Below are 143,611 nucleotides of genomic sequence, written 5' to 3'. Positions count from 1 at the left end.
GTTTGGTATCACTGTTGTTTTGTCAGCCTAATGGACCCCCATGTCTTGCCCTCTGCCTCACTGGGTGACTCTCAGCACCATAGCACCCTAGTATAGCACCTTCCTTTCCTATAGCTCACATTTGTTTCTGACTGTGCTGGAAGTGTAGTCACTTACATAGTCACTGCTTACACAAATGTAAGTACTACTTACAGATCCTTTGGTTATGTTTTTTTACTTTATTTTTGTTGTCGCAAAATATACAAAACATTTGCAGCATCACAATCCTGCATCCATAGAACTTTTTCATCATCCAACAGAAACTCCATACCCATTAATCAGTAACTCCTACCATCCATTGACATCCACCATTCTATTTTCTGTATCTATGAATTTGACTGAGTGTCTCATGTAGGTAGAATCAGACAGTAGTTCTCCTTTGATGTTTGGCTTACTTAGCATAATATGTTAAAGGTTTATCTGTGTTGTAGCATGTGTCAGAATTTCCTTCCTTTTTATGACTAAATAATATTGTATGTACAGATTTTGTTTACTCAGTATTCCATCTGTGGACAGTTGGGTGCTTCTGCCTTTTGTTTCTTGTGAATCATGGTGTTATGACATGAGTGTGCAGATTTCTTTTACTGTCCTTGCTTCAACTCTTTTAGGTATATACCCACAACCAGTATTTCTGTATCTGTGATAGGTTTTTTTTTTAATTTTTTGAAAAATCACCATAGTGTTTTCCATAGCAGCTGCACAAAGGTACCAATTTCTCCTCTTCTTGCATATACTTCTTTTCTGTTTTTTTGAGTAATAACCATTATAATTAGTGTGAAGTGGTATCTCATTGTGTTTTGATTTGCATTTCTCTAACGACTAATGATGTTGAGCATCTTTTCATGTGCTTATTGTCTATTTATCTTCTTTGGAGAAATGTCTCTTCAGAAAATCTTTTGAGAATTTTTGAATCAAGTTGATTGATTTTTGTTGTTGAGTTTTAGGAATTCTCTCTATATTTTGAGTGTTAACCCTTCATTGGATATGTGATTTTCAAATATTTTCTCCCATTCTGTCATTTGTCTCGTTCTTATGTTCATGGCATCCTTTGATGTACCAAAATTTTTCATTTTGATGAAGTCCAGTTTGTTTTTCTTTTGTTGCTGTGCCTTTGATGTCATATCCAAGAAATCATTGCCAAATGCAGTTGTCTTGAAACTTTTCCATTATGTTTTAAGAGTTTTGTGGTTGTCGCTGTTAAGTTTAGATCTTTGATCCATTTTGAGTTAATTTATGTACCAGACAACTTCATTCTTATGCATGTGGATATTCAGTTTTCCTGGCATCATGTGTTGAAAAGTCTGTTTTTCCTTTTTGAATGGTATTGGCCTTCTTTTTGGAAACTGTTTGAACTTACATGAGCAAGCTTATTTTTGACCTCTTTATTCTTTCATTGATTTATATGTCTGCCTGGATTCCCGTATCATGCTGTTTTGATTACTGTAGCTTTACAGTGGTATTTGATATTTAGACATGTGACTCCTTCAACTCTGTTCTTTTTCAAGTTTGTTTTGGCTATTTCGTGTCTCTTGAGATTCCATATGAATTTTAGGATGAATTTTTCTATTACCACAGAAATTCTCACTGGATTTTTTAGAGGATTGCATTGAACATGTAGATGTTGTGGTTAGTTTGGTTTTTGGGGGGTTTTTTTGGATAGTTTTGACATCTTCAATATTACGTGTTCCAATCCATGAGCATAGAAGTTTTTCCATTTACTGTCTGTAATTCTTTTAGCTATGTTTTGTAATTTTTAATGAACAAATCTTACTTCCTTGGTTAAATTTGGTAATTTGTTCTTTTGACAAATACTTTTATCTGTGGAATTGTTTTCTTAGTTTCCTGTTGATTGTTAGTGTATAGAAATATAACTGGGTTTTTTTTCCATTTTATATTCTCTTTCTTTGATAACTTGATTTATTCTAACAGTTTTGTGGTGGAATTTTTAAGATTTCGTGAGATGTGGTGATTTCTTACTTCCTTCTTTTCTCTTTTGGATGACTTTTGTCTTTCTTGTCTAATTGGTCTGTCTAGAATTTCTAATAGTATGTTGAATAGTAGTGTTGGAAGCTGGCATTCTTTTCTTATTTGTGATCTTGGAAAAATAGTTTTCAGTCTTTTACTATTGAGTTTAATGTTTGCTGTGGGTTTTTAATTTTTTGCTTCCATTATGTTAAGCTAGTTTCCTTCTAGTCATAGTTTCATAGTTGAGTATTTTCATCATAAAATGGTGTTGAATTTTGTCAGGTGTGTTTTGTACATTGACTAAGGTGATAACATTTTTTTCCTTTCTGTTAAAGTGATATATTACATTGATCAAACTTTGTATGTTGAATCATCCTGGCATTCTAGATATAAATCCCAGTTGTTTGTGGCAAACATCTTTTTATTATGCTGCTGAATACAGTTTGCTAGTATTTTATTGATTAATTTTGCACTGATAATCATCAAATATATTCCCCTGTAGGTTTCTTTTAGTCTTTGTGTGTCTTTTTTTTAAATATCAGAGTAATAGTAAGAGCTCCAAATGACATAAATTAAAGCAATTTTGCATTACAAAGTGGTTACATCAGACTGATTCTACCACTGTAGTTGTTGTCCAGGTGGGAAAACACCTCGTTTTACTACTCTGCCATCTTCCTGCTTACTTACTCCTGCATCTTACTACTCTGCCATCTTTACTACTCTGACACTCTTTTGTTGTGTCCATAGGTACTATTTGTAATATTTGAAATATGTTTGCTGTGATCTGTTGTGTCCTGAGTTTTCTGGGCTAGTATTGGCTACTGACTTGTCCTGTCCTTTCCTTTGGAGTTGTATCATCCAGCTCTCATGCAGTAGCTCAACTGGGGCTAGAGAAAGAGTCTTTTTTTTTTTTTTCCATTTATTTTTATTAGTTGGAGGCTAATTACTTTACATCATTGCAGTGGTTTTTGTCATACATTGAAATGAATTAGCCATGGATTTACATGTATTCCCCATCCCTGTCCCCCCTCCCACCTCTCTCTCCGCCCTATCCCTCTGGGTCTTCCCAGTGCACCAAGTCTGAGCACTTGTCTCATGAATCCAACCTGGGCTGGTGATCTGTTTCATGAGAAAGAGTCTTTTGTGCTTCCCTGAAGGCATATGACTCCACTCTCCACAAGATGGGCCCAGAGGGGACCTGACACAAAGGAATAGCAGATGGGAGAGGACATGACTTCAGGGCTTGGTTGAAGTCATATCAAGAATCTCTCTTGTTTTACTTCTGTTTTGGTGCCATTGCCAGTGGCCAAGCTCATCTCCATCTTTCCTTCTCCATTCTTGACAATTTACTGACTTGTCATTTCTGTTAGTTGTTTTTATTCTGACTCCAGCTGAGAGCTACTGTTCACCTCTCTGGACTGCTTACCTTACTCATTCCTCACACTCTTCCCTCCTCAGCGCTTTCCCCCTTTGTAGTGTTCCTACAAAGGTATGCACCTATCTAATAATCCTTAAACACCTGTTAACCTCTGTTCCAGTCAGATTTTTCTGGACCTGAAATAGAGTTCTGCACAGCATCACATGTCATCAGCAGATATAATCCTACTAAAAGCTATTGACATGCCCTCCCTGGTGGTCCGGTGGTTAAGACTCTGTGCTTCCTCTGCAGGGGGCACTGATTCAATCCCTGCATCCCACATGCCAAGTGTCATGGCCAAAAAAACTAAGGCCATTGACAGAGAATGATCTGTAGCACGTGCCTTTCCCCCTGGGCCTTTCTTTGTGTCCTGTGCCTATTGAGGCCTACACTGTTCTTTGACCTCAGGGACTGAGTGGTGCACAGAAGTTGCTTTCTTAAGGTGACCCCAACTTCCTTTTCCTGAAAACAGTTTCATGGACTGATTCTTTGATGTATCAAGTTACATTTGTGATGCCTTCTCAGAAAGGTTAACGTGTACTTCACCATCACTTCTTTAATTTCAGGCTGTTGGCATGGAGTAGAAGAAAAGGGAGCACCTTCTGAAAAAAGCATTTCTGTAGAAGGAGTGTCACAGATCAAGACTCTCAAGGCAGATTCATCTCCCCAGAAGGACCAGCCCTTTGAGAAGTCTGGCCCGGTCTTGAGAGATAATTTTCACTTGCCTGAGCATCAGGAAGCACATCTTGGGCAGAAACCATACATGTGTGGGAATCGATTCTATATCTCTGCCAACCTTCAGCAATACCAGGGACAACACATTAGAGAGATACCCATCAGAACTTCTGTGGACACAGCCTTGATTATAAAGAGCTGTGAAACCCATGTGTCAGGGGAATCCTTTTTGTCTGAGGGAATAAGGAAAGACGACTTAGACAGCATGGGATTTTTCCATCAACTGGTCACTCACACTAATGAGAACCCAAACAACAATAATGAGTGTGAGGCTGTCTTTCATGGTAGGGAAAGGCATCGGAACTGGGGAGAAGGCAAAAAAATCCTCAACTGCACAGATACACTTGTTGAGGACCAACGAGTCCTCACTAGAGAAGGGCTTTATGAGTGCAGCAAATGTGGAAAAACCTCTACCCGAAGGTGGAATCTGATTCAGCATCAGAAAGTCCACACTGGAGAAAGGCCTTATGAATGCCATGAATGTGGAAAATCCTTTACCCGAAGCAACAGCCTGAAGACCCACAGGAAAATTCACACTGGAGAAAAACCTTATGTGTACAAAGAATGTGGAAAATCTTTTAGTCAAAGATCCAACTTTGTTCAACATCAGAAAGGTCTCTGTAGAGAGCGGCTTCATCAGTGTGGTGAATGCGGAAAATCCTTTAGCCGAAGCTCCACCCTCATTCATCACAGGAGACTTCATACTGGAGAAAGACCTTATGAGTGCAGTAAATGTGGGAAATCCTTTAAACAAAGCTCTAGCCTCAGTTCACATCAGAAAATCCACACAGGAGAAAGGCCTTATGAGTGTAGGGAATGTGGAAAATCCTTTAGCTGCAAATCTAACCTCATTATCCACCTGAGAGTTCACACTGGAGAGAGGCCTTATAAGTGTCAGGAATGTGCAAAATCCTTTAGCTGCAAATCTAACCTCATTAACCACCTGAGAGTTCACTCTGGAGAAAGGCCTTATGATTGTGCAGAATGTGGACAATCTTTTACTCAAAGATCCATCCTCATTCAACATCAGAGAATACATACTGGAGAGAGGCCTTATGAATGTCATGAATGTGGGAAATCTTTTAGCCGAAAATTTAGCCTCATTTACCACCGGAAAGGTCACACTGGAGAACGGCCTCATCAGAGAAAAGAAAGTGGGAAATCTTTAATTGCAAATCTAACCTCAATGAACACCTGAATATTCACACTGGAGAAAGATTTCATGAGTCTGGGGACAGTGGGAAATCCTTTAGCCGAAGTTCCAGCCTCATTCAGCATTAGAGAGTTCACAGTGAAAAATATCTTAAGAGTGCAGTGAATGTGGGCAATCTGTTAGCTGCTAATACGGCCTCATTCAATACTGGAGACTTCACACTGGTGAAAGGCCTTAGATGTGCCAGCAGATGCAGTTTAGTATAATTACACTGGAGGAAATAAGTTGTGAGGGAGCCATCTGCCTGAATTAAAACTCATATATCAGAAAATCTTGAGTAGGGGCATTCCCCTCAAGTTCCAGGTATGTGAGAATCTCTTAGGAGTTGTGTTACAGTTTCTTGCCTCCCAGGACCCTCACCAGCTTTATGTCACTGCCAGTTCTATGGCAGAATCCATTTCATCTCTATCACCTGGCAGGTCCACAGTGTGCAAAAATTTCCTCCTGACATGCTTAGGTAAGCTGACCTCTGTCCCATCCCCTTTGTGGATGGAAGTAATGAGTAGTCTTAGCTCTTATGGCATCCTCTTTCCCTTCTCATTTCCACAGTAGGGCATGAACCTCATTCAGGTTGGGCCCAGTAGACCCAATCTGAATTCTGTTGGTGACTTGACAGAAAGGCCTGCATTTTCAGGGACATGTTAGTTTCTAGTGATACTTCTCTTGGATTTTCTCAGCCTCTAAATCTGGAGGAACTGGAGGAACCAAGCTGGGAACTGCATGCCTCCTATTACTTTGCACTTTGCAATAATAAAGGCATTAATATTAAGCCCCCTTTGGTCTGGAGATTCTATTCACTGTGTGAGGTCATCTGAAGACAGCTAGGCTATACCAGCATTGAGGGTGGCACAGATTTCATGGGGGTCAGGTACATTGTTTGCCTCACATGTCAGTATGAATGAAGCATATAGCTGTCTTTCTGGTTTTGGCACATTGTTCTCCAAAGTCTCCTAGGAAAGACTGCAGAGCTTTGGGGTCCTGATTTGTGGACTGTGTATCAGGACTTTTTGTGGGCTCAGAAAACACCCTGGGAAGCCAGGAAGTTGTGACAACTTCTAGTACTTCTGGGAACATGAATTGTTATTCAGAGTGACTATCACATAATGCTTAGCAGTTAACCTATGAAAGAACCACATCCCTGATCCCCAGAGTTCACTGGATAGTGCCACTGTAAGACTACAGGGCTGGGGGGAGCCTTCTTGGTAAAGTACCTGGAGCAGAGGAGACTGCAGTGAAGTAGGTGGTGTGTGCCCCTTCTCCAGTTGTGTCAACAGATGCTCCAGTGACTGTGCAGTATCAGTGTGCACAGATGCCCAGAAATTCCCAACCTCCAGTCGTGTGTCTTTTGTGACTGAGGTCATTGTCAAAGAAAATAAGCTATTGGTTTTCTGGACTCCTATATCCTCTCTGGGGTGTTCAGCCAAAGCCCCTTGCCACAAAGGCAGAGAAACAGAGAGAGAAAGGAGAACACTTAGTCCACAGTGTGGCTCTGTGAGCAGCCAGCATTCCTGTTAACTCAGGTGGGAAGGGATCTATTACTCATCAGTATTTGCTACCACTAAGGCAAGGCTGCTCCTCCAAGGTCATCAGGAAAGAGAGGCAATATAGGATTGCCAAGCCTGATTTTCTGAAAAGAGTGGGATATATATGTTTTGCTTTTGAACCATTTTATAAATTTTTATTCTAGTCATCATGCAGTATTTTGTGTCTATTTGAAGTATGCAATTTAAAATTTACATGTAAACCAAGAAAACCTCATCATAATCACAATAATGTAAGTTTCAGCCATCATTGATTTACCTTCCAATAGATTATTTTGTGTGTTCTAGATTTATATCTGATTTTATTCTTAAAATGTTTAATTTTTTAAATTTTATTCATGGTTCATAATTATTTTGAGATTCTTCAATTATTTATATAAAAATAGTTAATTCTTTTTATTGCTGAACTAGGTATCTTTTCTATACTTATTCCATTTATTTATTCATTCATCTGGTTAAGAGAATTTGGGTTACTTCCAGTTTTGGCTATTCTAAGTAAAGTTGATAGAACAGTTTTATGTACTTTTGTATATATGTATTTTCACTTGTCTTGTGTTAATAACTCAAAGTATAATATCTGAGTCAGAATAGGTGAATGTTTAACTTACAAAATGGCTAAATGGTGACCTTAAATCATTGTTTGCTTTTATATACCCACCAGGTTTATGTAAAATGCCTTCACATTTTTGCTGGTACTTGATATGGTCAGTCTTTTGAATTTACCCTTTCAGTAAGGAAACACTAATTTTAGTTACATCTTAAGGATTCATTGTGTTGAACATTTTTTTTTAATGTGTTTATTTGCCATCTGTATATCTTCTTGGTGAAATATCTGTATATATCTATACTTGTTTTATTTTTTTTTCTCATTTTACTTTTAATATTGTGATTATTTACCTTTTTATTAACAAGTAATCAGCTCATTTTTGTTCCTTAATTTTTATGTATTCTGTACAATGTAATTACCACATTCACCATATACTTATATAAGTTTAATCTGCATTGTTTATATATTCTTAAGCCTAAGATTTCAAAAACATATTAAGTCTTGGTTTGTAGTGTTTTCCAATTTCCCGTGTGTAAATACTCTCACTTTGGCCAATTTCAAACTGCCAACATGGTTTCACCGAACATGGAGTTGGGAAGAGTTGCTAGAAATCCATCATGCTAACTCCAGGAACTACAGTAATCTGTAGGACTCAGATTAAAACAGTAAAATTATTAGGAGGTGACAAGTTTTGAATAGTTGTTTTCATGAAAGTATAATTGACTGAACATTACATACTGCATGTGTTTCAGATGTACATTTTGATGTTTTGATACACACTTAAAACACCCCTGAAACCAAAATATTCATTGGAAACAAAAGACCATCTACTGATATATTAATGACACTTATTCAGTTAATATTAGTGACACTCAGTTAAATTATTCAGTTTACTATCTCAGTTATTCAAGAAGAAAAAAGCAGAGCATGCAGGATATTTCAAGTACAGGCAATTGTTGAGGGAAAAAAAACAAAAAACAAAACTTTGAAATTGTAAAGTAATTAGCCTCCAACTAATAAAGATAAATGGGAAAAAAAAAGACATTTACAAAATAAAAAAAAAACTTTGAAATTGTTTTTCACACAAGGGATCAGAAAGAATGCTTATTAGGAATTCCCTGGCAGTCTAGTGGTTAGAGCTCCACACCTCCATTGCAGGGGACACAGGTTCCATCTTTGGTTGGGGAATTAAGATCCTGAATGCTGTGCAGTGCAGGCAAAAAAGGAAAATGCATATTAAAAGTTGAGATGCAAAACAAAAAAGAAGTTGAGATGCAATTTTCTAGCATTTTATTTTGGAGTCAAAACCATACTGTTAAAAAATAAAAAAATTAAAAAAACACCCATACTGTTTCCAGTATGAATCCTTTGATAATTTGTGTCTGTGTTCTTGTGAGGGAAAAGCCCTGAGTAATCCACCATAATTCAGAATAAAATTGGGGTTCTATAAAGTGATTGGGGAATTTCAGTACATTTAGAAGCAATCAGAGGGAGCATGAAAGTGAAAGTGAAGCCGCTCAGTCGTGTCCGACTCTTTGTGACCCCACGGACTGTAGCCTACCAGGCTCCTCTGTCCATAGGATTTTCCAGGCAAGAATACTGGAGTGGGTTGCCATTTCCTTCTCCAGGGGATCTTCCGAACCCAGGGATTGAACCCGGGTCTCCTGCATTATAGGCAAATGGTTTTACCGTCTGAGCCACCAAGAGGGAGCGTAGTTATAATTTAAAGTGTTTTTTAGCTCTAGACATTCTCAATACTATCACCCATACTTAACAGAGGAGCAAATTTTAGGCCTTAATTTCTGAAGTTATCCAGTGCATATAGACTAGGATTTATTGAAGACTGTATCTCTCTCTTTCTCACATATCAATTGTCTATATTTGGTAAATACTGTAATCACAAATATAATTAGTGCTAATGTTTTGGGAAAAAAATAGTTGCCTATTTCAGGGCTGGGTCTTGAAGGGCATGTCTCACAAGCTACAACCATGCAGCTGTATGCAGGCATCTGTGTGTGCTAAGTCACTTCAGTTGTGTCCCATTCTTTGTGACCCTGTGGGCTGTAGCTCACCAGGTTCCTATGTCCATGGAATTCTCCATGCAAGTGGGCAGCTGCCGTGCTTTTCTCCATGGGGTCTTCCCAATCTGGATTGAGCCTGCGACTCTTCTGTCTCCTGCATTGGCAGGCAAGTTCTTTACCACCTTCTGGCAGGGGCTAAAATAGCATGATGGAAATAAATCCGACAGCCAGGAGGTCAGATCCAGAGAGGGAAAACAGATGCCACTGTAAGTGAATCCAAATGTCACTGAAAGGATTCACAACAATAATTGATTCATTTCATACTTATACAGATGGGAAGGAAAATATTTGTGTTAGATTTATCCTCATCTGTGTTTATATGATCTTTTCCAAATAATTTTAAGCACAAAATAGCAAAAGGAATTAGTAGACAAAAGTAACACAATTTGGTCAATTACATGAGAAAAGACCAGAAATCATCTGGAAGACATAACAAAAAATTATCTTTTATATAAAAATGAGGTTCATTAGCATAAAGTGAGAAGTAACCAATTTTGTTTACATCTGAGACACCACCATAGATGTTAAATATCCTGGGAGGGTTGGCATCTTATGGTGGATTACAATACATTGATCCCGTCCATTGAGGCCCCTATACCTCATGTAACTCAAATGAACATGCCATTCAGTCTTTATAGGTCAATACTTTACTGTTATATGTATTGTTTAGTCACTCAGTCATGTCCAACTCTTTGGCAACCCCGTAAATGTAGCCTGCCAGGCTCCTCTGTCCATGGGATTTCCCAGGCAAAAATACTGGAGTGGGTTGCCATTTCCTTTTCCAGAGGATCTTCCCAACCCAGGGATCAAATCTCTGTCTCCTGCTTTGCAGGTGGGTTCTATATGAATTGTAAATAATCACATGAAAATAGCGCCATTATTGTTTAAGGAAATATGAGTGAAAACCACAGTGAGGCCCCTCTGCACACTCATTTTCATGGGTAGCATTCAAAGACTGACAATATCCTGGTGTTGAAGATATGATACGAAGAAAAGCAGAACTCTCATACATTGCTGGTAGGAATGCATAGTAAAAAACTTGGAAACACTAGCGGTTGATAAAGTTAATCCTTATTCCTCACTGTATTTATTCCTCACTATATTTATTCCTCACTATATTCCTCACTATATACTTATTCCTCACTATAATTGAAATGGAAACCCTGTGTCCACAGAAATACTTGTATATATTCGTGCATTTGGGCTTCCCTGGTGGCTCAGTGATAAAGAATCCATCTGCCTGGAGAATCCCAGGGACAGAGGAGCCTGGCAGGCTACAGTCCATGGGGTCGCAAAAGAGGCAGATGTAAGTTAGTGACTAAATAGCAATTCTTATATTTCCAGGAACTTTATTCTTCAAAGCCTACAACTCTAGGTAGCAAAAACAAACATCCATCTACAGATGGATGGTTAAGAAAGTGTTATATTTATCAGTGGAGACTCCCCATCAATATGAAGAAATGAACTACTGACACAAGGGGGAAAAAAACATCAGTTTCAAAGTGTTATAGTAAGTATGGATGTGTGCGTCATGTGTATCCACAACTGCCATAGACTAAAAGCCTACTGAGATTGGATGTTCACATCTAACAGGAAAATGAAGGCCTGGGATCTGGCCCTCAGCTGCCCAGTTCTGAGGGGCCACCCCAGGTGACATAATTGAAGATTTGCTCCTCACCTGGAGACAGGCTGGGATGTAGGACCTGAAACCATTTGCTGCAGTGCTTGCACGTGGACAAACATCTCCTTGAATGGCAGATACAAAGAAGCTTTAAGGGACCAAAAATAACTCCATGCATGGGCAGTTGGGGCAAATTATAAACAATAAAATACGAAAAGGCCCAAAGCCAACTGCCACCTTTGAGGTACCTGCGTGCTAGGAGCAAAAGCTAAATTACAAAAAGTACTACACATGATCCCTGCATACAGTACCTCCACAGAGGGGTGGTCAGACCCCCTGATCTGCCCCTGCCCTCGCTGCATTTGAGGGACCTGCTTGCCCCTCCTCCAGAAGCCAGCAAGGGCATCTGCTCCTTGGGCTTGCTCTGTTGTTCTATGGCACAAATTCTGAATTTCTCATCTGGCTTTTTATTGATTTCTATTAGGAAAATCCAACAAGCTGAGTTGGTAACAATCTCTGAGCTAGACTAAATGGCTGCAGACTAAGGGCCACTGGGAGATGGAAGAAGGCTTCGCAGGTGGCTCGATGGTAAAGAACCCGCCTGCCAATGCAGGAGACGCGGCTTCAATCCCTAAGTCAGAAAGATCCCTTGGAGGAGGAAATGGCAACCTGGGAAACCCCAAGGACAGAGGAGCCGGCAGGCTGCAGTCCATGGGGTTGCAAAGAGTCAGACACAACTGAGCATTCACGCATTGGGAGATCTGAGAAACACTGCCGCACCCTCAAGTTCAATGAGCTGTACCATTTGCTGATTAGGAGTCTTTGCCGTTTGTGTGTGTGTGTGTGAGAGAGAGAGAGAGAGATTTTAGTGTGTGTGTGTGTGTGTGTGTGTGTGTGTGTTTGTGAAAGAGAGATTTTAGTTCCCTGACCAGGAATTCAACCCATTCCCTCAGCAGTGAGAGCTCAGAGTCCCAACCACTGGACCTCCAGAGACTTCCCAGGACTCTTGCTCTCTTGCCTTCTGGCCTCTTTCCCATTCCTACCAGCCTTTGTACACATGCCCTCACGTAACAACCTCATGGTACCACTGGCCGGGTCACCTGTGCCTCTATCTTCTTGGCCCCTGACTCTCCCACAGGTATCAGCCTGCCTCATCCCTGAACTTCGGCCACCTCCTCCCATATGCTTGAGAGTCCAGCAACTTCAGGATCATGTCCAACCTGACTTAGACTGCCGAACCCCGCCCTCACCCACACAGTCCCCTGCCTGATCATCATGTATTTTCCACTCTCTTGGGGAGGGATCCAGATCTTGGTGCACTATTTCCATTTTCTTTAAGTATCCCACAACTAGTATTTATTTACATATTTATTTTTGTCTGTGCTGTGTCTTTCTTGCTGTGCACAGCCTTTCTCTGCTTGTGGAGAGCGAGGCATTTCCAGTTGCGGTGCGCGAGCTTATTGCAGTGCTTTCTCTTGTGGAGCACAGGCTCTAGGGTGAGCAGGCTTCAGTAGCTGCAGCACTCTAGAGGGCTCATAGGGCGGGTTCAGTACCACAACTAGTTAATAGTAATAGGTGTTAGCCACTGTTTTGGAGGCATAAAGCAGAGAAAAGCCCTTCCCCCAGGTGGATCACAAGCTTTGTTCTTTTATGCTTTCTATTTCATTCTCCTACCCTTGGCCTTTTAGGTGTCATCTTCAGTCTGATCACAGAACTCACTGATTCATTCTTTAAATACCCCTAAAAATAAATAAATAAATACCCCTGTCCAATGTGGGCTTCCCAGGTGGTGCAGCAGTTAAGAATCCACCAGCCAATGTAGGAGACACAGGAGATGTGGGTTTGATCCCTGGTTTAGGGAAGATCCCCTGGAGGATGAAATGGCAACCCACTCCACTATTCTCGCCTGGGAAATCTCATGGACAAAGGAGCCTGGTGGGCTTCAGTCCATGGGGTTGTACACAACTGAGCGACTGAGGACACACACATGCATCCTCCTCTGTATTCTATCCTGTCCTTTATCAATGCTGTCTATAACCAACATTTTTCTTGCTCCTATGGCTTTTTTGTCCTCACCTCCTGGCTTACTTTTCCCCCTTAATTTCATTTCTTTATACTTTTCTTCCAGTTCTTCATTCCGTATAGCATATGTTACTTACTATGACTTGTGAGGCTGCCATTCTTCTTCCATGTCTAGTTATTTCCCCCTGGATGTATGAGTTGCTCTGTGTGTGTGTGTAGGAAAGACCAAGTTCAGGCCAGAAGCCTTGGAGGACACACATATGTAAAATGACTAGGAAGGGCAGGGCAGGGAGTCCAGCTTTCACCACAATAGGCCAGCAGATTCATCTGTTTTAACCTTAACTTGGCCAGGTAGAGGCACCTTCTGAGCTGTGATCCCCAAAGTCTGTGGGATGAGAGGGCCTGGCCTGACAAACCAGGACTGCTCATCAGCCTGACCTCTCCTCAGTCTATACAGGAAGTCGTTGAATGTCCTAAAGCCAGGTAACTGAAACCGCTTGTGTGTGTGTGTGCGTGTGTGTGTGTGTGTGAATTAGCAAAGGGTTTCAGTGAGGAAGGGCACAACATATGGAATGCTTCCCGAATTTGCATGTCATCCTTGCGCAGGGGCCATGCTAACCTCTGTGTTGTTGCAATTTTATTAAATGTGCTGCTGAAATGAGCACGAAGCCACTTTTCTTTCCTTTTAAATGTTTTTTTATTTATTTGGCTGCCTCGAGTCTCAGTGTGGCACACAGCCTTGAGCTCGCAGGCTTCAGTAGTTGCAGCCCGTGGACTTAGCTGCTCCAGGGCATGTGGGATCTTGCTACCCCAGTCAGGGGCGGAGCCTGTGTCCCTTGCACTGGCATGTGGATTCTTAACCCCTGGGCCAGCAGGAAGTTCCCCAGAAACTGCTCTGTTTAACTCCTCCTCCCCGCAGCTTAGGACTCTGATCAAGACAAGTCTGAGGTGACCTCAGTTCCCAACAGGACTCTGCTAGTTGCTGTCAGCTGTATTTCTCCCTGCAGTTTTGAGATGTGATCAGCAGCCCTCCCAAGAAGACCGTCTCTTCCGCACCCGAAACTATCTTGAGGGTCCCATTCCATAAACCAAGTCCATAAGTCTGATTCTGCCTTTCCTGGAGCAGCCACAGTAGGTCAGGCCACACTCTCTCACACCTGGAATATTCATTTCAAACTGACATATCATTAATGAGACCTCCAAATCCCAAATGCTCTGTAACTCACTGGAGATAACAGCCAAACAAAATAGAAACAAAATTCCTACCAATGGGGACTGCCAGGCAATAAACAAGGCGTGTAGGGAGAATATAGAGTTTGATGGAGATCAGTGCTCTGGAGAAAAAGCTGAGGGGGTAAATAGAGACAGACTGGGGCGGGGGTGGGGAGGTGCTAGAAAATGGGTCCAGGGCAATTCTCACTGAGAAGCAGATGTTTGAAAAAAGACGTGGAGAGAATTCGAGGAGAACTCCAGGGTTCTTTTCCCAGAAACAGAGGGAAAGGGGACAAAAGCCTAAGATGGAGGTGAAGCCTTGGGGTTCTGGGAACAGCAGCGTCAACGAGGGTGGCACGGAGGAACCAAACGGGGCAAGAAGTGGGGCCGAGATGCCCAGGACCCCAGAGCTGGGTCAGCAGCGCCTCCGGCCACCGTCAGCACGCCCATTTCTACACTGGTATCACCACACTCTCCTGCCTGGGGCGAGGCAAGCCCAGAAACAGCGTGTAAATGCTAAGGGTGAGTTGACTGGTATTTTAGGTCCATTGAATCTGATGACATAAACGAGCTTGCATTTTGTATGGCTTTGTTTTCGTGTTAATTTCACATTGCTGATAATTCGTTTTTATGGAATTATATGAAACTGCGAGGCTAAGGGAAGTGGAGAAGTCCTTTACAAGAGGCGGCCTGAGCCACTGGGAGCTTCCACAGACAAGGGGCCTGTCCGGACTTGTTAACAACAACAGATCCGGGCTTAATCCCTGGCAGTCCAGAGGTTAAGACTCTGAGCAGGGGGTCGGGATTGATCCCTGGCTGGGGAACTAAGATCCTGCATGTCACGCGGTGTGGAACAACAAAAGTGTCCCTCTGATGACTGCTTCAGGAATAGAAAGACTCGTGAGGGGAGTCCCTGGAGGTCCAGGGGTTAGGACTCCAGCTTTCCCTGCTATGACCCTGGGTTCAATCCCCGGTTGGGAAACTAACATCCCACAAGCTACATAGCAGCACCCCCCACTCCCTGACAACAAAAAAGACTGATGGGAGGGGTCAGTCAGAAGTGACCTCATTAATCTGAGGGAGGGGCAATGGGGCTGCAGGAGTAACAGATTCTGGATGTAACTTGAAAGCAGACAATATAGGGACTACTCCAAAAGTCCCTTCTCTCAGAAAGCTCTCCGTCTGCTTCCCTAACTCTCCTCTCATCTTCCAGGGGGTCACTCACTCCACTAGTCAGGAAGTGCTGGGTTTTCCTGAAATCCCTTCCTCCAGCCTTCCCCCAGTGAGTACACAACACACCCCCACCAGATTTTCAGACATGGTGCCAGTCACTATTTAAACACCTTCCCCCTCCTCCCTCCCCACAAGTCCATCAAACATCGTGCACTTTCTTTACCTAAAATAAGCACTGCTCTTTCCCTTCCCACTAAATGATCTTGGTTTCCAGCCCTGTGATTCTTTTGTTGGACGAGGAACACTTTCTTTGGGATCCTAGGGGCACCCTCTGACTCAGCAGCACAGGAGGAGAGACTTTTTCTTTGTCCCTGTTTTTGTTTTGGCCCAGCCTCACAGCTTGCTGTATCTTAGTTCTCGTGGCCCTCACCAGTGAAAGTGCCAAGTCCTAACTATTGAACCCCCGGGGAATTCCCAGAAGGAGGGAATATTAGCCTTACTCTCTGCTTCACTTGGAATCTACAAATCTTGGAAAGTTGGAAAGTGTTTTAAGTTTGTATAAGACTCATTTGTGACAAAACTTGGGGACTTCCCAGGTGGCTCAATGGTAAAGAATTTGCCTTCCAATGCATGAGACCAGAGTTTGATTCCTGGGTTGGGAAGATTCCCCTGGAGAAGGAAATGGCAACCCACTCTAGTATTCTTGCCCAAGAAATCCCATAGCAGAAGAGCCTGGTGGGGTACAGTCCATGGGGTCACAAAAGAGTCAGACACGACTTGGAGACTAAACAAAAACGATGACAGAACTTGACCAGAACACACCTGAGATTATACTTTCTATCCCCACTTCAGTGCAAGTGTGGTTACATTTCACTGCAGAAATAGAAGTGTTTGACTGTGGCCTATTGCCCCAGGCCCAGGGCAGGTATGTAATACTACTGGAAAGCCTGAGAGCTGCCGCTAACGAAGCTTCCAGTGGAGATCCCATCAACAGGCACACTTTATCCAATCAGGCCTTTAAATGCTTTACTGTCCTTGATCCTATAAAAGGGAGGAGCCTCGGGCGGACACATCAGATGAACTCAGTTGAGAAGGGGAGTCAAACGGGGAAGAGTCCTCAGCCTTCATCTCAGGGTCACCCAGCGTGGAGTCCAGTCTTCTGGGGGAGGTGAGTTTCCTGAACAAAAGGAAAATTTGCCATTTCGTGTGTGTGTGTGTGTGAGTGTGCACTCCTGTGTTTGTACACATAGCTCTGGGGAGAAAATTCCTAGATACAAAGACATGGATGCCTCACGGGCATGGGGGATGGTCTGTCAGAACCACTGATCAGGCTGTGCAAAATCTGGCCCAACTGAAGCCAGCTTCTCCTAGGAAAGTCTGTGTCTGGCATGGTTTTTAATTTTTTTCAGTCACTAAATCATGTCCAACTCTTTGCGACCCCATGTCTCTAGCCTGCCAGGTTCCTCTGTCCATGGGGTTCTCCAGGCAAGAATACTAGAATGGGTTGCCATTTCCTTCTCCAGGGGATCTTTATGACTCAGATCAAACCCACGTCTCTTGTATTGGCAGGCAAATTCTCTACTGCTGAACCCCCAGGGAAGCCCCCTGGAGGTCCGGATGGAAGTGGAGGTTCATGGCCAATTGAGGTGACGGTGGGGCTGAAAGTGAAAGGGTGTGTATCAGTTACTTAGTGGACTTTTACTCTGTGCTTACCATGTGCCAGTGAATACTCCATGTGCTTCAAATGTAGTAATTATTTTGGTTCTTGTGGCAATTCTGAACTGGGTGTCCTTAGAGATCAGAGCCCCCATGACAAGGATGGAGGCCTGATGGCATCATGTATGGGATCACACAGCTTGGAAATTCCAGGCTCCTGATTAAGAACACTGGCAATATGGGGTGGGGGAAGGGTAGTTGTTTTGTTTTCTCTTGAGATATAATAGCCATATATATTGTATTAGTTTCAGACGTACTACATATGACATGATATTTGCATGCATTGGGAAATAAATCACCACAATAAGTCTAGTTAGCATACATCAGCATACATCATTACATTTCTTTTTCTTGTGATGAAAATACAACAATTTTGTATTCCAAAAGTTGTCTAAATATGACAATTTCGAATTCCAAGTCTTAGCCATAATGCTGCTCCCCAGCCTTGCTTGTGTGAAATTGAGTGCATGGCTGCAAATGTGACCATGTGGTCTGTGTATGCCTGGAGAAGTCCACAAAGAGAACACATCGGACTTCTCTGGCCATCCAGTGGTAAAGACTCAGAGTTTCCAATGCATGGAGTGTGGGTTTGATCCCTGGTTGGGGAACTAAGATCCCACATGCCACATGGCCAAAGAAAAGAGAACTCATATGGAGTCCCAGGGGTATTACACCAGGAAAAAAAAAACACAACAATAGACACCAATGAACATGGATGTAGGTAACTAGCCACCACACCTAAGATGGGGTGGGAGGGGTGAGGACAAGCAGAGGCAAAGCCTGGTGGAATCAGGAAGGACTTGGTGCTTTTCACTGAGAGCAAGAGGGGGCCATAGAGGAAATTTTAAGTGGAGCAGTGGAGTCTGACCTAAGAAGATTAGCATTTTAATGAGGTTGACTGAATAGGTGTGATAAGTGGATCCTTGTTGTTCCTGTTTAGACACACTGAGTCCTGTCCAACTCTTTTGAGACCTGGTGGTCTGTAGCCCGCCACGTTCCTCTGTCCATGGAGTTCTCTGAGCAAGAAGGTTGGAGTGGGTTACCATTTTCTTCTCCAGATCTTCCCGACTCAGGGATCAAACCCAAATCTCTTCTGTCTCTGCACTGGCAATTATCACTGAGCCAGAAGCCCTGATTAGGGGAGGGCAAAGATGTGTTCAGTGTTCTCCTATAGGGTTTTTCCTAGAATCATCTTTGCCTCATTCACTGATGAGATCAGGGCGGCTAATCTGATCAGATCACCAGGTGAGGTTCACACAAAGCATGATATCAGTTAACAGAAATTAATTAGGTATTTGGAAGCCCACATATCAATCCCAACAAACACCCCCACTTTCTAATCTTGTGGCATGAATTTACTTAAAGAAAAAAAAATCCAGAGACTTCCCTGGCAGTCCAGTGGTTAAGATTCTGTGCTTTCACTGCTGAAGGCATAGGTTCAAGTCCAAGACCCATGGCTGAACCAAAAAAGTAAATAATCTTTGAAATGTTAATCATATAGAAAAATAAAAGAAAACACAATTAGAACAATAATATAGTAAGAGGATTAAATCTTTTGTTTGACATTCCAAGGGATGTGCCTATGGTTGTTTAGTCACTCAGTCTTGTCTGACTCTTTGCAACCCCATGGACTATAGCTCACCAGGCTCCTCTCTCCATGAAGTTTCCCAGGCAAGGATATTGGAGTGGGTTGCCATGCCCTTCTCCAGAGGATCTTCTTGACCCTGGGATCAAATTTGAGTCTCCAGCTGGGCAGGCAGTTTCTTTACCTCTGAACCACCAGGGAAGCCTGTGCCTATGGTTGCCCAGATCATATGCTTTACAGTTACAAATCAGTATTGAGCAATGCAAGCTTCACCTCTGAATCCTACACTCCAGTGGAAAAGGACAGGCATTAGAGACAGATCAATATAAAATTATTACTTTGATAATATCAGTGAAGCAAAGACAAATGTTTTTCATAAGGAAGGTAAGTGTTGATAGAAAAAGAGAGAAGAGGTGAAATTAAAGGGAAAATTTTTAAAGGAATGTATCATCAAGCTGACACAGGGTATAGCTGGGCTGGGCCTGCAGACTTGTGTCTGCTGTAGGAGTTTCCAACCCAAGATGATCATGTGTATGGATTCCAGCCTGCCCATTTCATTCACTTTATTGTCCTTTTTTTGTAATAGTTTGTTTTCTTATAATAACTGAAGGGATATCTCTGTATTGATACTAGATCATTGCCTTCATTCAGTTCAGTCAATTCCAATTATGATTTAAGACTCATTTATTATTTTAAAATAATTATTTTGCTTTCTTTATTTGACCACACTGGGTCTGAGTTGTGGCATGCAGGAGGATCTTGTTCCCTGACCAGGGATGGAACCCCGACACCCTGCATTGAGAGTGTTGAGCCTTAGTCACTGGACCACGAAGGAAGTACCCCCATTTCCTGTTTAAATCTTTTTAAAAACTATTTACTTGTTTATTTTTATTTTTTGGTTGCGCTGGGTGGTTGTTGCTCTGCATGGGCTTTCTCTAGTTGTGGTGCACAGGCTTCTCATTGCAGTGGGCTCTTCTGTTGTGGAAGACAGGCTCCAGGCTCACAGGCTTCAGCAGTTGCAGCACGCAGGCTGAGTAGTCATGGTACCCAGGCTTCATTGCTCTGTGGCATGTAGAATATTCCTGGACCATGGATCGAACCTGTGTGCCCTGCATTGACAGGGGGGTTGTTATCCACTGTACCACCAGGGAAGTGTACCACCAGGGAAGTCCACCCCTCCTTATTATTTTAAGTTAAGTTGAATGTTTTCATTGAAATGTAATGCACATACAGAAAAAAGAAAAAGTGAAAGTGTGTATATATATATATATATATATATATATAGCTTGGTGGATTTTGACAGAGAAACATTCCTGTATAACTCCCTCTGAGATCAAGAGGTAGACTGTCGCCCACTAAAACTGGAAGTTCAACATCCCAGGAACTCTCTTATTAGTCCCAGGCAAACTGGGATGGGGTCCTCCATAAGTACCTATTCCAGGATCTACCAGTGTTTCCAAAAATGTAACCAACATCCTAAATAATATTGATAATACTTAAATGCTTTTCAATGAACATGAATGAGAAGAAACAAAATGTATAGTTTAGTGCCTGGATTATTTCATTTAACACTGTGTTTTGTGATTATTCTATGTTGTTGAATAGAGGAGTTCATTTCTTCTCAGTCTATAAAATATACCTTGACATCAATTAATTGTAATCTGTCCCATTTAATGCTGGACACTTAGATTATTTACAGCATGGAAATATTATTAATTATGTTGATATAAACATTCTTGTATATGTCTGTGATGCACATGAATATATTTGTCTGTTGAGTACAGGCAGAGAAGTAAAACTGATGAGTCACAGGGAATGCATAAATACAGATTTATTACATACTAATCAAAGCATTTCCAATGTGAGGTCTCACCAGCAGTGATTGAGAGTTCCAGGTCCTCCAATCCATGCCACAGCTAACTATTTTATTCTAGTGCTTCTGGGAGGTAGTGATTTTGTAGCTTGTTGTTGTAGTTTTATTTTACATTTCTGGGATTACTAATAATGTTGCCATTTTCTCCATTTGTTTATTCACTAAATATCTAGTAGAATTGGTCCATGAACTCAGTTGAACCTGGATTTTTCTTGTTTCTTTTCAACTATGACAGTGTTGTAGTTAACTACATACTTCTTCTGTCTCTAGCTTTGCAGTCCTTAAACATCTACCGGTTGTTGAAAGAGACTGCCAGAGAAACAAGTCAGTGGAGACTGAATCCCTCAAGTTGCAGCTCTCTGAGAATTCTTGTTAAGAATGGCTTCAGACCGCAGAATCTCCTTTGAAGGTGAACCATCCAGGAGGGATCCTGGGTCAGAAAATTCACCCACCCAAGGATCTGCCGTCCAGGAGGAAGAGGGGATCCCTGAGTTCCCCAGCACTCAGCTCAACTTACTTCGAGACAGCAATAACTCAAGTGCAAGACAAGAACTGCAAAGACTCTATCACTTATTTCACTCATGGCTGCAGCCAGAAAAACACAGCAAGGATGAAATAATTTCTCATCTGGTCCTGGAACAGTTTATGATCAATGGGCACTGCAGTGACAGGTCCACTTTACAGGAGAAATGGAATGCAAGTGGCAGAAACCTGGAGAAACTCATGGAGGATCTGACGGACGATGGCATGAAGACACCCGGCTTAGTAAGTAGGGGTTCTGACCCAGAGTGAGGGACGTGGGAGTGTCAGGAGTAAGTAGTCTGTTGGAGTTACCTGGAAGTAGAGAAAGAAGAGTTATTATAGATGGTAACCAGGCTTTGTTCACAGGTCCACGTCCACATGCAGGGACAGGAAGCCCTCTTTTGTGAGAATATGCCCTTAAGACAAGTCATCATTCACTTCACAAAACAGTTGTCGACAGGAACCCCAACAAGAGAGAATGCGGGGACAACCTCCTGGACTCCTCAAGATACGTCCCTAGAAACAGGACAGAGTGAGTGGGCAGAGCCCAGGTCCCAGAGGGGTGGCCCATGTGGGCTCTTTCTTGGGTGTAACTTCACTGAGTCACTTTTTCGCCCCCTACAGGAAATGAAGATAAAGAAAATGATGGCAATATTTCTGTGAAAACTCATCAAGTAAGTGACAGCATTACTGGTCCAAGCAATCAAATACCTTCCCTACTCATTGTCCAAGAAGAGAACCGTCCGAGGCTGGAAGAAGGAGGCGTTTCTCTGGAGAATCCACGAAGCTCCAGAAGAGGAGCAAGCCCAGGCCCCTTCAGGCTCCAGGACAGACTCCGGAAAGGACCCTCTTCTCAAGATGTCCTCATGGAGGTGGAACCAGACCAGGTCACCCCTGAGCCTGTTTCTACACGTGGGGAAGACCAGGAAAGATCCCATAGAGCCCCAGAAGTATACAGATGTGAGAGATGTCCCAAGACCTTCAGGCATTCCTCTCGGCTCAGAGTTCACCAGAAAAGACACAATAATGAGAGGACATATATTTGTGCCGAGTGTGGCAAAGGCTTCTTCCAGGCATCAGACCTCCACGTGCATCAGAGGATTCACACAGGAGAGAAGCCCTTCGCGTGCAGCACCTGTGAAATGGCCTTCACCCACAAGACCAACCTTCGGGCTCATGAGAGAACCCACACGGGAGAGAAGCCCTATGAGTGTTCCCTCTGCCAGAGATGCTTCCGCCAGTCCTCCACCTACCACCGCCATCTTAGGTTTCACCAGAAAACTACCCTCAAAAGTGCTCCACACTAAATTAAGCTTTCTAGGCTACAGCCCCAATGTAATGGATATAAATATGTATGTGAATATGTAGATTTCATAGTATTTCTCTATTTAGAATATACTTTATAAAAATAATTAAAAGAAAAAAGAAAAAAGTGGGGGCTTTCCTGACAGTCCAGTGGTTTGGACTCTGTGCTTCCACTAGAGGACGTGGGTTCCATCCCTGGTCAGGGAACTAAGATCCCAAATGCTGCACCATGCCACCCAAAAAAAGTACAAATTAAAAAATAGGAAAAAAAAAAGGAAAAGAAGAAAATGTTAAATAGAATTTTCTAACTGTATTTTTCATTTATTGTTTCACCCTCCCAAAATGCAAGTTTATGGAGGGCAGGGAATTTCTCAGTTTTGTTAACTTAAGTACCTTGGTTGCTAGACAAGTGTCTGGAACATTTCAAATAAACAATAATGTCTCTCAAATGAATGGATGTGTTATATTGGTGTTTATTCTTTAAACTTTAGACATGTGCCTCATGTGAGAAGACAGTTAGTTCCAAGCCCAGGACTCAAACGCTAGCTCGAAGCGGTCCCTTCAGACCTTCCCTGCCTGCTCCCCTGTCCTCCACTCAGCACCCTTTACCTCTAGTGCGTCCACAGGCACCTAAGAAAGGTGAGCAGAGATGGACACTCAGAAAAGAAGCCTACCTGAAGAAAGGAACACTTTATATTTTAAAAATATATAATCATTTCTTAAATTCAGTGGCTTAAAATTTGATAGGTAAACTGGACGTAAATAAGACTGGTACTGAAAGTTGCAGGATGCAATTTTATTAACAAATGCCAGAAAAGTCCAATGTGTTCCATTAATTTCTTCCAGTAGATGAAGCTTATGGGTGTAGAGGGAGCTTACTCGCAGAATCAGTTTGAAAGTTCACTTTGGAAAAAGTGGATTCTGTGTACAGCCAAGGCAAAGGCATATATGCCAGTTACTTGGAATTCATTTGTGAACTGGTTTCCAGTAGGAAATTAGGGTTCAGTTTCACTGAGAAACTGGAAGGTGCCACATAGAAATGCCTGAATTCTGGAATGGGTAAATCTGACATCTCTCTGATTCCCTTGATACTTCCATAGAAGGGAGAACTACCTGGGTGCGGATAGTGTGGAGATGCTCCAGATAAATGTAGAGAAGCCCTCCTTTAAAAAAAAAAAAAAAAGCATTGCCATCTCTGAAGGAAAGCTTTAGAAGAACGGGTTTTTTTTAGAATAACTATTTTCTTAATTTATTTTTTAGTTGTGCCGGGTTTTCATTTCTGCACATGGGTTTTCTCTAGTTCACTAAGCAGGAACATTTTCCTTGTGGTGCAAAGGCTTCTCATTGTGTTGGCTTCTCTTGTTGTGGAGAACCGGCTCCAGAGCACAGGCTCAGTAGTTGTGGCATACAGGTTTAGTTTTCCCTTGGCATGTGAACTCTTCTTGGACCAGAGATCAAACCCATGTTCCCTGCATTGGCAGGCAGGTTCTTATCCACTGGACCACCAGGGAAGTTCTATCCATCTTCTTGCCTGGGCTGTCTCCAGGTGTTTTGCTACTGTGAATATCCTTGAAAATCTTGGTATTAAAGAAGGCTTTTCTTTGGAAAGACCTCTGGGATGTGGGCTGTGAAACATAGCAAAAATACATGTATTGGAGTCTTCCCAGTTCCCCAGAACAGAGCTCAGAAAACTCTTGTATTTTCCTAAGAGAATAAAAACACAAGGAGCATCTTCTGTTCTACTCTTTGGTTTTGGACTCTGGCTCCTGATACAGAAGCAGTTAATGCTTTGAAATTTCTAGGTTGAAAGGAGTGTCTTTTCATCTCTTAGTGAGGTGATGCTTGGTGGGTTCCTAGATGGCTTCAGGATGGGGGCTCATCACTGGAAAGACCAAACCATGATTAGAAACTTGGAACATTTAGCTCCACCCCGCCATCCTTCTGGAAGTGGAGAGGGACTGGAGATTAAGTTAATCATGGATCATGCTTTTTTAAGTTCAGGACTTGGAGTTCTTCCCAGCTAAAGAACACATCCATGTGCCAGGAGGGTGGCAGGTCCCAACTCTACAGGGATAGAAGCTCCTGTGCTCAAAGACCCTTCCCAATCTTTCTGTACCTCGTCATCTGAAAGTTCATCTGTATCCTTTGGCACTTCCCTTACAATATAGTAAACTGGTTAAGTAAGCATTTCCCTGACTTCTGGGAACTGATCTAGCAAATGATCAAATTCAAGGAGGGTGATCAGAGGAAACTGACTTGCAACCAAATCGGACAGAACTTGTGGGTAATGGGGAACCACTCTTTGCAACTGGCCTCTGAAGTGGGATCCAGTCTTGTGGGACTGAGCTCTTAACCTGAGAGATTTGCACTAGGTGCAGTTAGTGTCAGAAAGACACCCAGGTGGTGTCACAGAGAACTGGTTGTTGTGAGAAAAAAAAAAGTCACACTTCTGGTGTCAGAAGTGTTGAGTGTGGTTACTTGAAAAAAACATGTGATTTCCCTGGTGGTTAGTGGTTAAGAAGCTGCCTTACAATGCAAAGGACACTGGTTCAACTCCTGATTTGGGAAGATCCCACATGCCGCAGGGCAATTAAATCGGTGCACCACAATCACTGAGCCAACACTCTGGAGTCTGTGCTCTGCAACAAGAGAAGCCACCACAGTGAGAAGTCTGGGCACCTCAACTAGAGGGTAGACCCCATTCTCTGCAATGAGAGAAAGCCTGCAAGAAGCAACGAAGACCGAGCACAGCCAAAAATAAGAGTAAATTAAAAAAAAAAAAGATACAGGCACACCAGTTTTCATAGCAACACTGCATACAGTAACCAAGATATGGAAGCCTCCTAAGTGCCATCAACACACGAATGAATAAAGAAGACGTGGGATATATTTGTTGTTGTTTGGTCACTCAGTCATATCAGATGTTTTGCGGCCCCATGGACTGTAGCCCACCAGCCTTCACTGTCCATGGGATTTTCCAGGCAAAAATACTGGAGTGGGTTGGCATTTCCTTCTCCAGAGGATCATCCCAACCCAGGGATCGAACCCACATCTTCTGCATTGCAGGTGGATTCTTTACTGCTGAGGCACCAAGGAAGCCTGTGGTATATATATTCGTGTCAGACTCTTTGCAACTCCATGGACTGTAGCCCACAAGGCTCCTCTGTCCATGGGATTTCCCAGGGTTGCCATTTTCTAATCCAGGGGATCTTCCTGACCCAGGGATCAAACCCATGTCTCCTGTGTCTCCTGAATTGCAGGCTCATTCTTTACCTGCAGAGCCTATAAAAAGAATGAATTTCTGCCATTTGCAACAATATGGATGGACCTAGAGAGTGTTATGCTTAGTGAAATAAATCAGTGAAAGATACTCTGCTATTAGTCATGTGTGGAATCTAAAATTGAATTAAGAGAATGTATATGACAAAAAAGAAACAGACTTATAGAGAGCAAACTAGTTCTTATCAGGAGAGGGGAAGAGGGAGGAACAAGATAGGGGGAAAGATGCATAGAGACAAACTACTATGTGAAAAATAAATAAGCAACCAGGATATATTGTACAGCACAGGAAAATATAGCCACTATATTGTAATAACTTTAAATGAAGTATAATCTATAAAAATATTGGATCACCATTGTATTGAATCACACCTGAAACTAATATAATATGGTAAATCAACAATACTTCAATAAGAAAAAAATAGTGTCGAGTATGATAGCAGTGTAAAAGTAAAGGAAAAACAAGTATTTCTCAGATTCTTGGAGGCAAACATTTTCAAATTGATTTTTATCCATTACCTCATCATTAGCATTATTAAAGACCTTGGATGTCCACGTCTTGCGAAATGTTTAGTATTGTGACTAGTCTGATTTTTTTTTTCATTTATTTTTATTAGTTGGAGGCTAATTCCTTTACAATATTGTAGTGGCTTTTGCCATACATTGACATGAGTCAGCCATGGATTTACATGTATTCCCCACCCCGATCCCCCCTCCCACCTCCCTCTCCACCGGATCCCTCTGGGTCTTCCCAGTGCACCAGCCCCAAGCACTTGTCTTATGCATCCAACCTGGGCTGGTGATCTGTTTCACCCTAGTTGGATTTTAATACCTGACCTTTGAGTACAGTTCATCGGAATCAGCAAGTAAGATAAATAAAATTGTTTTTCCCAAAAAAGAGTTTTTCTCTTCCTCCTCTACTTAGGCAACATGGTTGAGCTTTGCAGATTAAATGCACAGTCGACATGTCTCCTTGACAAACCAGGTGCCTGTCCGACTCTACTTGGCACCATACAGGCAGGGAAATCATAAACAGAAAGGGTGCAGGGCCTGCACCCAGCTCCAATCCCAGTGGTTACAGGCAGAGTTCAGCAATACAAAGGTGGGCTCCCGCTGGTCACCTCCTGTGCATTTGGCTGAGGTGGGGACTCTGCCGTGAGTGCAGATTAGCACATTTGGGGAGTTTGTTATTTTTGTCTGTGCTAGGTCTTCCTTCCTGCGACTGTGTTTTCTCTAGTTATGGGAACGGGTTCTACAGTGCGGGCTCAGAAGTTGTGGCACCCAAGCTTAGTTGCTCCGCTGCATGTGGGATCTTCCAGAACCAGAGATCGAATCCGCGCCCCCGCATTTGAGGGCGGATTCTTAACCACTGGGCAATGGGGAAGTCTGGGAGTTTCTGCAGACACAGCTTCTACAAAACTTAGAACCCCTGTAGCGAAAGCATGCAGTCTTAACCACTGGGCCGCCAGGGAAGTCTCGCGACAATATCCTTACAGGGTGAACTTCATTTAAAGTTATTACAAAATAGTGGCCATACTTCTCCGTGCTGCGGTGAACTTTCCCTCGCCTAGGTGGCTGTCAGGCAGGTTTCTCTAACGCTAGCTTGCACAGCTGCGGGAACTACAGTAACCAGAGGGCGATGCGCCGAAAGGTGGCGGAGTTGAGATAACTAAAGCCCAGGACTGAAGTATTTCCCTGCGTGGGCTTGGCGTGGGGGCGGGACATCCGGCGTCCTCCTTGTGGCGGTCGGTTTGCCTTGTTTCAGGTCGGGTTTGGAGAAGGAAATGACAACCCACTCCAGTATTCTTGCCTGGAGAATCCCATGGGCAGAGGAGCCTGGCAGGCCACGGTCCACAGAGTCGCAGAAAGTCGGACACGACTGAAGCGACTGAGCACGCACTCACGCAGGTCAGATTGCCAGCTTAGAGGTTCAGAGCCAGGGATCCTAAACAAGAAGGAGCCGGAGGCTTCCGCAGAGGCCGGTCCAAGATTTGGAGGCGGCACACCTCGTGAAAGTGAAAGTCGTTCAGTCGTGTCTGACTCTTTGCGACCCCATGGACTAGAGTCCATGGAATTCTCCAGGCCAGAATACTGGAGTGGGTAGCCGTTCCCTTCTCCGGGGGATCTTCCCAAGCCAAGGATGGAACCCAGGTCTCCCACATTGCAGGCCGGATTCTTTACCAGCTGAGCCACCAGGCGGCGTACCTCGGGGCGACCCAAAACAGGCTGAGATCCAGATCTCCGAGCCTTACAGACTCCGCTCCATCCAGAGTCCGATGGCGGCGGCGGCGACGCTGTGGGACCCACCACAGGTAAACGAAACGTTCGTCCTCCGAGCAGTCACCGCCCTCGCCACACCAGACTGGGTCCCCGAGCGCCCGCAGCCCAGGCTGTAAGGTATAGTTCACGACGAGGCAATGAAGAAAGGAAGACGACCTCAACGGAGACAGGTTACCTTATTCAGGCAAGAAGGGGAGACTGTCGGTCTAACGGCCAGGCTGAGCACTTGCGGGATCAGGGAGGCTTCATATTTAAGGGGAGGTTTTGCGGAAGCTACACGGGAAGATTTAGTCAGGTGGGGCATTCTGGGTATTCTTTAGCTGAGATGGCAGTTTGTGGGTGAACAGGGGCGGGGCGGGCGGAGGGGCGCGGGCCAGGGGGTGGAGGCTCCCGGGCTGACGCAATCTGCCCGGAGTATCGGGGTGGGACTTAAAGTTCAGTTTTGTCATCCCCGAAGTCAGTTGGTTCAGCGAGGGCCCTTGAGGTCGATATATTCCAGGCCCGAGGACTCCTTCATTCCAGACCCTGAAGTCATAAAAAGATGCGGGGAAAGGGCGCCGTATGTCTCCGGCTACTAAGTGCTGGGTCAGAGCGACAGCTCTGGGTCTGGAACGGAGGATTGTACTAGGGCTCAGGGTCCCCATTTTCTGGTGTCGAGGTGAGGCTCTCAAGAAGGGTCTTGACCTGGTCTTGAAAGATGGCCCAAATCCGATCTTGGAGAAACCTTTGAAAGAGATTGAAGAAACAGGGTCCAAGTTAGAGGAGTAAGATAATAAGTAGTAATGGTCCCAAGAAAGGGAGCAACCAAGGGAGGGCCAGTTGGAACAGGCTTTGGGGAGTGGAAAGATTTTGTAACTCTTTTTTGAGGCGTTGCATTCTGTCTCTTAAGTTCCCACATTGCAGGCCGGATTCTTTACCAGCTGAGCCACCAGGCGGAGTACCTCGGGACAACCCAAAACAGTCAAGAGATCCAGATCTCTGCGTCTTTCAGACCCTGCTCCATCCAGAGTCCGATGGCAGTGGTGACGACGCTAAGGGACCCACCACAGGTAAACGAAACGTTCGTCTTCCCACCACCCTCGCCACACCAGACGGTAAATCCCCGAGTGCCCGCAGCCCAGGCTCCAGGGCCCAGGACAGTGGGGCGGTAGTGGCTGGAGCCTTGTGGCTGACAGACAGTGTTGGGGCTCAGACATTTGAGCTCATCTGGGTCCTGGGCTCGCCAAGGGTACTAAGCGTCCTGAGCCAAGGATGCTGGCCGTGGTTGTCTCAAATTCTCAAATGACCTCCCTTTTCCCACAGATTTATGTATCATGGAATCACTGAGTGATAGTTGTTTGTGCAGTTTATTTCAGGGTCTCCTTAGTCCTCACCCCACTCTTATGGTCTCTGGAATAATAGCATCCTGGTATTGTTCTGCCACTCTTCCAGGCCTTGGGCCTGGGGACCATGAACACATTCCAGGCCTAGAGTTAGATAGAGTGGTTTCCATTGTTGGCAACCAGTCGAAGGAGATAAGGAAAGTACCAGTTTAGGCATAAATACCAGAAAGTACAAAGTCTTGGAGGCAGGGGTAGAGATGGTTCAGAGACCTGCAGGTATCTTCTTTCTCGTGGGACTGGGAGCAGTAGAGCAGGAGGTAGTTCTGGAAGTGCCTTGTGAGAATTGGATGTCTCCTCTGGAGGTGGTGGCTCAGATGGTAAAGAAATCTGGCCTGCAATGCAGAAGACCTGGGGTTGGAACCCTGGGTCGGGAAGATCCCCGGGTCGGGAAAATCCCCTTGAGTAGGGAATGGCAACCTACTCCAGTATTTTTGCTGGGAGAATTCCATGGACAGAGGAGCCTGGTGGGCTATAGTCCATGGGGTCGCAAAGAGTGGGACACTACTGAGCGACTAATACTTTCTGAAGGTGTTGGTAGCAATGAGAGATTTGGAGCAGTGGAGACAGGTGATCTGCCCTGGGCCGCAACACACTCTGTGTTGCTGCAGCATTGAGAACAGTACTGGCCTCAGGGTGGTCATCAGAAGGGCAAGGAGGAGGATACTGCTATAGTCTGGGTGAGGGTGCTAGTTGCTGGACCAGGGTGGTGGCCATGGGAGAAGTGGCTGGATTCTGGATTGGTGTTTTAGGTATGGCAACTTGGATTTTCTGATTTTGAGGTTGAGAGGAGGAGAGGTAGGAGTCATGGGTCAAGTGAAAGTTTGGTTTTTGCATCTGAAGCCTCCACCAACTGAGATGGGGAAGTCCATAGTCATGGTAATTTTCATTGGGGATATCAGAAGTTTTATTCTTGGCTTCTTAAGGGTATGAGATGTTTCAGAGGACAGTTTGTGGGCATCTGGGACTCTGAGGAGGAGTTTGGGATGCAGGCTTATCCAAAAGGTAGTGGAGAGTGTGTAGACGAGGGAGGAGTTGTATATCGTTTTATTATAGGAAATCCTGGTCAGGATGATAAAGGTAATCATAGCCCAGGAAGAAGAGGGAGGGTCTGAGGACTGGGTTTCTTACTTGAACCCCTGGTTATGGGAGGTGGGTGTCACTGCACAGGTGAGGGAGGTGGTCACAGAGAGGGTTGTGAGGGCAAATGGTTTGGCATACAACCAAGGTCTCTGAGGGATCAGTGGATGTGAGCTGGATGCAGAGGCATTATCAGCATTTCAAAGAAGCTGGTGCTCTACCAACTCACCAAGATTTTGTGGTAATCCTTTGTGGGACTTGGGGTGTTCTAGTCTGGCTACCAGATCAGATCTGAGACACAAATAGTCATCTGGAAAAGACAGGTGGTGCAAAGGGCAGGTGTCAGGCCTTGAATGAGGGTTAGGTGGTGAGAGGAAAGCTGTGACTGGTGAGGGTTCATCAAATGCAGTACAAGTGGAGGCAGCCATGGGTATCTGAGATCTGATGTGGTTCTCAGTAGATGAATTTGAAGCAAGGGACACTCAAGGAAGGAGGCTTTCATAGTAGGACTCTAGGCTGCCTTTGTCAGTGCGGCCTTGACTGTCTCAGGTAGAACTTGATCGTGTTTGAACTTGGCTAGCACTGTATAGATCACATATGCTGTTATGAATGGAGATGCCAAGGAGATGATTATGGCGTAAAGCAGGAGGGTCCTGCTGCTGTGGGAGTGCAGTTGTGAGAGAGTTGTGGTGGGAAGAATACTGTACACATGGAGAGCGAACGTGAACTCCTGGCTCCAGGGCCTTGGTATTGGCCTAAGAGCGAAGAGTGACAGCCCATGATTGGTGGTGTCTGGGAGAAAATCTGGGGAACACGGGGGGGAATTGCCTGAAAAGAGTGAGGTGTTGTGGCTTCATGTGCCAGGTCCAGAGCTTAGGTGACATCTATCTGCCCATCTGCCTGTTGTTTAGGGTTGACACAGGGATCAGTAGGACCATGATGAGACCATGGGTATCAGTGCCACCTCAGCTTGGAAATCTTCACCATCGCGGGGGAGGGACAGGCTAAGCAGGTGATGGACAGGGAAGGTGGTGAAATTAGAATCCGAGAGAGAAAGCTGGTCATGAAATGAACTATCCCCATCATGGCAAGGCTCTGTGACCTCTGAAGTTGCAGCATACAGCTGCGGGAGCAAAGTGTGGTTCAAAGAATGATGTGCTGGGGAGGGAGGTGGGAGGGAGATTCAGGATGGGGAACACAAGTACACCCATGGCTGATTTGTGTCAGTGTATGACAAAAACCACTACAATATTGTAAAGTACTTAGCCTCCAATTAAAATAAATAAATTAACTAAAAAAATTTTTTAAAAAGAAAGGAAAAAAAAATCCTGCTTGCAAGGTGGGCCAGGAGCCTGGAATCTTGAATAATAAAGTTTCCTACACTGATAAAAAAAAAAAAAACAAAGAATGATGTGCATATGAAGAGGTAGTGTGAACTAACGGCCCCAGAACCCTGTTGTGGGGATATAAGGGTGAAGGAAGGACCAGTGTCAGATCATTACACCCTCCCTGTGGCCAGCCTGTCTCCCTAACCTATGTTCGTTACACCCACCTTATTGACAAGAGGTCATGTGACCTACATCCCAGACCCAGAGGTCAGATGTCACTTGTCTGCTCATCTGCCTGTAGATGTGGGAAAATACAGTATCAGTGAGAATATAAGGAGAGTGACTCTAATGGCATCAAGGCCTGATATCTCCTCTGAATTGTTGGGAAGTAGAGTGAGCAGAGGATAAATTGGTGAGGGGGGTGGGGTGGGGCAGGGCAGGGGGAACGTGGCACAATGAACTTGGAATCCTAGGGGAGAAGCAGATGGTGGAATGAACTGTCTCCATTATGACAGGGTGTGAATTTAAGGATGTGGCCATTGACTTCTCCCGGGAGGAGTGGGGGCTCCTGGATGAGGCACAGAGACTCCTGTACTACAGTGTGATGCTGGAAACCTTTGCACTTGTAGCATCCCTGGGTAAGACCTTCACACCCTTCCTCATGTTCTGAGATGATGTCCTGTTTTCCCCTTTCCCCCTGAATTAGCATTGTCTTTCCCACAGCTGGGCCACAGGCTCTGCTGACTTCCTCCACTTTCTTGTCAGTTGTGCTGTGGATGCCAGAACTGAGCTGTGTGTAGTGCCCTGAGCAGTGGACTCCCCAAGCAGCCCTAACACCTGTTGCCTCCAGAAGTGCAGAGATGGGTCTGGGAGTCAGGAGTCTAGCAGGCCACCTAATGAATCCCATCCTGCTTGCCGTCTCTCTGGTGGAGTGACTATGTCCAGATCCCTGGCCTCCAATTCTTCCCCCTTCTCCTAGTTAAGAGTTCTTTGTGACTGCTTGTGCCAGGTCATGGTCATTACTTACATGAACCATGGACTGTTCTTGGAACTCTTTCCTTCAGTTGTTCTTTGTAATGTTTTCTTTACTGAATACTGTCAATGCCAAGTTGCTTGAGGCCAGTGCTGGCCACTCAATAAGACTTGCAGTATTAAGATTCTGAGTAGTTACACAGTTAGGCTACAGAGAGAATCCTACTTCTTTCAGACTAGACATGGTGAGATGGTCTCAGCAGAGAGCCTCCTGGGCCTGGGGCATGGCAGCTGGGGGAGGACATGACATCACGGCTGTTTTCAGATCAACTCAGGAACCTGCCCTGTGTTCAGTAGTGCCTTTGGCCATACCTCATTTCTGCCTTTTCCCCATACCTGACACTTTGCTGACTTGGCATTTCATCTGTGACTTCCGGTTGCTGACCACCTTCACCTTTGTAGTTTCCATGCATCACCTGTTAACTCTGCCCTGCTCCCTCTACAGTGTTCTTCTACATTGACCTGTGCGTGTATCATGAGGTGTGCATATATCCTTAAATAGTCCTGGAACCCCAGTTACTCAGTTCCAGTTGAATTTTACCAGGGCAGGACACAACCAGCCTTCCCCACAGCAGAAGGTTTTTGGCAGAGAAATGAGTTGGAGACCTTGCCTCCGCATCATGTGGTGCACCCCATCCTTGTGTCCTTTGTCTGGTGACGTCTCCCCTATTCTATGATCTTCAGAGGCTGCCCACTGCTGCCAAGCAGCCACTTCCTCAGTTTGCCCCCAACTCCCTTGTTTTTAGAACAAACCCATGATTCATTCTCAGTTGTGTCTCACACACCTTTGTAATGGGTCTTTCCTCTCCCACCAAAGTCAACATGCATTTCCTCAGCGTTTTTCTGCTTTCAGGTTGTTGGCATGGAACAGAAGATGAGGAGGCCCCTTCTGAGCAGAGTTTATCTGTAGAAGCAGAGTCACAGGTCAGGGTTTCTAAGGCAGGTCTATCCACCTGGAAGATCCACCCCTGTGAGATGTGTGTCCCCATTTTAAAAGATACTTTGCACCAAGCTGAGCACCGAACAATATACTGTTTTAGGAAACCAGACTGGGGTGGTACATGTTTGAGACACTTCTGTTCCAGTGCAGACTTTCACTGGCAGCAGAAGGATGACAGTGGAGAGAAGCCCTGGGAAAGAGATGTGGAGAGGGTCTCATTTGTGAGGAGCTGCAACCTCTTTGTGTCAGGGAAGCCTTTCACCAGTAGGGAAGTTGGGGAGGACTGCCCAGCCACCTTGGGCCTTCTCCAGCACGAGGCCACAAGCAACAATGAGGAATCACATACTGGCAGAAAGGGTGAGCAGGCCTTTCACAGTGAAAAAAGTCATTACAAGTGGGGTGAATGTGAAAAAGTTGACAGCCACAACCACAATCTTGTTCAAGATCAAAGCCTCTGCTCTAAAGAAGGACTTTATCAATGTAACAAATGTAGTAAAGGCTTCAACTGCAACTACAGACTTATTCAGCACCAGCAAATTCACACTGGACAAAGGCCAGGTAAGTGTGGTGATTGTGGGAAATTCTTTAGCCAAATCTCTGGCCTTGTTAAACACCAGAGAATTCACAGTGGTACAAAGCCTTCTGGATGCAGAGAATGTGGAAGATTATTTACCCACAACTTTAGTCTTACAAAACATCAGAGAATTCACACTGGAGAAAGGACTTGTGAATGCAGAAAAGACTTCAGTCACAAATCCAAACTCATTCACCAACAGACACAACTTACTGGAGGAATTCATTTTAAATGTGGTGAATGTAGGAAATTCTTTAGCTACAAATCCAAGCTCATTGAACACCAGAGAGTTCACACTAAAGAAAGACATCATGAATGCACCAAATGTGGGAAGACTTTTAGACACAGCTCTAGCCTTTTCCGGCACCAAAGAGTTCACACTGGAGAAAGGCCTTATGAATGCAGTGAATGTGGGAAATCTTTTGGCTACAAAAATGACCTCATTCAACACCAGAGAATTCACAGTGGAGAAAGGCCTTATGTGTGCAGTGAATGTGGAAAGTCTTTTAGAAAGTTGTCTAACCTCATTCGTCACCGGAGTGTTCATACTGGTGAAAGACCTTATGACTGCAATGTTTGTGGAAAATCCTTTAGTCGCAGATTTGTCTTCATTGAACATCAGAGAGTTCACACTGGAGAAAGACCTTTTGAGTGCACTGAATGTGGAAAATCCTTTACCCGAAAATCTGAGCTCATTCAACATCAGAGAGTTCATTCTGGCACAAGACCTTATGAGTGCAGTGAATGTAGAAAATGTTTTAGACAACACTCTGGCCTTATTCATCACCAGAGAATTCATTCTGGAGAAAAGCCACATGAGTGCAATGAATGTGGAGAATCCTTTAGCCAAAACGCTAGCCTTACTCAACATCAGAGAGTCCATACTGGAGAAAAGCCACATGAGTGCAATGAATGTGGAAAATCCTTTAGCCGAAGTGATATTCTCATTCAACACCAGAGAGGTCACACTGGTGAGAGGCCTTATGAGTGCAGTGAATGTGAAAAGTCCTTTAGCTGGAAATCTAGCCTCCTTAGACACCAGAGAGTTCACACTGGAGAAAGACCTTATGAGTGTAGTGAATGTGAGAAATCATTTAGCTGCAAATCTAACCTCCTTAGACACCAGAGAGTTCACACTGGAGAAAAGTCTTAAATGTTCAGGGAATGTTTTATTTCCTCACTCAGGATAACAACACTGGAGGAGACTGTGTGAGAGCCATTTACCTGAATTTAAACCTCTCTAATTCAAGCATACATCATGAAAGATTCCACATAAGTTTCAGTTACATCGGCAACTTTAAGGAAATACATTGTACTTTCTAACCTGCCCAGAGCTGTTAGATTTATGTCACACTCAGTTTCTGACTGAAGCCATTTCACCTCTCTACATCAGTCACCACTCCAACAGTCTCAAGAAAACCGACCTCTGTGTTCTCACATTTGCTTAAGGAAGTTATAAATAGCCCAGACCCTTAGCCAGATCTCCATTCCTTTCTGTCTGATTTTCCAGGGAATGGACCTGACCCAGTTTTGGTTCAAAGGACCTATACTCAGCTTTCTAAGAAGAACTACCTTTTTCAGGGACATTATTGTTCTCATATCATACTAGTGATGAATTTTTCCAGGTTCTAATTTACTAACCTGGGAACTGCTTGCTGCACATTGCTCTGGTTTGTGATCTTTTGAAAGGCCCGCTCTTGCAACTTTAATTTTGGCAGATCTATTCTCTCATCCACAGGGGTTTGGAAGCAGAATTGTGATCGATGAGAATGTAGGAGTGAACAGATTTTGTGGGAATCCCAAACTTTCTGGGCTTTCTGGGACCTTATGGCAGGAAATAAATAGCTTTTTGTCCAGCTGTGGTCTAACTTGCATTGCTCCCCAAGGCCTTGCAAGAAAGACTGCAGGATCTTGTGGTCCTAATTGGTGGGCTGCTGCCAGGATTTTTGGAGAGGTCGGAAAGTCACCCTAAAGAGGAGGCCGTTGTTTCGAGGACCCCCAGTGCTTCTGTGAGCAACATGAAAATTTTATTCCCTTGTTTACATACTTCCTAGTCCCACTGAGGGGGGCTTTTCCCCAGGTTCTGTGCCATGATATACAGATTTTCATAGGCTAGTGTCATTTATTGTTAGACTATAAGGATCAGGTAGAGTCATTATTGGTGTTACTCAGCCAAACTCAAGTTCACTTGCCCAGGCGTAGCACAGCCAGCCTGCTGACTCCAGGTTGTGGTGAAGTGAAGCACAGCATTTCCTGCAGGGGACTGAGCGAGGAGAGGGCTTCCCAGGTGGCTCAGTGGTGAGGAGTCCACCTGGAATGCAGAAGACGCAGGTTCAGTCCCTAGAGCTGGAAATTCTCTTGCCCAGAGAATACCATGGACAGAGGAGCCTGGTGGGATACAGTCCATAGAGTTGCAAAGAGGCAGACATGACCGAACGGACTGAGCACGCATATACAGAAGCAAGGAGAATAGGCAGCTAATGTTCAAAAGACCTGAACTCCCCAGTGGATTTCAGGGAAGAGTTTTTAAAGGCAACATCTGAGTTGCTGTTGCTGAGTTGAGTGTTGCTGCTCATGGACTTTCTTCTGATTGCTTAGTATTGAGTTAACAGGGTGATGTTTCAGTTTTCTTAATCATCAACCTGCTAGTTTCAACCAGGCTGGGGTCTGTGTGCTTGTGATCAGCACGTAGTCATCATCTTCCACCTGGGTGGGGGTCTTCATTTCCACAGAACAGCTCAAAGGTATGTGTCAGATTGTTCTATGTATCCCTTGAGGAGGAACTAGGACTGTTTTATTGCTGAGCTATTGTTTATGATGGGCTTCCCAGGGGGCTCAGTGGTAAAGAATCCACCTGCCAAGCAGGAGACGTGGGTTTGATCCCCGGGTCGGGAAGATCCCCTGGAGAAGGAAATGGCAGCCCGCTCCAGTAGTCCTGACTGGAGAATTCCATGGACAGCGGAGCCTGGTGGCTACCGTCCATGGGGTCGCAAGAGTCAGACAGGACTTGGAGACTAAACAGCAGCAATGCCAGCATTGTTTAAGCTGTCATTACTTTTCTTGACTGCTTTTCCTTTGTTTCTATAGTCCCTCACTTCCTTAATTAGGAGCTGCTTGAATCTGTTCTTTGGAACTCAGGGAAAGCCTTGGAAACTAAAGCCTTTTTCTATCAATACTAACAAACAAGGGACATGGAGGAACTTTTATGCCCAGGAGAACCCACAGAGTCCTGCTTTTATTTGATAGTCCTCAATCCTGAGTGGAACAGGGACAGGACAAGAAAAGGAATAAAATTTTGAGTAGAGATGTTAACCATAAATTTGCAGGGGAACTCAGTTTTAAAGGGGGCTGGTTTCATTGGTGCAGAAGCACCAGATTATTAGGGGGTTGAGAAGACGGCAGTAAATTAGACAGAATATGCCTCTTCTGAAAGTTTATCCAGAAATGTTCCAGTGACCACATACTATGGGATCAATGTGTAAGAAATTCTTGGGACCTCTGTAACTGTATTTCCTATAGGTGAGCTTTGTGGGCTTCTATAGCATTTCTGTGCTGTTCCCTCAAGGCCACTGCTCTACTGGTAAGAAAACAAAGATAGAAGGGCAATCCTGTAGTCCAAGGATATGTCTTTTGTGACCCAGTCAGCAGTTCTGTTGATTCAAGTGGCAATATTGCTTGCCAATATTTGCTGCCACTGAGGCAAGGCTGCTTCCCAGGGCATAAGGAAAGAGGTGGTAGAGACCATACAGGGTTCCCAACCTAATTAACCAGGAGAAGTGGGACATCTAGGCTTTTATTTGGAACCACTTTAAGGCTTTATGAAGATTTAGCAAAGGGTAAGGTAACCCTTGAACAACATGGGTTATATAACTGACATACTACAAAGTGCACTTACCTAATGGGTATGATTTGATCAACTTTGACATTTGTGTAAAGCTGTGAAACCATCATCACAATCATGAAAATTAAAATTTAACTCTCACATATTTACCTCATGCCCTTTTGGAATTTCATTCCCTATTCTCAGCCCTACAGATAATCATTGATTCATTTACTTATTTTCCTTTATAATAGGTTAGTTTGTTATTTCTGTAATTTTAAATAGGCATCATAAGATGTATATCCTTTTTAAAAAAACTGATTTACTTCATGCTGCATGATTATCTTGCGATTCAACAATGATGCTTATATGAGTATTTTTTTTTTTAATTGCTGAGTAGTCTTCTGTTCTTTGGATAACCACTTTATTTATCCATTCATCTGTGTATGGACATTGGGTTATTTCCAGGTTTGAGGTATTACAAATAAAACTGCTTTAAATACTTGCATTCGTTCTTTGTAAGACTATGTTGTATTTCCCAGACTGTTACTTGTGTAGGTAGATGTTTAACATTTTAACACCTGCCCATCTCTGATCTAAAGCGTTTGTTCCCTTTTGTCTTTTTACTGACTGTGTATGAGAATTGCAGTTCCTGTACAATGTAGCCAAGGCTTGATATAGTTGATCTTTTAAAATTTTAGGCCTTAAAATGAGTGTGTGGTTGTAGCTCTTTGGTTTTATTTCCATTTTCCTAAGAATTCATGATGTTGGGCATTTTTTCATGCATTTATTTGCCCTCTGTTTATTTTCTTTGGTAAAATGACTACTTATAACTTTTGATTACTTTCTTTTTATGTGTTTACTTATTATTTTAACAAATAAGACAGTGTAGCAACAAACACACATGCTGGAATTCCACTCTTTCTTCGGCAAGGTGACTTCTTTATCTTATGGTACAGTTGTTTTTGAATACTGGAAGGAAACTATTTGTCCTCAGTTTTCTGCCCTGTGTACAACCTGAAGTCCGCATGCACCATATGCTTTTATATTTAATCAGCATTAACACATTCTCCACTACATTCTTCAGACTAAATATTCAGTAATACATTAAATCAGTCCTAGGTTTGTAGTCTTTGTGTTAATTTCCCTGGTGTAAATATTCATGTCATGGTCAATTTCTTTTTATCTTTTTTTTTTTTTATTGTCATGGTCAATTTCAAACTCCCAAAATGGTGTCACTGAACATGAAGTTGGTAAGATATTTCAGTAGCACATTATTAATTATTTCCAACATGCTGATACAGTAGCCACAAATAACCTCAAAAAACAGATAATAACAAAAGTGTCAAGTGATTAGAAAGTGTCATGTTTTAAATATTTGCTTTTTAAAAACAGTTTGATTTAAATTAACTTTGGGAATTCCCTGGCAGTGCAGTGATTAGGACTTGGCAATTCCATGCTGTAGGCCTAGGTTCAGTGTTTGCTCAGGGAATTAAGATTCTGCAAGCCGCAAGGCAGGGCAAAATAGGTGTGTGTATGTCTGTGTCTGTGTGTGTGTGTGTGTTTGAGCAAAATCCAGAAGATAGTAGAGGACAGAGGACCCTGGCATGCTGCAGTCCATGGAGTCGGAAAGTTGGATATGACTTAGTGACTGAACAACTTGATTAGCTTGAACTGTACATATTTAAAATGTACACTTTGTATTGATGTATGGCAAAACCCATCACAATACTGATAAGTAATTATCCAATTTAAATAAATAAATTTTTTAAAATGAAACACATATTTTGATATTTCCATACATGCTTGCATCCCTGAAACCAGATTTTCTCCTGCCTATTTCTGTTTATCTTTTCATTTATCTTTATGTGTGTATAAAATTATACACACATATTCTACATTTTGTAATGGCTTTTTTCACATGTATCCATAAATAGAAAAGACTGCTATGAAACCCCGTGAACACTTTCCCAGTCTTCATCATGATGTATCATTCTCATTGTTCTTTATCTCCATGTAGATTAGCGGGTTACATTTACTTTATAATCCCAGATATGTCAGTGTATAACCTCTTCAGCATGCATTTCTAAAAATGTAAGAACTCATAATTTTAATAGTTTGGTACACAGTCTTCATACTTACAGCTCTTTTAACTGTAAATCAGCCTTTTCAGCTTCAGTTTGAAGGCTAGCAATTATCTTCCCATAATTCTTTTCAGGATCATCAAAGACGGTCTGCGTAATCCCTCTTGATACAGGATGCTTAAAATATCCTAAATGTTAAGGGATTCAGGCTTTTGAAATTTCTACTAACTCAGCTTCACCAATGAATACATGCACCAGAGTTAGGCCAGTTGCTACTGGAATCCGAGTCAACAAAATGTGGGATTTACTAAATTCACAAAATGACTGTCATATACAAATATTTAATCATCACATTGTACACCTGAAAGTAATATAATGTATGTCAATTATATCTCAACTTTCTGTTCTGTTTAATCTGTTCACCCTTCCCCCATATTTCCCCATTAGTATAGTAGATATTGCCTGAGGTCTTTTCCAGAGGGACAGTTTTGTGATGATGACAAAGCAGTGAACACAGTGTGTCTTCTGCTTCCACCTCGTATGCCACATGGTACAATAGCTGGTGACACTGCATCATGGCTCAGAGATCTGCAGCACACGTGTGTGGAACACAGTGGGTTAGGTGTGAGATACACACCTCAGTGCAACTTGAGGGTGCTCCATGAACAGGCTGGGGACACCAGCCTAACAGGTATGGAATGCTGATGCATCTCACTGCCTGGAACCAGACTTGTGCATACCACATCCACGTTAGAGAAGATGCATGGCAAACACAGACCACACACTCTGGTGCCTGTAAAGCATGCCAGGGACCTGTGAGATGAGTGGAGGCGCTTACACTACCGCAGTCATGGATTGTTGGGACAGACGTGTGATAGGGACACCCAGTGTCATATGTGAGCCACTCACAGTCTACATTCTCCTTTAGATTGTGGGGTGTTGGGTGAGGCGGGAAAATCTCACTGCTTATTCCTAACTCTTCACAGTAGGCAGAACCATTGAAATAAGACTGAAATCTAAATGGAGAAAACTGATTGTTAACTAATTATCATTCATGTCCTCTGACTCTAAGAAGAGTTTTAGGACATAAGCTCATGATTGTAGAAGGAAGTTGCAGGAGGGTCCTAGTCACATATATTCAGATCCCTAGCGTGTAGCCCCGCCATCTCTTCTGTACAGGAACCTCATCAGATGGCCAGATGAGGTTGGTGGTGCCAGGCTTATAGTCCAAATGGACTGAGATTTAGAGAGTAACACCCAGCATGGAACACGGCAGTACCAGGCTGTAGTTTCTGCCACTACTCTGAAAATACTTTCTTCGTGAATCCACTGCTTTCACACACTGCTCCTATCCACTCTCTTGATGTCAGGGCTGACAGACTATGCTTACTTACCAGCTTAGAAAAACAAACCTTCATTGGAATTTTATTATGATTCCTCTCTTTTGAAATCTATATCATTACAGTTTTGTTAGAAAATGAACTTCCATTCAATTCCCAACCTGTGGTTATGTCAGCCTTGATTGTCATTGTTGAAGATGTTTCCTACTATCCCATCTTCTCTGAATTCGGATTTTCTTGAATTTAGATTTTACTTTCTCTTCATAGCTCCACCCTCTCCTCCATTCTTTCCGAAGAATTCTTTCTCACTTTCTATAGCTTGAAGAAATTATTTTGTAAGCTTCTTGTAAGTTTTACATACTCAAAATCACATCTGTAACACTAGGAGAATTATGCCACTTCCATTTCTTTTTCATTATCTGTGATTTTCGAGCACAGTTCTCTCTCTTCTTCCATTCTAATGTGTCCATTTGGTCACTCTCTCTTGCTTTGTACTGTATATTTACTCACTAGCCCCCTGATCCATAGTCTGGTCACAGATCATTTTTTAGATGTGTACTGGCCTTGTGTTAAACTTCCATGAAAATGAACATAGGACAATGATGTGCCATCTGGAGTGTGTTCCTATACTCAGAATCTTTCTGTGGATTTATTTCTGGCAAATGATGAGAAAATGTTTCTCACTGAGTTCAGGATAAGATCCTGAATGTCAGTCATACCACATCTATTTCTTTGATTATTTAGTGTACTCCTCAAGCTTCAAGTTTTGTTATAGGTATGAAACTGAATCTTCGTAGTGCAATTTCAGACTGTGTTTCTGTTTTCTCTCTGCTCTGCCAGGTGCCCTCTGGAAACAGCATCTTGTCTCTTCACATTGCAGAGCCAGGGACATTTGTATAGTGCACTCCTTTTTCCTTTTTTAGAATGTTGTGATGTTTTCGGTTTTCCCTCATTATTTATTTACGACTGTGATGGCTCTTCATTCTCTGGCTGCGGTGAGCAGGGGCTGCTCTCTCACTGTGGTGCACAGGCTTCTCACTGAGCTGGCTTCTCTCGTTGGAGCTCCCGGGCTCGAGAGCACAGGCTCAATAGTTCTGGCTCAGGGGCTCAGTCGCTCCGCGCCATACGGGACTGTCCCAGACCAGGGATGGAACCCGCGTCTCTTGCGTTGGCAAGTGGACTGTTAACCACTGAGCCGCCAGGGAAGCCCTTGTAACGCACTCGTGCAGATGATGGTAAGTGATACAGTACGTGGGGCATTCCTGGTTCAGGCAGAGGCTCCAGATCTCATGCCACCATCTGGAATGTGATTCATGTTTCCCAGAGAGAGCAGGATACGTGTAAGGAACAAGATTGTGCCTCCATGGGAAGCCCACATTTGGAGGCTCTCTGCAAATCCTGTTTGAGGTCCCCAATTCGAGTAGCCTTTCGATTGTGTGAAACTCTGAATCTTTTCTTTAGTTTTGAACTGTGACCCCAGTGAGTAACTCCCTGGAGTTTCACTGCTCCACGTGCCCCCACTCCCCCCACTCCCCGCCCCACCCCAGGAGCTTTTAAACATCGTCCAGCAGCTCCCAAGACAGGTCTGCTCCCTCTCCCCACTTCCTACTGGGGCCGGGACTTACAGGGAGAGTCTTTTGCTGTGGTCCCCGCCCCCCCGTGAGGGGTGGGGATCCCAGAATCAAGCCCACAGCCCAACATCTCAGGGAGTCTACCCCAGGGTCCCCACCTTCCGTCCGGGCCTCTTTCCACCCCAGGGGAGCCCCTCCCAGTTCCCTCTGGCTCCTCTGAGTGTCCTCAGCCTCCCTACTCCCCAGGGTGCCTCAGACCCTCTCCTTCCTGGATGCTGATGGCCCCTCTAATAGTTTGCAAAAGTGCCATAACAGAGTGCCTGAAACTGGGAAGCTTAAACAGGAGTTTATTTTCTCACAGATATAGAGGCTAGAAGTCTGAGATCAAGGAGTTAACAGCATCGATTCCTCTGAGATGGCGCTCCTTGACTTGTAGATGGCAGTCTTCTCCCTGTGTCTTCACATGGTCTTCCCTCTGTGTGTCTGTCCTACCTTCCTCAACTTTTTCTTATGGACACCAGTCACATTGGATTAGGGTCCACCCTAGTGGTTTTATTTAACCTTTTTAAAGACTCTACTTCCTCGTACAAAGATATTCTGAGGTACTGGATGTTAAGACTTCAATATATGAATTTTGGGGCATACACTTAAGTCCATAACTGCCTCCATGCTTCTTTTCATAGGGACACCTGAGAAACTGGCAACATTACAAATCATGGCTTGACTTACTGTTTGGGGATTATTTTTTGTTTTGGTTTGGGTTCTGTTCTGTTTTGTTGTTTTTTGGGTTTTTTTTCTGGGCAGCTTGCAGGATCTCAATTCCCTGACCAGGGATTGATTCTGGGTCACAAAAGTGAAAGCCCAGAGTCCTAACCATGGGCCACCAGAGAACTTCCCTTTATTTATTTTATTGTTGAATATTTTGACTTAAAGTAATGGAGAATATATTAAAAATTCAGATAAAAGTTAAAATTAGCTGTAAGTTATATGAGGTCACTGTACCAAAAAAAATGTTGGGGGAGATATCTTCCAGTATTCCAGAATAGTAAAAACAATTACTCCTTAGTAAAGAAGAATGAACGAAGTTTCAACATAAGTCTTTATTGTTTCACTATCTTCTTACTGGCTAATGAAAACAAAAATAGCCAAAACTCATTTTTTAAAAACAGGCAAAGTATATGAACATTTTAATAGACATAAAGGTGGCAAATGAGCAAAAGAAAAATGCTTAACATCATGAAACATCAGGGAAGTGGGACTAAAACTACAGTGTGATATTGTTACACACATTATTAAAAGGGCCAAAACTTTAAAAGTCCAGCCATACCCAACTGTTGGTAAAGATATGGAAGAACCAGTCTCTCACTGCTGACAGAAATACAAAAGGAAACAACTGTAGTTCACAGTTTGATGTTTCTTGAAAAGTTATATATGTATTATCCTGTAACTCAGGTATCACACTCTAAGGTATTAGACAAGAGAAATGAAATATATCCATATTGAAGAATTGTACTGAGATGTCTATAGAAATTTTGTTTGATAGAGCTAAAAACCATAAACTATTCATATATCCAAAAACAAATGAAAGAATAAACAAATAGTGGTATACGCAGAGTATCATACTCCTCAACAACATAAAAAATGAACTGCCCACATCAGAACCATTGATGAATCTCAAAATAAACACACTGCATGAGGAGGACACCAAGGGGAAAAAAGACTAACCACTTTATATAATTCCACTCATAAGAAGTTATAGAAAATGCAGAATATTTTATTATAAAGTAAATCATTGTTTGCCTGGAAGGCCAGGGAGGGCAGACAGAGATTATTAAAAGACATGAGGTAAATATTGTGTAATGTATAGGTTAATTATCATGATTGTTTGATGGTTTCATGGGTTTATATGAATGTCAAAATTTATCAAATGGTACAGTTCAAATATGGACACTATTGTCTATTAACTATACCTAAAAAGCTTTAACAAACAAAAATTCTTACTGTTTTAGAAAAATAAAGCTTAGCAAACTCTGTTGACACCACCATATCCCTTGTAATGCCCTGGGATCAGCACCTGGCCTCAATAGTAGCAAGCACTGGTGAGCAGTGAAGACCATTTACAATTGAGTCAGTAGGAAGGAATGCAGGCTGGGTCACAAAAACCAGGTCATTGGACTAAGATATCTTCCATTGGCTTCTTGTTTTCCTGTCTGAGCAGCAATGGCCTTATGGTGTACAGCCCAGAGAAGCTACAGGAATCCCTAAGACCATCAGATATTTTCTGATGAGGCCCTCAGCTACACAAGACACACAGTTCTGAAGGTCCTGAGAATTTGTGCAGCTCCTCATCCTTCACAGCCGTGGCACCTGGGGTACCGTGGATGCCCTTTTAAAAGAGGAACATTCCAACCAATCTGCTGTAGTCTCCTGTGCTCTCTGCTCCTGGAAAGATTATCATTCCCCCTGTAATCTTTCAACCAGTGACACACACTCCCAGACATACAGAATTGTGGCCATCAGGGCACATGGCTCCCCTCCAGGACCCGGGGAACAGACTTCCCTCACCACTGCTGAGCAGTATCTCCTGTGAAGAAGAGACAATTTTATGCTGTTTCCAGAAGTATTTGAGGTTGTTACACTCTCCCCTTGGGATATACTCTGTCACAAAAAATTCTAGCATTCTGACTCAAAGCAAGGCAAAGCAAGCCCAAACTGCCAAGAGAACTGCTACCATTCCACCTCCCATCACCCCCATGAGGTACACAAGGGTCAGCATCCCATGAAATCCGTTTCATGTATTTGGGCAGAATCTACTTGTTTTCAAACTACCCCATAAAGTGAATAGAACACTCAAGATTAAAGCTGACTGAAACCATAATGCCTTTGTTACAACAGAAAACCAGAACACTGGAGGCAGGCTGCTCCTGGGTCAGTGCTTTGGAGGCTGGAAATTCCAACATGAGAGTCATGTGAAACCAACAATATCCCCCCAAAAGGTACTCCATCTTTTCAGGTCACCAGCAGAACTCAAATGGAGTCCTTTGGATCACAGCTGTGTCAAGTCCCTGCCCAAACTAATCAGAAAAGAGGGTATTCCAGCCTCTCAGGAAGTCCCCAAGGGAATGGGGGAACACTGCGATTTCCTGTTCCCAACATACTGGGGTGGGCGAGTGATGCACAGTCGGCACCTGCGGGGTGGTAGAGATTCAGTGCCTCCTGTATCTCTACAGAGCTGATACCACAGAAACCTGGCGAGGGTACTGGGTAGGTTAACTGGGACTTCCCTGGGGGTCCAGCAGTCAGACCCCACACTTCCACAGCAGGGGGAAGGTATTCGATCCCTGGTTGGGGAACTGAGATCCCAGTGGCCCCATGGTGTGGCCAAAAAAAAAGGGCTGGGTAGGTTATGGTGTGTTATGCACCTCCCACATCCCTGAGTTTATGTTGATGTAGGAGGTTCAGTTCAGGCAGATGATGCCTTCAAGAGGCATGTCCTTGAGTGTTATTTTACTGAAGGAGGAAATACAACATTTTCTGCACATCTGAGTTGATTCTCCTGTGCGAGTTTTGTAAGCAAGCAGGTAAGTCCTTTGGCTATGGCTTCCTCACATTTAACACACTCATAAGGCCCATTCCAGTGTGAACTCTCTGGTGTCAAGTGAGGTTAGAGCTTTGGCTGAAGGGTTTCTCACACTGGTCGCACTTAGGTCTTTCTCCAGTGTGAACTCTTACAGTCACTGAAGATTTCCACATTCACTGCATTCATAGGACCTTTCTCTTGTGTGAATCCTCTGGCGTTTCAGGAGGTTGGATCTTTGACTAAACAATTCCCCCATACGTTTCTTCAGTATAGTTTTCCGATATAGAACAAAGCTGCTGTTTGGCTAAAAGATTTCCCACATTCACTGCACTTTTTTTTTTACTAGTTGGAGGCTAATTACTTTACAATATTGTAGTGGTTTTTGTCATACATTGACATGAATCAGCCATGGATATACATGTGTTCCCCATCCCGGTCCCCCCTCCCACCTCCCTCTTCACCCGATCCCTCTGGGTCTTCCCAGTGCACCAGGTCCGAGCACTTGTCTCATGCATCCAACCTGGGCTGGTGATCTGTTTCACCCTAAATAATATACATGTTTTGATGCTGTTCTCTTGAAACATCCCACCCTCGCCTTCTCCCACAGAGTCCAGAAGTCTGTTCTATACATCTGTGTCTCTTTTTCTGTTTTGCATATAGGGTTATTGTTACCATCTTTCTAAATTCCATATATATGTGTTAGTATACTGTAATGGTCTTTATCTTCCTGGCTTACTTCACTCTGTATAATCACTGCACTTTTGAAAGGCTTTTTCTCCAGTGTGAACTCTGGTGTTTCATGAGGTTGGATCTTTGTCTAAACAATTTCTCATATTCCCCACACTCATAAGGTTCTTCTCCAGTGTGAACTTTCCAGTGGTTACTGAGGCTGTAGCTTTGGCTAAAAGGTCACCCATGTTGGTTAAACTCTTAACACTTTTTTGCCAGTGTCTAATGTGGCTTGAGCTTTGGCTAAATGATCTCCCACATTCACTGCACATGTGACATATTTCTCTGGTGAGAACTCTCTGGTGATGAACAAGTGTGGAGGAAACCACACACACACATGGCCACATGGGAGTTGCGCTCTCAGAAGAGTGTTTGTGAGATCAGCTTCCTTAATGTCGGTAGGAAGGGATGTCTCCTGATTCCATGGGAGGGTGCTGTTGGCTCACCTGAGTATCTCTAGGGAAGACAGGGAATTGAAACTGCCTGAGAAGGGATGAGTTGGACTGTGAAGAAAGCTGAGCACCGAAAAATTGATGCTTTTGAACTATGGTGTTGGAGAAGACTCTTGAGAGTCCATTGGACTGCAAGGAGATCCAACCAGTCCATCCTAAAGGAGATCAGTCCTGGGTGTTCATTGGAAGGACTGATGCTGAAGCTGAAACTCCAGTACTTTGGCCACCTCAAGCGAAGAGTTGACTCATTGGAAAAGACCCTGATGCCGGGAGGGATTGGGGGCAGGAGGAGAAGGGACGACAGAGGATGAGATGGCTGGATGGCATCACTGACTCGATGGACATGGATTTGAGTAAACTCCGGGAGTTGGTGATGGACAGGGAGGCCTGGCATGCTGCGATTCATGGGGTTGCAAAGAGTTGGACACGACTGAGTGACTGAACTGAACTGAACTGAACTGAGAAGGGATGAGCAGGAACTCCACTTAATCCTCGTAAGAAAGAAGACTGTTGGGTTAGGAGACCTTGTGTGCAACAGCAGAGTGAGGAGAACCAGCACTCAAGCCATTTGAGGTCCTCATGGTTTTATAACACAGCACTGTAATACCATCCTTAATTTTAGGCCTTATACTACAACCTGGCAAAAACATCCTGAGTATGCTTTGCCAATTCAGACACGATTGAATATTTCTAGGGATGTCTCATGATTCCCTGAGCTACAGCAGCCCCAAATCTTTCTATGGAGTCCTCACTACTCAGGGCAGTTCCTTGCCTCAGACTTTGCCATTCAGAACACATCTGGTCTCAGACACATGTGACCCTTTCCACTCCTGGGCTGCACTCTCAGCCATCACAACTTTCTTCTGTTCACCCAACCCACATTGAAAGTTCACTCCCATTTAATGGAACACTCCAGCCCTCATGACTCTCATAATAACCAGGTTTGCCCTAGACTTAGTCTCCAGGCTGAAAAAAGCACCCCAGATCCTAAGTACTCACAGAATCCTGGTAAGTGCTTGAAATGGTGAATAAGCACCAGCCCCAGTCTGAGTGACATCCTGCTTCAATAATCTTTGTTTCTGCGTTCACACATCCATCTAATGCCTATTCTCCCCTTGGAAGCCTAGCCATCTGCCAGACTATCCTGTCCCTGACACATGCCTTTTGAGGCCACTTACCTGCCTCAGTGTGTTTGTAAAGCCCCAAACCAGGCACTCGTACAAAAAACCTAGCACACAGTCTCCGCCACCCCGTCTGACCCCCTGATAGTTTTACCACCATAATCTGAAGTTTGTTGCTGTTTTTGTTCAGTCACTAAGTCCTGCCTGACTCTTTGCAACCCCGCGAACAGCAGCATGCCAGGCTTCCCTGTCCTTCACTATCTCCCAGAGTTTGCTCAAACTCATGTCCATCGAGTTGGTGATGCCATCCAACCATCTTATCCTCTGTCACCCGCTTCTCCTCCCATGACAGAACAGAAGGTAATCTGGAGTATTTTGTCCCTCACCAAATGTACATATACTGGAAACTGACTTTATGCTTTGGGGTCAATGCATTTGAATTGAAATAAGATAAAGTTTATTAGCTCATGCTAACAGTGGACATGTTTTATGTCTGAAAGACTCTACAAATAATCTTTTTATTTTTATCTGTAGCTTTGACGTGGGTTACTAATGCTAAGTCGCGTCAGTCGCGTCCGACTCTGTGTGACCCCATAGACGGCAGCCTACCAGGCTCTGCTGTCCCTGGGATTCTCCAGGCAAGAACACTGGAGTGGGTTGCCATTTCCTTCTCCAATGCATGAAAGTGAAAAGTGAAAGTGAAGTCGCTCAGTCATGTCTGACTCAGCGACCCCATGGACTGCAGCCTACCAGGCTCCTCCGTCCATGGGATTTTCCAGGCAAGGGTACTGGAGTGGGGTGTCATTGCCTTCTCCGTGACGGGGGTTGGTTGACGCCAATAAATAGTATTTTTGGCCTCTGGGAGCATGCTTAGCTTCACCGAGTCTGAAACATGTCTCCAAACACTTGGGTGATCAGCTGCAGAGAGCACTTGGCAGAAATGCAGTCATGATCCCTTTAAACAGGGAGCGAAGCTCACCTGTATGTGCCACTTCCCAAACTCCCCTCCTGGCCATCTTCGCAAGAAGCCCAGTTCCCGCTCTCTGGGGAATCTATAGGGACTACATTACCCAGAACGCTCAGAGTCGAGCGGCAGTAATGCTACCCAATGAGAGCTTAGAAAGAGGAGGCCGCGTAACGTGAGGGAGGAACTTCCTGCTTCCTCCGCTTGGGGGCCATGTTAGCTGTTCGCGGTTTTGTTTAACCGGTGTGAAAGGTTGAGGAATTCTGGGCCAATCCTGAGGTGACGGAATTGAAGTCTGAGAGAGAGTTTCTGTCCCCGCTGCACAGAGGCGGGTCTCAGGCTCGACGCCGCCGCCTGGGGTTCCCCATCCCAGGCCTCGGATCGGGATCGCCGCGCCCGTCTACTCTCTCCTGTCCTGGCTCCGCTCCGCCCCCGAGTCCGATGGCAGCGGCAGCGGCGAAGAACCCGCTTCAGGTAAACGCTGGTCCTCCGAGCCCTGACCCCACCAGACATTAAAAACTTAGGGTCTAGGACGGTGAGGCGGTCGTGGGTGGGACCCTGTTTCTGATAGTGTGATGGCGCTTGGGAGAGGGTGACAGGCAGAGGGACACCTGTTAAAGGGCGAACCGAGCGCTGCGGCACCGAGACTGAATGGGTACCAGCATCCCAGTCTTCAGGGCCAAGCAGGGGTATCGGGAGGCCTGAGCCCATCGAACCCCGCCATAGACGCATCCCTCAGGAGTTGGCGACTTCCACATTTCCTACGGCTACAGAGGCACTTTTTGGAGCCAGCACGCCAAGTGCTGTTGGGAGGGTGTCCCATTTCCTCACTGGCCCTGACCGCCAGCCACATGTTCTCTGGATTGTGGTTTCTTGCGATCTCTTGCTGCCTTGTCCCCAGTTTGGGATCTGGAAGCCTTGGAGAAACCCCACGGCCAGGGTTATATGAAGGGACTTTTGTTTCTGACTGCCGTCCATAAACAGGTATGAAAGGTCTTGAGTCTTCGTTGTGCGTGCAGGACTTTAGTTGTGGCACGAGGAATCTTTAGTTGCAGCATGCAGACTCTTAGTTGTGACTTGTGGGACCTAGTTTCCTGACCAGGAATTTTACCGCCGGTCCACTGCATTGGGACCTTGGAGTCTTAGCCTCTGGACCACCAGAGAAGTCCCACGTTGTATTTTCTGATGTGAAGGATGAGGGAGTAAAACAGGATTCAGGTATACTTCTTGCGCATTGTTTTGTTTCGAGCAGGTATGATAGTGGGAGCTCTGATGAGGAAGTTGGTAATAGGAGTAATATTCTCCACAGATATTAGAAACTTATGAGATGTTTCTGAGAGCATTAGGTGGTGGCATTAATTGAGCAGCTAAATACACACGTCTAGAAGTCTGGGGTGTGGGATAGTGAGGAGGTGGTGATTATAGGCATGTTGCTGTTTGATCCAGTCTCACAGATTATGCATACCTGAAAATGGAATATCCTTGATGACACCAGGGTCCTGGAATTGGAACTTATGTGACCTGGGCCACATAAGTGGAATATCCTGGCACGAGTGTGTGGATCCCTCTATGCCAGGTCAACAACTTTGATACCTACCTACCCACCTCTTCCTGTAGATGACTGGTTCCAATGATAAGTGGGACCATTTGAAGACAGTGGCATTAGTGGTGCCAGGGCCTGATTTCTTCTCTGAGTTGGAGAGTTTGGGAGGAAGATGGGCATGGGGTGGATGTGTATGTGTTGGGGGGGACAGTGGGGGGGGGGTGGGGGGAGTGGACAGTTGTTCTTGAGAAGGGGGCTATTTCTGATTTCATTTGTCCCCATCCTGCCAGATCAGTGTGACCTTTGAGGATGTGGCTGTGTACTTCTCCTGGGAGGAATGGGATCTCCTTGATGATGCTCAGAGATGCCTCTACCACAGCGTGATGCTGGAGAACTTGTCACTTGTAATCTCCTTGGGTAAGACTGTCAAACTCATCTCTGTTCCTTGAACTGTCTCTGCCCTTTCTTTTCCCCAGGAGCATTCTGTCCTCACATCAGGACCCTGGGCACTGCTTCCTTCCCCAGTTCCCTGGGTTGGTGCTGTGGTTGGTTGGGCTGAGATTTGTGCACTGTGCTCTCCTTCCTTTAGCATATCCAACACTAGCCTTCCTGTCGACTTGCACTCTTGTTATTTTTTAAAATTCTTTTCATTATTCTTTTCCATTATGGTTTATCATAGATTTTTAATTCCTTGGTTCTTGTATCATCAGAGTGCCATGTATTTGATCATTGAGAGGGTGGAATCTGGTTGGAGAGCCCACAGAATTTCACAGGATGTATATGAATCAAGCAAGATGGCTCAGATGGAGCCTGGCCCTGCATCATAGCACATAAGAGACATGATGACAGTGCTGTATTCAAACTGCAACAGAAACCTATTGTGTTTAACTAGAATTTTGATTCCAGTGGCCACACTTCATTTGTGTCTTTCCTTCTTCACCTTTCTTGACACTTTGCTGATTCATGATTTCTTTTGTCACTTAACTGTTACTTCCAACCTGTGGTTAACCTCACATTTCTGGACTCCTCTCTCACCTGTTTTTCTTACCACTGCATCTACAGTGCTTTACATATTGGCCTCTGTGTATTGTTTTGTGAGGTGTGCATACATTCTTAAATAGTCCTGCAACACCAGGTGCCCTATACAGTTGTATTTTCTTGGGTCTTGACACAGCTTTTTTTAAATTATTATTTAATTTTTATTCTTTTGAGTGTGTGTGACACAGCCTTTTTATACAGTGTTCATGTGTCACCAGAAGACAAGTTTCTTTTGAAAGTTGGCTGTTGAGGAATGAATTGCAGACCCTGTCTCTCTGCTTTGTGTCCACCACATGGTTGTGCCCTTCACCTCATAAGGTCTCTCCCGTTCTCTGATCTTGATAGCCCAGTAGTGCTAAGCAACCCCATCCTCAACCAGAACCAACTCTTTGTTCCTGCAAACAATCGCATGGAGAGGCTCAGGGGTTTATTACACTGAACTTGTGTAGCAGCTACCCCCTCCAACCAAAGTCAGTGTGCAATTCACCAGCATTACTTGTTTTCAGGTTGTTGGCATGGAGCAGAGGATGAAGAGGCACCTTCTGAACAGAACATTTCTATACGCGGACTGTCACAGGTCAGGATTCCCAAAGAAGGCATGTTCTCCCAGAAGGCCCATTTTTGTGAGCTATATGACCTGGACTTGGGAGACATTTTGCACTTGACTGAGCATCAGAAGCAGAAACTGTATGATATTGGGGCATGGGAGAAACACTTGTATTTCAGTGTAAAACATCAGCACTGCAAGCAGCACATTGGAGAGAAATGCCTCAAAAACAAGATGGGCAAAGCCTCATTTATGAACAACTGCAGATTTTTTGTGTTGGAGAAGTCACTTTCCTGTGGGGAGTCCACACAGACCAGGGATAAGTCAAACAGGAGAACTGAGTGTGGAGCAGCCTTTCACAGGGGGAAAACTCATTACAGCCCTGGAGAATGCACTGAAGACTTCAGTTGCAGACATATACTTTCTCAGCACCAGAGAGTCCCCACTAGAGAAAAATGCTACACGTGTAGTGAATGTGGGAAATCTTTTAGCAAAAGCTACAGCCTCAATGACCATTGGAGAGTTCATACAGGAGAAAAGCCTTATGAGTGTGGGGAATGTGGGAAATCCTTTAGACAGAGCTCTAGCCTCATTCAGCATCGGAGAGTTCACACTGGAGCAAGACCTCACGAGTGTGATGAATGTGGAAAATTATTTAGCAACAAATCCAACCTCATTAAACATCGGAGAATTCATACTGGAGAAAGGCCGTATGAGTGTAGTGAATGTGGGAAATCCTTTAGCGAAAGCTCTGCACTCCTTCAACACCGGAGTGTTCACACTGGAGAAAGGCCTTATGAGTGCAGTGAATGTGGAAAATTCTTTACCTACCATTCCAGTCTCATAAAACACCAGAGAGTTCACTCTGGATCAAGGCCCTATGAGTGCAATGAATGTGGAAAATCCTTTACCCAAAACTCCAGCCTCATTGAACACCGTAGAGTTCATAGTGGAGAAAGGCCTTACAAGTGCAGCGAATGTGGGAAATCTTTTAGCCAAAGCTCTGCACTTCTGCAGCATCGGAGAGTTCACACTGGAGAAAGGCCTTATGAGTGCAGTGAATGTGGGAAATTCTTTACTTACAGCTCCAGTCTCTTAAAACACCAGAGAGTTCACACGGGATCAAGGCCTTATGAGTGTAGCGAATGTGGGAAATCTTTTACTCAAAACTCCAGTCTCATTAAACACAGGAGAATTCATACTGGAGAAAGGCCTTATGAGTGTAGTGAATGTGGGAAATCTTTTAGCCATAGCTCTAGCCTTATTAAACACCGAAGAGTTCACACTTGTTAAAGGCCTGATAAGTGCAATGAGTTTGGGAAATTGTTTACCCACAAGTCCAGCTTCAGTGACCACTACAATGTTTACATCAGAGAAATGCTTTGTGCATATTTGCATGTGGGAAATTAATCTTTAGGCTCCTAAAACAGAATAATGTCACATTGGATGAACACCTTGTGAGTATGGCAGACATGGAAAATTGTGTAGCTTAAGTCTAGCTTCAGTATACTCCAGAGAATTCAGTGGAGAAAGGCCTTATAAGTTCAGCAAATGTGAGAAAGCCTTCAGCTGAAGAATATATCTCACTGGATACCACAAATTTCAAATGGGAGCACTACCTTCAATGTGCAGGTATATATGATTTCTTTGTTGAGTGCAACAACACTGGAGGAGAGCCCTTATGAAGGTGCCTTGCCTGTTTTGAACCTCATTCATCCAAACATCCACTTAATTTCAGGTATGTGGGAACTGTGTTGCAGTTTTTAACCTGTCCAGAATCCGTGCCAGATTGATGTCACTGCCAGTTCTGTAGCAGAAATCATATTACCCCAAATCACCAGGCAGATTTCTATTGTGTGCAGCATTCACCCAGCCTAGTGTGTTCAGGGAAGGAAAGCCCAGTGCTAACCCATTTGTGGGATGATTCATGAGCAGCTTGAGCACTTAAGTCTTTGCCAGTTTTTTTCCCTCCTTCATGAGTTAAAACATGGACATAACCCAGTTTTGGCCTAAAGGACTCTGCTGGTGATTTGAAAAGATGGACTACACTTTTCAGGGATATTATTGGTTTCATTAGACTCTAGTGATGGGTTTTTCCAGTCTCCAAGACATCAAACCAGGAAAGTCAGCCTCCCCTTGCTCTTGTTTGTAGAATAGTAAAGGTCTTACTGTTTAAGCCACCATTTATCTTAGGAGTTCCTTCACTGTATGGGGTGGTTTGTTGTTAATTGGGTTTGGTAGCCTGAAGAAATGAAATGCTCTGGTGAGGATCCCAAACTGTGTGCCTCAGTGAAGACAGTATGATGGCAGAATATGCCTCTCCAATTGTGGCCTAGGTTGTATTGCTGCTCAAAGCCTTCAACAAAAAATTGTAGGGCTTTGTGGTCCTAATTTATAAATTGTATAATTTATAAAATTATACATGCTATAAAATTGCCATGCTATTTTTCAGGTTCAGAGTTCAAACTGAGGAAGGGGCTGTTTCTAATTGCTGTGACTACCCTCAGTGCTTCTGAGAGCCACATAAACTTGTTCTCTTGTTCACAGGCGATACTGCATCTTGCTCAGCACTGTTCAAGGAAATCTGTTCCCCAAGTTCTGCAGTGGAGCCCTGTGCCTTGATGTCCTGAATTCTGTAGAGTAACATACTGATTTTAAGATTATAGAAACACTGGATTAGTGAAAGAGACTGCAGCATACTGATTAGAATGTGCCTCTTTCAAAAGGTCACTCAAAATGTTTAGTCACTATGGCTTTGGGGGATAAGCAGGTATGGAAATTCTCAGGACTTCCAAAACCTTTTATCTGTATAACTTAGGGCCTTGTCAAGGAATACAATATAAAGGTTTTGTGGATTCCTCTGACCTTTCTGGGCTGTTCACTTAAGGCCATTGTGCCTTAGAACAAGGATAGAGAGGAGAGAGCTCCTTAGTCAGCTCTGTGAGATTTGTGACCCACCCAGTATCCATGTTGAATGAAGTTTCCACTTCAAAAATTGCTCACCTATTTTTGCTGCCACTGAGGCAAGTACTGAACCTGTCCATTGAGTCAGTATGGTTGCCAAACCTGATGTTCTAAATGAGGAAATCCTGTCTCTATTTCAACTATACAATTTGATGATTTTTTACATTTATGTAAGTCCATGAAACCATCAAACAATCATGATAGTTTCTGTCACCCCATACTCACCTTGAATCTCTTTGTCCTCCAAGCAGCCATTAATTTGCTTTTCATTATAACAGATTAGTTTGCATTTTCTCAAATTTTATATAATTGAAATCATAAAGTGTTTAGTCTTTGGGTACCCTTATATGACATGTTTATTTTGCAATTCATCAGTGGTGCTTATATGAGTAGTTCTTTTTATATTATTGAGAATTATGTTCTATCACTATACCACAATTTATTTATTCATCTGTTTATGGATATTATTTCTAGTTTTGGCTGTTACAAATAAAAGCCATATAGAAATTGGATACAGTTCTTCATATTGAATCGTTTCCTTTCTCTCATGCTGATACCTCAAAATGTAATACCTGAATAAGAGTGTAGGTGAATATATAACTTTTCCAGAAACACCAAATTGTCTTTTAAAATGATTGCTCCCTTTTGTATTCCTGCCTGCAGTTTGAGTTCCAGTTCTCTTATATCCTTGCTAAAGTGAATATGATTTGCTTTTAAAAATTTGACTCTTTGATTAAATGTATATAGCATTAGAGCACTGTGGTTTTAGTTTCATTTCCCTTATATTTCATAATGTTGAGCATAGTTGGTGTTTAGGAGATACAGAAGAAGGGTCAACATATTAAAACAGTTCAAAAGATTCAATAAGCCAAATCTGGATTGTGGCAAATTCTAATGAACAAATGGCAAGTGAATAATATGATTAAAAGAAAATGGTAAGTGGGGGATTTCCCTAGCCATCCAGTGGCTAAGACTCGGGACTTCCACTGCTGGGGGTATGTGTTCATTCCTGGTTGGGGAACTAAGATTCCCACAAGCTGCATGGCCTGGCCAAAAGAAAGCCTCTAAGGAAATTCCAATAGATACTTCTACTCTAGGAGAACTTACCCTACCCACTGCCCACTAAGAGTAACTGAACTAATCCGTTTACCCTGAATACAACAGTTTATGGCCAAAGTTCTCAGCACGGCATTTTTTTTTTTAAAGGTGAGTAGTACATAGAGATTAAAAAACTTGCAAGACACACCTACTTATTGCCTAAGATAAATTTTATATCCATACTGCAGTCAGTCTACATTAAGTAATGAATGCAACTGGCACAATTCAGCACTTATAATTTTAAATATTTTGATTTTATGCAACAAAGTTATTGGAATTATATAAGGATCTTTCCATTTTAGAAACACCTCCTGAAGAGGTTATGTGTGAAATGACATGGTGTCTGTGATTATAAATAAAATAAACCACTAAGTGCATAGGGATAGATAAAATAAGAACAACCATAAAAGGATAAATAGGGAATTCCCTGGCAATCCAGTGGTTAGGACTCCATGCTTCCACTGCATAGGGCCTGGGTTTGATCCCTGGTTGGGGAACTAAGATTCTGCAAGCTACGTAGTGTAGGATAAATAATGACAGACATTACTTCCTAGTAGTCTTCTATTTTTGGATATATGTGAAAGCAGCCATTACAAACGGTAGAGTATGTGCTGTTAATTTTGTGTGGTGAGAAGGATAAATTTAAAAGGCCAGGAGGAAACTGAGTTTTGAAACTCTGAATGTAAATGTCAAAATGGATATTTTAAACATAAGCAAACTTGTCACTTCCTAATCTTGTTTTTATTTTAGTAGCTATCATTTCTCGTGTTTATGTGGCCATATTATTCCATTTTATTTTATCTGATACATAAAATCCTACATAGATTTCAAGGTCATTTGTCACTTTAAAATAGAAAAAATAGCATTAACATAAAAAATTAGAACAGGAAAAAGCCTTAGATATCATGATTCCCACTTTCTTTTTTTCACTTTTCACCAAATTTTTACTTGACCAATGGAATAATAGACTTTGTAAAGGATTGTATTGGTGAGCAATAATATGAAATATAAGAAAAAAACAGACTCCAAGAAAGAATCAGCAATTCATATATACTAACATGATATCTGACTACCATTATCTGGCATTTGAAATGCTTTCTAGTATTCTTCACAAATGATTATTAATTTAAAAATTGTAAAGTGTCTTGGTATTTGTGTTATGACATTTAAATTCAAAACTTATGTAGTTAGGAAAATATTCACCAGTATAACAGCTAACCAAAATATTTATAAGCCACATGTTTAAAATGACTCAAAGAATTAAGAAAGTTCCAAAATTTAAATCATAATAGAGTACACTATATTTATTTTTTAACAAAATAGATAAACCAAATATTTACATTTTATGTATTTTGATTATTATGATAAAATTTGTTAATTTAATGTTCAGTTAAAATAAACTTTATAGCTATTTAAAAAATGTCAAGTACATGATTAAGATAAACTTTTTGCTCATCAGAAAAAAAACTTCGGGAATCTGTCCAAAACACTAGGTCTTCATATTTTGTATCTTAGACCACTCAGGTGCTTCTTTCTTGGTAAACAGTGTTGGTTTGGGTATAAATACATTGTCTTCAGGTTCTTTAGGTGCATTCAAAGTCTTTGATTTCTGATTTTCTGTCACATTTTTGGATTCCATTTTAGTGAAAAGTAAGTTGTCCTCAGAACGCTTACTACGCATGTGAGTGATAATCTGTTTCATTGCTGCCAGTTCCTCACGATGATTTAGAAGTTGTTCCAAATCTAATGCCATTTGATCCTTCATTTGCTGCAAAGCTGATTTTTCTTTACTTAAATTGCTGACATCTTTTTCGAGTTCGGTAATACACTTCTTCAGAGAATCAATCTTAGAATCTCTCTGACGCACTGATTCAATGAGATACCTGTAAGGTTGTTGTGTCTGGTTTAACAGAATTGGCCCTGTGAAGCTCTTGTGAAAGCTGTGTTACTTGGTTCTTTTGATGGTCCAGGTCTTTTAAAACCAACGAGTTTTGTTTTTGTAACTGAAGCACTCTTCTTGCCAAGTGGACACTTTGCTTTAGTCAGTCTTTTGGCTGTTGTGGGAACATTAGCACCATAGCCATAGGAAAAAGAATCCTTTCAGCTCAGTGTGCGCCATGCCCACAAGGAAGATCGTCTGGAAAGACTTCAAGCTCAACTTGAAGAAACCAAAAAGGCTAGGGAAGAGATGTATGAGAAATATGTAGCATCCAGAGACCATTATAAAACAGAATATGAAAATAAACTATGTGATGAACTGGAACAGATCAAATTGAAAACTAATCAAGAAATTGATCAACTCCCACTTTCCTTCTTAAGCAGATAAGTAAATTAGGGCCCAGAAAGGAGAAGTGAGTGACTTGGAGAGCTCGTTAGTAGACTTGGAATTAAACCCAGGCTTAGTAACCCCTTGGTCCAATGTTTTGTGTTTTTTCATATTCACAGTTTTAACTTTTTTATTTAAAGTTTTTATTTTTTAGAGCAGTTTTAGGTTCATAACAAAATTAAGAGGAAAGTGTCCTGCTGCTGCACATGCATCACCTCCATTACCAACATACCCCACCAGAGTGGTTCTCTTATAATTGAGGAACCTACACTGATTCATTTTCATCACCCAGTGTTTATATAGTTCATATGAGGGTTTACTGTGGGTGATGTATATTCTGAGTTTGAAGATATTTGAGCAAATTTATAATTGGTGGCTTAGTAGTAAAGAATCTGCCTGCCAATATGGGAGACACGGGTTCAATCCATGGGTTGGGAAGATCCCCTAGAGGAGGAAATGGCAACCCACTCTAGTCAGTATTCTTGCCTGGGAAATACCATGGACAGAGGCGCCTGGTAGGGCATGGGGTTGCAAAGGATTGGACACAACTTAGTTTCTAAACAATAACCAGTGCATCACTATGGGATCACATAGAGTAGTATCACTACCCTAAAATTCCTCTATTCTGTGTATTCATCCCTCCCCACATTGCCTGGGAACCAGTGATCTTTTTTTACATCTCCATAGTTTAGCTTTTCCCAGAACGCCATATAATTGGAATCATACAGTATATGGCTTTTTCAGATGGCTGTTTTTACTTACTAACATGCATTTTGAGTTTGCTCTGTAAAACAAAAAGGTTCCTCCATCATGGCTTGATAGTGCGTTTCTTTTTAATACTGAATGATGTTCCATTGTCTGGATATACCACCATTTATCCATTCACTATTGAAGGAGACATCTTGGTTGCTTGCAGATTTTGGCAATTATGAATAAAGCTACTATAAACAATTCTGTACAGGTTTTTGTGTGAACATAAGTTTTAGAGTCCTTTGGGTAGATACCGAGGTGTCCTATTGCTGGTAAGAGTATGTTAGTTTCCTAAGAAGCTGCCAATGTTTCTTCCAAGGCGGCCATACTGTTCTTATCAGCAGTGAATGAAGGAGTTCCTGTTGTTCCACATCCTCACCAGCATTTGGTGTTTCAGTGTATATATAGTTTGGATTTTAATAGATGTGCAATGGTACTCACTGTGAAGAATTTTTGCATCAATGCTCATGGTCTGAAATTTTCTTCTGGTATCTTTTGTTTGGGGGTTATGGCAATGCTAGTCTCTGAGAATGAGTTAGGAATTACTCCTTCTGTTTCTGTCCTCTGAAAGAGAATTTGCATAATTTCTTCCTTAAACATTTACTGGAATACACCAGTGAACCCATTTTAGTATGCTGTATTCTGTTTTAGGAAGTTTTTAATTGCTGATTCAGTTTTCTCTGTTGCTTTATCTTTTTCTATTCCTATTACTCATAATTTACAGCTTTTGCAGTTGTCCTACAGTTGAGTATTCTGTTTTGTCCCACCCCCAGTTTTGGTGGTTTCTATTGAGATACCCTCAAGTCAGAATCTTTTCTTCACTATATCCAGTCTACAAATAAGCTTATTGAAAGCATTCTTTACTTTTGTTACAGAATTTTTTATCTGTATCATTTCTTCTTGGTTCTATGGTAGAATTTCCATCACAGTTAATATTGCATGTCTGTTCATCTACTTTATCCAGAAGAGCACTAAACATATTAATTGTTTTAAATTCCTGGTCTCATAATTCCATATGTCTGACTTGTCTTGAGTCTGATTCTGATACTTGCTCTGTCCAGACTTTTTTTTTTCTTTTTTCTCTTCAAACTTTGAAAAAAAATTTCATTATGCCTTACACTTTTTTCTTAATAGCTAAGTATCATGTACTCAGTAAATGGAACTGCAATCAACAGGTGATTTTAAGGTCTGGGGAGAGGGGAAGTGTTCTGTAGTCCTGTGATTAGTTATCAATATTTCTTTTTTCTTTTTGCATTATAACTTCCTCATTAACCTATGGGATCCTTAGGACTGCTTTCTATTTTTTTTTTTTTAAGGAACAATTTCCCAAACATAGGAAGTTTTGTTTGTGGTTTACAGTTTTAAGTTAAAAAAAATAATTTAAATTGACACATAATATAGGTCTCAGTGTATTTGCCTTTTCGGTCTCTCCTCTGCATTAGGTGGAACAAGGTGGCTGGAGTTGTGCATTTTCCTTCTCCCAGATCACTCAGGCTCTGATAAAAACTAAGGCTCTGCTTTAAAAGTTTCTCCTTCAGCACACTTTGTGTAAAAAACAAAATGCTTTGAACTAGTCGAATATGGTTCCTTTTCCTTTCTCCTGGCCGAGATCACTCTTGGAGATAAAAAATGTCAATAGAGGTGTGGGTTTTTCCCCCATGATTTGATTCCCCTGAATTTTTGTTTCTCTGAAGCTCAAACTACTGCACAATTGCACTCATCTCACACTAGTAAAGTAATGCTCAAAATTCTCCAAGCCAGGCTTCAGCAGTACGTGAACGTGAACTTCCAGATGTTCAAGCTGGTTTGAGAAAAGGCAGAGGAACCGGAGACCAAATTGCCAACATCCACTGGATCATTGAAAAAGCAAGAGAGTTCCAGAAAAATGTCTATTTCTGCTTTATTGACTTATGCCAAAGCCTTTGACTGTGTGGATCCTCACTAGGAAGTCTATCTAAACCCTGTCCCTCTTTGTCCTGTTTGTATCCCTCTCATCCACTCTTCTGCTTTCCTCTACAGTGTTCTGAGTTGGCTGAAGTACTTCAATGTGTCTTGAATTTGTAGTTTCTTGTGGAGGAGACATTCTTAGAGAATGGATGTTCAGTCTGGTTGTTCAAATCTCTGGCATTGTCAGACTTCTCAGATTCCAGGTGGAAAAATAAAAGTTTGTTAGATCATTCTTCTCCTGTGCACATACAGACACTCCCATCTTTTAACTGACCCAAGAGCTGCAAACTATGATTTGAAAAAGTCTGCTAGACCTCACTTGAAATATATTTGTAGGTTAACAAAACTCAGTTGAAAGGAAAAGAAAACTTTTGAAAAGGACGTGTTGATGATATCTGGAAAAAAAAATTGTCCTAACATAGGATGAAAGAAAGATAACCATTAATTTTTTTTTTAATTTTTATTTATTTTTGCCATTAATCTAATGCTTTACAAAGATTAGGCTCTTTATTTTTTATTTATCCTTTATTGAATTACAGTTTACAATGTTTTTTGGGCAGTCTCTTTATATTGCTACATAAATTCTTAGTGAAAGATATTTTTGAAGGAAAAATTGTTAAAATGTGATTTTGAATAATGGCCTTGACTTTCAGGTTACCAGATCAGAAGAAGCAGGAAACTCAAGAGAATTTGCTTTCAAGAGTCTTCAAACATTTGTTTATGTATGTAGATGTTTACAAATTATGTATTTTTAAAGTTGCTCATCATATTGACTTTCTGAACAAATTAAATTGATTTAATAATTTTATTTGACAAATGGAATTACCTTTTGCTGATTTTATCACCATGTTTAAAAATGTGTAATCACAGTATTGTAGTTTAATAAGACTTAAGATTTAGTTTCTTATGATTTCAGATTTATAAATTACATGCATTGAATTTATGGGTCAACTAAGTTATTTCCACAAATTATTCTATTTCCTTAGTTCAGTGTCTGAACATGAAGCATTCTTCCTTCTGTCTCAGCCCCTCTATCTTTCCTGAATGTTCACTCAGCTTCCCAATACCAACTTTTCTCTCTCACTGGAATACTCTGCCTAACACTCAATATATAGTAAGTTTTTCTCAAGGTATCTTTTCTTGAGCCTTCAGACTAGGTCAAGTCCACTACTTGTATTTTGTCATAATCACCGAAACTTGACCTTCCAGCATTTACAGTAATTTAGATTATGTAATAATTGGTAAGACTGTGCACTGGCTCAACTGTCTTTTTGTTTTTTAAACCAAAGCTAAGATGCCACCAATTATAAAACAGGCCATTCTTTTACAGTGCATGCATGCTCAGTCGAGTCAGACTCTTTGTAACCCCACAGACTCCTCTGTCCATGGAATTTCCCAGGCAAGAATACTAGAGTGGGTTGCCATTTCCTTCTCCAGGGAATCTTCCCAACCCAGGGATCAAACTCGAGTGTCCTGTGGCTCCTGCATTGGCAGGAGAATTCTTTACAGTAAGCCACATAACCTGTTGTGCTCTTAAATGCTCAAATGAATCCCTGCCTTTTCCTTCTTAAATTACAGCACCTACAACTACTATCATTTATAATTTGTATTCACCTTACAAAGAAGAAAATATTTTGAATTGCTGATCCCTGGTTTTCCACACTGCCTATGACCCTCTCCAGCAGACCCAGAAACTCCCTTAGTCCAAGTCAGGGAAATGGTGGTGTTTTGAATTGTTAAAAATATGTATCACATAACATTATTTTGCTATTTATAAGTGGCAGTAAGTAAATTTACATTCTCCTTGTGTTAAAACTATTAAATCAATCTTTAAAACAGCCCTAGTGGGAATTCCTTGGTGGTTCAGTGGTTAGGTTTCAACATTTCTCCCACCAGGGCCCAGGTTCAATCCCTGTTCGGGAACTAAGATCCCACAAGCTGTGTAACGCGGCATAAAAGTAAAAAATAAAACAAAACGCCCTGGTATCACAACTCAGAGTCACAGTTGGCACAAAGAGAGCACCCACCTTCATTCAGAGGTGCCATTTGTGGGGTTCAGTCATGTTTATCCATCTTCCTTTCTCTTTTCAGTGGGGAGGAGGGAGAGTGTGACATTCAGAAGTGGCTAAATGGTAGTGTAAACTCAAAACGACCTGCATATCAAACCGACCATACACATTCAGAAATCTTTCAGAGTCCCTTAGAGTCTGACCTTAGAGTCAGTCAGTCCCATGTGCTGGAGTCCCAGTATCTATAACTAATCTCCATGTTTTTCTAACCTTCTCTTTCCCTATTTTTGCTTGATGGTCCAGTGACTAAGATTCCATACTCCCAATGCAGGAGCCCCAGGTTCCAGGTTTAATCCCTTGTTGGGGAACTAGATCCCACATGTCTAAAGTAAGACCCAACACAGCCAAGTAAATAAATTAATTAAAAAAAAAGAGAGAAGGCTTCTATTTTAAAAAAGTGAATTCTGATGCTTACAGACAACTCAGTGGTGTGAATATTGGTAGGGGAGTGGCAAAGGAGAAGGCTCTGCGTTTCTCTCTCTCTGGCTCTTGTTTGTGGGGAGTGGGGTTAGGCAGGGACCAGCAGTGGCAGAGGAGGGGGCATTCTGGACTCTCTATTCTAAATTTTACTGTGAACCTAAACTCCTCTTTAAAAAACGCAATACAGAGTTGAACTTTTGTGAACACTTCTTTCAACATACACGCTTTCAGTGTCTTCACCTAACATCCCCAAATGGCTCCCAACACCGTTCCGTCTCGCCGTTGACACCAGTGACTTACTTGGTGTACATCACAGTGGTCACTTGCCATCTACCATTGTACTGGACTTCCTAACAGCTGTTTGGAAGGAAAAATTCTCTCCCCTCTTAGTGTCTGTGGTTGGGCCCAAAGTTGAAACTGACAAAAGGCAGATTAACAGGAGTAGGGCATACATATTTTATTAAATATTTATGTGTCCATGGGAGCATTCATGAAAGAATAAAGACCCAAATATGCCAAGAACAGTAAGCTTCTACACCTCTTAGTCAAAGGATCAATTTTTGAAGAACTGAGAAGGAAAGGGGGTTTGGGCTGTGGGTATTTCATGGTGAAGAAATAGAAGATAGGGATGAGATTAACAAGGTTTGTTAAACTGAGCACAGACTGCTCAGTCCCCAGTTCTCCCTTTCACAACCCTGTTTCCTGTCTCTGGTGTTTAAAAATGTCTTCCTCCGGGGAAAGGGAGGATGCATTTCACATGGGAGCTTTATCTCCTGCTCTCAGGAAGACAAAGGAGAGAGTGTCCTCCTCGCACCTGCTGTGTCATAGCTGCCTGGAATTCAAAATAATTGCTGTGTCAGGGCTTCCCTGGTGGTCCAGTGGTTAGAGAGTCCACCTGCCAATGCAGGGGACGTAGGGTGGGTCCCTGGTCTGGGAAGATCCCACTTGCCGCGGAGCAGTGCAGCCCGTGTGCTGCAGCTACTGAGCCTGTACTCTAGAGCCGGTGAGCCCAGAGCCCACGCTCTGAAACAAGATAAGCTGCCGCAGTGAGAAGCCTATGACCCCAATGAAGAGCAGCCCATGCTCACTGCAATGGGAGAAAGCCCACATACAGCAATGAAAATCCATCTCAGCCTTAAATATAAGTAATCTTTAAAAACTAACAAGCAAAAAAAATTTGATGTACCAAAGTGTGGGGGACACTTACGGGTGAAATGTCCTGGTTTCCTTCAGAGCAGAAGGGGTGAGGGGCTTGCTAGCCTTGGTTTCTTGGGTTCCTGATGCTAGATACTTCTTTCATTGTTGCCTTTCTTGATGTTCCTCCATAGCACTGCTTGCCAGCATCATCTCCTCCACCTCAATGCTAAAACTTGAAGTGCTCCACCCTGGGCCCTAAAGTCCATAACTGAAATGATTTTAAAAATAACCTTAGTGATCTAGTTTGTTTTAAGGCATTATAGCCCCCAGATTTTATCCCCTTCCAGAATTAGCTATACAACCATCTGGTTGGTTTTGACTTGGATGCTTCATAGAAACGACATATTAAAAGTGGTCCAGCATGAAAATCCTGTTCTTTCTTACCCTGGGTGGGCCACAGACTGTGCCATGTCTGAATGGATTCCACCACTCTTCACCTAGTGACTCTGTTCTAGACTCTGGAAGTGCACCCTTATCCTGTATTTCCACATGACATAGACAACCCATTGCCCAGTCCTGTCCATTTTTCCTCCATTTCTATCTCCAAACACTTCTAGTTCCTCAACTACCCCCTTGTTGCTGTTGTTCAGTCACTAAGTTGTGTCCGGCTCTTGGCTGACAATATTGAGTGCAGCACTTAACAGCAGCATCTTTTAGGATTTTCAGTAGCTCACCTGGAATTCCGTCACCTCCACTAGCTTTGTTCCTAGTAATGCTTCCTAAGGCCCACTTGACTTCACAGCTACGCCTGCCACCAACTAATTTATTTAACCACCCACTCCTTGAAGGAATCCATGTTTCCAGTTTGGCGCTCTGATGAATAAGAGGTGCTAAGGCCATGCAAGTTCAAGATTTTTCGGGATGACAAACGTTATTTGCCAGGGAGGAATTGGGGGGGCTCCTCCAGACCACCCTCTTATTTGATGCCTCACTTCCTAGAAGAACTCACATGATCCCACAAAGCTGACTTCCTTCCTGCAGGCGAAACTGCTACCCTATGGTCCATGGCCCAAGGCCCTGCAAGTTATTAGCCTCAACTAAACAAGAACACTCATCAGGTATTCCAAGGGCTTCCTGAGAGCCAGGCAAGGCCAGACTTTTCTTTGGAATGTGAAGGTTTTGAACACTGTAGACCTGCTGAGTCAATCACTTACTACACTGTCTATTTTGACTGGGATTGAGTTTCTGGATTGTATGGTGCTTGGAAGGTTTTTTGTTGTTTGTGTTTGTAAACCACCAGTTTTCCACAGTGGCTGTACCACTTGACATCACCACTAAGATGAATGATTGGATTTTCCCTTGACCTTCAGCATTTTGCTACGGTTCTGTATTTTGTTTCAGGCGTTCTGAGGGATCTGCCTAGATATAGCCCTATGATTTTCATTTGCATTCCCAGGAAATGCCTCATAGCTTTTCATATGCTTATTTGCCATTTAATTGTATCTCCTTCTCTTGGGTAAAATATATTATGTGTGTTTTATCTATTCTGTATTTGGATTTTTTAAAAAGATAATACCATGATGTTTTGAGAATTTTTCATATTTGTATCTGACACATGTTTTCTCTCCTGGCCTTTGTCCTTGGTCCTTTCATCCTCTTCACAAGGCATTTCGGAGCCTAGGTTTTTAACTTTGACAACTTTCAGTGTCTGCATTTCTTTTTATGGGTCACACTTCTGGTGTCAAATTTTAAAATCACTGTGCCTGACCCTGGGCTTCTCTGGTGGCTCAGTGGTAAAGAATCCACCTGTGATGCAGGAGTCACAGGAGACACAGTTTCGATCCCTGGGTTGGGAAGATCCCCTGAAGGAGGAAATGGCAACCCACTCCAGTATTCTTGCCTGGAGAATCCCATGGACAGAGGAGCCTGGGGGGTTACATTCTGTAAGGTTGCAAAGAGCTGGACATGACTAAAGTGACTTAGCATGCATGCACACCTGACCTTAGATCCCCCGTTTTTCTCTTGGGATTTTTTTTCCTCTAAAGTGGAAAACTACAACTAGAGAAACCTTGTGTGCAGCAAGGAAAACCAGCACAACCAAAAAAAGACCTCTGCTCAAAATGATAGAATTCAAACATTCATCCAGGAAATCCCTGGTGGTTCAGTGGTTAGGATGCGGTGCCTTTACTGCTGAAGACCCGGATTCAATTTCTGGTTGGGAAACAGATCCTGCAAGCCATGTGGCTCTGCCAAAGTAAACAAACTTCACCTTCCCACAAATGAAACCATTAATTCATTGTTTTTTATGAATCCTTATATGGTTTTTTTTTTTTTTTAAATAAGGCTCTATTTATTTATTTTTATTTTACCTTTTGGCTATGATAGATCTTCGTTACCCTTCATGCCAGAGTGCGGGCTTCTCATTGTGGTGGCTTCTCGTTGCAGCTGCAGCACATCTGGTCAGTAGTTGGTGCCTCATTGTGCTTAGTTGCCCTGTGGTGTTTGGAATCTTTTTGGACCAGGAGTCCAAGCTGTGTCCTCTGCATTGGCAGGCAGACTCTACCACTAGACTACCAGAGACGCCTCCTTGAAAGCGTTTAGCTGTACACTGCCTGCTGCAGAGTTTATTTGAGCCCTTTGGGGAGCCTGGGAACTCTCTGGTCCCACTCTGGGCAGCCCGCCTGAGGGTCCAGGGCTCAGAGGTGGGCCCGGAGGAGGCCAGGGACCTCAGTGGCCCGCGGTGTGCCCCTGTCACCCCAGGATCTGGGTCCGTCCCATTGACATTCGTGCCGGTTGACAGGTGCCACCTGACAGCCTCTTTTATATCGTCCCTTCCCTCTACAGTAGTGGTCCCCAACCTTTGCGGCAGCAGGAACTGGTTTTATGGAAGAGAATTTTTCCACGGACAAGGTAGGGATGGGGGTGGTTCAGGTGGTGATGAGGCAGGGGGTAGATGGGTCCCAGGTAAAGCACTGGAGATTCATTCCCTGTGGACTGAAACTGCAAGATGAGAATAGCAGGACAACTTAGGGAGGAGGCTGGGCCCTGCCCAGACCACACATTTCTCAGGAGACCTGTCTGACCGCATGTGCACAGAAAGTCTCCTCGGAGGTCCAAGGGGAGTGATGTTAACTAATGCCAGGCTATCCACGGGCCTCTTCGCTGGTACCCATCTTGGCTAAGACGAGTGCGCATATCCAGGAGGATTCTGAGATGCACTAAATACGACCTGTGAACCAGGCAAATCAAAATGATCCGCCGAAGGAAACCTTGAAGAAATGCCCCAATTAAGTAAGTCAAACTGCGTCGAGGGTTCGACTCAGTGACTGTCTCCCTCAGTCGACCGGAGCGTTTATCCAGGCGCACTGTACCCTCTCCTCTTAGTAAATACTCGTCTCACTTTCTGTCTTTGCAGGCATTCTTTTCTGCAAAGCGGAAGGGTTAGGACTCTTGTCACAGACCACTGGTGGTCTAGGTAGTATCCGGTGCTTTAACCGCAGGGGCCGTCCTCAGTCTCTGGCTGGGAACCAAAGCCCGCGAGGCCCGTGGGGCAGGCGGGATCGGCTGGTTGTTGCTGGGCGGTGGGCCTCCTCCTCTCTCCGGAGGTTGTGCCGGCAGGTTCTCAGGGTGGAGGCCGACACCTGCCCCACGGTCCAGGCCCGGGTGTGGTGCTGCCCTAACGATCGACCAGCCTCCACCGGAGCCGCTCCAGCCGCCGCGGGGAGCAGGAGAGGGTCTCCCGGGACCGGAGGTGGGAACTGGGCCAGGCCTGGCTGGGAGGCCCAGGGGCGAGCAGGGCGCACGAGGCTGCAGACTCTCCTGGTCCCGGTCTGTGGACTCCGTCCCCCGCAGCCACAACTCCGAGCGCTGGGCCTCCTGGGACCCGTGTCTCCAGGAAGGCAGGGACCCCAGGGACCCAATGGGCTGTTTGGTTCGCTCCTGAGACGGTGCTGCGTACGTGGCTTTCAAACCCTGTGACCTCTCAGAGCTGGGCCTCTTTGCATCTGTTTCAGCATCCGCTGGGGATGTGCCGGTGAGGGGGTCCTCCACCCACAAAACTTGTCTTGATTTTTGTCGAGGGTACTGGTGGTGCATTGACGAGGAAAGCAACTCACCGCGTGGGCACTGGGGCGTGCCCCCTACCCTGGCGATGTGCCCCCACCCACCTGAGTCCTTACAAGGGGCCAGGTCTTATCTGTGGCCTGGCGACACCTCTGCACTGCCCTAAGATTTTCCCAAGTGTACTCTGGCCTCAGACACGTTACACTGGTGTTTCCTCTCCTTTCATCCCCTCAATCTCACACCTGCCCTTTCATCACATCTAGACTGGAGTATGCTTTTACCCGTTTTTAGTTTATGTAACATATAACCCAACCCCCTGCACTATTTATTACACTAAACTACCCTTTCTCCTTGGAAATATTCATCCTATTAATTTCTTTTCTTCATTCCCCATCTTCCTGACCTCCCCCACACACCCCCACCTCAGGGTTTGCACAGACTTTATTGTCACAAAGGAGGCCCTACAGAGCAGGGCCAATGCATGTGATCCAAATATGTCACTGTGAAGAAAAACCAAGGTCATGATGGCAGAAGAGGTCACTGAAGGACATGATCCAGGGGAGGCCAGCCAGCCAGGAACGCAGCAGATACAGTGAAGAAAGGCCAAGGTGGCCAGGTCACAGGGCGAAGGAGGCCAGTGCCCATCCCTCACGCTTCTTGTGGCTCTCCAGGGGTGAAGGGACCCAGCCTCGTGGCAGGAGGAAGCACAGGAAGCCAAATGAGTCCAGGGAGGACACCCCATGGGCTGGAGAAGCTCCCTGGAAGCGTGGAGTGGACCTGGGCAGGCGGCGCTGGGATCTGCCAGCCCAGCCTCCCAGGCCCACCAGCAGCAGCAGGGACACAGTCGCATGGAGCGGAGTGTAGGACGCAGGCAGCTGGCGCCCAAGGTCATGAGGTCAGAATCCTCCCTCACTTATTAGCCACAAAGGCCGCCTTGTTTTTTTGTCTTCTCCTGTGCACCACACACTTGGACTGTGTGGCACACAGTGGTGACTGGTGTGTGTGAGTGTGTGCTAAGTCACTTCAGTTGTGTCTGATTCTTTGCAACTTCATGGACTGTGTAGCACACCAGTCTCCTCTGTCCATGGGATTCTCCAGGCAAGAATACTGCAGTGGGCTGCCCTGCCCTCCTTCAGGGGACCTTCGTGACCCAGGGATTGAACCTGTGTCTCTTACGTCTCCTTTGTTGTCAGGTGGGTGCTTTACCTCTAGGGCAACCTGGGAAGCCTGGTGATTGTAATAGGTGTGTTCAAAAGCAACAAATGCACACTCTAATGTTCAAATTGCCGTTTTGGGTGGTTTTAAGTTGGCTTTTTTTTTTTTCTATTGTGGAAGTTAGTTAATAAGTTTTGAGGGGGCACTTCCCGGTGGTCCACTGGCTAAGACGCCATGCTCCCAATGCAGAGGTTTGATATCTGGTCAGGGAACAAAGATCCCACACGCTGCAACTAAAGGCCCTGCATGCACAGCAAAGACCGCCCCTGCGCTGAGGCTGACACCTGGTGCAGCTAAAGAAAGTCAAGTCCCCAGGCCACTTAAAAGCATACGTTTTTTCTTCCTGAATCCCCTTCCTCCCCACTTAAGTACTTTGCTGGAGTTAAGCTCTGTCTTATTTCTGTATTCTTCCCAAATTGTTGTGATGTGCCAGGGACTGTTTCTTAATTTTGTTGTCAAAATTCCAACTTTCCCAAACAAGTAAATTACTTCAATAGAGTCCATAAGCAGTTTTTCCATTCTTAGGCGGAATTCTCATTATAAAGAAGTCCACTAGAGTGACCTTAAAAGTCTTGCCAAAATCAGCACTCAACTCTCTTTCCCTTGGTGTTGCACTTAGTATGTCTGGCAAAAAATTACAAGTTTTGACTTTTTTTTTCTGTGATTATGTTGTGCAGGGACATCATCCAAGTCATCATCCACATTGTAATTACAGTGATTGTAGTGAAGTAACTCGTAGGTACTTTTTAATACCACACGAAAATGATACCAGGTTTTTTCTCCCCCTACTCCTTTGAAGAGCTAGTAATATTGAATTGGCACAAAAATTTGTTTAGGTTTTGCTATGAAGATGTTATGCAGAAACCTGAATGAACTTTTTGGCCAACTCACTATGTGCTGTTAGGTCCAAGCCACTGGCAGCAGTGATGGATGCTCTCAGCTGGGATACCCCAGGCACTCACTGAAAGACCTTATAACTTCATTGAGTCCTACTGCCATTCCCCCTGCACCAGGGCCAACACTGGTGCAGTACTTGTGGTTCTTACTATAACTGTAGGAAGCACTTCAACAAAATCTGATTGGAAACTTGAGGAACAAGACATTACTGAGAGACTGTTGAGGGTATCCTGGGGGCATGCCACAGTGAGGTGTGAAGGGAAAGGAAGGAAGCACAGACTTGAAGCTCTGCCTTTATTAGTTTCCAACGGTGGTGGTCTCCAGGGTTTCATGGTTTTCACTTGTTCAGAGTAGGTTTAGAGAGCTCAAGGGTGTATTAGGGTGCAGAAGACTGGAAGGGAGGGCTTCTTACACTGGGGCACACACAAATACTTGAATGCTTTCCATGCTATGCTGAGTAGGGGGGTAGTAAAACAGATAAATCATCAGCAACTTCCAAAACACCTTGCTTACAAGCATGGGGACTGGGTGCAGTCAGTATGTTTAAACAGCTTCAGAGAGACCAAATGAACCACATCTAGAATGTGGTAAATTCTGTTGGAATGATGGATGAAACTTATGAAACATAGAAGCTTTAAAGATGTATTTTACAAGCAGCTTGGGATGCCTCAGCACTGTATTTTGTGTGAAAGTTACTTGGAACAATGAAGATTCTTTATCTTAGTCCTGAGATGTTAGGTGTTACAATCCACTATTATAGTGGGCCTAGTGGAGCTAGATGAAAGCAGAATGCACGTAAGCTGAAGCTCCCATCACTCATTCTTTTCCAGCGGTTATAACATAAGTCTTTATTTGTAACAGCCAAAACTGGTAAGAAGCCAATGTGCAGTTAGCTGGGTAAACAAACTGGGGTACATCTATAGAGGAATACTCAGCTGTGAAATGAAGTTACTTACATAAGCAACAGTGTGAATTGCATGGGGAAGAAAGCACAATCTTTTTGAAAAAGTAAACAGTTTAATGATTCCAATCATAAAGTTTTATAAAACAAGCTAATTTACTGTGAAAGAGTAAAATCAACAGCAGCTGTGAGGGCAGAAGGGAGAGTTTTTAAAAGAGTACAAATGAGTTTCTTGGTAGCCTAGAGGCTAGAATCCTGGGTTTCACTGCCACAGCCCCAGATCAACCTCTGGTTGAGTTGAGATATCCCAGAAGCTATGCAGTGTGGCTAAAAAAAAAAAAATGAAAGGGAACAAGTAAACTATTTGTTGTAGATATGTTTTTTAATAGTTTTATGGGTGTACAAGTAAACTATCATATTGTACAATTTTAATCAATTATATTTCAATAAAACTTTGTAGAAATTTGTTTTATGTAGAAATTTTCCGTTTTTTTCCCCATAACCAGAGCTTTGGAAACCTGCCTTTCTCTGGCAGGCCCTCCATCAGGGAAAAAAATATACTGGTAAAGACTGTTTTTGAGTCAGCAGGAAGCTGGTCACAAAAGCTATATCCCTGGGCTCCAGCATCTCCATTCATCCCCTTGTCTACTCTTATTGTCTGTGCAGCATGATGCTTAGGGTGAAAAGTCCAGAGGCTATGAGAATAAACAAAGCTTTATTTGCTCTGACAATGACCTCAAAGGAAGAACACATAATGGGAGTGAACACACTCATCTAACATACCACAGTCACTGGGACATTTGTGGAGATGCCTTTAGAATAGGCACATCCTTTCCTTGCCACAGCCTCCTCCAGTGCATATAACCACATCCAGCATTTCTGTGTGAAGTAAGATTCTGGCTTCACCCTTGAAATCGTTCAGTAACACCAGAAAACCCAGTTCGAGACCTGAAGGCACATGATTTTTGCAGTACCTGGAGCTTCTCCACAACAGTGCTCAGCATTATGTGTAATGCTGGGGAAAAGGGAACTGATTTCTATGCTTCTCACAGAAGCACCAGGTGACCTCTGGGTCCACCAAATTCCTTGCATCCAGGCCATAAACTAGGGCCCTTTACTAAAAGCTCTCTCTCTTTCCTAAGAGACTTTTGGCAGCTGTGCAAGCTGGGCCTCTAGTGGAAGGTGGTAAACCTACTGCTGTCAATGTTACCCACACTTTGCTAAAATTGGATTGAGCCCTAATTTGTCAGAGGGGAAGGAATATGAGGTACACCTGAAAATTATTCATACTGTTTTGTAGAGAATGGGACAGAGATGAGACATCTCCCTCCCCTGATCAAACTGCCAGGACCGATACAAAGTGTTGAAACCTGGAAACTACTGGCTGGCAGGGCAGAGGCTTCTGCCAAAAAGAAACCAGAAGGGATGTAACAGAGGTAACAGAGCCAACAGTGAAATATGCAGAAGGCTCCTAAAAGCTTCCCACCAACCTACAAATTCAAAGGGACTGTTTCTGCTGTGTATGTTCAGCTGTATAGTCCTCAACTTCTAGGAGATGGCCCTTCACAAAGAAACCCATATTTCCTGTTGGGCTTAGACCTTTAAGATGGTTTTCCCAAATCTGCTGCATAATTTTCTTGTTGAATACAGACACTGGCTGTGACTGGTTTTCTCAGTCATTGAGTCATTCGTGAGGTTATCTGGTATGCAGTTTTCTGTGTTGAATGATGTGGGAGCTCTGACTAAAGGATTTCCCACATTCCCCACACTCATAAGGCTTTTCTCCTGTGTGAACTCTCCGGTGCTGAATGAGATTGGACTTTTGGCTGAAGGACTTCTCACACTCATCACACTTGTAAGGTCTGGCTCCAGTGTGAATTCTCTGGTGTTGATTGAGGGTGGAGCTGTGGCTAAAGGATTTCCCACATTCCCCACACTCATAAGGCCTCTCTCCAGTGTGAATGCGCAGGTGCTGCACAAGTTTGCATTTGTAGCTGAAGGATTTTCCACATTCAGTGCATTTATAAGGCCTTGCCCCACTGTGGATCTTCTGGTGTTGAATGAGATTGGAGCTTTGGCTAAAGGAATTCCCGCACTCACCACACTTATAAGGCCTGGCTCCAGTGTGAACTCTCTGGTGTTTAATGAGAGTAGAGCTGTAGCTGAAGGATTTCCCACACTCGCCACACTCATAAGGCCTCACTTTACTGTGAATCTGTAGGTGCTGCACAAGTCTTAATTTGTAGCTAAAGGCTTTCCCACATTCATTGCACTTATAAGGCCGTGCTGCAGTGTGACTTCTGTGGTGTTGAATGAGTCTGTAGCTTTGGCTAAAGGACTTCCCACATTCGCTGCACTCGTAAGGCCTTGCTCCTGCGTTATCAGGTCTCTGGCAATTGATAAGGAGGGAACTTTGGTTAAAAGGTTTCTCACAGTCATCACAGTCCTGGTAGTTTTTTCTAGTGAGAATCTGCTGATCCTGAAAAAGTGTGTATTCACAGCTAAACAGTTTCTCATACTCGCTGCACTTGTACTGACTTTTTCCATGAAGAAAGGGCTCTGCACACTGAAAGCTGCTCTGTGGCTTTGTCCCTTTGAGTGTGGCCTGATGCTGGAGGAGATTCAGCACAGCCAGGAAATCCTTGCTCACTTCCTCACAAGTGAAGGGCTTTGCTGATACGTGAAATCTGTAACTTCTCACACATGCCTTGTCTGTGTCCCTTCGGGATGGCTTCTCATTGCTGGGCTCTGGGCAGAGGTCAGGGCTGAACCCTGGTTGCTTCTCACACTCCTCACAGGGGTGTGAGTTTTGCTCAGGATGCAGGCCTTGGTGCTCAGGCAGCTGTAGACTGTCTCTCCTGGCCCTGACACACCCCTCACAGGGCTGAGTCTTCTCAATGGATGGGTCTGGATTTACAGTCTTGCCCCGTGATGTTTGTTCTACAGGAACACTCTCCACAGAAAATGCCACTGCCTCCTCCATTCCATACCAACAACCTGAAAGCACAGACGTGCGGGTGAGATGCATGTCGTCTGTGGTGGAGGGGGCAGCCTCTACACAGTTCTGTGTGAGACTCAGTACAGCCCAACCTCAATAGGAGGTTGATGTGCAGTATTGGGGCTCTGAAAGTCTTAAGAATTAGGAAGGCCTCATAAGATAAAGGATGTAAGGGGGAGGGGTGCAGAAAAGAAACAAATATCCAGTTCAAGTTCTCTGCCAACACCCTTCATGAGAGCCTTGGCTGAGTGACATTTCAGCGCTACGTGTGAGTTTTATGAACAGCGGCCTGTGACAGTGGTTGGATTTTTTGGCAGCACAGTTAGAGGTGGCAGGCTCATGAAGAGGTAGCTTAGCCCAGCCCTGTTGACCCTAGTGCCTATTAGCCAGGCAATTAGGGAAAGGGTGCAGAACCTGTGTCTAAAGTGAGCAGAGTTGAGCACAAGGTGCTGGGGTGCGTGTGAGGGCCTTACCCAGTGAGGTCACAAGTGCAAAGTTCTCCAGCATCACATCGTGGTACAGGCATCTCTGATTCTCATCCAGGAGACCCCACTCCTCCCAGGAGAAGTACACAACCACATCTTCAAATGTCACACTTCCCTGCCATGATGAGGGAAAGATGAAATCAAACTCTCCCAAAGACCACAACCCCTCACCGACACATCTACCCATGCCCACCTTCTCTCCAACTCAGGGGAGACGAAAGCAGACCACTGTCTGCAAAAGGGCCCACTGATCACTGGGGCCAAAAGTCATCAAGAGGAGGCACATAGACAAGAAGATATGGCACAGCTGTCAGGCAATGTCCCTAACTTGTGGATAAATCATGAATGTCTCACACTGGGGCCCTGAGACTTACTCCTTCTGCAAATGCACATCCTTCTTAATGTGGTACATCCCTCACATCTCTAGACACCACAGCCACATGTCCCAGGCCACTATCTGACCACCCCACAGCTTAAATGCCTCTCTGGCATCCCTATAAATTATGGTAGTTCAATCATCTCCTAATTTACCCCAGTGGGGAGGATGGCATCACGTCCTATGGTTATAGAGATGACCAAACACAGGAGACCTAATGTTGGTCAGATGAGATCAACAGCAATTTATTAATCATATACTCAGTCTGGGAGAGGAGGAAACCACACACACACAGAACCAGAGTCGGGCTACATGGATGAAAAGAGTGAACAATGGTCCTCCAGGGGCTAGCCGGGAACTGAAACCACCTGATAATGAGCAGAAAGTCCACTTAATCCCTGTGAGAAAGAAGACTGTTGGGCTAGGAGACCTTATGTGTAGGAGCAGAGTGAGAAGAACCAGCACTCGGGCCATTTGAAGTCCTCATGGTTTCACAACACAGCACTTAAGTAACACTGGCTTTAACTTTAGGCTTATACCACAACCTGGCAAAAAACATCCAGAGTATACTCTGCCAATTCAAACAGGATTCAAATACTCCCAGGGACTTCTCATGACTTCCTAAGCAGCAGTAGCCCCAGATCTTTCTCTGGAGGCCTCATTACTTAAGACGCAGGTCCTTGCCTCAGACTTTGCATTCAGAACATGTCTGTTCTCGGACACACATGGCCCTCTCCACTCCTGGGCTTCAACTCTCAGCCATCACAAATTTATTCTGTTCATCCAAGCCACAATCAAAGCTCAGCCCCATGTAGTGGACCACCCCAGGCCTTGTGACTCTCACAAATGACCACATTTGCCCAAGACCTGGTGCCACTAATATCACTCTCTCTTCAGGTCCCATGAATCACTGTATCCAGTCCTCAGCTGTAAAAGGCAAGTGGGCCAATAATTATCATCTAAGTGCAAGGCCTTGCTGGGGGTGCCAGTCAGGCCCCTGCCAGTCAGGCCCCATCCCTAGGGAACCCGGAGGGTACCTCCCAGGTACAGTCACATGGGCTCAACCTGTACTTGTCAGTCCAACGCCGAGGATGTGGAATCATCAGCTCCCACTACCTCTCCACACGCACATCTCTCATCTGCAGGCACAGGTGTCCCAATCATCTCTGTGACTCATCACACAGCTTAAAAGGCCTTGATAAAGAGAACCCCCTACTGCTACAGCCCTGTGCAAGACCCAACTACCTGAGGCTGCCTAAAATCCAGGCCCCCTTGTCTGCCTCTGATCTGTGCTTCGGTCTCAGGCGCCAGAACCATGTGTGGATCTTAAGATACCCCATGGTCCTCTTCCCAATCTGTTTGCACTTTACGTCCCTTTGGGGTTCCCTGGTGGCTCAATGGTAAAGAACCTGCCTGCCAATGCAGAAGACATGGGTTTGATCCCTGGTCTGGTAAGATTCCCGGGAGAAGGGAATGGCTACCGACTGGAATATTGCCTGGGAAATCCCAAGGACAAAGCAGCCTTGTGGTCTACAGTGGATTGCCAGGAGTCATTATGGGAGGTCCCGCCCGTGACGAGGTCATGAAGAAAATACCGGGCAGGCAAGGCCATCCGGGACCCCATCTGTGACGAGGTCACGAGGGAAAAAACCTGACAGGCAAGGCCGTCTAGGATAAGGGACCCTCCAGGTTGGCCTCGGCCTCTACCCCACCCTGTATCCTCCCCCCTTTTTCTGCTGTTGTTCTTGTTTGCCCTGTTGCAGGTTCTTGTGTTGCCTGCTGAGAGTTCTCCTGCTCCTCTTTCATTCAATGAGAACCAACTTAAAACCCTAATTAATAAATCTCCTGGACGCTGCTGCCCTATGAAGGGGCCAGGGATGAAGGAAGTGCTTCAATTCAAACATTTTGCTGGCATTCTGGCTTGTTTGATAAATGTGTGATCTCACTGCACAAAATGCTCTTGATTGTTCTAAACATCCTAAGCACAGTACACTAATAAAAGAAACTTTTAAGCATAGGTCCCTCTGCAGCGTGAGAAAAGCCCCACAAATATTATAGCCACATATGTGCCTAATAGAAAATAGCTTAGATAGAGATTAGCAGGCGACTTCTTGCAGGTAGTTAACTTTTAGACTAAGAGCCTGTTTTGTGCCATATCTGCTGTTTTTGCAGTCCTTCGCATTTCTGTTTTGTTAAAAATGTAATCCTATCTAGTTCCCATAGAGATGACGCCTATTAGAAAGAAAATAGATTAATTATAAGAAAAACAGGGTCGGCTACTGAAGTTGCTGAAGTCACACCAGGTGCAAGCCATAAAATGTTAGCAGGCCTGAAGGTCAAATGATAAGAAAGACTCTTGTGAATGAAAAAGTATGTGGGCGACATCCTGTTTCTGTTGAAGGTCAAGTTGCTGTAATGTTTTGAGATGACCTGTGTGTAAACAATATGCACTTCCCCCAAAAAGATGTTGTTAAGGGTATAAAGGGGCAGTGCAAAAATAAACTTCAGACTTAGCCCCAGAGCTTTGTCTCACTCTCTCTCTCTCATTTGCTGATGCCGTTCATCCTGAGGGTTCCCCTGGATCCTGCTGGGGCTAGACCCCTGCAGTGGATGGGGTCGCAATGAGTCAGACACAACTGAGCATGCATGCACTGATGTCCCCTACTATCAGAGCCCTTTTCTTTCCTACTACCCTTATTTGAACATTTGCAGTCTCAATCTTTGGCTTATTAAGGATTAAAACTCACTGGTACTTTCCATGTGAGTTCCCATGGTCTTTCCTCTGTGCCTGAGTTCTACCTTCCTCTTATTACAAAGAGACTAGTAGTTTGTGCTAATAATCTCACTTTAACTTAATTACCTCTTTAAAAATCCTACCTCCAAATACAGTCCCATTCTGAGGTCCTGGGAGTTAACACTTCAACTTAAAAATTTCAGGGGATGTAATTCTGCCCATTACATGGGCACAAATGTCCCCATTCACCTCTAAACTCATGTAGCAGTGTGAGTGAAATACACCATGCTCCATGAAAGGTCACCACGAAGTTCTTATGAGTCAAGAAAATGTTGAACAAGAGCAGCTCCAATCTCAGGGTCCCTTTGCCCCAATTACTCCTGGACCTCTCTGCATTCACCACAGTCCACTATTCCCTTGGGAGTCTTGGCCACTTCTTAGACTGTCCCCTCCTCCTACAAATGCCACCTCCTCCAACCATGTGCCCCAGAAAGAGATACAAAATTAACACTCACCTTGTTCTTTCTGACCTGAGCATAACATTACCAAGGACAAGAATTCCCTTTCCTAAATGTGACACTGAGCTCCTTCCACCCAGTGGTTACCACCTATGTGGGTCTAATGCTGAACTGTGTCAGATTTCTACATTTTTATAACCTCCAACTCACTGGATACCTCCATTCTACATTTTCTGAAACATGTCAAGCTCTTAAACATGGCCCAAAACAAAACTGGTCTCCTCACTGGAAATTGTTCCCACTCCCTCCAATGACTGCTCCAGTCCTGTGAATGGAGACCCCCATGTTCAGCTGTAAAGACAAAAACCTTACAACTCATCTGTGAGGAGGCCTTACAAATCATCTGTGAGGAGGCCTTACAAATAAATAGCTGAGAAAAGAAGCAAAGGGCAAAGGAGAAAGGAAAGATTTACCCTACTGAATGCAGAACTCCAGAGAAACAGCAAGGAGAGATAAGAAAACCTTCAAAGAAACAGAGGAAAACAATAGAATGGGGAAGACTATAGAGATCTCTTCAAGAAAATTAGAGACACCAAGGGAACATTTCATGCAAAGATGGGCTCAATAAAGGACAGAAACAGTATGTATCAAACAGAAGCAGAAGAGATTAAGAAGAGGTGGCAAGAATACACAGAAGAACTATACAAGAAAGATCTTAATGACCCAGATAACCATGATGGTGTGATCATTCACCTAGAGCCAGACATCCCGGAATGCGAAGTCAAGTGGAAGCATTAAGGGAAGCATCACTATGAACAAAGTTAGTGGAGGTGATGAAATTCCAGCTGGGCTGTTTCAAATCCTAAAGATGATGCTGTGAAAGCGCTGTACTCAATATGTCAGCAAATTTGTTTGGAAAACTCAGCAGTGGCCACAGGACTGAAAAAGGTCGGTTTTCATTCCAATACCAAAGAAAAGAACATTCAAATACGTACAATTGTATGTGAACTGAGAGCTTCCAGATGTACAAGTTGGGTTTAGAAAAGGCAGGGGAACCAGAGATCATATTGCCAACATTCGTTGGATCATTAAAAAAACAAGGGAATTAAAAAAAAAATCTACTTCTGCTTCATGGACTATGCTAACGCCTTTGTGTGGATCACAACAAACTGGAAAATTCTTTAAGAGATGGGAATACCAGACCACCTTACCTGCCTCCTGAGAAATCTGTATGCAGATCAAGAAGCAACAGTTAGATCCGGACATGGAACAATGGACTGGTTCAAAACTGGCAAAGGGGGACTTCTCTGGTAGTCCAGAGGTTAAGAATCTGCCTTACAATGCAAACGATGCAGGTTTGACCCCTGGTCAGGGAACTAAGGCCCCATATGCCGACATGCCTTGGAGCAACTAAGCCTGAGCCCATGTGCTCCAGAGCCCATGCACTACAACAGCAAAGATCCCATGTGCCCCAACTAAGGCCAGATGCAGCCAAATGAACTTTTAAAAAAACAAACAAACAAGAAAAACTGGGAAGGAGTCAAGGCTGTATATTGTCACCCTGCTTATTTAACTTATATGCAGAGTACATCATGCAAAATGCTGGGCTGGATGAAGCACAACCTGGAATCAAGCTTGCTGGGAGAAATATCAATAACCTTAGATATGCAGATGATACCACCCTTATGGCAGAAAGCAAAGAGAAACTGAAGAGCCCCTTGATGAAAGTGAAAGAGGAGAGTGAAAAAGCTGGCTTAAAACTCAACATTCAAGAAACAAAGATCATAGCATCTGGTCCTATCACTTTATGGCGAATAGATTGAGAAACAATGGAAACAGAGATTTTGTTTTCTTGGGCTTCAAAATCAATGCAGACAGTGACTGCAGGCATGAAATCAAAAGATGCTTGCTTGCTCCTTGGAAGAAAAGCTATGACAAACCTGGGCAGTGTATGCAAGAGGAGAGACATCACTTTGCCTGCCAACAGACAGAACTAAAGCTATGGTTTTTCCAGTAGTCATTTGAGAATTGGACCATAAAGAAGGCTGAGTGCCAAATAATTGATGTTTTCAAACTTTGGTGTTGAAGACTTGAGAGTCCCTTGGACTGCAAGGAGATCAAACCAGTCCACCCTAAAGGAAATCAGTCCTGAATATTAAATGGAAGGACTGATGCTGAAGCTCCAACACTTTGGCCTTTTCTGTGAAAAGTCAACTCATTAAAAAAGACCCTGAGGCTGGGAAAGGCAACAGGAGAAGGGGGTGACAGATGAGATGGTTGGACAGCACCACTGACTCCATGGACATGAGTTTGAGCAAGCTCCAGGAGACAGTGAAGGACAGGGAAGCCTGGTATGCTGCAGTCACAGGGTTGCAAAGAGTCGGATGTGATTCAGCAAGTGAACAAAGATAAAACAACTCCACCTCCACAATTGTGTCTTACACACATCTCACCTGAACTAGTGTAGCAGCCTCCTCTCACCCTCCCACCTAAGATGGAACATGCTGGGCAGGGTAACGTAAGGTCACCTGCATCTTATGATCCAAACCTTCCCTTGTTCCGACCACCTCCAAAATCAACACCCATATTCCAGGTCTGAGTCCTACCTCCCTGCTCTGTTCTTATCAGAAGGAGACTGACATTTCCCTGAATACTGCCAGGCTGGCCTCACCTTCAAGCATCTTGGACATGCTGGTAGATGTGCCCGTGACCACTTCAGTTTACTGATCGCTGGGACTGGGAACACTTCTGTATAGTAACCTCCAGCCTCATCCTGATGTTTCTCCAGGGCCCTGACACCACATGGATAGGGTTGCAATCAGTGAGCCCTGGGAACCCTACCCTTACTGTGAAGATTCCAAAAGTGCTTCAGCTGTTGTGGGAACGACAAGGTAGAGGAAGTGGAGCCAGGCAACCAGGGTGGAGCTTAATGGGTTCGGCTCTGCTCACCCTGGAGCAGAGAGCCCTCCGGCTGCCTAAACCCTGGGAGATTCAGTCCTCAGCCATAGGACTCAGTCTCCCTGTGCTTCAACCCTCTGAAGCTCATTTTTCATCTAAAGAACCTCCTGGGAAACTTCATGTTTCTCCTTCATTGAAATTCTCCAATGGTTCCCAGGGTTTTCAGAATGAAGAAATAACCCCTGAGCCTGCCAATCCAGGTGCCATTTCATTAATTCACTATTCCCTAAAGAAACAGGTTTCCTGAATGCTCCCAGCTCAGTCCAACCTCTAAGCCGCTATACTTGCAGCTCGCTCTGACCATCACCCTCTCCCACACACCATCACTGTCTGTCAGACACAGGGCCCCACCTATGACTGCCTCACCATCCTGGATCCCAGGGCTGCAGGCATGTGAGCAGGTGCCCCACACTCTGGGCTTTAGTGTCTGGTGGGGTGAGGGTTACCTGATGCGGGTCCCTCAGTGCCGCCGCCGCCATCGGACTCTGAGAGTGGAGCAGCCTAGTGCTTCAGATCTGTCTCTGTGAAGCAGGTGCAATGATTTTTCTTGCTCACGTCTCCTTCTCAGTCTGGGTCACCTTGGAACCGACCCAGTGTTCTGGAACCTCTGAATGGGAAACAGATCGCCACTAGGAGGATGCTGGAAGTCCTGTCCCAACACGACGGCACACACAGAAATGCCCCTCTCCTGGACCTTCATTGGTTCCACGCTGATGTGCCTTTGCTGGCTCAAGGTCCTCTGGGTACTGTGGTTCTCACAGCAGTGAATAAAACACTGAATTAAATAGTAAATAAAACAGTGAATTAAAGCAGTGAATTAAAACTCCTCCACCTGTATGTACAAACTCTGCCTGTAGTGCAGGAGATACAGAAGATGTGAGCTCGATCCTTACGTTGGGAAGATCCCCTGGAGAAGGAGATGGCTTTCTTGCCTGGGAAATCCCACGGAGAGAGGAGCTTGGTGGGCTACAGTCTATGAGGTCACCAATGAGTCAGACACAACTTAGTGAGTAAACAACAACAGTATTTTAGCTCCTTACTCAATTTTTTTAATTAAATTTTTATTCTTGCTTGTGTTAGGTCTTTGTTGCTGTGTGTGGGCTTTCCCTGGTGCAGAGAGTGGGGACTACTCTCTAGTTGCTCTCCATGGGTTTCTCATTGCAGTGGCTTCTCTAGTTGCTGTACATGGGCTTAGTGGCTCCAACAGCGTGTGGGATCTTCCTGAAGCAGAGACGCAACTCACATCCCATGCACTGGCAGGTGGATTCTTACCCACTGTGCCACCAGGGAAGTCCTCTCTGTCTTTTCAATAAGTGGTAATGCTGTCTCAGTGATTCAACTTCACTTCAAGAAACAAGAAGAAATATCTCAAAACAGTCGAACCTCACACCTAAAGCAACTAGAGAAAGAACAATCCCCCTCAAGTTAGTATAAAAAAAGAAATCATAGGGGCTTCCCAGGTGGCTCAGTGGTAAAGAATCTGCCTGCCAATTCAAGAGACATGGGAAGACCCCCCCCCCCATGCTGCAGAGCAACAAAGCCTGTGTTCCACAACTGCTGAGCCTGTATGCTCAGGAGCCTGCAAGCCACAGCTACTGAAGTCTGCATGCCTAGAGCTCACACTCCACAACAGAAGAAACCACAGCAATGAGAAGCCCACGCACTGCAACTAGAGAGTAGGCCCTGCTTGCCACAACTAGAGAAAAAGTTTGTGCAGCAACGAAGACCCACTACAGCCAAAAATTTTTAAAAATTAAAAAAAAAAAAAAGAAATCATAAAGACCAAAGCAGAAATATGTGAAATAGCAACAGCATATATGTGAAGAAAACAACAGCAAAGATCAATAAAACTAAAGGTTGATTGTCTGAAAAGATAAAACAAAATCAATAAACCTTTAGCCAGATTTACCAAAAAAAAAGGGGGGGGGGAGGAGAGGACTCAAATCAAATCAATAAAATCTGACATGAAAAAAGAGAAATTAAAACTGACACTGTAGAAATACAAAGGATCATAAAAACTACTGCAAGCAACTCTATGAGGATAAAATGGACAGCATGAAGAAATGGACAAATTCTTGGAAAAGTATAACTTTCCAAGACTGAACCAGGAAGAATTAGAGAATATAAGCAGATCAAACTGTATGTAATTAAATAGAAGGTATAATTAAAAATCTTCCAACAAACAAAGTCCAGGATCAGGCGGCTTCGCAGGTAAATTCTATCAAACTTAACAAAAATTGCAGAGAGGGGAATATGCCCAAACTTGTCCTATGAAAGCAATCACCCTGATACCAAAACCAGACAAGAATACCACATATAAAAAATTATAGACAATATCACTGATGAACATAAATGCAAAAATCTTCAACAAAATACTAGCAAACAGAATCCAACAAGACATTAAAAGGATCATACACCTTGACTGAGTGCGATTTATCCCAGGGATGCAAGGAAAAACTGAGATGCAACTAAAGAAGATACACAAATCAATCAATGTATACACTATATTAATAAATTAAAAATCAGATGATCATCTCAGTAGATGCAGAAAAATATTCCAACAAAATTCAATACCCAGTCATGGTTTAAAAAAAACAACAACAACCTTTCCAGAAAATGGGCACAGAAGGAATCTACCTCAACATAATAAAGGCTGTATAAAGCAAACCCACAGCAAACATCATTTTCAATGGCGAAAAGCTGAAAGCACTTCTGCTAAGAAAAGGAACAAGGTAATGACGTCCACTCTCACCACTACTATTCAGCATAGATTTGCAAGTCCTAGATACAGCACTCAAAAAAGAAAAATAAAACAAATACTAATTGGAAAAGAGGAAGTAAAAGTGTCACTATTTGTAAACGATGTACTAGACAAAGAAAATCCTAAAGATGAAACCAGAAAACTACTAGAGCTAATCAATGAATCTTAAAGTTGCAGGATACAAAATCAATGCACAGAAAGTTCTTGCATTCCTATGCACTAACAACAAAAGAGCAGAAAGAGAAATTAAGGAAATAATCTCATTTACCATAGGAAGAAAAAGAATAAAATACCTAGGAATAAACACACCTAAGGAGGTAAAAGACCTGTACTCAGAAATCTATAAAATACTGACGAAAGAAATCAAAGATGACACAAAGAGATGGAGAGATACATCAAGTTCTTGGATGGGAAGAGTCAATATGGTGAAAATGACTAAAGTACACAAAGCAATCCACAGATTCAATGCAATCCCTATCACATGACCATCAGCATTTTCCACAAAATTAGAACAAAAAATTTTACAGTTTGTATGGAAAGCAAAAAGACTTCCAAGAGTTAAAGCAAACTAGAAAGAAAAATGGAGTTGTAAGAATCAGGCTCCCTGCCCTCAGACTATACTGCAAAGTTATAGTAACCAAGACAGTATGGCACTGGAACAAAAACAGAAATACAGATCAATGGTACAGGAAAGAAAGCCCAGTGATAAATACACACATCTATGGGTCACTTAGTCTATGACAAGGGAGGCAAGAACATATACTGGAGAAAAGAGAAGTCTCTTCTATAAGTAGGAGTGGGAAAACTGGACAGAATGAAATTAAAACACTACCTTAAAAAAAAACAAGAAAAACCACCTAACACAATACTCAAAAATAAACTTAAAATGGATTAAAGACCTAAAATGTAATACCAGCTTCTAAAAGACTCTTAGAGGAAAACTTAGGGAAAACACTCTTTGACATAAGACCTTTTTTGAAGCACCTCACACACAGTAATGAAAATAAAAACAAAAATAAATAAATGGGACCTAATTAAACTTACAAGCTTTTGCACAGTAAAGGAAACCACAAACAAGAAAAGATATCCCTCAGAATAGGAGAAAATACTTGCAAACAAAGCAGCAAAGGACTAGTCTCCAAAATACACAAATAGGGACTTCCCTGATGGTTCAGTGGTTAAGAATCTGCCTTGCAATGGAGGGGACGTGGGTTCAATCCTCAGTTGGGGAACTAAGACCCCACATGCTGCAGAGCAACTAAGCCAAGTCAGTACCACAACCACTAAGCCCACGTACCACAACTAGACATGTGTGCCACATCAAAAGATCCAGCATGATGCAATGAAGATCCCATGTGCTGCAACTAGGACCCAACATGAAGAAACAAAACAAACCAAAATATATAAACAGCTCCTGCAGCTCAATATCAAAAGTCAAACAAATGGGCAGAAGAACTAAATAGACATTTCTTGAAAGAAGACATACAGATGGATAAGAGGCACATGAAAAAATACTCTAAATCACTAATCATTAGTGAAATGAAAATCAAAACTACAATGAGGTATCACCTCACATCAATCACAATGGCCACCATCAAGAAATCCTCAAACAGTAAGTGCTGGAGAGAATGTGAAGAAAAGGAAACCTTCTTGCACTGTTAGTGGGAGTGTAAATTGATACAGTCACTACAGAGAACAGTATGGAGGTTCCTTGAAAAACTAAAAATAGAACTACCACTATGACCCAGCAATCCTGGGCATATATGCTGAAAAAGAACTTAATTCAAAAAGATACATACATACATACATATCGTTCACTGAAGCACTATTTACAATATCCCGGACATGGAAACAACCTATAGATGTCCATCAACAGATGAACTGGATAAACGTGTTGTGTTTACACATGCAATGGAGTACTTACTTAGCCATAAAAAGGAATAAAACTGGATCATCTGTAGAGAAGTAGATGGACCTACAGTCGGTCATACTGAGTGAAGTCAGAAAGACAATTATCATAAGTATGTGGAATCTAGAAAAATGGTACAGGTAAACCTACTGCCAGGGTACAAATAGAGATGCAGTCACAGAGAATGGACGAATGGACATGAGCGGAGGGGAAGGGGAGAGATAGGATGAATTGGGAGATTAAATTTGACATAAATACACTACATGTGTAAAACAGAGAGCTAGTGGGAACCTGTGGCACACCACAGAGAGCGCAGCTCGGTGCACCATGATGGCTTGGGGGGGTGGGGAGGATGTATGTATTCGTATGGCTGATTCACTTTCTTATACAGCAGAAAACATCATGACACTGTACAGCGATCACCCTCCAATTACCAAAAAAAAAAGATAATGTAGTAGATTCAGGCCTCTTTCCTTAATGATTAGAAAACTGGGGTTATTAAAAAAAAATTCAAAGTGGCATTGGATTTCAACCATCAAACTCCCCAAATCTGAAAAAGTTGTATGTTACTTAACTTCAGAGCAACATCTCTGAATAACTATTTCAGTTCAGTTCAGTTCAGTCGCTCAGTCGTGTCCGACTCTTTGCGACCCCATGAGCTGCAACACACCAGGCCTCTCTGTCCATCACCAACTCCCGGAGTTCACCCAAACACATGTCCATCGAGTCGGTGATGCCATCCAACCATCTCATCCTCTGGTCGTCCCCTTCTCCTCCTGCCCTCAATCTTTCCCAGCATCAGGGTCTTTTCAATGAGCCAGCTCTTCGAATCAAGTGGCCAAAGTACTGGAGTTTCAGTTTCAACATCAGTCCTTCCAATGAACACCCAGGACTGATCTCCTTTAGGAGGAATAATTATTTACACAACAGTTTTTGCTAGGGAACGTTGACCAAAACCACCTGCCTTGGCCAGGTCTGCTTTCCTGAGTTGTCTCACAAGAGGAAGTCTCGAAAAGAACAGGTACTGCAGGACAAAACTAACCCGAAAACTAACCAGGAGAATTAGGGAAGGGCAAAAGAGGGAGGAGATGACCAACCCTTCAAAGACCTTCTCACTGGAACCCACCTCAGAGGAGAGATGCTTGTGCCACCAGGAAGACCCCTGAGTCAGGCAATGGGCCAGGCGAGATGACTGGCCAGAGCCATACCAGGCGCTAACGCCATCACCAGAACACCTGAGACTGTGAGCCATGTGGTAGGGCAGTCCCCTTGGGTTCCCTTGCCCTCCTGCTCTCAGCCAGGGCGCCCCTTCCCAATAAAGTCTCCTGCACATGTGTCTCCTCACACAATTCATTTCTGAGTGTTAGACAAGAGGCCACTCTTAGGCCATGGAAGGGGTCTCCCTTCCTGAAACAGATTCTTTTGTAGCCTACAACTACTGAGTCACTTCAACTGTTTTTCAATAGTGAATGTAAAATTCCCAACAGATTAACTGGCATAGTTCACAAGATTATAAACATAAAAGGAAAGTTTATTAAATACATGACTGAATATCCTAGAGGGAACTTTCTGAGCCCAGATGCCATATTTGGAAAAAGATGTTCTCCCTACCCAGCAGACAAATCAGAACATAGAGACACAGCTGTCACTGATAATCAGCACAAAGTGACAAAATGTTGAGAAAAATAAAGACACAAGAAAAGTTTTCATTGGCCAGTGGCTTGGGTTTACAATCAGAGTCATCCAAAGGACAAAGATAGAAGTGAATAAGTAAAAAAAAGCCAAACATGCTTACCAGGATTAGGATGGTACATGTGGCTCTGACTTCATAGGCAGGTCCAGAAGAATGTTTACTGCTGAGAATGTATTGGACTTACTGCTTGTACCTGTGAAGAACAAAGACAATGGAGGCATTAGCCCAGACAACAAGGTCCAAACACACTACATCAATATCACAGACACTGACAATACTTCCTCTCAGTCTATCTGGAAAGTCCCAGGAAGATATGCATACATACCCACACCCCATATTTCTGTTTCTGCTCCTCACCACGCTAACAGGAACATCAATCTATACCAAGAGTTTCAGGATCCAGTCTAGGAAACAGCTTAAGTCAGAGTACTCAGTGGATGGAGCTAAGACTTTGATCCCAAAGAGGTATGCAGACAAGCTTAATGGCCTAAAAACTACTCAGGAGGCAAGTCATGCTGGGAGAAAGTCCCATATTCTTTCCATGTTTACATCCAGTTTCATTCAATCCAAAAGCTACAACCAGATGATCCCTTTAGAGAAAAGACCAACTTGTTAGCAAAGACCAAGTGATCCAAAGATGTCTCATCTCAAGCCCAAATTGGAATTACAAAGTTATAAAGAGTGAGGAATTTCCAAGGATCCCAACTCAGTCTGAGTGAAGATAATAGCCAAATTAAAGTTAGTAGAAACTACTCCATCAATTTAGAAAGTATGTTAGAGACTGATTTTATTTGAATCAGGAATCCGGTGACAAAGAAAGATAGTGGGTAATTCTAATATGAGAAAATTAACTTGGTCACATAACAAATCATTTTAATTTAATAATAAGAGCAATCTTTTGTAATAACAAAGCTATGTGGTATAGACTGTTTTATAGTAACAAAGAATAATCAACCTGGTATCTATCACTGAGAGACTAAATAAATCATGCTGCATCCTCATAATGAACATTAGGTAGTTGTGGACATGATCAATAAATTTTCTCTACTGCTGAGCCTTCAGATCATAATCTTACATTCTAGAAAAAGTAAGAATACCATATTCAGAATATCTTAAGATAAAAATCTTAATAAGAATATCTAATACATATTCTTACCTACTCTTACAAGTAAGAATATCATATTCAGAATATCAACAGGAAGAATATGTACATTCTTACTATATATTTAAGAATATCAGTGCTCACTTCGGCAGCACATGTACTAAAATTGGAACAATACAGAGAAGATTAGCAAGGTCCCTGCGCAAGGATGACATGCAAATTCGTGAAGCGTTCCATATTTTTTTGAATCAGTTCTAATGAGATGGATGAAACTGGAGCCCATTATACAGAGTGAAGTAAGCCAGAAAGATAAAGACCAATACAGCATACTAACACATATATATGGAATTTAAAGAGGGTAACGATAACCCTATATGCAAAACAGAAAAAGAGACACAGATGTACAGAACAGACTTTAAGACTCTGTGGGAGAAGGCGAGGGTGGGATGTTCAGAGAGAACAGCATTGAAACAAGTATACTATCAAGGGTGAAACAGATCACTAGCCCAGGTTGGATGCATGAGACAGGTGCTCAGGGCTGGTGCACTGGGAAGACCCAGAGGGACGGGATGGAGAGGGAGGCGGGAGGGGGGATGGGATGGGGAACACATGTAAATCCATGGCTGATTCATGTCAATGTATGACAAAAACCACTACAATACTGTAAAGTAATTAGCCTCCAACGAATAAAAATAAATGAAAAAAAAAAACCAAAATAAAAGAATATCATATAGCAATACCACAAAGAACATTTATTAGTAAAGAGGAGAAGTGAGCATCAGAATTTAAGGCAGAAAAGGATAGGCTAATTCTACCATCCACCAAAAAAAAGATGTCCTTTTCATCATAGGGGACTGGAATGCAAAAGTAGGAAGTCAAAAGATACATGCAGTAACAGGCAAGGCTGGCCTTGGAGTACAAAATGAAGCAGGGCAAAGGCCAACTGAGTTTTGCAAAGAGAATGCACCGGTCATTGCAAACACCCTCTTCCAACAACACAAGAGAAGATTCTACACATGGACATCACCAGATGGTGAATACCAAAATCATATTGATTATATTCTTTGCAGGTGAAGATGGAGAAGCTCTATACAGTCAGCAAAAACAAGACCGGGAGCTGACTGTGGCTCAGATCATGAACTCCTTATTGCCAAATTCAGACTTAAATTGAAGAAAGTAGGGAAAACCACTAGACCATTCAGGTATGACCTAAATCAAATCCCTTATGATTATACAGTGGAAGTGACAAATAGATTCCAGGGATTAGATCTGGTAGATGGAGCATCTGAAGAACTATGGACGGAGGTTCGTGACCCTGTACAGGAGACAGTGATCAAGACCATCTCCAAGAAAAAGAAATGCAAAAAGGCAAAATGGTTGTCTGATGAGGCCTTACAAACAGCTGGGAAAAGAAGAGAAGCAAAAGGCAAAGGAGGAAAGGAAAGATACCTCAACTGAATGCAGAGTTCCGAAGAATAGCAAGGAGAGATAAGAAAGCCTTCCTCAGCAATCAATGCAAAGCAACAGAGGAAAACAACAGAATGGGAAAGACTAGAGATCTCTTCAAGAAAACCAGAGATACCAAGGGAACATTTCATGCAAAGATGGGCACAATAAAGGACAAAAATGGTATGGACCTAACAGAAGCAGAAGATATTAAGAAGAGGTGGCAAGAATAAACAGAAGAACTATACAAAAAAGATCTTCATGACCCAGATAACCTAGAGACAGACGTCCTGGAATGCGAAGTCAAGTAGGCCTTAGGCAGCATCAGTACGAACAAAGCTAGTGGAAGAGATGGAATTCCAGTTGAGCTATTTCAAATCTTAGATGATACTGTGAAAGTGTCGAACTCAATATGCCAGCAAATTTAGAAAATTCAGCAGTGGCCACAAGACTGTAAAAGGTCAGTTTTCATTCCAATCCCAAAGAAAGTTAATGCCAAAGAATGTTCAAACTACTGAACAACTGCACTCAGCTCACACAATACAAAGTAATGCTCAAATTCTCCAAGCCAGGCTTCAACGGTACATGGAATGAGAACTTCCAGATGTTCAAGATGGATTTAGAAAAGGTAGAGGAACCAGAGATCAAATTGCCAACATCTGTTGGATCATAGAAAAAACAAGAGTTCCGAAAAACATCTACCTCTGCTTTATTGACTACGCCAAAGCCTCTGACCATGTTGTGCAAATGCAGTCTGGTTGATAATCAGGACTCCCCTGACTACAAAGCTGCTAACCCCTGGGAAAAGATAAACACCAGCCTTTGGTTATACAAGAAGGCCTGGACAAGAAGAACCATTCTTCCGAATTGGTTCCATTGCTGCTTTGTCCCTGAAATCAATATATTGCAAGTAAAGAACTGCCTTTTACAGTTCTTGTAAGGCCCATTACATACAGCACTCTATGGAAAGATTATCAGTGCTACAGATAGATGAGGATTCTGATCAAGAAATCACCACAAAAGTCAGGAAGGATTATACTTAAGTTGCTCTTGTTATATAAAAAGCTGTGAAAGCCATAAAGTCTGAAACAATAAATTCCTACTGGAGAAAAATGTGTCCAGATGACTTCACAGGATTTAAAACAAAGGCAGTCAAGAAAATCTTGAAAGAGACTGTAGGTATGGGGGCCGGGGGAGGGGGGCAGGTGGGAAGGTGAAGGGTTTCAAGACATGGATCTTGAAGAAATTCAAGAGCTAACTGACACCATACCAGAGGAATGAACAGTAGACAACTTGATGGAGATAAGTGCTTCTGAACTTGTGATAGATGAGGAAGATGATGTCGTTGCATCAGTGCCAGAAAACAAAATGAACTTAGACAATCCAGCGGAAGGGTTTTGATTATTCAAGACTGCTTTTGACTTCTTTTATAAGATGGGCCTTGTATGATATGGGCACTGAAACTAGGGCAAACACAAACAGTGGAAGAAGGATTGGTACCATACAGAAACATTTTTTGAGAAATGAAAAAACTTAAAAAGTCGGACAGAAACTGGCTGATCCATGTTGCTGTATGGCAGAAACAAACACAATATTGTAAAGCAATTACCCTCCAATTACCAATAAATTTAAAAAAGAAAATGAAATGAAGAAAACAGAATAATCCCTTTAGTCTTAATACCTGCTACAAAAAAAGGCAATTCAGACATTTTCAATGTTAGGAATTGCCGTATCTTTATAGATAGTTCCCATTCTTGAACTGGAATAGTCTGCGATAAAAACTAGCAACCACAACATAAGCAAAATAACTACTTAAATAGGATATCATGATAAAAGGTTTTCTGAATAAATGATCACACAAAGGAATACATCTCTATTAGCCAATGCAGCCATGAATAAAAATGTTAATGAGGCAAAACTGGTCATGATGACAATAAAACAATATCAAACTAAAAAGTTCTTATTAGGCTTAATTCATTTTAACATATTTCAACAAAAGCTCTCAAGTCCACTGCAGCAAATCTTATTAACTAAACCAGGAAGCTATTACCCGGGTTTACTCCTATGCTTTAATTGTACATGCTCACCCTTAAATTAAGGATAGCCACGAATAAAACATGAAAATCAGGAAAAACTCTTATAACCAACCATTCATTAGTGCATAAGCCAGGCTACCACGGACCAATCATATTGCTGCTTCATTATTAACACATGAATCATTATACCTGTAAATATGAATTTTTTCACATCTTATTTTAAAATTAAGGTAGAGTTGACTTACAGCATTATGTAAGTTTCAGGTGTACAACATAGATACCGACACTTTTTAAAGTTTACACTTGATTTACAGTTATAACATACTGACTATACTCTTTGTGTACAATATATGCTTGTAGCTTATTTTACACCTAGTAGTTTGTACCTCGAAGTATGCTACTTCTATCATACCCCTTCTCCTCGCTAGTAACCGCTAGTTTGTTCTCTATATTGTGAATCTAGTTCTTTTTGTTATCTTCACCAATTTGTTTTCTTTGTTTAGATTCCATATAAAAGTGATATCATACAGTATTTGTCTTTCTCTTTGAATTGTTTCACTATGCATAATATCCTCCAAGTCCACCCACATTGCATATGGAAAATTTTCATACTTTTGATGGCTGCATAGTATTCTATTCCATTAAATATATGCACACAGTATATATAATACATAAATAGAAGATATATGCATTTATAGACAGATATCCCACATCTTTATTCATTCATCTGTTGATCATCATAGGTTCCTCCCATATTTTTCTTGGCTATTGTAAATAATGCTGCTATGAACATTGGGGTGCATGTATCTTTTCAAATCAGTGGTTTTTTTTTTTTTTTAAATAAATACCCAGGGCTGGAAATGCTGAATCCTATGGTAGTTCTAGTTTTAGTTCTTTTAAGGAATCTCCATATTCCTATTCACAGTGGATGCAGCAATTTACATTCCTGCTAATAGTGTAGGAGGGCTTTCTCTCTTTTTTCACATCCTTGTTATTTGTGGTATTTTTGATGACAACCATCTTACAGCTGTGAAGTGATATCACTGTGGTTTTGATTTGCGTTTCTCTTTATTTTGGGGGCTCCAAAATCACTGCAGTTGGTGATTGCAGCCATGAAATTAAAAGACGCTTACTCCTTGGAAGGAAAGTTATGACCAACCTAGATAGCATATTAAAAAGCAGAGACATTACTTTGCCAACAAAGGTCCATCTAGTCAAGGCTATGGTTTTTCCAGTGGTCATGTATGGATGTGAGAGTTGGACTGTGAAGAAAGCTGAGCACTGAAAATTGATGCTTTTGAACTGTGGTGGTGAATACTCTTGAGAGTCCCTTGAACTTCAAGGAGATCCAACCAGTCCATCCTAAAGGATCAGTCCTGGGTGTTCATTGGAAGGACTAATGGTGAAGCTGAAACTCCAATACTTTGGCCACCTCATGCGAAGAGCTGACTCACTGGAAAAGACCCTGATGATGGGAGGTATTGAGGGCAGGAGGAGAAGGGGACGACAGAGGATGAGATGGCTGGATGGCATCACCGACTCGATGGGCATGAGTTTAAGTAAACCCTGGGAGTTGGTGATGGACAGGGAGGCCTGGCGTGCTTCGATTCATGGGGTCCAAAAGAGTTGGACACGACTGAGCAACTGAACTAAATGATTAACAATGTTGAGCCTCTTTTCACGTGCCTGGTGGTCATGCATAAATATGGTACAATACTGTAAATGTATTTTCATTTCCTTCTGATTTTCTCAAGAGCATTTTCTTTTCTCTACCTATAAGTATAAAATACATATAAAATAGAATATATATGCTGGTCAACAGTAGACTATTAGTAATTACGTTTGGGGGAGTCAAAAGTTATACACAAACTTGTGATTGTGTAGGGGGTTGGCACCCATAACCCCTGCAGTTTAAGGGTCAACTCTATCTACAAAGTATAAATCTGTAAAACTCCTTTACATTGACTATTACTACTACTATGAAAAAAAACCCCAAAACCTCATTTTGGAGAAAGGCAAAGGACCAAATCATCACATGGGAAAGGAGAAATAAAAACCAAGATATTTTTGCATCTTTTTCTATCTGAACTTCTTCTCCAATAACTTTCTTGTTTGTAAAAAACACATTCCTAAAGGAAAACGGAGGGTAGAACCATCACCTATATTGATGGTACAGGCAAAAATCATCATTGGCAGGACTTCCCTGGTGTTCAGTGGCCAAGACTCCGTGCATGAGCCTCAGGTTTGATCCCTAGTCAAGGAACTAGATTCCACATGCCACAAGACCCAGTGAAGCCAAATAAATAAATATTAAAAAAAAAAAAAAAATCTAGAGATTTCCCTGGCAGTCCAATAGTTAAAAATATGCCTTCTTTCAAAAAAGGAAAAAGACTGCCTCCCCAAACAGGGAACCGAGGTGTGAGGAAACTAAGAACCTACATGCCACAGGGGAAGTAGCCCAAGCGCCCATCTACTGAGCCCTTGCACCACAGCTAAAGAAAGTCTGTGATGAACAGCCTACACGCTGCAACTAAGGCCTGTTACAGCCAAAATGAAATACAGAAATAACATAAATATTGAAAATAAAAGGGAATGCAGATTAGTACAGCCACTATGGAAAACAGTGTGGAGATTTCTTAAAAAGCTGGAAACAGAACTGCCATATGACCCAGCAATCCCACTTCTGGGCATACACACCAAGGAAACCAGATCTGAAAGAGACACGTGCACCCCAATGTTCATCGAAGCACTGTTTATAATAGCCAGGACATGGAAGCAACCCAGATGCCCATCAGCAGACGAATGGATGAGGAAGCTGTGGTACATATACACCATGGAATATTACTCAGCCATTAAAAAGAATTCATTTGAATCAGTTCTAATGAGATGGATGAAACTGGAGCCCATTATACAGAGCGAAGTAAGCCAGAAAGATAAAGACCATTACAGTATACTAACACATATATATGGAATTTAGAATGATGGTAACGATAACCCTATATGCAAAGCAGAAAAAGAGACTCAGATGTATAGAACAGACTTGTGGACTCTGGGAGAAGGTAAGGGTGGGATGTTTCAAGAGAACAGCATTGAAACATGTATATTATCTAGGGTGAAACAGTTCACCAGCCCAGGTTGGGTGCATGAGACAAGTGCTCGGGCCTGGTGCACTGGGAAGACCCAGAGGGATCGGGTGGAGAGGGAGGTGGGAGGGGGGACTGGGATGGGGAATACATGTAAATCCATGGCTAATTCATTTCAATGTATGAAAAAAACTACTGTAATGATGTAAAGTAATTAGCCTCCAACTAATAAAAATAAATGGAAAAAAAAAGAGTTAAAAAAAAAATAAATAAAAATAAATAAAAGTTCAGTTGTAAAAGATGACAGAGACAGTAGGATAAGAAATGCACTGGATCACTAACAGAGGAAAAACTATTTTTAGAAGGAATAAGTGTTTATAATGTTAGTTTAAAAAGAGACTGAAAGAGAGAGCAGTAATAGGTCACCAGTCATGAGATTTGATCAAGAACCAGTCCACAGACAAATTAAGACATGGGGGCATGGCCCTTAGCTGGCATTCGAGTTAAATTGATTTGTTTTAGGTTAGGAGGCAGACTGTTTTCACATGGTGAGCTCTGCTCTTTCTGTGGGTGGCAGGAGCTGAATAGCAACAGAGGAGGAAGTCACACCAGGGAACTTAATGAAGTAACAATTAAGATTTGCTGGCCCTGCTGGAAGTTTAATAAAGAGATTGAGCCAAGAACTGCAATCTGGAGAGGAAAACAACAGGAAATGGAAAAGGTTGCTGGCCCAGGGACAACACGTGCACAGGAGTTCAGCTGAACAGGGTTTTGGAAGTTTTAAATGACAGAACTGAGCTCTCTTACCTCAAAGTACTGAAATATTTACAATTACTAAGGCAGTTCAGGGGAAGATGTCCTAGATCTTCTGAACGTTCCTCAACTAAGAGAAGGTGGTAAGGCTAAAAAGGAAATCTCCATGCGGAATCTTTTTGGCCAATGGGAAACATCTTAGACATCTTAGAGCAGTGATGATCCACCCAGGACTTCACATCTCTAAAGAGCAGAGAACCTATCTGAGACCCTAGCCAGTGATTCTGAAAATTTTCTCTCTAAACCAGCATATGCTCCAGGGAGTCAATGACGAGCGCATGAAACTGTGCCTACAGTCGCTGGGGTAGGATCCAATTCCACTCACCTAATTGGTGGTTGTGGTATAAGGAGAGTTTGTTACAAATAAGAATTATGACATCTGCTGCAAACTGCTATGATACACCAAGGAGATGATAGTGCATCCACCTAAAATTGAACTGTAGTTCGTGTTCAGGAAAAATGAAATATCTCAGCCTTAACATTGTGGATGTCAAATCTAAAGACTGTAAATTTGGGAAAACTACTTCTGTTTCACAAAATGTATTCTCCTTAAAGTTGTTTAAAAAACCCACTCCTGGACATATTTACAGGAGAAAACTGTAATTTGAAAAGATACATGCCACTTAAGAAAGTTCCTTAAGTGGCCTGGTGGTTAGGATTCTGGGCTTTACTGCTCTGGGCCTGGTTCAATTCTGGAGGGAACTGAAATCCTACAAGCCAGGGAGAGAGGAAGGGAGGATGGGAAGGAGGAAGGAAGAGAAAGCATGCAAGAAAAATACATGCACCCATGCACCCCACTGTTTACTGCAGCACTATTTACAACAGCCAAGCATAGAAGCAACTTAAGTATCCATCGACAGAGGAATGGATAAAGAAAACGTGGCACATACACACAGGACACGCCACGCACACACACAGACAGACATATACATATATGTAATAGAATATTACTCAACCATAAAAGAGAATGAAATAATAGAGAGTAGCATAGTAAGTGAAGTAAGACAAATATCATATATCACTTATATACAGAATCTTAAAAAGATGATACAAATCGTTATAAAGAAACTTATTTACAAAATAGAAACAGATTCAGACTTTGAAAAGGATTATGGTTATCAAAGGGGAAAGGTGGGGGGTAGACAAATCCAGAGATTGGGATTAACATATCCACTACTATAAATAAATGGAGAACAGAATGGCAACCCATTCCGGTATTCTTGCCTGGAAAATTTCCTGGACAGAGGAGCCTGGTGGGCTACAGTCATAGGGTCACAAAGAGTCAGACACAACTGAGCACGTGCGCACACACACACACACGCTATAAATAAAACAAATAATCAACAAGGATCTACTGTATAGCACAGGAGCTCTACTCAATATTCTGTAATAACATAAGGGATAAGAATCTGAAAAATAATGGATACATGTATATGTATACCTGAGCCACTCTGCTGTACACCTGACAGTAATACAACATTTTTAATCAATCATACCTCAATTTAAAATAAAAATTTAAAGAAACCAAATCTTAAATCAGTCAACCTGGTATTTCCTGATCGGCACTAGTGAGGTAATCTGCCTGACAGTTCCCTGACTAGGCCCCTGGCACTGAGAGCTCGGAAGCTTAGCCACTTGACCACTTGGTCTAATGTCTTTTTTTCTTTTTAATATTTTTTATTTGGCTGCATCAGGTCTTAGTTGAGGTATGTGGGCTGTTCGTTGCAGCACACAGGCCTCTCTGGTTGTGGCACGTGGGCATACTTGTCCTGGGGCATGCGGAATCTTAGTTCCCTGACCAGGGATTAAAGCTGCATCCCCTGCGTTGGAAGATGGTTTCTTAAACCACTAGACCACCAGTCCTAATGTCTTTTTATTAGAGTCCTTTCATGACAATCCTATTTAAAATAATAAAAACCTCTGGCATTTGTCTTAATTTTCTATAGTATATACTGTAAAATGTACTCTAATGTACAAGTCTGCATATTTTGACAGCACATATAATCATACATACATCACTAAAATATACAGAACTTGGGAATTCCCTGGCAGTCCAGTGGTTAGGACTCAGAGCTTTCTCCGCTGTGGCCCGGGTTTAATCTGTAGTCAGGAAACTAAGACCCAAGAGCTGCTCGGTGTGCCCAGAAGGAAAAAAAGCAACAAGGGAAAAGCAGTAAGTATATACAAGGGAATTCTCATAAGGTTATCAGCTGATTTTCCAGCAGAAACTCTGCAAGGCAGAAAAGCTAAAAACCTCCAACCAAGAATACTCTACCTAGCAAGGTTCTCATTTAGCTTCAACAAAGAAGTCAGAAGCTTTACAGGCAAGCAAAAGCTATGAGAATTCAGCACCACCAAATCAGCTTTAGCACATATGCCAAAAGAACTCCTCTACAAGGAAAAGGACACAGCTAGAAACAAGAAAATTACAAATGGGAAAGATCACTGGTAAAGGCAAACATACAGTCAAGGTAGGAAATCACCCGCACACAAATATGGTATCAAAACCAGCAATTATGAGAAGTGGAGAGTACAAATGTAGGGTATTGGAAATGCATTTGACTTGAAGAAACCAGCAACTTAAAATAATATATATATATAAAACATATATTTTAATGCTATATGTATGTATATATATACATACATAAAAACCTCATGGTAGGGACTTCCCTGGCAGCCCAATGATTAAGAATCTGCCTGGCAAGGACATGGAAGCAACCTAGATGCCCATCAGCAGACGAATGGATAAGGAAGCTGTGGTACATATACACCATGGAATATTACTCAGCCATTAAAAAGAATTCATTTGAATCAGTTCTAATGAGATGGATGAAACTGGAGCCCATTATACAGAGTGAAGTAAGCCAGAAAGATAAAGACCAATAAAGTATACTAACGCATATATATGGAATTTAGAAAGATGGTAACGATAACCCTATATGAAAAACAGAAAAAGAGACACAGATGTATAGAACAGACTTCTGGACTCTGTGGGAGAAGGTGAGGGTGGGATGTTTCGAGAGAACAGCATCGAAACATGTATAGTATCTAGGGTGAAACAGATCACCAGCCCAGGCTGGATGCATGAGACAAGTGCACAACAATACTGTAAAGTAACTAGCCTCCAACTAATAAAAGAAAAAAAAAGAATCTGCCTGGCAGTGCAAGGCACTCAGGTTCAATCCCTTGGTGGGAAACTAGGATCCCACATGCTGCAGGGCAACTAAGCCTGAGAGCAGCAACTATTGAAGCCTGCATGCTCTGCAGGAGCCTGAGCGCCACAACTAGACTCTTTGAGCCATATCCAATGAGCCCGCATGACACAACAAAGATCACACGCAAACAAACAAACAAAAGCCTCATGGTAACTGCAAAGCAAACTTCCAGTTATAAAGGATGTAAGCAGTGGTCCTCCACCTTTTTGGCACCAGGGACTGGTTTCATGGAAGACAATTTTTCACAGACCAGGGGAGGATGGTTTCAGGCTGATTCCTGCACACTAGATTTATTGTGCACTTTATTTCTAATCTAATGATGCTGCAGATCTGACAAGAGGTAGCAGTCTACAGCCCACAGGTTGGGGACCCCTGAGTACAGCATAGGGAATACAGTCAATAATACTGTAGTAACTCTGTATGGTAACACACAGTAATGGAATTTTTCCCGTCATCATTTTGTACTGTATAAAAATATCTATTATATTGTACAATTGAAACTAATGTAAGTCAATGATACAAATATGTAAAAAAAAAAAAAAAAAAACCACCTAGGTTCATCTCTGAATCCTCTGTTTCACTCTCTCACTGTTAGAGAGTGAATGTTTATGTCCTCCCAGAATTCACAGTTGACACAGAACCTCCCAATTTTATGGTATTAGGAGCAGGAACCTTTGGGAGGAAATTAGATGAGGCCATGAAGGTAGGGCCCACAAAGAAGACACTGACACCCTTATAAAAGTCAGGAAGGCTTGCTCCTCTCTGTTCATCACCACCTAAGGACACAGAACATGGCTTCTAGGAACCAGGAAGCAGGCCCTCACCAGACACAGAATCTGATCATGCAGGCACCCTGATCTTGGACTTCCAGCCTCTAGAAATAAACTCCTGGTGTTTATAAGTCATCTAGTTTGTGGTATTTGGTTATAACCACCCATGCAGAAAAAGACACTTTCCTTCCCCATTGGAAAATCCAGTTAACTCATAATAAAAATATATCCAGAATCCAGCCACTTCTAAGCTACCACTCTGTTCCATAAACCCTCAAGTGGACTACTGTAGGAGCCTCCATACTAGTTTTCCTTTCTCTTCCCGCAGTCTCACAATCTGTTCTCCACTGTGCAGGCATATGGAGATTTTAAGGGCTAGGTAAGGGCTTCCCTGGTGGCTGTGTTAAAGAAACTGCCTGCCAATGCGGGAGTCACAGGTTCAATCCCTGATTCAGGAGGATTCCACATGCTGCAGAGCAACTAAGCCCAGAGGCACAACTAAACCCAGAGGCCTGTATACCCCAACTACTGAAGCCCACGTGCCCCAGAGTCCACACTCTGCCACATGCCACAAGAAGCCACTGCAATGAGAGGCATCCCCCCAAAAATAAATGAACGAATGAATGAATGGAGCTAGGCAAGGTCATTCCCCTCTTCTGATCCAAACTTCCTATCACCTCCAGAACAGATACCCAATTGCTTAGGCACCCGTTCCAGTCCTGAATTCTGTCTTCTTGTTCCTTCTTCCCACCTATTGAAAAGGAGATCTTAATGATCCCACCTCAGCTCTACCTCTAAGCACTTTCACATCCTGGTACTAGGATAACATTTCCACACCCATTTACATTAGGTGCCAGAAATGGAAACACCTCTATATAACCCTTGGTAGACTCAGGACCGGGGTTAGGTCCTTAATCCCAGGGCAGTAAATTACCTGGTGGTGCAGTGTATAAGAATCTGCCTGCCAAAGCAGTGGACACAGGTTCGATCCCTGGTCTGGGAACATTCACAAGCTGTGAGAGTAACTAAGACAATGCACCACAGCTACTGAACCCATGCTCCACAAGAGAAATCACCACAATGAAAAAGTCCATACACCTCAGCAAAGAGTAGCCCCCATTCACGGCAGCTAGAGAAATGTCTGCGCAGCAAGGAAGATCCAGCACAGCCATAAACAAATAAATAAATGTATTAAAAAGAATCCTGGGGCACCACAACACAGAGAATATATGGGTTGGGGAAGGGAACAGTAATAGTCTGGGACACACTACACATACCTATACAGGTTCCACAAACGTTTCTGCAGTCATATTTTAAGAGACAGACTACAGATGAATAAATATAATTAATGTCAGGTCTCACGGGGTTCGGGCCGCTATGAGCGCACGCCTGGCCTTTGGGTTGAATGCCTAACTTTCGTGCCTCAGTGTCTCACCTTACTAGCTCTGCGTTCTTGAACAAAGATTCAACCTCCTGATGCCCTAACGTCTTCCATCCTCCTCCTTCGGTCTGCTCATCCAAAGGCTGTTAAACAGCTTCTGGAAGACTTTTGAAAACCTAACGTAGTTTGGTTTAAAATTTCCCACAGCTCTTAGAATCCTGAGAATATATGCAGAACCCTCAGCCTGCTATTCCAGGAGTAACTCCGCCCCAAACTTTGTTCCTCGCCGGGCACAACGGAGCCCAGATTTCCCGAATCCCCAGAGCTCATTCGCAGCTCGAGGCCTTTGTACATGCCGGTTCCTCTGCCTGTATCCCTCTCCCTCATCTAATCACACCCCAGATAGTAAGACTAAACTGGAAAACTGAAATGTTAAGTTTATTCACAACCACTGTCAGAAACAAGAGCACGTGTACTAACGCCTCACCGTCCCGGACAACGGGGACTGGGCTGCAGGGAAGAGGGCACTCCGGGCGTTAGCGTCTGGTGGGGTGAGGGCGGGAAGGGCCCGAGGACAAGCGCTTACCTGAGGCGGGTCCCTCCGAGCGGCCGCAGCCATCCAGGCCTTTGGGCGGAGTGGGTCCGGGAGCGGGCCGGCAGGTCTTAAACCGGCCCTGGTGCGAATCATCTCGGGCGGTGCTGCGGCCGAACCTCAGACTCGCTTCTGTGCAGCGGCACTCCTCTTGAAGCTTTCTCGGTCCTGTCCCGTCGGCCCCGGCTCACGGCTCCAGAACTTCTGTCCGGATGAACACACCCGAACAGCCAAAATGACCGCCCGGAGGAGGACGCCAGAAGTCCCGCCCCTCGCTAGGAGACACGCACGGAAACGCCTCTGTTCTGAGCCTTCATTGGCTCAGCAAGGCTGCTTAGCAGAGCACTCTGGGTAATGTAGTTTTCACGCTTGGGATAACGCAGGCTACCCCTTTGCACCCTGACAAGTTTAGACCCGAGGGGCGCTGGGAAATGGAGTCCACCAGTCCAAGGACTTAGAAGCCTCTAGTTCGTTCTTAAAGGGGCAGATCTCAGGACTTCTGGAGGGTGTTGTGTTGCCTGAAGACATTCACCCAAGATTGGAGATGTGTTAGTTCAGTTTCTGTGAACTTCATCATGCTGCCTGAGGACACATGTATCATATCTGAAGTTCTCAGAGGATACAGAGCCAAATACACATATCATTCCTAGTCCTTCAGATACAAAATGTGTCCGCTGGTAGCAGAAGCTAATAAACATTTCATGGGAGAGAGGCAAAATAGGGCTATGGGCCTAAGAGACACAAACTACTGTTACCAAACCAAACTTGGGCCAGTCACCTGATGCACAGAAAAGCCAAGCCATTGATATTCCCTTGTGGTGAAAGGTTAAGTGCAGGGTTTACTGCAGGAACTAGCAAGAAAGGCAGCTCATGCTCAAAAGACCTGAAGTCCCCAATGACTTTCAAAGAAGGGATTTTAAAGACAGTATGAGGAAGAGGGTGGCAGGATGTGTGATCAGCCTGAGCACAATTCTCTGGTTGATGATGAGATAATGGTGATATTTTCAGAATCTTAATTATCAGTTTTCTAACTCCAATTGGTCTGGGAGGTTACATGCTGGTTGTCAGCATGCAGTTACCTTCTTCCACCTGGTGGGGGTTTTAGTAACTGCAAAATAGCTCAAGGATATAGCTCAGGATATTAGCCATAGCCCCTGAGGAGAACTATAAAGGTCCTTCATTTGTTTTATGGCTAAACTATTATCTTGTCACACTTGACTGCCTTCCTTTGTTTCTGCATCTTTGCACTTCTCTCATTTTGCTTTGTGGAATTCTGGGTAAGCCGAGGAGGATAAAATTTTTCATAAACAAGCGTCAGGACAGGAATTCCCTAGCAGTCAAAGGGTTAGGACTCCATGCTCTCATTGCTCAGGGCCTGGTTCAATCCCTGCTCAGGGAACTAAGATCCCACAAGCTGTGCAGCACACCCAGTGGGGCAGGAGGGAGTCAGGGGATATGAGGGTTGGGGATGTCTCTCCCAGGAAGGCCCCACAGGGTCCTGCTCAGTTTCACTATGTATAAGAAGATGAGAACAAGGATATGTTGTACAGCACAGGAAAATAGAGCTTCTGTTTTAAATAACTTTTTAAAGATTTATTTATTTTTGGTCATGTTGGGTCTCTGCTGCTGCGCGTGGGCTTTCTCTAGTTGAGGCGAGAAGGGGCTGCCCTTCGTTGCGGTGCTCGAGCTTCTCGTTGCTCTGGCTTCTTCTGTTGTGCAGCACGGGTTCTAAGGCACAGGGCTTAGCTGCCCTGTGGCATGTGGGGTCTTCCCAGAGCAGGGATCGAACTCGTGTCCCCTGCATTGGCAGGCAGGATTCTTAATCACTAGACCACCAGGGAAGCCGTGTTTTTAATAAATTTAAATGGAGTATAGCCTATAAAAATACTGAATCACTATGTTATATACCTGGATTAGTTCCAGGTGTAAAACAACTATACTTCAATAAAAATAAACTAATAATGAAAAATAATCATTACCCATGTTGCAATTAAATCTATGCACTATGAAGTATTAGAATCAGTTTGATCAGTCTCTGTATGTTTGGTCAGGAAGAAGAGAAAAAACACTCCAGATGGGTTAGCAGAAGTACAAGGGTGGATCTCTGTAGTCACTTCAGAAAATACTTCTAACAGCATAGTAAGTTATTGTGTCTAATTTAGCAAGCATATAATATTTTTATCATTAAGTTTCTTTTTGGATAGCCTGATAGTTATTTCTCAAAAACAGAACAATGAAAGACATGCAGATTTCATACAGATTAACAGGTGTGGTGTTCACAGATGGAGCATGTATGAAAAAGGTGTTCTGAACCCCAAACTGCACGGAGTAACTGAAACTATGATCTCATCACTGGGAAGTCGTTATCATTTCCCCTGGATTACAGAGACTGCTCTGCATGACAAACTGCTACTACCTGAGAAAAAGTTATAAAATTCAAATTACAGAAAGCTATTAATGACTATGTAGTGATTCAGAGACTGTGTCTGAAATGTCTCAGCGGAAGTATCAGTAGATGGTTAAAAACGTGAAAATCTTAGAGAAGTTTTAGCAGTGATGTCTGAGAAGAGATACAATTAAGCTGAGCATGTGACCAGAATAATTATCCTTAAGACATTGTCTTCAAAATGTGATTCTTCTTTACGCTTTGTCATTACGCAATATCAGCACTGAGAAAAAGATAAAGGGGGCACCGAGAGTAGGCAGAGTGCAAAGAATAGAGAACAGACAGAAGCACTATGAGCTGTGCTCATTCCTATAATGAAGTATTGAGGCTGAGGTCAAAGTGTATTGAGAATGGTCAGATCCAAGAAGTGAAGGAAATTGGTTAATTTTTTTCTGATGTCTTTTACATCTATTAAGATATAGAATCATTAAAACAATTTTTAAGGATGAATCATACCAAAGATCATATTCAGTCTCTGCAATAATGAGTTTTGAGATTGATTTGTTAATTTGCATATAGTTAAGTGAGCACAAGTTTCTCACTATAAATACCGTGCAGAATTGTGGAAATAGGAGAGGATGAGGTTTCTTACCAGATCACTGCACTGTCATAAGCATAAAAAAGTTCACACAGTATTTATGCTTTTGAAAAATGTGATAAGTGAACAAGAGATAATCCTGAGGATCTTAAATTAGGACAGATCTCAAAGCCACTGAAGAAGTACTAAAAACTTTGAGTCTGTTAAATAATAGGGAACCATCAAATTAAAATCTTGGAAAAGAAATCCATCCAGTATTAATTTACTAAAGGAATATAAATGAATGTTGAAAAGAAAAACTCATTCTGGGAGGTAGTGCTGCTATGACGTTTTATTAGTGGCAATAAATGCAACTTATTTCAGCAAGATTTATCATTAATGACAAGCATATTACCTAAATATTCTGGATTGAAATGATATTTAAATAATTAAGTTATGTGCTTCATATCTGCACACATTAAAAAGCATTTTACATGATTAAATCCAAAAAGACCAAAACAATTTTTTCAATCAATTTTAAGTGAAGTAGACATCACAGAGCTGAAGAATTACACATTTTGCCACGGGTAAGACTATTTTTCAATGACCAAGTATTGTTTGTAAGTTAATCATGTGTGCTCAGTCACTCAGTCATATCCGACTCTTTGCAACCCCATGGATTGTAGCCCTCCAGGCTCCTCTGTCCATGGGATTTCCCAGGCAAGAATGCTGGAGTGGGTTGCCCTTTCCTCATCCAGGGGATCTTCCTGACCCAGGGATCGAACCCGTGTCTCCTGCATTGGCAGGCGGATTCTTTACCACTGCACCATGTTACTTATAATAAATGGCAAATTATTATCAAATATGGACAATAAAGACTACATGAAAATGTAGGTCTTGGAATGTCGCTTTTAGGTGCTAATGGCTGTTAAATTTTGCTGAACATTACTTATATTAAAAATACTTATTTAATACTTAAAACTAAAAGGGTTAAAAATAATTTTTAATAAAATCAATTTGTTTTAATTGAATTTTTTAAGGAATCTTATCATTTCTCCTACATGAATAAACACTCAGTGACACATCATGTCTCTTCTGGAAAATCTCTCTCTTTTGGTGTTTCCATCAAAACCTGTCAGAAGTTATCACATGCTTTCCTGGCTTTATCTTACTTACACACACCCACACACAGAATTCTTGATATCCCTTCAATTCTTCCAGTCTTCAAAAGCTTCCAGAAGTCAGTAAATTTTTAGGACGTTTTCCTCTCCATTTAAAAGCAACTTCAACCAGCCAGTATGCTTAGACAATACAAATACATTTTTTGGCGATCAACTTAAAGTTCAAATTAACAGTGAGTTTTGTAACAGTAAACACAGATTTTAAAAAAAGAAAAATAAATTCTCTGAGGCAAAAAAGGAGAGTTTCATCACCACACCCACTTTTTCTTAAGGCATTTACTTAAGAAAACTTGTCTTTTCTTCCTTTGCCCATTACGATATATTTTTAAAAGCTACATAAGCCTTTTTGCCAGTTTTGCATTCTGGAAACCTTTTGCTCCGGGACCTGAGAGATTGCTCTTTTAAATTCAATCATTACGTGAGAGAGTGCCCTTATCTCCCAGTTTCTGTAGAAGAGCAGGAGCCTAACTTCAGCAGGTGCCTGGCTCTAACTTATAAAACTGCCTCCTGCCATAAAGGTATAAGGAATGTATTTTTCCTTTAGATAAAGACACTTAGCAAATACCAATGGTCACTCCAATTACAAGTTAAAGGTGGCATGAACGATATGAGCAATGGCACTGCCAAGGCCTCTTGCTGGAGCGCGAGTTCTCATTCACCTCAAGGACGGGAATATGCCACATTGCACTGCACGGGCAGGTAAAAGGGCGATGAGCAATGGCACTGTCAAGGCCTCTTGCTGGAGCGCGAGTTCTCATTCACCTCAAGGACGGGAATATGCCACATTGCACTGCACGGGCAGGTAAAAGGGCAAGGCTCCTTATTGGCGCCTGCGATGCGCATCTCATTCTGCCTCAGCGCTTCTTCAACAGAAACAAAGAACACGTTTTCTTCCTCTTCCTTTTATGTGAAGAAGTTTTCTGGGTTAGCAGGACATTTTATTTAAAATTATGTTTCCACAGCAGTTCCTACCTCAGAACACCAAAACACTGAACAGTAAATAATCATGCTGTACAGTTATAAACTTGGCTATTGTATATGTGTGTGCCTTTGTGTGAAAATCTAAAGCATCACTGCCTAAGTATTCATCATGTAGAATACTGGGTAGATATTAGGCTTATGTGATAGGTCTGTCCAAATGAGGTCCCTGTCAGGAGGGCAGGAGTAACACCTATACACAAAGGCAGCATCAGTATCAATTCTTCACAGACTCAGAGAGTAAGCCCCCAAGTTAATATCATGAGAAGAAGAGCAAAAGATTAGTCCACAAAATCAAAGTAAATAAGCAAAACAAAGACTTTACTCAAAATGATGCACTTAATTTCAAGTAAACAAAAGTAGAGATAATCAGATGTACTTAGAAGCAAACTATTGCTTAATCTAAGTACTGTACTGAACATGGAAAACCTGGAATTTAAGTCAACTTGTGCCAAACAATGGTAGTTGCAATTATATATGGATATTTATCCCATAGCTGAGATGTGTGGATAAATTGTGAGTAGATTTACATAAATAAAAATAATTTCAGACTTACAGTTGAGGAGATAAAAATATGAAATGTGCTATAAGATACTAGAGGTGAATTAGGAAAAGAGACTATGGCTGGCAGAGTTTTGATGGCTGTGGCTCTGACCCCTGGAGTTACTCCCCTGAGTGTGTTATGTTACAAGATAGAAGAACTTTGCAGATGTAATTAAAGTAGCTAATTGTTTGACTTGAAACAGAGATTATTCAAGTTAGCCTAATGTAATCACATGAGTTCTTAAAGTAGAGAACTTGTTCTGGCTGAAACAGAAGTGGAAGTCAGGCAGATCTGAAGGGGCAGAAGAAATTCTCTACTTGACAATCTCCTGTTGTGGCTTGAATATAAAGGAATTCAGAGGGAACTATGAGAAGGAAATTAACTGTGCTTTGTGAGTGTGAAAGTGGACCTAGAGCTCCAGATGAACAGAAATAAATGAATCCATTATTATATTTGGGAGACTTCAACATCCCTCTACCAGAAGTGGACAGCTCCAGCAGGCAGATAATCAGTTAAGGACATATTTAAACTCAAAGCACCTTCAATCAATTTAATATAATTGATATCTACAAGACTACTTCATCCAAAAAGAGCAGATTGCATATTCTTCTCAACCTCACATGGAACATTCACTACCACATTTTCTGGGCTATAAAATATACCTTAACAAACTTAAAGGAATAGAAATCACACAATGTCTGCTATCTGACCACAATGGAATTCAAGTAGAAATCAAAAAGATAAAGATAGCTGGAAAATCCCAAAATACATAGAGCTGAAAAAACACAGTTTTAAATAATTCAAGGACACTTATGAGTCAGGAGAAATCTCAAGCCAAATTTCAAACTGCTTGAAATTAAATGAAAACAATTTACCAAAACTTGTGGGTTGCAGAGAAAGCAGTGCCTAGAGGAAAATTTACAGCATAAAAATAAGAAAGATACAAAATCATTAGTCTGAACTTCCATCCTAGAAAACTCTAAAAAAAAATGCAAATTAAATCTAAAACAGAAAAAGAAATAAAAATTAGAATAGAAACCAATGAAATGGAAAACAGGAGATCTCAGGTGTTCGATTTTCTCAAATGCTTTTACAGCATTTATTAGTTTCTTTAAATGATACAGGCCTATTCAGCTTGTGTATTCTTACTTTCTAGAGAAGAACTGCATCAATAATTACTAATCTTCCAAAGCAGAAAGCACCGGCCCAGAGACATTCACTGGTGAATTTTACCAAATATTTAAGGAAGGTATTATACCAGTTATCTACAATCTCTTCCAGATGAAAACTGCAGAGGAAATACTCCCTAACTCATTCTATGAGGCCAACATCACCCTAATACCAAAACCAGACAATGACATTACAAGGAAACTACGGACCAATATCTCTCATGGGCACAGAAGCAAATTCAACAATGCGTAAAAAGAATTATACACCACAACCAAGTGGAATTATCCTAGGTATGCAAGGCTAGTTTAATATTCAAATACAAATTAACTTTGGCCACCTGATGCAAAGAGCTGACTCTTTAGAAAAGACCCTGATGCTGGGAAAGATTGAAGGTAGGTGAAGGGGACAACAGAGGGCAAGATGATTGGATGGCATCACCGACGTGATGGACATGAGTTTGAGCAAGCTCTGGGCGATGGTGATGGACAGCCTGGCGTGCTGCAGTCCATGGGGCCACAAAGAGGCAGACACAACTGAGCAACTGAACAACAATCACATTAACAGGCTAAAAGAAGAAAAATCACATGATCATATCATAGATGCAGCAAAAACATTTGAGAAAATCCCAACATTTGAAGAAAATCTACAAAAATATAATAAATAGACATAATGAACATAGCATAATAAGTATCAGGTTGTGAAATAAAGACCTTACTCAAAATGATGCATTTAATTTCAAATAAACAAAAGCAGAGATGATAAGATATACTTAGAAGCAAACTGCTGCTTAATCTTACTTGTGAGAAGTTCAAAGCTTTTCCATGAACATCAGGAACAAGGCAAGTATGTCCTGCTACCCACTGCTTTTCAGCATTGTCCTGGAAGTCCTAGCTAATTCAATAAGACAAGAAAATAAAATGAAAAGGTATAGATTGGGAATAAAGAAATAAAACTGTCTCTGTAAACAAGTGATAAGAATGTTTCTATGTATAATACCTGAATGAATCAACAACAACAAAAATCCTCAATCCAGTAAGAAATTATAGCAAGGTTGTTGCTATATGCCAGCAGTGAATGAATGGAATTTAAAATTTAAAATATATTACCATTTACATTAGCATCCCCCAAAATTAAATACTCAGGTACAAATCTAACAAAACATATACAAGAGCTATATGGAGAAAACTACCAAATTCTGATAAAAGATATCAAAGAAAAACTAAATAAATGGAAGAGACATCTCATATTCATGGAAAGGAAGGTGCAACATTATCATTGCTGAATCTAAGAAGAGTTTTAGAATACAGGGTCATAATTCTAGAAGGAAGGTGTGAGAGAGCTCTAGTCACATTCAGATCCACAGGGCACAACCCTGCCTTCTCTTCTGCACAGGAACAGAACCTCAATATCCTGATGGAGGGGCAGTGCCAGTTTTCCAGCCCACACGGACTGGGATCCAGAGTCACAGTGACACCCCAGCATGGAACACGGCAGTGTCAGGCTGCTCCTGTTACTGCTGCTTTTGAAGAAACTTTCCTCTCTTTATGAATCCACTCTACTTGCAAACACTGCTTCTATCAATTCTCTTGACAGCAGGGCAGACAGTTTGTTGACTTAGCAAAATAAACCTTTACTAGAGTTCTATTTTGATTATTCTCCTTTGAAAACTATCTCACTTCAGTTGTGTTAGAAGATGTATTTTCCCTCAGTTACTTACTTTCAGTTATGTCCATTTTAAATTTTCATTGTTGAAGATTTATCATACCTTCCCATCTGTTTAAGAATCTGGGTTTTCATAAGTCTAGATCATAGTTTCACTCTTTATAGCTTGCTTCTTAATTCTTTCTAATGAACTGCTTCTCATTCTCTATACCTTGAAGGATTAATTGACCTAAAAATTATAGGGTTTCCCATGTTCAAAAACTATGTAACTCTAACAGTCTCTCATCTTCAGAACTGTGCCACTTCCTGATGTTTATGTGTCATTTCTACCATAATTCACCTCTCTCATTTTCCCTCTCTGTCCCTCTTCTCTTTCCTTTGTTTTACCCCGTGTTTGTTCTCTATCTCTGATCTAAGATCACACCTGGTCAGAGATAATTTACTAAATGTATGCAGTGACCTTGTATTCAGGTTCCATAAAAAGGGGACACAGGAAAATGATGAGCCATCTAGAGTGGCTTCCCAGACTTGGAATCTTCTCCATAAGGATTTGCTCCGGGCAAAATGAGGAAATGTTACTGAGCTGAAGTCAAGACAGGTCCTAGATGTCAGACATTCTCTCTCTCTCTGTTCTTCATACTATTTAGTGGAATCCAGAATGGATGTGTGTTTAGACCCGTTATGAAACTTAAAATTTATAATGCCATTGTATTTCTGTTTTGTGCTCTTCCATCTGCCTTCTGAAAACTTCTGTTGCCTCTTCACATTGCAGAGTCATGTACATTTCTATCATGCACTCTTGTAGATGATGCTAGATAACACAGTACATGGTTGGGGAGGGCCACCTGAACACAAACTCAAGTCCATTGAGTTTGGGATTGTCTACAGGACCAGGGAGGTGATGCAGGCTAAGGATCAGGCCGCTTTGCTGTACTAGGAAATAAAGAGCACAGAATGGGGAAGGCCTCACAAGGTGAACGACACAGCTATGGGATGGGATATCTGGAGGAGAACAGGGCCTACAACCAGTTTATCTGCAAGTAATTTCCAGAGGGCTCCTGTTTGCTGGTGACACATGACCACTAGAAGGGTAAGTCCAGGACCAAGAATATCCAATTGCAATAGAACAGTCTGTGTTCAAGGACTATTCAGATAGGTGCACACCTCATGACACAAAATGTAAAAGTCAACATTGGAGAGCACTGCAGAAGGAGCAGTGAGAAAAGCAGGTGAGAGTCCAGAGAGGTGAGGATTAGTCCTGCATGGGATGTAAGAGAACAGACAGAGTAGACAAGTCAGCAAAATGTCAAGAGTGGGGAAGCAGCACCAGAAATGAGGTGTGGCTGCTAGAACCGGCACAAAATACTAATCAAACACAGTAAGCTTCTCCTATAATTGGAACACAGCCTGGATGTCATGCCCTCCCCGAGATGCCATTTAAGACCAGGAGCCTCCTGATGCATCTTGCTGTGACTGGATTAACAGTCATTTGTGAACCACTGAATGCACTCCATCCTACTCCCGAGATGAGCAAATACACATGGCAACCGTGTGATGCAATTACTTAGAGAAAGACATTACAAAGTGCAGCCAGTACTAGGCCAGAATAACTCAGCACACAGTAGTACACAGGAAAGAAAACTATTACAGAAAACTTCAGAGAGTCTTGCAAGAAAAGACGATGGTCCACGTAATTAGTAAACATGTCAATGATTGCAAATCCTGGCATGGGCAAGCGTGAGGAAATGTCAGCTACAAGAGAGAAATAGGATCTAGGGTACTAGAGTGCTTTAGATCTGGACAAAGTCACCAGGGCAGGCAGAGGGCGAGCAAAATAGAACCCATTACAGTGACCAGTAGATGGCTGACCCTGAATCATTCTTTGTGAGGCTTCATGGAAGCAGAAGTTGGAGCTTTTCAAGGAGAGAAGAGGGCAGTGCACACACCTTATCCAACCAACCCCAGCACCTACTTAGGGACTTGGGGAAGGACACACTGTCCGTGGTTCTGATGTAGGAAGGGCAGACCAGGCTCTAGGGTGAAAAGAGAGAGCAGGGAATACCTCTGGACACAGAGGTAGGTGTGAGGACCTCACCCAGGGAGGTTTTAAGTTCAAGGTTCCCCAGCATCAAGGTACAAGCGTCCCTGAACCTCATCAAGGTGAGCCCACCCCTCTCAGGAGAAGTATAACTGAACAAGGGATCAGCAGCTGCAGCTCATGGCTCTAGAACATGGGCTCAGTAGTTGTGGTGCCCCGCTTAGTGCCTTGTGGCCCGTGAGATCTTCCCAGACCAGGGATCGAACCTGTGTCCCCTGCATTGGCAGGTGGATTCTTAACCACTGGACCACCAGGGAAGTCCTTCATTTAAGGTCTTAAAACACAACTTTGCAGAAAGCACCCAGGTTTGCTCAGCAAATTCTGACAGGATTCAATACGAGCTTAGACCTCCCACAGTGCCCATTGAGGGTAGAAACATCTAAGCCTTCTATGGCCTCTCTTCCTGCATGGCTGCTCCTTGCCTAAAACTAAGCCACACAAACCCACCAGTCAATCTGGGATGCCCATGGCCCTCTTCCATTTCTGTGCAGCTCTCTCTGTCCTTCAGCAATGACAGCCTTCTCTGTCCAGCTAACCCTCATTCAAGTCACCCCAATCCCACTAATTACCACAAATGACAATATTTGCCTCTGTCCATATCCACCAGGCCAAATGAATCATTCCAGACCCCGTTAAAATCCTCACAAAATCTTGTTGAGTCCCTAGTGAAGTGAAGAAGCAATAGCTCCTGTCTGCATGTCATCCTGCCTCAATCACTGCTATGCCTTGGCATCCAACTCATATCTACTCTTCTCTTGGAAGCCTTGGCCACTTACCAGGCTCTCATGTCTGATACATCTTACCTTTATGGCCATATACCTCCCTCAACTGCATTTGAAAAATGAAAGTGATAGTCATTCAGTTGTGTCTGACTCTGCAACCCTATGTACTGTAGCCTGCCAGGCTCCTGTCCACGGAATTCTCCAGGCAAGGATGCTGGAGTGGGTTGCCATTCCCTTCTCCAGGGGATCTTCCTGACCCAGGGGTCAAACCCAGGTCTCCTGCACTGCAGATTCTTTACCATCTGAGCCACCAAGAAACCCAATACCATCACTGAGGTACTCAAGCAAGAGCCCCAGTGCTCAGCCTCTATCCTCCACTTCCTGCTCCCTGAACAGCGTTAGGACTGTAACATGAAGATTACACCTCCTAGATGTAACCACAGCTCACTAACTTGGGTCCACATAGGAGCTACCACATTTTGGATATCTCCACTTGAACCCCTCTTTCAATTTTCCAGTTTGTGAGTCCAGCTGCCAATTTGATGCCTCCACTTACTGGTCCCTGAAATACCTCAGACTCTTAATATGGTCAAAATAAAGCTTCTGATAAACCCAGTGATTATTACTCACACTATCAACTTCCTCTTCTCAGTTGGAGCTTCCATCCCTACAGATCTAAGACCAAACACCCTGGGGTAATCTCTGATTTCTCTGTTTCACTTCTCACCATCCAAACTAGAAAACCTAGTTGCCCCTTTTCAGAACATGCATCCAGACTTCAACCTCATCTGCTGCTGCTGCTGCTAAGTCGCTTCAGTCGTGTCCAACTCTGCGACCCCATAGACGGCAGCCCACCAGGCTTCCCCGTCCCTGGGATTCTCCAGGCAAGAACCCTGGAGTGGGTTGCCATTTCCTTCTCCAATGAATGAAAGTGAAAGTGAAGTCGCTCAGTCGTGTTCGACTCTGTGCGACCCCATAGACGGCAGCCCACCAGGCTCCCCGTCCCTGGGATTCTCCAGGCAAGAACCCCAGAGTGGGATGCCATTTCCTTCTCCACCAATCTCATCTACTAAACCACAACTCTGGCCCAGTAACTCTCACCTAGACTAAGTCAGCAGCCTCTACCGGGATTCGCCTCACTCCTCTCACTCCCCCGGGCCTGTTCTCCACTCTACATACAGAGATAACTTTTTAAGACCGTGATAATATCACCTCCCTCCTCTGATCGAAACCACCCAGTACCTCCAAAATAGATGCTCAATTTCTCAGGTATTCATCCTCCATTTCTTTTTGTGTTCATACCAGATAAGGAGACCTGTGCTTCCTCAACACTCCCACCTTAATTTTAATACTAAGTATTTGCACATGGCGGTACCAGCTCCTGGGTTAACTTTCCACACTACTTTACGATGATTTCCAGAAATGGAAATACCTCCATATAACCTCTAATATGGACTTAAGACTCTGGGCATGGCGTTTCTTGAGGGTGCCCAGAGCCAAGGATTGGGAAAAAGGCACCTAAGAGTCCCCAGACACCACAAACCAGAAAATATCTGAATGAGGGTTAGAGCCAGAAAGGAACTAAGACACCCTCTACATAACTGTTTTGTTCTATAAGTGCTTCTGCAGCCTTGGTACTCTGTGGAACGAGACAGACCTTAGAAAAATCTAACAGCGGGGACAGAAAGGTTGAGGCTCATGCCACCCCACACGCATCCTTGCCTAGCCCGAGCCAGCTGACCTCAGTTTGGTCGTCTCACCTCTGTGCTCCGTGCACTTTGTCACTCCTTACCAGCAGTGTGACCTTGAACCAAGATTCAACCTCCTAGTGCCTCAGCGTCATCACTCCCCTCAAATCTGTTTTTCCTTTGAATAGCCTTGGGAAACATTTTAAAAGCAAATGTAAATCCTGTTCCCCTTTTTGCTCAAAACTCTCCACACCTTCCTGCTGCTGCTGCTAAGTCGCTTCAGTCCTGTCGACTCTGTGCGACCCCACAGGCTCTGTGCGATGGCAGCCCACCAGGCTCCTCCATCCCTGGGATTCCCCAGGAAAGAATACTGGAGTGGGTTGCCATTTCCTTCTCAAAGGCATGCATGCATGTTAAGTCGCTTCAGTCGTGTCCGACTCTGTGCGACCCCATGGACAGCAGCCACCAGGCTCCTCTGTCCATGGGATTCTCTAGGCAAGAATACTGGAGTGGTTTGCCATGTCCTTCTCCCCAATACCTTCTTAGGTCCCGACAATAAAGATACAACCCTCAGCCTGACAGTCCGGGCGTGACTCCGCTTCTCATTGTCTGGGTCCTGCAAACATCAGGTGGATCCAGGTTTCCTGAATCCTCCAGCCACAGTCCGGCCTCCAAGCCTCTGCAACTGCGGGTCCCTCCGCCCATCACCCTGTCCCACGCGCCATCACACAGTCCATCACACACAGGGCTCCACCCACGATGGCCTCACCGTCCTGGAGCCCGCGGCCTGTGCCGCAGGCACGAGAGCAGGAGCCTCGCACTCTGGGCTTTCGTGTCCGGTGGGGTGAGGGCGGTGCGCGCCCGGAGGACGACGTTTACCTGAGGCTGGTCCCGCAGCGCCGCCGCCGCCAGCGACTCTGGGCGGAGCGGGGCCAGGAACGGCGGGGAGACTCGGGCGAGGCGGTCCCCGGCGGCGTCGCCGAAGCTCAGACCCGTCTCTGTGCAGCGACGACAGCCCCTGCCCACAGAACTTTCTCGGTCCCATCGCCTGGTCCTAACAGGCCTCCGGACCTGAACAGACCTAGAGCACTTAAAACGGCCGCCGTAGGGAAGAGGCCGGAAGCCCCGCCCCAACGAAGTGTTCTTTAAACGGAAGCTGCCTGTTTCCTGATAACTCATTCGCTACCCATGCTGCCCTTTACTCTGAGCATCCTGGGTAATGTGGTTCGCACACCCGCGCAAGTCACGGGCAAGGGCTCTCCCTATGAGATTTTTCAGGAGAAGGAGAACAGGCTGAGCTCCACAATGAGCGTCGCTGGAAAACGATGATTCCAGTTCTAAGGACAGAGACGCGGCTTTTCTTCTTCATAAAGGAGCCAGACTAGAATCTGTGGGATCAGTCTGCAATGGATCACCCAAGTGTTTGTGTTGCTAAATGGAACTTAGTCCACTGGCTCCATAAAGCCGATCTAGTGCCACCTGGTGGCGATGAAAGAAAACACAAAATTTACTGCAGGGCACCCAGCAAGGGAGCGGGGGACAAGACTCACATCTACTCCCGCGGGGTCTTTGAGTTAGGGGTGCTTTTTTTGTTTTTAATATTCATGTATTTGACTGTGTCTGATCTTAGTTGCAGCATGTTGGCTCTTCAGTTGTAATGCGTGGGCTTGCCCGGCAGCACGTGAGATCATAGATCCTCTACCAGGGATGGAACCCGTGGACCCTGCATGGTCAAGTCCCAGTCTCTTTTTGATTCTCACGAAGATTTGCCTGCAAATCCCAGTCAGGAACTGAGCCTGAAGGAGCTCCAATAAGTCACCTGCAGATTCTCAGGTGGAAAACCCACGTTGACACCTCAGTGTCCTGTAGCACTGGCCGCCCTGTGGGCGGTTCCACGGCATCAGCTTGGACTGTAAGCGTCGGGAGGAGCGCAGGGTGGCTGGGCTCAATGTGGCACCACTGCCATACCCTCCTAACGGGGAACGGGCGCCTCGGCTCCTCAGCTCCTCTAAAGACCAGGGGACAGGATCTCTCCTTATCCCTGCTTCCAGGAGGTCAGAGAGGGTAGACGGTGGATGACTGTCATTTCTCTGAGTCAAGGCAAAGGGATCCAGGATGTGAACCCAACAACTAGGCTGCAAACCCAGGCTGCCTGACCCAGGCTTGGAGAGACTGACCCCTGCCCTCCTATTTCCCTCCACACTGGGCTTTTGAGATGTACTATCCATCCTGATGGCACTTAATCCACCTAACAGTCCTGCTCCAAACCACCATTGCCCATAATGGAGCAGGAAAATGGGCAAACACTACAAAGCAAGGGTTTATTATTCAGTCTGGACTTCCGAAATTGATGAATGACATATTAGGGGCTGATTAATCTTTATTTTCCCCCGCTTGGGCAGTGTGGCATGAGGCTTGTGAGATCTTAGTTCCCCAACTAGGGACTGAACCTGAGCCTCAGACAGTGAAAGAGCGAAGTCCTAACTGCTAGACTGTCAGGAAATTCCCAGGGTATATTAATCTTAAAAATGTATGGTACATGTATGGTACATTACACTGTGCATAATAAAAACTGAAAAAACTCAGGACACATTCTTCCAGCACTGAAAGCAAATCTTAACAATCACATTATTCAACAAGTGAAGATGGATGACTCTTCAACATACATCTTTGTCCTACTTGTTAAAAAAAACACACACACATGAAAATGCCAAAGTTCATAAAGTAGGCAGAAGATAAAAGTGGGTATTTTACAAGATAGAGCAAATGAAAAAAGAGACCAAACATCTGGGAAAAAATGCTAATTGTGAATTCTTACAGAAAAACAAAACAGTGAGACAGCATGATAAACTTACTAAAAGGGCTAAAATTAAAAACGACTGATCAAATTAAGTATTCACTAGGATGTGGAGAAACTGGAACCCTCATACAGTGCTGGAAAGAATGTTAAAAAAAAAACAATTATTAGGTTACAAATTGTTAGCTTCTTCAAAAGCTAAATAGTCACGTACCTCATGATTCAGACACAGCAATATTCTTTGACCAAAAACTAAATGAAATAAATATCCTTATTAAAACTGTATACAAATGTTTGCACCAATTTATTTTCTACAGTCAAATCTGGAAATATCCAAAATGCACATAAACAAGTAAATGTTTCAGTTCATTTCAATCACTCAGTCGTGTCTGACTCTTTGCGACCCCATGGACTGCAGCATGCCAAGCTTCCTTGTCCATCACCAATGCCCGGAGCTTGCTCAAACTCATGTCCATTGAGTCAGTGATGCCATCCAACCATCTCATCCCCCGTCGTCCCCTTCTACTTCTGCCTTCAATCTTTCCCAGCATCAGGGTCTTTTCCAGTCAGCCAGTTCTTCGCATCTGGTGACTGAAGTATTGGAGTTTTGGTATCAGTCCTTCCAATGAATATTCAGGGTTGATTTCCTTTAGGATGGACTGGTTTGATGTCCTTGCAGTCCAAGGACTCTCAAGAGTCTTTTCCAACACCACAGTTCAAAAACATCAGTTCTTCAGCACTCAGCTTTCTTTATAGTTCAACTCTCACATCCATACATGACTACTGGAAAAACCATAGCTTTGACTAAACAGACCTTTGCTGGCAAAGTAATGTCTCTGCTTTTTAATATGCGGTCTAGGTTTGTCATGAATAAGTGAATGGTTAAATAGCAGTATATCTAATGAGGATTGAACCAAGAAAAAGGAGGGTGATGAACCACTCATATAACATCTATATTACAAATATAACATCACATAAAATAATTACAGAATAAAAAGCAACACTTAAGGATTCCATCATATAAATTATAGAAAATGTAAAGGTATCTATTATAAAGGAAAGTAAATAGTAGTTGTGGTGTACAGGCTCAGTTGCCTCAAGGCTTGTGAAATCTTGTTGGACCAGGGATTGAACCTGTGTCCCCTGAATTGGCAGGTGGGTTCTTATCCACTGTACCACCAGGAAAGTCTCAATATTTCACTTTAAAGATGTACACTTTACTACATGTAAATTATACCTAAACAAAGCTTTTAAAAAACACTCCAAGATGTACATCCCCCCTTTTTTGAAAATAGATTTGGCAACCCTATACTGAAGGAAAATTACATGGCTCAAAATAGCCTGGAATTAAAACTCCCATCCGAGTCCTCACCATTTTATGCAAAACAAGGAATTCTCTCACCCGAAGAAAAAAATGGACATTAAGGTTGATTATGCCCAGCTCCCAGGCAGTCCCAGCCTCTGGCTGATCTCCAGAATTCCTTGACCCAGATGTTTAGGAGATAACTACTCCAAACAACCTCGGAGAAGGACAGGCCCCCTTAAGACAGTAGATTTCCACATATATGCCTGCATATACTCACTCTTTTCTAGGGTTAGTGCAGCAGCTCACCGATCTGACTGCTGCCCCTTCTCGCCTCATTAAAGGTGATCTGCTCCTGTAAAGTGCTGGTCTCGCTCTTCTTCTGAACCTCGTGTTCATTAACTCCCTTACCCTACCGAAACCCGGGAGGCTGAGGTTCCTTCTCGTTCTCCACCTCTTCAGAGCATGGAAGCCTGCCAAGCTCACCTTCCTGCGCAGGCTTTCAAGACCTCCTCGGGAGGACACCCTGCGCCTTCGTGAGCGGTACAAGTCCTGTGTGAGGGCTTTACTGGATTTTCCATGTACCCCAAGGAATACTGGTCTCTCTCTCTCTTTCCTCTTTCCTCTACACTTTCTTTTCCGCGAGACCGACCAACCCCTGGACAGAGGCCTTTCCCGTTCGACCTCCCTCCATCTGCCACGAATCCTCACTGACCCAGTAGCCCAGGGAAGTTCGGACAGTACTCTAGGGCGCCATAGACTATCGTTCTTTCCAGGTTCCCGGGGAAACCTCCAGTCAAAAGGCCCTCTGGGGGAGGTACTTGGGGGATCTTGGGGGATGCCCCTCCCTCTTTCAGAGTCTCTCTCTTTGCCCAGTCAAAAGATTAGATGACAACTTTTTCTGTCGACCGGGCAGTCACTAGCCCTTTGTTATGGGGTCAAGCCAATCCGTCCCACAGGACTCTCCCTTGGCCCGCGTGAAACAAAACCTCAAACCTCCACTCTTGACCGATCTCAAGTTTCATAAGCTCGAGCCACTTTGCACTCAAATTTTGCCTCAACACAAACTGGATAACCAAGACCGCTGGCCTGAGCTCGAGACTTTCACTTTCAATATTTTATCAGATTTCACAAACTTCCTCAAACGGAATGGCGAATGGTTGGAGGTCTCCTATACTCAAGCTTCCTGGGACCTTAAAAGCCATCCTTCTCTCTGCTAGGACTGTTCTACCTATTAAATCCTCCTCTGCTCTCTCTCCCCCTCCACTACAAAAAAATCTAAGTCTAAAGCCCCTGAAAGGCCCACTAAACCCTCAGCCCCCGATTTTGATCCAGCAGAGGAGCCTCCTCCCTACCGCCCTAGAGATGAGGCTTCCAGAGACGAGACGCCACCCTAGCCCTTCCTCCTCCAAAACAGGAAGCAATGACTCCGAAACCCCAAAAGAGATTTCCAACCCCCACTCCATCGGCCAGGACCCAAAGCAAACAGTTTTCCTCTCAGAGTTAGCGGAACTTGAGGGCCCTATACGGGTTCATGTGCCTTTCTCAATTACTGATATGAGCCACACTGAAGAAAAATTGGGATCCTTTTCAGAAAATCCTACTAGATATAGGAAGGAATTCCCCGGCCTTACCCAAGCATTTCATTTAACCTGGAATGGTCTTTATTACATCCTAAATGCCACTTTAACCCCGATGAAAAGGAACGGATCTGGCAGGCAGCCCAGACTCATGCTGATCAGCTCCATAACCAAGATAGGACAAATCCGGTGGCTGATGATGCAGTCCCTTTAACTGAGCCACAGTGGACATATCAAGCAGGCAATGCCAGCATCCAGTACCTACATCACATGATCACCTGTTTACTAGAAGGAATGCTAAAAAGCTCTCACATTCATGTTAACTACGGTAAGATTAGGGAAGTGACTCGAGAGAAAGACGGAAATCCTGCTTTTTATTCTTTCACAGCTTACTGAGGCAGTCCAAAAATACACTAATCTAGATATTTCCACCCCTGCCGGACTTCTGTACCTACACGTCCAGTTCATAAGCCAGTCAGCCCCTGATATTCACCAAAAACTATGCCAGTTAGAGAAGGGCCATGAAACCCCTCAGCGAGATCTCCTAGAAACAGCCTTTAAAGTTTTCAACGATGGGGAGGAAGAAGCGAAAAAAGAATAGGAAAGAAAGGCCAAATATGCTTTATTCGCTGCAGCTAGTCAAGAAAAAAACTCCACCCCTTTGGCCCATCAACCTTGGCCCACCCGTGTGGGACCTAACTCTCCAGGCCCCTGCTTCAGATGTAAGCAAACGGGACACTGGGCTAAGTCCTGCCCGAACCTCCGGCCACCCCCCAAACCCTGCCCCACCTGCAAACAGTGGGGGCACTGGAAAAAGGATTGTCCTCAGACACTACCCATCAAATCTCAGGGTCCACCCCAGGCCCAACAACAACGGGCTGGGAACCAGATTCAGGGGGGCCCTGGCACCCAGACCATGGTTCCTTGGTTGAGGTGAGAGATGATGAGAGATGATTCAATTGTGCCTGAGTTATTCCAGTGATGGAACCCAAGCTCCAGACCCCAAGTCCCCGTACAGATGAACTCAGAGCTTTGGGTAATTGGCACAGTGGCTGGACACAAAGTCTCATTCCTAACAGACATTGGAGCGGCCTTTTCACTTTTAATCTCCTTTTGGGGCCCTCTCCAACCTTCAGAAGTGGCCATCGAAGGGGTCTCAGGCATCCCTTTTTATCCCAAAATAACCCCTCCTCTTTGTTCCTTTGGCAAAACAACACTAACACATTCTTTTATAGTGGTTTCCTCAATGCCCAATGGCATTGATGGGACGTGATCTTCTGGCTAAGCTACAAACTTCTATAAACCTCCCATTCTTAGATCCCATATCACTTCTTTGCATCCAAATGACACCCGAACCCGTGGCCAGCCCTCACTCCGAAAACCTGCCCCCTGACCTTCCCCCGATAGAGCCTCAGGTCTGGGACTCTGAGGCCCCGTCAGTAGCCCAACACCATTCCTCCATGCAGGTCTTTCTTGAAAATCCCTCTCAGGTCATAACCCAAACTCAGTACACCCTGCTCACAAAATCCCGACAAAGACTTAAACCAACAGTCTCCTGACTGCTCAAAAGGCCTCACTGTTTGAGGCCTATCTGTTCTTGTAATACTCCTATACTGGCAGTCAAAGAGGGACCCCACTCCTGGGGTCTAGTTCAAGATCTTCCCAAGATCAACGAGGCCATAATACCGTACACTCCGTGGTCACTAACCCCTACACCCTTCTCTCACATACTTCCCAGACACACTACTCCACAGTACTGGACCTCAAAGACGCTTTCTTTACTATACCTCTACACCACTTCTCCCAGCCCCTATTTGCCTTTACCTGGATGGACCCAGACACATACCAATCTCAACAATTAACTTGGACTGTTTCACCACAAGGATTTAGAGATAGCCCTCATTTTTTCGGTCAAGCCCTCCAAAGAGACCTACAAACTTTAGACTTAGGCTCTACTACCTTACTCCAACATGTAGATGATTTATTGTTCCTCTCGCTGTAACTGCTGAGTCCACACTGCGACAGTATTAAATGCCCTAGGCAACTGGGGCTAGAGAGTCTCACTCTCCAAAGCATAAATTGCTTCCACCACTGTCAGTTACATGGGATTGCTTCTCACTCCCATATCCAAAACAATCCTGCTCAAAGACTTCGAGTCTTGACACAGACCCGCAGGCCCCAAACCAAGAGGGAACTTTTTTCTCTATTAGGTCTATTAAACTTCCGAATATGGGTCCCAAATTTTGCCCTCCACACAAAACCTCTCTACCAAGCTCCTCGAGGAAACTTAGATGGACCCTTGTTGGCCCCCACCTCTCTCCACACCCCCATACAAACACTCATCAAACATTTACTACAGGCCCCTTCTCTTTACTTCCCTGATTACACCAAGCCTTTTTTCCTTTTCCTACATTCTCGACAAGGACATGCCTTAGGGATTCTGTGCCAAAAGGGGGGGGGGGCAGGGGGGCCCCTAGTTTACTTATCTAACAACTCGATCCCATCATGCTCGGACGGCCACCTTGTCTCCAGGCCTTAGCTGCAACCACCCCCTTAATACCTGAAGCCCAAAAACTAACCGGGAATGCTCCTCTAAATGTATGCTCACCTCATTCCTTCAAAGATTTACTCAGGCTTTCCTTTCTCTGCCTCCTGCTCAACTACAAATCCTCAGGCACACCTCCTTAACCCATCCCTTTCTTTTATGCCTTGTAAACCTCTTAATCCTGCTAGCTTACTCCCTACACCAGATTCAGAAGCAGGACACCTATCTCATGACTGTGTGACACTTAATCCCTTTGAACGTACAACTGATCAGCCCCCTACTGACCCCGCAGCCCCATCCTGGTTCACAGAGGGCAGTGCCCAGAAACAGGCCCCATTTGGGGCTGGATATGCTATAGTTCAGGGACAGCCCGACAATCCCCCCTTGCCTCAAGTCAGCCACACTCCCGGCTTACACATCCTCACAGCAGGCTGAACTGATAGCTCTTACACAAGCTTTGATCCTAGCCAAAGACCAAAAGATAAACATTTACACTGACTCCAAGTATGTCTATAACATATTACATTCTAACATTATAATCTGGAGGGAGAGGGGATTCCTAACTCAGGTTTCACCCACATGCCACCCGTAAAAAGGGTTAAATTTCTCCTAGTCACATTTTCTGGATGGATTGAGGCTTTCCCGACTATGACTACTAACAAACGAGCCCCTACTGCGGCTCGCCTTCTTCTTACTGAAATCCTCCCCAGGTCTGGAATGCCTTCCTCCCTCCAGTCTGACAATGGGCCCCAGTTCACATCCCGAATCAACCAACATACTGCACAAGCCCTTCAAGTTCCTTAGAGGTTCCACACTCCTTATCATCCCTGGTCTTCCAGTAAGATTGAGAGAGCCGAGTCCTAAAAGAACTCTGACCAAATTAACAATAGAATTTCATCAAGACTGTACTAAACTCCTCCCTTTAGCCCACTTAAAGGTCCAGGCCTTACCAAAAAAAAAAAAAAAAACCCTTAAATATCAGTCCATTCGAGGCCATGTATGGGAGGCCCATAATACCTTTGGGTCTTCCCCCCTCCCAGGACAGTCCCAAACCGTCATCCCACCTTCCTTTTCCTTTACTTGCCCAGATGCGAGATGCCCTTTGGCAACATATGGATGACTTCCTTGACCACATCCCAATCTTCCATACCCATCCCTTCAAATAGGAGACAGAGTTTATATGACAACTCAGTCCCACTCAGACCTAACCCCAAAATGGCAAGGTCCCTACATGGTAATTCTGCTGACCCCTACCACTGCAAAATTAAAAGAAATCACGCCTTGGGTATACATCACTCAGTTAAAAAAGGTTATGAAGCCCAATGATGAAAATGCTTGCCAGACTAATGATCACCAAGTTTCTCACACAGGCCCTACAACTCTAAAGTTCGCACAGCTTCCACTGGCCCCAACTGGCAACGGATGAGCCTGTTGGTCTCACGGCTGCAATTATTCCTGGAACAACTTCTGGCAGATATCTGGGTCTCAAGTCCTCAAGGATCGATGTTCGAACACGTTAAAGATTACATCTTCACCCTGTGGCTGCAGGGGACCTTTTATAACTTTTACCCCTTGAACTAGCTCAGTCGTGTCCAACTCTTTGCGACCCCGTGAACCGCAGCATGCCAGGCCTCCCTGTCCATGACCAACTCCCGAAGTACACCCAAACCCATGTCCATCAAGTTGATGATGTCATCCAACCATCTCATCCTCTGTCTCCCCCTTCTCCTCCTGCCCTCAATCTTTCCCAGCATCAGGGTCTTTTCCAAAGAGTCAGCTCTTCCCAACAGGTGGCTAAAGTATTGGAGTTTCAGCTTCAACATCAGTCCTTCCAATGAACACCAGGACTGATCTCTTTTAGGATGGACTGGTTGGATTCCCTGCAGTCCAAGGGACTCTCAGGAGCTTTCTCCAACACCACAGTTCAAAAGCATCCATTCTTTGGTGCTCAGCTTTTTCATAGTAATCTATCTTATACTCACTTCCCCAAATGTTGTTTAACATCATCTTATCCTCCCTTCTTCCTCTGACCCATGAACTCCTTCAAAATCCTAACCTCAACTATCTATTCCAGACCCTTAATTTAACCCATACCCTTCTCAATGCTTCCAACACACAATTGGCTAAAGACTGCTGGATATGTCTATCTGTAACTCCTCTGGGAGATTCAGCCCTTCCCACATCCATCCTCGACTGGACCACAGGTAACATGTCCCTACACCACTCATACCATGGGGAGCCTTTAGTCATCTCATATCTTAAATATCTTCACACTAGTGACCAAATTTGAAATTCAGACATACTCTTAGAATCTGGCTCAGATGGTAAAGCGTCTGTCTACAATGCGGGAGACCTGGGTTCGATCCCTGGGTTGGGAAGATGCCCCAGAGAAGGAAATGGCAACCCACTCCAGTATTCTTGCCTAGAAAATCCCATGGACGGAGGAGCCTGGTGCTGGGTTGCAGTCCATGGATACGACTGAGCGATTTCACTTCACTTAGAATCTTTACTCACTGAACTTCCCTCCTTCAATGGAAAACCTCCAATAGGAGGCCCTATCGCCCAGAGAGTAACACTGTTACAACCAGCTCCTTTTTGCATATCCAGAAATTCCCAAAACAGTTCATATGACCAACCCGTGGGCACAATCCCAAGCTCCATGTGCAACCATACCTCCACCTTACTCTTTGCAACTGGAAAGGCTATATATAATGTTTCTGGTCCTACAGAACACTCTTTAACATTTACAGGGTGGTTTCCCTCAGCATATTCCTCCACCTCTCCCATCGTTGGGGCCACCTTAGTGGGGTCTCTGAGGGTCCTTGAACGAACAATCAAAACCCCCTTGACTCCTCTTCCCCATTGACTTCAGCTGCTGTATTACGACACCTGGCCTATTTTTCCTGTGTGGGACGTCTACATACCCTGTCTACCTACTAATTGGACCAGGACCTGAACCCTGGTATACTCCAGTCCAAACATTTTAATAGCCCCCAAAGATCAACCCTTGCCTATTCCTCTCATCCACAAGCGAATAAAACAAGCCATTCATTTCATTCCCCTCTTAGTAGGACAAAGAACAGTGGCTGGAATTGGAACAGGAACCGCCAGCTTAACCAACTCCATCCAAAACTACCAGACACTATCTAAAGACCTATCAGACAGCCTCCAGGAAATAGCTCAAGGCCTAGTAACTATCCAAAATCAATTTGATTTCTTGGTGGCCACCGTATTACAAAATAGAAGGGGATTAGATCTACTCACTGCAGGGAAGGGAGGTCTGTGCCTTTTTCTAGACGAACCCTTCTGTTTCTAGGCCAACCAGTCGGGTATTGTCCAAGAAGCTGCAAAAAAACTTACAGATCAAACCTCATGAATCCTCCAGAGATTAAGCAACTCCTGGCAGTCATGGTTAACAGAATGGAACTGTATGCCTTGGTTTTACCCCTTCTCGGACCATTCATTTTTATCACCCTCCTACTCACCTTTGGGCCTTGTTTGTTTAATCTTTTCCAGGGATTCCTCCAAGACCAAGACCGAATCCAAGCAATTTCCCAAGACCAAGTCAAGACTGTTCATTTGCTCAAGACCCTGACAGCTAAAACAGAGAATCAAGACTAAGGGCCTGAGACTTCCTTCCTCCCAGACCACAATCCCCTGACCCTCATTTATCAGCATGAAGAAGCCCTGAACATTAAGGACGCCCACCTCTTTCTTTTTTTATATATATCCCTTAGGATCTGAAATGAAGGAAAGTTACATGGCTCAAAATAGCCTGGAGTTAAAACTCCCCTCCTGGCCCTCCCCACCATTCTATGCAAAACAAAGAATTCTCTCATCCAAAGAAAAAAAATGGACATTAAGGTTGATTATGCCCAGCTTCCAGGTGGTCCCAGCCCATGGCTGATCTCCAGAATTCCTTGACCCATCTGTTTAAGAGACAACTACTCCAAACAACCTTGGAGACGGATAGGCCCCCTTAAGACAGTAGATTTCCACATATATGCCTATACATACTCACTCTTTTCTAGGGTTAGTGCAGCAGCTCACTGATCTGACTGCTGCCCCTTCTCACCTCATTAAAGGTGATCTGTTCCTGTAAAGTGCTGGTCTTGTTCTTTTTCCGAACCTCGCCTTCTCTAACTCCCTTACCCTACATATACTGACTCCACTGTCTTTCTAGTCAAGCCCTTTGGGGGTCATCTTTCCTCAGTGGCAGCAAATACTAGCGAGTAATAAAGGATATTTCCACTTCAGTTAACAGGAATGCTCACTGGGTCCCTGGACTACTTTTCTCTACCTTTCAGTTCCTGCCTGTGCAGCACTGGCCTTGAGGCGAACATTAAAGAGAGGTTACAAAAACCTGCAAGACTTTCCAAATATCTTCTCTCACAATGACCTCAGCTACACAAGAAAAACATGCCTGGAGGTCCTCAGGACTTCCCTGGTGGTCCAGTGGTTAAGAAAATCATGGCTGGACATCCTGAGATTTGTGTACACACTGATCCTGCACATCAGCCATTGTCACAAACACACCTGTGGATGCACTTTTGGAAGATCCACATTCCACTGAGTTGGCTGCTGTCTCCTCTACTCGCTAATAATCTAGTTTCTATAGCAGTTTTGGTTTCCCCTGGCCACTGCAGTCTTACAACCAGTGACTGTCACTCATAGAATTGTGGACATCAGGGCACATGCTCTTTGCAAGACCTAGACAGGAGATCCCCCTCAACAGAGCTGACAACTTCTGTGACATCCTTTAGGAGCAGGGTAAAAAATTCATGCTGCTTCAAGAACTTGAGATTATCACATCTCACCCCTCCCCAGGGTGATATCTGAGATTCCTAAAACTCATAGAGGCTTCAAACAAGGACCAAAAAGCCTTGCCCTCTTTCCTACGACTTCACTGGAACCAATGCAAATTTGGCCAAAACTGGCCAGCCAATATTTTGCCATCAAACTATCCTCCCTGTGGCCCCTAAAAACCATTCACCCTTCATGCCTGCGGAGCCCAAACCTCCTTGTAGAAAACCTCTCGCAGTACAGAGAACACTCAAAAATAAGAGAGTCCTTAAACAATAAGGCATCTACATTGCACAAACCAAAACAATGTGTGGCATGCAGTGTGGTCTGGTGACTTGCTAGCTAGAAAAATGAATTGTGTGAGAACATGTCCGTGAAGAAGGTTGCCCTTCTCTGTACATTTCATTAGCTGAATTCATAGGGACTGGGCTCTAACACATGGAAGAACAGAGGTCAGCTTCTCTGAGTGCACTGGGCTGGTGACTGATGCACTGTGTAGACCTGCCAAGTGACAGAGATAAAATGGCAAAAAAAAAAAAAAAACTGGCAGTGGCATAAATCTAGGAAGAGCCGCAGACAGGTTAGAAAGTGCAATATAGCCACAGATGCTTCCTGCAAAACTGAAACTTCAGGGGTATCTCCCCTTGCAGACAACTGGAAGTAGGAGATTGAATTCAGATGGACAGCTCCTCAGTTTCTTCCAGTGTCATTATCCTGAACAGGAAAATTGCACATTCTCTTGCACACTCAAGACCTTTCTCCACTGTAAACTCTTATCACATATAATGAGGCAAATTCTTTAGGAAAAAACTTCCCAAACTCCTGTCATGAATAAAACTTTTCTTGTGAACTCTCTGTTGAGAACAAATGGTGGAACTAGAGGTAAAAGTTTTCCCACATTCACAACACACACAAAGACCTTTCAACATCTGTGAACACTGATGTTGAAGGACTGCAGAACTTTTTTGAAATCTTTTGAAAAGATTTCACTGCACTCATACTTCCTTGATCCAGTGTGAACTTGTGGATGATAACAGAAACCCCACCTAGATGCAAAAGAATTCCCACATTCACTGCATTTATAAGGGTTTTCTCCAGTGTGAAGTCTACAGTGTTCAATGAGAGAAGACTCTCTCTTAAAGGATTTCCCACATTCAGTGCATTCATAAGGTCTTTTGTTGTGTGAATTATCTGATACTCGTGAGGAGTAGAACTAGAGGTAAAAATTTCCACATTTACTGCACTCATATGGCCTCAATCCCATGTGAACTCTCGGATGAAAACAGAAACTGCACCTAGATGCAAAAATTTCCTACACTCACTGTATTTATAAGGCTTTTTGCCCAGTGTGAGGTCTAGTGTTCAGTGAGAGAAGACTGTCGCTTAAAGAATTTCCCAGATTCATGGTACTCATAAGGCCTTTCTCCAGCGTGATTTCCCTGATGATAAATAAGGCTCCTCTTAGTGGTAAAAGACTTCTCGCATTCAGTACACTTATAAAGCTTTTCTCCGGTGTGAACTCTCCAGTGTACAAGAAGGTAGTATCTTTGGATAAAGGATTTCCCACATTCACTGCACACATAAGGCCTTTCTCCTGTGTGAAACCTTTGATGACAGGGGAGGGTGGAACCAGAAGAAAAACATTTCCCACATACAGAGCACTCATAAAGTCTATCTCCAGCATGAGTCTTATGATGATAACACAGGGCAGAATTGAACATAGAACATTTTCCACACTGCTTGCACTCATAAGGTCTTTTTCCTGTGTGAACTCTGTGATGATAACAGAGGGCAGAACTAGAGGTAAAAGATTTCCCACATTCACTGCAATCATAAGGCCTTGATCCATTGTGAACTCTCTGATGATAATGGGGGCCAGAACTAGATTTCCCACATTCACTACATTCATAAGGCCTTTTTCCACTATGAACTTTGCAGTGTTGAATGAGCTAAGACGGATAACTAACGATTCCCAACACTCACTACACTCATAAGGCCTTTTTCCTGTGTGAACTCTCTGGTGGAGAATGAGTATCAAGCTATTGGTAAAAAGATTTCCAAGTGGTAAAAGATTTCCCACATTCACCACATGCAAGAGGCCTTTCTCCCTTGTGAAGTCGCTGGTGTAGGATGAGAACCGAGCTATAGGTAAATGATTTCCCACATTCACTGCAATTGTAAGGCCTTTCTCCTATGTGAACTTTCCAGTGTACAATGAGAAAACACTTTCATTTAAAAGATATCCAACATTGAGTACACTCACAATGCCTTTTTCCATTGGGAACTATTGACTGTCAAACTAGGATGCATCTACGGTTAAAAGACTGTACACATTCACAACAAAAGTAATTTCTCCAATGTGACTTCTCCAGGGATAAATGAGGACAAAGTTTTGGCTAAAGAAATTCCCACATTTGCTGCACTTGTACTGCCTTGCCCCAGTATGAATTCTTTGATGCAGACTGAGGATCAAAGTTCACCTGAACAATTTCCCACATTCACCACACACGTGAAGTCTTTTTCTAGTGTGGACTCTCTGGTGCACATAAATAAGGATTTGTACTTGAATGTTTTCCTACATTCACTGCACACAAAACAATGTCTTCCAATGTGGACACTCTTGTCTTGAACAAGTGTGTGTTTGGGGTTCAGGGTTTTCTTGTGTTCTCCCAGATTGTAATGACTTTCTCTGCTTTGTAAAGTTGGCTCATACTGGACAATATTGTCTGGCTTCTCCCTGGTGTGAGTGGACTGTTGCTGGAGATGTCCTGAGGTGGCCAGAAAGTCTCTTAACTTTCTCACAGGAAGAGGGCTTTTCTGACATATGGAGTTTGCAGCGCTTCACAAACAAGGCCCTGTCTACATCATTTCTGAAGGATTTCTTTTCCACGTACTGCTTCTGGTGTTTTTGGAGGTTTGCACCAAAATGAAATTGTTTCATGTGTATTTTATACCCGAACACTTTCTGGCTGTGTTGTGTTTCTTCATGCTCTGCCAAGTGAAAAATACTTCTCAAGACCAGACTACACTTCTCACAGATGTGATTCTTCTGGGAAAATCAAAGTGCCTTAGGAGTCCTGGCCTGTGACAGGCCTATAGAAATGTTATGTTGAAAGGGTGCCTCTGCATCCTGTCCTCCACAGCAATAACCTGAACACACACAAAAAAAAAATCTGTAATGAAATAAATGCAAATAAACATGTCGACTTTCTGAGGAGGAAGCAACATCATCATAAAGGTAATGAGTCATATCCAGGGGTGAGTCTGCGCCTAACAAACACACAGAACATTCCAATCAACTACAACAGAATACATTCTTCTTAATGGACATAGAACACTCTCTTTAAGAGAGGTCACATATTAGGTCTTAACACATTTAAGAAGACTGAAATCACGTCAAGAATTTTATCCAAAGATAAGGGTTGGAAACTAATAATCAGTAACATAACAAGCTCAGTGGCTCAGTCATGTTTGACTATTTGTGATTCTATAGACTGTAGCCCACCAGGCTTCTCTGTCCATGGAATTTTTCAGGCAAGAATACTAGAGCAGTTTACCATTTCCTACTCCACTGGATCCTCCCAACCCAGGGATCAAACCCACATTTCTTTAATTTCCTGCACTGGCAGATAAGATTCTTTACCACTGCACCACCTGGAAGTCCCCAATAACATAATATTATCATTGTGAATGCTGGAAAGCTCAAAAATATATGGACATCAAAAAAGACACATGTGGGAGGGGGGATCAGGATGGGGAATACATGTAAATCCATGGCTGATTCATGTCAATGTATGGCAAAAACCACTACAATATTGTAAAGTAATTAGCCTCCAACTAATAAAAACAAATGGAAAAAAATAAAAATAAAAAAATTAAAAGACACATGGCCATTAAAGAATACATTCCTGAATGTGTTGAAGAAAAAAATAAGAAAACAAAATTATCTTAAGACAAAATAAAATGGAATCAAAATATGCCAAAACTTAAAAACAACTAAGCTCAAATCTGGAAGGAAGGAAGTAATAAACATTAGAGCAGAAATAAATAAAATGCAGACTAAAAATACAATGGGAAGATTAACAAAGCTAAGAGTTGGTTTTTGAAAAGAATCAAAATGGACAAACCTTTCGCTGCATGAAAAGAAAAGATTCAAGTAAATGAAATCAGAAATGAAAAAGGAGATACTACAACTGGTACTACAGACACACAAAGATCATAAAAAGCTACTATCAACAATTAAATGCCAGGACATCCTTGGTGGTCCAGTTGTTATGAACCCACCTGCCAATGCAGGGAACATGCATTTGATCCCTGGTCCAGGAGGATTCCATATGCTGAAGAGCAACTAAGCCCATGTACCACAACTACTAAGCCTGTGTGCTCTAGGGCCCACGTGCTGCAAGTACTGAGCCCACCCACTGCAAGTACTGAAGCCCAAGTGCTTACAGCCTGTGCTCTGCAACGAGAGAATCCCCCACAATGAGAAGCCCACACACTGAAAGGAAGAGTAGGCCCCACTTCTGCAACTAGAGAAAGCCTGTGACAAGCAACAAAGACTCAGTAAAGCCACAAACAATTAACTGCCAACAAACAGGAAAAACTAGAGAAAAAAAAAAGAATAAATTCTTTGAAACAGACAACCCAGCAACAATAAATCATGAAGAAAAAAAATGTGAACAAGTCAGTAGCAAGTAAAGAAACTGAATCGTTAATCAATTATACCCCAACAAACTAAGCAACAAAGATTTATTTTACAGCACAGGGAAATATAGCCACTGTTTTGTAATAATTTAAAATTTAGTATAACTTATAAAAAAATTTTTTGGCTATGCTGCATGGCATGCATGGTCTTAGTTTGACAACCTAAGATCAAACCCATGCCTTCTGCAATGGAAGCATATAGTTCTAACCACTGGACCATCAAATAATTTCCCAATTAATAAAAATATTGAGTCACTGTGTCTTACCCTGATAATAACATAATATGGTAAACCAACTATACTTCAATTTTTTAAAAAATAATTTATAATGACAAATTGTCCCAACAAAGAAAAATGCAGAGTCACTGGTAAATTCTACCGTGATTTTAAGAACTACTGTCCATCCCTCCTCAACTCTTCCAAAACACTGAAGAAACACTTCCAAACTCACTTTCCCAGGCTAGAAATATATATCAATACCAAAGAAAGTTATGGAAATTACAAGAAAAAGAAAACTACATGCCAACATCCTTAATAAACATAGAACAAAAAAATCTCCAACAGAAAGTAGCAAACCAAACTCAACAGTGTATTAAAGAATCTTACACCATCATCAAGTGTGATTTACTCCTGGGATACAAGGATAGTTTTTCATATACAAATCAATAAACATGACACATAATGGAATGAAGGATACAAATCAAATGATCATCTCAATAAATGCAGAAAAATCCCTTAACAAAATTGAGCATATTTACCTGTCAAAAACTCTTTAACACTCTAGGTGTAGAAGGAATGTAACTCAATATGATAAACCCATATACAGTAAGTCCATCCTAACATCATATTCTTGTCTGGGAAATCCCATGAACAGAGGAGTCTGGTGGGTTACAGTCCATGGGGTCGCCAAGAGTCAGACCTGACTGAGACACATACACACAACATCACACTCAAAGTTTAAAACCTAAAAGCTTTCCCTCTAAAATCAGGAACAAGAAAAAGATGCCCATTATGTTCATTCCTATTCAGTAGAATAGAATAGAATAGAAATGTTCTGGAAGGCCTGCTCAGATCAGTAGGTCATGAGAAAAAACTAATAATAAAATCACAAAAGAAGCAAAACTGTGTCTGAAGAAGACAAGGTCTTATATACAGAGGATCTTAAAGGCTCCCCTTAAAACTGTTACAACTGTTAAACAAATTCAGTAAAGTCACAGGATACAAAAATCAATATGCAAAAATCAGTTGCATCTCCAAAACCTAACAATAAAATATCTGAATTAGGGCAGCAATTATATTTATAATATAAAAAACAATGAAATACATAGGAATAAATTTAACCAAAAAGATTTGGACACTGAAAGTGATACAAATAAATGAAAAGATAACTCATGTCCTTGTACTGGAAGAATTAATAGCGTTACAGTATCCATGCTACCCTATGCAATATACAGATTCAATGCAATTCCTATCAAAATTACAATTTTTCACAGAAATAGAAGATGAATCCTGAAGTTCATATAGAGCCACAAATGACCTCAAAGAGGCAAAGCAATCTTGAGCAAGAAGATCAAATCTCAAGATATGGAACTTCCTGATTTCAAAATTCACTGCAAAGCTAAAGTAATCAAAATAGTATTCTACTGTCACAAAAACAGACACACAAAGGGAATGGAACAGAATAAAGAATCCAGGAAAAAGTCTCAAATATATATGGCCAACTAATCTTTGACAAGAACACATAGTGAGGAAAAGGCAGTCTCTTCAATAGAAGGTGTTGGGAAAACTGGATCTCCACATGCAAAACAATGAAACTGGGACTTCCCTGGTGGCCGAGAGGTTAAGAATCCACCTTGCAATGCAGGGGAAGCAGATTCACTTGCCTATGACCCCACATGCTGTGAAGCAGCTAAGCCTGAGGCCATGTGCTCCAGAGTCTGTGTGGCACAACTAGACAGTCTGCAACAAAAGATCCCTCATGACACAATGAAGACACTGTGTGCTGCAACTAAGACCCAATGCAGCCACATAAATAAATTAATATTTAAAAAAAACCAAAACAGTGAAACTGAACCCCATTAACAGTAATTAACTCAGTGGATTAAAGGGTTAAACATAAGACCTGGAAGTGTAAACTTGCTTGGAGGCAAAAAACAAGGAATAAGCTATTTGGCAGTCGTCTTCACAATGATTCTTTTTTTTTTTTTAATATGACATGAAATACAGTGAAAAATATCTATATAAGAAGTGAAACTACATCAATCTGAAAAGCTTCTGCAGAGAAAAAAAAAAAAAAAAACAATGAACAAAATGAAAATGTAATCTACAGAATGGCAGAAAATTATTTGCAAGCCATGAACCTAATAAAGTGATGATACTTTAAACACATAACATAATCAAATCAGTAATATCAGAATAATCTTATTAAAATATGAAGAGGATCTGATTAGATGTTATATACAAATGGCTAACAAGTACATGAAAAACTGCTGTTTCTCACAAATCACCAGGGAAATGTAAATCCAAAGTAAAATGAGATATTACTACAAAACTAGTAGTAATAGATAGTCAGGATGGCTATCGTCGAGGTAAGCACTGGCAAAGGTACAGAGATACAGGAACCCTTGTACACTTGGTGGGAAGATAAATTGGTATAGGCATTATGAATAGACAGTATGGAAGTTTCTCAAAAATTCAAAATAGAAGTACCATACAATCCAGCAATCCCATTTCCTGGAATATAGCCAAAAGAAATGAAATCAAATGGGGGAAACATAATCTGCACTCATGTTCATGACAGCATTATGGGCAATACACAAGATGTGGAAACAATCTAAGTGTTCATCCATGTATGAATAGATAAACAAGATGTGATATACTCACACATACATATGCACATCTGAAATATTATTCAGCCATAAAAAAGGGAAGTCCTCCCATATACATGGATGAACCAGAAGGACATTATGCCAAATTATGTTTGGTATCACTCATGTAGAATTTAAAACAAAGAAACAAAACACGTTGAACTCACAGAAACAGAGAAGTTGTTGCTCAAAAGGGACACATCTTCAGCTACAAGATGGTGCTGTCCATTAAACTCACTGCAAGACTACAGACCTCCAATTCTTCCCCATGAGGATTCAGTACAGAAAAGAGGGAGTGCAAACAACCCAGCCACAACTTGCACAGCAACTACCCAGAGAGCTGGGAAAACAAGCAGTGCCAGAGGTCCACCTGAGAGAAGGCAGAGCACCCCCGTGGAAAAGGGGGGTGAGCCAGGATCCAGAGCTCACTCTAGGTATCTGCAAAGGCTTTGAGAGTCTTACCCAGTGAAGATATGAGTGCAAAGCTTTCCAGGATCACACTGAGGTACAGGCATCTCGGAGCCTCATCCAGAAGCCTCTGTTCCTCCGAGGAGAAGTACACAGCAATGTCTTTAAAGCTTACACTGTCCTGTCAACATAGGGACAAGGAAACAATGTTCTGAGAACCCACAGTCCATCACCACACACATCTACCCCACTGTCATCCTCTCCTCCCAAACTCACCTCAGAGGAGATACCAGGACCTGGGGCTGCTAATGCAGCCTTGGGTCATCCTTGGGTCACATGCATCACTGTAGTCAGCCCTCAGCAATAATACACAAGGGGATATATATATGCCATGTAAGCTCTGGGCCTGGATAGCAGAGCCATATCCCTCCCATCAAGCAATTCCCCTGGAGTCTCCGAGACTATACGTACAACAGTCAAACCTGGGCTCATGCTTCTCTATCAAGTCCTGAATACCAGGCCTGTGGGGCCATCAGCTCACAGTACCTGTGCATGTGCACATCATTTTATAGACTATCTCTAACATCATCATTCCCCACTCCCACAGTGTGGGGTTACACTCCCACAGTTCTGCCACCTTCCTGCTCTATATTACAGGTTTCACCCTGGACTCATTCATACACCCAACACATAGCTTCCAGGGACTGCTTGACATTCTAAAACTGTCCAGTACCACCCCAGACCTCTGATGAATCTCAGTGCCAGGGAAAGTCCCACATGTTGCATTGCAGACCTCTCTACCTGCTTCTGATCCCTGATTCAACATTAGCCATGTATAATGCAGTGTGTGAATCACACACATCCATGACACTCTTCTAGTTTTGTGATACATTGTTTGATCATCTGTCCCCTCAATAGTCACAACCGTCTACTCAGCCTTCCTTAAAATCTCAGCCCTTACAGTCTCCCTGCAGCATGAGGACTCTTGACTACATTTACCACAGACCTCATCCTCCAGCAAGACTAAAACACTCTAGGCTCCATCAAGGTTCACTGCACAATTCTAGTGAATCTGGATAATATTAAGTTAGCAGGAGCACTGGCCTCAGTGCCAATTTGTTTCAATTATTTCTCTGCCTCCCAAGCCACATATCTTTTTTTTTTTTTTTTAATATTTCAAGCTTTTTATTTTCTATTGGAGTATAGCTGATTAATAATGCTGTGACAATTTCAGGTGGTACAGTGGTTAAGAATCCGTCTGCCAACGCAGGGGTCATAAATTTCATTCCTGGTCCGGGAAGACTACTACAAGCCATGGAGAAACTAAGGCCGTGCTCCACAACTACTGAAGCCTGCTAGTTCTAGTGCCCCAGCTCTGCAACAAGAGAAGCCACCACAACGAGAAGACCGATCACCTCAAGAAAGAGTAAACCCCACTTGCCATAACTAGAGAAAGCCCACTTACAGCAACAAGCACCCAGCACAACCAAATATAACTTTAAAAAAAAATAAAGACCTGATTACCAGATCCCCAGTTTGTTCTTAAATGAAAAAATGAAGACCTGCGGTACCCTGCTCCCAGTTCAGACATGCCTCCAAGTATCTGCACATGCTATCTGTTCCTGGGAAAACCTTCCATACTAGTTTATATTAGTCATCAGGAAACAGAACATGTGTATGTTACCCTTGTTCTGCAGTCAGGACCCAGAGTTGGACTCAGGCCCTCACATTCAAGAGCTGAGATTATATCAAGGCAAGTCTCTGGACACAATACCCCGACACTCTACAAAGTAAAAGTGAAAGTCGCTCAGTCGTGTCCGACTTTTTGCGACCCCATGGACTATATGATCTATGGAATGCTCCAGGCCAGAATACTGGAGTGGGTAGCCCTTCCCTTCTCCAAGGACCTTCCCAACCCAGGGATCAAAGCCAGGTCTGCCACACGGCAGGCAGACTCTTTATCAGCTGACCACTCTCTATGGGTGGTATCAATACCAGTGAGGGACTGGGACACCATCTCCTGCCTTGTGTAGGATCCCTACGTGCTGTTCCAACCTTCAGAACCTGGGGGAAGAGGAAGGCAACTGTGGCTGGGCTCCAAGTATGCAGGACTCCCCCGGATCCCCACCAGCCCTTGAACCTGGACTTGGGGTTAACTCACTAACCTCTGTGTTTCAGTCCTCAGAGCAGACTCTTATCAGATCTCTGACCTTGGAAAATGATGCTACTTCTCTTTGCTGCAATCTGTTCGTCAACCACCTCCAATCTGTTCCCTCTCTGAGCAGGATTTTGATGACCTTTAAAACCCTAACACATATGGGATTTCTCTGGTAGCTCAGTAGTAAAGAATCTGCCTACTTGGCACCTTCTCTGTGACTTGTAGTGACACTTCTCCAAGGCTGGTGGTTAAGACTCTTGTGCTTCCACTGCCAAGGGCAGGGGTTCAATCCCTGGTTGGGGAACTAAGATCCTGCATGCCACATGGCTGGGCCAAAATAAATATACTAAAAACAAAACAAAAAACAAAGAATCTGCCTACCAATGCAAGGGACACAGGTTTGATCCCTGGTCTGGGAAGATATCACATGGTGCAGAGCAACTGCACAACTACTCACTCCAGCTACAGCCGGAGTTCTGCCAACAAGTGAAGCCATCCTCCACCCTCTGCAACTAGAGAAAGCCCTCCAGCAGCAAGGAAGAGCCCAGTGGGCGGAAACGAAGACCCAGTGCAGTGCAACAACAACAACAACCCCCTAACACGTAAGTGTCCCTCTTCTGTCCCTAGCCTCCACCGCCTCCAGGTCAAGCAGGAAAAGAAACAACCTCTCTGCCAGTTCAGGTACACTCCCTCAACTCGGCCTCCTGCAGACAACAGTTGGAATCCAGGTTTCCCAAACCCACCCGCCTCAGTCCGACCTCCAAGCCTCTGCACCTGCAGGTATCTGTGCCCATCACCCTCTCCCAGGCGTCATCACGCTGTCTGTCAGACACAGGGATCACCCACGACCGCCTCACCATCCTGGAGCCTGGGGCCTGGACAACGGGCACATGAGCAAGCGCCCTGCACTCAGGGCTTAATGTCTGGTGGGGTGAAGACGGTGAGAGCCCAGCGGGCCAGCGTTACCGGGAGGTGGGTCCCTCAGCGCGTCACCGCCATCAGACTCTGGCCGGAGAGGCAGGGGGACGCGGGCAGGGACTTTCCTCTCCCCGGCCTGGCGCACGGTACCCCGGTCGCCGTTGCAGAACCTCAGAGTCCACTGTGGCGCAGGGACAGCGCCTACTCTGGCGCTTTTTAGATCGGGTCATGCGGTCCGGAATCAGCGGCCCCCAATCAGGACACTCACAGCAGTGGCCCCCAACCAGGACACTCACAGCAGTTTAAAATGGCCGCTAAAAGCAGGATACCGGAAGTCCCGCCCCATGTGATGTGAAGTCCCGCCCGATGTGAAGAATTTCCCCGGAAATGCATTTATGTGGCTCTTCCTTCCTGGGCGCAGGATCTTCCGGGTAATATTGTTCTCAGGACTTTGGCGATTACCAGAAAGTGTGTTCTCCTTTCTGACCAACCAGAACCTGCTCCAATTGGCACCCGGAAGGATGCTGGAAAGCAGTCATCTTACCTTGAGGAAGGAAGGGCTCTGTTTCTTGTTAAATGCAGCAAAGTGACAAAGTTTTAGACTTCCTGAAGCTCAATCAGCTCCCAGAAGATAAAAATACTGAGGTTGTCAACTACAGATCGGCACTTGCCATGGTACTTGCCGCCTACCTCTACAAGGATTAAATCATGTGCTGCTCCAGCTGTTGACTTCAACACCCTCTGAAAGTAGTTGAGTGGAAAGCAGAAATGAAACACTGCTGGGGGTGGCCGGGGGCGGAGGGGGGGGGGGGGGAGCAAACAGGCAGGACAGGTCTTCAGTTAGATGTTCTCAGGAGCAGATTTTATGAGTCCAATTCTTATATCTCCTCATATCTAGAAAAGCACTAAAATCCTTCATGGTGATAACTGTTTACTTGTGACTCAGAAAGCTTCCTGAAGCTAGCAGAAACCTTCTCATAAAAATATGAACTTGATTGCATGTACTCTCCCTTCACCAAAATCACATGTACAGTGACCTTACCCCTACCTCTTTGGAGCATTTTCTCAGAGTTATCTGAGGTGCTGTCTCCTGGGGTTGTCCTCACTTAGCCCCCAAATAAAACTTAACTTGCAACTCTCACTTTCCTTCTTTTTTTAGTCAGTAAGATGTGCTCAAATGTCCTCTAAATGGCCATATTACTCTAGAGCCATTCAGATATAAGTCAGCAAGTTCAGTTCAGTTGCTCAGTCGTGTCAGACTCTTTGTGACCCCATGGACTGCAGCACTCCAGGCTTCCCTGTCCATCACCAACTTCCAGATCTTGCTCATACTCATGACCATTGAGTTGGTGATGCTATTCAACCATCTCAGCCTCTGTCGTCCCCTTTTCCTGCCTTAATCTTTCCCAGCATCAGGGTCTTTTCCAATGAGTGAGTTCTTTGCATCAGGTGGCCAAAGTATTGAAGTTTCAGCTTCAGCATCAGTCCTTCCAATGAATATTCAGGACTGAGTTTCTTTAAGATTGAATGGTTTGATCTCCTTGCAGTCCAAGGGACTCTCAAGACTCTTCTCCAACACCACAGTTTAAAAGCATCAATTTCTTGGCACTCAACTTTCTTTATGGTCCAATGCTTACATCTATACATGACTACTGGAAAAACCACAGCTTTGACTAAACGGACCTTTGTTGGCAAAGTAATGTCTCTGCTTTTTAATATTCTGTCTAGGTTTGTCATAGCTTTTCTTCCAAGGAGCGTCATTTAATTTCATGGCTGCAGTCACCATCTGCAGTGACTTTGGAGCCCCCCAAAATAAAGTCTCTCACTGTTTCCAATGTTTCTCGATCTATTTGCCATGAAGTGATGGGACCAGATGCCATGATCTTACTTTTCTGAATGTTGAGTTTTAAGCCAGCTTTTTCACTCTCCTCTTTCACTTTCATCAAGAGGCTCTTTAGTTCTCCTTCACTTTTTGCCATAAGGGTGGTGTCATCCGTATCTGAGGTTATTGATATTTCTCCCGGCAATCTTGATTCCAGCTTGTGCTTCATCCAGCCCAGCATTTCTCATGATGTACTCTGCATATAAGTTAAATAAGCAGGGTGTCAATATACAGCCTTGACATACTCCTTTCCCGATTTGGAACCAGTCTGTTGTTCCATGTTCGGATCTAACTGTTGCTTCTTGACCTGCATACAGATTGCTCAGGAGACAGGTCAGGTGGTATGGTATTCCCATCTCTTGAAGAATTTTCCTCAGTTTGTTGTGATCTACACAGTCAAAGTCTTTGGCATAGTCAATAAAGCAGAAGTTTTTCTGGAATTCTTTTGCTTTTTTGATTATCCAATGGATGTTGACAATTTGATCTCTGGTTCCTCAGACTTCTGCCTTTTCAAAATCCAGCTTGAACATCTGGAAGTTCACAATTCACATACTGTTGAAGCCTATCTTGGAGAATTTTGAGCATTACTTTGCTAGCATGTGAGATGAGTGCAACTGTGCTCTTTGGCATTGCCTTTCTCTGGGATTGGGATGAAAACTTACATTTTCCAGTCCTGTGGCCACTGCTGAGTTTTCCAAATTTTCTGACATATTGAGTGCAGCACTGTAACAGCATCATCTTTTAAGATTTGAAATAGCTCAACTGGAATTCCATCACCTCCATTAGATTTGTTTGGT

The 143,611-nt window shown here is 43.3% G+C and overlaps 5 protein-coding genes, 2 long non-coding RNA genes and 2 other non-coding genes across 17 annotated transcripts in view; 5 read left to right on the top strand and 4 right to left on the bottom strand.

The window, feature by feature from the left end:
- LOC110137818 (zinc finger protein 211-like) overlaps positions 1 to 8,803 on the top strand; it is a 10,910-nt gene extending 2,107 nt beyond the window's left edge. The window contains exon 4 of the mRNA XM_020894468.2: positions 3,988 to 8,803. Within this exon, the coding sequence (XP_020750127.2) occupies positions 3,988 to 5,354 (1,367 nt within the window). The 3' untranslated portion in view covers positions 5,355 to 8,803. The remainder of the gene's footprint in view (positions 1 to 3,987) is intronic.
- Positions 8,804 to 13,742: 4,939 nt separating this feature from the next.
- Positions 13,743 to 13,846, bottom strand: LOC139030068 (U6 spliceosomal RNA). Its single transcript, XR_011482387.1, has one exon. It is a non-coding gene; the product is annotated as a U6 spliceosomal RNA (small nuclear RNA).
- Positions 13,847 to 20,680: 6,834 nt separating this feature from the next.
- Positions 20,681 to 33,855, bottom strand: LOC110137821 (uncharacterized). Of its 5 annotated transcripts, XR_002314035.2 has the most exons (5): positions 33,731 to 33,855; positions 32,138 to 32,208; positions 29,719 to 29,840; positions 28,302 to 28,850; positions 20,681 to 21,574 (listed from the first exon to the last, which is right to left on the bottom strand). It is a non-coding gene; the product is annotated as an uncharacterized lncRNA (long non-coding RNA). The 5 variants fall into 5 exon arrangements; XR_011481980.1 differs by lacking the exon at positions 29,719 to 29,840 and having other exon boundaries at positions 33,731 to 33,849; XR_011481978.1 differs by lacking the exon at positions 33,731 to 33,855 and having other exon boundaries at positions 32,138 to 32,333.
- Positions 21,114 to 22,892, top strand: ZSCAN4 (zinc finger and SCAN domain containing 4). 2 transcript variants are annotated; one of them, XM_020894462.2, is made up of 3 exons: positions 21,114 to 21,505; positions 21,629 to 21,794; positions 21,887 to 22,892. In XM_020894462.2, exons 1-3 carry the CDS (start codon positions 21,119 to 21,121, stop codon positions 22,567 to 22,569), a joined length of 1,236 nt encoding a protein of 411 aa, XP_020750121.2. In that variant the 5' UTR covers positions 21,114 to 21,118; the 3' UTR covers positions 22,570 to 22,892. The 2 variants fall into 2 exon arrangements, with proteins under 2 accessions (XP_020750121.2, XP_070306360.1); XM_070450259.1 differs by having other exon boundaries at positions 21,629 to 21,827; positions 21,896 to 22,892.
- Positions 27,571 to 38,787, top strand: LOC110137816 (zinc finger protein 551). Its single transcript, XM_020894464.2, has 5 exons — positions 27,571 to 27,754; positions 28,014 to 28,158; positions 29,016 to 29,175; positions 32,429 to 32,551; positions 33,799 to 38,787. The coding sequence occupies exons 1-5, from the start codon at positions 27,669 to 27,671 to the stop codon at positions 35,610 to 35,612; spliced, it is 2,328 nt and encodes a 775-aa protein (XP_020750123.2). The 5' UTR covers positions 27,571 to 27,668; the 3' UTR covers positions 35,613 to 38,787.
- A 2,547-nt stretch (positions 38,788 to 41,334) lies between these two features.
- Positions 41,335 to 54,638, top strand: LOC110137820 (zinc finger protein 154-like). Its single transcript, XM_020894470.2, has 3 exons — positions 41,335 to 50,594; positions 51,954 to 52,080; positions 53,208 to 54,638. Exons 1-3 carry the CDS (start codon positions 50,562 to 50,564, stop codon positions 54,539 to 54,541), a joined length of 1,494 nt encoding a protein of 497 aa, XP_020750129.2. The 5' UTR covers positions 41,335 to 50,561; the 3' UTR covers positions 54,542 to 54,638.
- Positions 54,639 to 65,254: 10,616 nt separating this feature from the next.
- LOC110141363 (zinc finger protein 211-like) lies at positions 65,255 to 104,474 on the bottom strand. Of its 4 annotated transcripts, none has more exons than XM_020900268.2 (5): positions 103,839 to 104,223; positions 89,509 to 89,599; positions 83,490 to 83,818; positions 76,506 to 76,632; positions 73,396 to 76,031 (listed from the first exon to the last, which is right to left on the bottom strand). In XM_020900268.2, exons 3-5 carry the CDS (start codon positions 83,520 to 83,522, stop codon positions 74,731 to 74,733), a joined length of 1,461 nt encoding a protein of 486 aa, XP_020755927.2. In that variant the 5' UTR covers positions 83,523 to 83,818; positions 89,509 to 89,599; positions 103,839 to 104,223; the 3' UTR covers positions 73,396 to 74,730. The 4 variants fall into 4 exon arrangements, 3 of the variants coding, with proteins under 3 accessions (XP_020755927.2, XP_070306357.1, XP_070306358.1); XM_070450256.1 differs by having other exon boundaries at positions 83,490 to 83,650; XR_011481977.1 differs by lacking the exons at positions 73,396 to 76,031; positions 76,506 to 76,632 and adding an exon at positions 65,255 to 66,227 and having other exon boundaries at positions 103,839 to 104,474.
- On the top strand, positions 90,645 to 90,751 carry LOC139030132 (U6 spliceosomal RNA). The gene has a single exon (XR_011482439.1). It is a non-coding gene; the product is annotated as a U6 spliceosomal RNA (small nuclear RNA).
- A 15,458-nt stretch (positions 104,475 to 119,932) lies between the features above and the next one.
- LOC110141313 (uncharacterized) lies at positions 119,933 to 141,598 on the bottom strand. Its single transcript, XR_002315025.2, has 3 exons — positions 140,981 to 141,598; positions 137,911 to 138,037; positions 119,933 to 133,028 (listed from the first exon to the last, which is right to left on the bottom strand). It is a non-coding gene; the product is annotated as an uncharacterized lncRNA (long non-coding RNA).
- Between the last annotated feature and the right edge of the window lie 2,013 nt (positions 141,599 to 143,611).

Source organism: Odocoileus virginianus, chromosome 20, assembly GCF_023699985.2.
Source record: "Odocoileus virginianus isolate 20LAN1187 ecotype Illinois chromosome 20, Ovbor_1.2, whole genome shotgun sequence".
Lineage (NCBI taxonomy): Eukaryota > Metazoa > Chordata > Mammalia > Artiodactyla > Cervidae > Odocoileus > Odocoileus virginianus.
The sequence above is the reverse complement of the archived record's forward strand: the minus strand, read 5'-3'. Positions and strand labels throughout refer to the sequence as shown.

Excerpts from the sequence above, each read along its gene's own strand:
- ZSCAN4 (XM_070450259.1), top strand. The coding sequence starts at position 21,119 with ATGGCTTCAGACCGCAGAATCTCCTTTGAAGGTGAACCATCCAGGAGG. Across the intron at positions 21,506-21,628 it reads GCATGAAGACACCCGGCTTA|GTCCACGTCCACATGCAGGG; the intron begins GTAAGTAGGGGT and ends CTTTGTTCACAG. Across the intron at positions 21,828-21,895 it reads GCCCAGGTCCCAGAGGGGTG|ATAAAGAAAATGATGGCAAT; the intron begins GCCCATGTGGGC and ends CAGGAAATGAAG.
- LOC110137816 (XM_020894464.2), top strand. The coding sequence starts at position 27,669 with ATGGGCAGAGGAGCCTGGCAGGCCACGGTCCACAGAGTCGCAGAAAGT. Across the intron at positions 28,159-29,015 it reads CGCTGTGGGACCCACCACAG|TTCCCACATTGCAGGCCGGA; the intron begins GTAAACGAAACG and ends CTGTCTCTTAAG. Across the intron at positions 32,552-33,798 it reads TGCACTTGTAGCATCCCTGG|GTTGTTGGCATGGAACAGAA; the intron begins GTAAGACCTTCA and ends TTCTGCTTTCAG.
- LOC110137820 (XM_020894470.2), top strand. The coding sequence starts at position 50,562 with ATGGCAGCGGCAGCGGCGAAGAACCCGCTTCAG. Across the intron at positions 50,595-51,953 it reads CGGCGAAGAACCCGCTTCAG|ATCAGTGTGACCTTTGAGGA; the intron begins GTAAACGCTGGT and ends CCATCCTGCCAG. Across the intron at positions 52,081-53,207 it reads GTCACTTGTAATCTCCTTGG|GTTGTTGGCATGGAGCAGAG; the intron begins GTAAGACTGTCA and ends ACTTGTTTTCAG.
- LOC110141363 (XM_020900268.2), bottom strand. The coding sequence starts at position 83,522 with ATGGCGGCGGCGGCACTGAGGGACCCGCATCAG. Across the intron at positions 76,633-83,489 it reads CACTGAGGGACCCGCATCAG|GGAAGTGTGACATTTGAAGA; the intron begins GTAACCCTCACC and ends TCATCATGGCAG. Across the intron at positions 76,032-76,505 it reads TGCACTTGTGACCTCACTGG|GTTGTTGGTATGGAATGGAG; the intron begins GTAAGGCCCTCA and ends CTGTGCTTTCAG.